This window comes from Cyprinus carpio, chromosome B7 (genome assembly GCF_018340385.1).
Source record: "Cyprinus carpio isolate SPL01 chromosome B7, ASM1834038v1, whole genome shotgun sequence".
NCBI lineage: Eukaryota > Metazoa > Chordata > Actinopteri > Cypriniformes > Cyprinidae > Cyprinus > Cyprinus carpio.
Window position 1 is genome coordinate 41,977,045 of NC_056603.1, and position 144,179 is coordinate 42,121,223.

At 36.0% G+C, this 144,179-nt stretch overlaps 9 protein-coding genes across 17 annotated transcripts; 3 read left to right on the forward strand and 6 right to left on the reverse strand.

The window, feature by feature from the left end:
- Window positions 1-26,812: 26,812 nt before the first annotated feature.
- Window positions 26,813-39,847, reverse strand: LOC109065715. The gene is made up of 7 exons (XM_042726854.1): window positions 39,739-39,847; window positions 28,523-30,524; window positions 28,284-28,447; window positions 27,979-28,199; window positions 27,374-27,503; window positions 27,100-27,200; window positions 26,813-26,873 (listed from the first exon to the last, which is right to left on the reverse strand). The coding sequence occupies exons 2-7, from the start codon at window positions 30,498-30,500 to the stop codon at window positions 26,813-26,815; spliced, it is 2,655 nt and encodes an 884-aa protein (XP_042582788.1). The 5' UTR covers window positions 30,501-30,524; window positions 39,739-39,847.
- A 1,638-nt stretch (window positions 39,848-41,485) lies between these two features.
- Window positions 41,486-47,587, reverse strand: LOC109049017. Of its 3 annotated transcripts, none has more exons than XM_042728713.1 (7): window positions 47,471-47,587; window positions 44,584-46,576; window positions 44,328-44,491; window positions 43,933-44,153; window positions 42,392-42,521; window positions 42,072-42,172; window positions 41,486-41,977 (listed from the first exon to the last, which is right to left on the reverse strand). In XM_042728713.1, the coding sequence occupies exons 2-7, from the start codon at window positions 46,553-46,555 to the stop codon at window positions 41,839-41,841; spliced, it is 2,727 nt and encodes a 908-aa protein (XP_042584647.1). In that variant the 5' UTR covers window positions 46,556-46,576; window positions 47,471-47,587; the 3' UTR covers window positions 41,486-41,838. The 3 variants fall into 3 exon arrangements, with proteins under 3 accessions (XP_042584647.1, XP_042584646.1, XP_042584648.1); XM_042728712.1 differs by having other exon boundaries at window positions 47,421-47,566; XM_042728714.1 differs by having other exon boundaries at window positions 47,433-47,543.
- Window positions 47,588-56,833: 9,246 nt separating this feature from the next.
- LOC109087212 (leucine-rich repeat LGI family member 2-like) lies at window positions 56,834-62,118 on the reverse strand. Its single transcript, XM_042728715.1, has 8 exons — window positions 61,647-62,118; window positions 61,379-61,450; window positions 60,231-60,302; window positions 59,104-59,175; window positions 58,947-59,018; window positions 58,620-58,789; window positions 57,790-57,946; window positions 56,834-57,712 (listed from the first exon to the last, which is right to left on the reverse strand). Exons 1-8 carry the CDS (start codon window positions 61,856-61,858, stop codon window positions 56,887-56,889), a joined length of 1,653 nt encoding a protein of 550 aa, XP_042584649.1. The 5' UTR covers window positions 61,859-62,118; the 3' UTR covers window positions 56,834-56,886.
- A 2,385-nt stretch (window positions 62,119-64,503) lies between these two features.
- Window positions 64,504-76,407, reverse strand: LOC109093894 (O-phosphoseryl-tRNA(Sec) selenium transferase). 5 transcript variants are annotated; one of them, XM_042728720.1, is made up of 12 exons: window positions 76,048-76,407; window positions 75,031-75,185; window positions 74,817-74,935; window positions 74,566-74,724; window positions 73,143-73,296; window positions 72,669-72,771; window positions 72,454-72,583; window positions 69,759-69,850; window positions 67,896-67,989; window positions 66,633-66,723; window positions 66,453-66,505; window positions 64,818-64,954 (listed from the first exon to the last, which is right to left on the reverse strand). In XM_042728720.1, exons 1-11 carry the CDS (start codon window positions 76,162-76,164, stop codon window positions 66,463-66,465), a joined length of 1,257 nt encoding a protein of 418 aa, XP_042584654.1. In that variant the 5' UTR covers window positions 76,165-76,407; the 3' UTR covers window positions 64,818-64,954; window positions 66,453-66,462. The 5 variants fall into 5 exon arrangements, with proteins under 5 accessions (XP_042584650.1, XP_042584654.1, XP_042584652.1 ...); XM_042728718.1 differs by having other exon boundaries at window positions 66,453-66,508; XM_042728716.1 differs by lacking the exon at window positions 66,453-66,505 and having other exon boundaries at window positions 64,504-64,954.
- Window positions 76,408-83,485: 7,078 nt separating this feature from the next.
- LOC109094352 (leucine-rich repeat-containing protein 72-like) lies at window positions 83,486-87,849 on the reverse strand. The gene is made up of 5 exons (XM_019108084.2): window positions 87,696-87,849; window positions 86,428-86,664; window positions 85,250-85,432; window positions 85,092-85,169; window positions 83,486-84,257 (listed from the first exon to the last, which is right to left on the reverse strand). The coding sequence occupies exons 2-5, from the start codon at window positions 86,628-86,630 to the stop codon at window positions 84,113-84,115; spliced, it is 609 nt and encodes a 202-aa protein (XP_018963629.2). The 5' UTR covers window positions 86,631-86,664; window positions 87,696-87,849; the 3' UTR covers window positions 83,486-84,112.
- Window positions 87,850-88,827: 978 nt separating this feature from the next.
- Window positions 88,828-92,943, forward strand: LOC122138048 (protein phosphatase 1 regulatory subunit 15A-like). The gene is made up of 3 exons (XM_042728722.1): window positions 88,828-89,039; window positions 89,451-90,216; window positions 92,452-92,943. The coding sequence occupies exons 2-3, from the start codon at window positions 89,464-89,466 to the stop codon at window positions 92,665-92,667; spliced, it is 969 nt and encodes a 322-aa protein (XP_042584656.1). The 5' UTR covers window positions 88,828-89,039; window positions 89,451-89,463; the 3' UTR covers window positions 92,668-92,943.
- Window positions 92,944-93,745: 802 nt separating this feature from the next.
- LOC109094354 (alkaline ceramidase 2) lies at window positions 93,746-109,060 on the reverse strand. The gene is made up of 6 exons (XM_019108086.2): window positions 108,726-109,060; window positions 108,434-108,548; window positions 102,824-102,965; window positions 101,366-101,503; window positions 97,277-97,414; window positions 93,746-96,215 (listed from the first exon to the last, which is right to left on the reverse strand). Exons 1-6 carry the CDS (start codon window positions 108,828-108,830, stop codon window positions 96,029-96,031), a joined length of 825 nt encoding a protein of 274 aa, XP_018963631.1. The 5' UTR covers window positions 108,831-109,060; the 3' UTR covers window positions 93,746-96,028.
- Window positions 109,061-110,741: 1,681 nt separating this feature from the next.
- On the forward strand, window positions 110,742-118,380 carry LOC109093895 (thymidylate synthase). Its single transcript, XM_042728723.1, has 7 exons — window positions 110,742-111,075; window positions 112,851-112,924; window positions 115,305-115,479; window positions 115,711-115,812; window positions 117,260-117,435; window positions 117,722-117,793; window positions 118,206-118,380. The coding sequence occupies exons 1-7, from the start codon at window positions 110,853-110,855 to the stop codon at window positions 118,341-118,343; spliced, it is 960 nt and encodes a 319-aa protein (XP_042584657.1). The 5' UTR covers window positions 110,742-110,852; the 3' UTR covers window positions 118,344-118,380.
- A 6,393-nt stretch (window positions 118,381-124,773) lies between these two features.
- On the forward strand, window positions 124,774-129,343 carry LOC109094355 (glucagon family neuropeptides-like). Of its 3 annotated transcripts, none has more exons than XM_019108090.2 (7): window positions 124,774-125,067; window positions 125,268-125,363; window positions 125,873-126,007; window positions 126,224-126,328; window positions 127,134-127,268; window positions 127,711-127,802; window positions 128,926-129,343. In XM_019108090.2, the coding sequence occupies exons 2-6, from the start codon at window positions 125,272-125,274 to the stop codon at window positions 127,793-127,795; spliced, it is 552 nt and encodes a 183-aa protein (XP_018963635.1). In that variant the 5' UTR covers window positions 124,774-125,067; window positions 125,268-125,271; the 3' UTR covers window positions 127,796-127,802; window positions 128,926-129,343. The 3 variants fall into 3 exon arrangements, with proteins under 3 accessions (XP_018963635.1, XP_018963634.1, XP_018963633.1); XM_019108089.2 differs by having other exon boundaries at window positions 124,776-125,030; XM_019108088.2 differs by having other exon boundaries at window positions 124,777-125,058.
- The last annotated feature ends 14,836 nt before the right edge of the window (window positions 129,344-144,179 follow it).

Consider the following 144,179-nt stretch of genomic DNA (forward strand, 5'->3'; position numbering starts at 1 on the left):
TGGTACAAAATCTGTTACTGGCGTGGTACCCTTTACAAAGCCTTAAGGGATTCATATTAGTACCTTAAAGAAAGATATTAGGCCTATTACCTAAAGTTTACATAATATGAGTATCTTCTGAAAGGGCACAGCCCCAGTTTTTGTACCTTTTTCTTTCCTGAAAGTGTAGATACACTAGAAAGATATTAGGCCTATTACCTAAAGTTTACATAATATGAAAATATATATGTATCATTTACAAAACCTATATACTTTATATGGATATATATATATATAATATATATATATAATCTATATATCTATTTTTTTTTTATTTTTTTTTTTTGGATTATTGGAGTATGTTTTATGAGAAAATACTATTTTAGTATTTCTGCTTCAAAATTCCAAGCTTAATTTAATGTGTTGCTTACCATTTTTTGTAATTGTTTGTGAAATTTACTAGCAATTCCTGACTGAAAACTGGGTGAATACGGAGTAAAAATTGTTTACTCCGTATAGTAATGCAAATAATATATCAGTCTGTCTGTCTATCTATCTATCTATCTACATATATATATGTGCCCATAATACTTACATTTCTGTGCTGTCGGGCACAAAACACAAAATTGTCATGTTTCCATGTGTAGCCTACATCAGCGCTGAACCACATTCATTCACATGGAGGATGTGAGCAGAGCCGAAGCACAACCAAAACTGTCTTCTTCCGCAAGAGGCATGCAGTTCTATTTTTAACCGCTAGAGGGCAAACCCTCACACAGTGTAGCTGTATTTTTTAAATGCAAAATGTTATTTTTTTCTCCTGCTTAACCATTCTTGAGCTGGCCTAACCTCATCCTGCAGAGAGCCTCATGAGTCCATTAGCTCTGACTACATCTGTTTCCCAAAAGCCATAACGCTGCCCGCAGTGGGCCTGTGTTTGTGTAATACTGAGGGAGATTACAAGAGAAAACGCCTGGCTGCTGCAGAACAAGCAGTCTTTGTCTTCAGACGTGTTTACAGTCAGGAGCAGCTGCTGCTGAGTCCATCCTGAATCACATGAAAGAGAGAGAAGGCAATAATGTTAGGTCACAATTATTCAAAAGAAGAGTGATTTTATTGAATGTGCACTAGTCTTGTACTTCATCTTAAAATATATATTAAAAAAAAAACTACTTGCAGATAATATAATATGAAAGGTGTACTTAAAGACTCTTTCATGACTGTTTCTTAACACACTTAAGTACACATATAAAAAGGACACTTTGCATTAAATACCAAATTAAATGTTTTGCTTCAAAGTACATTTTAAATCATGATATTTTAAAAAAATATATTTTTAAGTACATTTATTTTGATGTGTTGAACATACTGATGACATGTTGAGTACTTGATTATAATTTTAAAACTAGTGTGTTATTTGATATTGCATTTAAAGTTATTTTATATATTAAATGCACTAAATTGCAACTTCATAAATACAAGTGTTTATTTTTCTTTATTTTTCTTACCCCATTTTTTGTTTTTTTTTTTTTTTTTTGTATTTCAGGATAATATTTTATATTTTTTTTTCTTTTTGATTATATGTTTTGTTTTTTGATTTATTTGATATTTGACTATATAACTACTAAATATAATTTTTGAATGACAGGCAAAACATTGAAAATCAAGGGGTTTATTGGCTTCAGTATTGCATACTATGTTTAATCTCAATTCGTTTATATTTTTTTATTCAGCTGCTTTGTATCTAAACAATAAATTGCAACATTTAGGCAGTTTTAAGACCTTCATTTCCGCTCCTATAACAGAACAGAGTCGCTTTGCTCAATAGGCTCCATCTTAATGCAGGAACCTTCAGGAATATCTTTAAAGCAGCTCTCTTCAGTCCCACAGAGGCGTGAAAGTCTGCGCTTTCCCTGACGGTTTGCTCAAGAGTAACTGAAGCTATCTGTGCAGGATCCTCCACCAAAACCTGGCCCTCTTCCACAGCTGGGCTTCCCTCCGTTTCCTGACCGGAACGTGTTTTTTTTCCACAGGACCCTCCTTCACCTCGGCCCTGACCTGTCCATCAGTCATCCTCCCAGTGTCTGTCCCGCACAAGACGCTCTCCTCCCCGATGTCAGGGGTGACAGGTGTGTCCTCCTCCTCCGGAGCGGGCCACATGTCATCGCCAGCTGTGTCCTGCTCCCACGGCGATGGTCCTCCTCTTCCTGTCCTGTCATCTGAGCCAATCAGGGGACAGAGAAGATGAATGGTCACTGTGTCGGTGCTAATAACACACAGTCCTGCCTGAGCGGCTAATGTGTGATTTACCACCGCCGTGAAGCTCACTGAACAGTTCATACTGAGGTGCGGCAGGAAACTGTGAAGATCTCAGCGGTTCAATTCACTGATTTATACTCTTTTTAGTGGTGCCTGTTAATGCAGTGGTTCTCAACTTTTATTTTATATTCTCAGACAATATATAAAGATATTCTGGCACTTTTGCTGTAAAAATAGCTTTCAAAGTTTTTTTTTATTTACAAGGTGTGGTTATACCTTAAACAAAAAAAAGAGATAATTAATATAATAATAATAAAAATAATTATATTTTATAATTCCATAAGTTTGAACTATACGAGTTCACACTTTTCCTTGACAAACATCAATTTCTTATATATTTCAATCTGATGAAAAATGTCAAAGTTTGTCCTACTAAGAACATGTATGGAAGCTTGTTTACACCACAGGATGAAAAAAAGACAAGAAAGAAAGAAAAGGTAACAGCGATTTTTTTTTCTCCTAATTCTGATTTTTTTTTTTTTTCAGAATCTCAAGATATAAACAGGGAATTCTAAGAAGAAATGTCATAATTGTGAGATAAAAAGCTTTTTTCTTTTTTATTCCATGGTAGAAACAAATAAACAAAATTACAAGAGTTCATATCTTAGAATTGCAAGGAAAGTCACAATTACCTTTTTTATTTTTTATTTTGTGGTGGAAGTGGGCTGACATAAAACAATATATATATTTATTATATTATTATTATATATACCTCTAATCCTTACTCTAACTTTAAACTTAATATCAATATAAATAAATAAATAAATAAAGAAATAAATAAATAGGTTATAAAACAGGTGGGAGAAAAAAGAAAAAAAAAACATAGACTACCGGTCAAAAGTAAAAAAAAATAATAATAATTATGATTTTTTTTTTATGTGTTTTTACGGTTTGTATATGTTGTTATGCTGTATTTATCAGACTAAAAATACAGCAAAAATAAAAAAATGTGAAATATTATTATAATTTAAAATAACTATTTTCAGTTTTAATATCGTTTAAAGTGCAATTTATTACTGTGATCAAAGTTGAATTCTCAGCATCATTACTCCAGTCTTCAATGATAAAATAAATCAATGTTTTAGTTTTTTCCAGGATTGTTTGATGATTATAACGTTCTGAAACACTATAAATGTCTTTACTGTCCCCCTTTTGATCAATTTAATGCAAAATGTCTTTACTGTCCCCCTTTTGATCAATTTCAATTTAAATAAAAAATGGTAGTGTATCACAGTTCCCACTAAAAAATTCAGCAGCACACGTTCTGAAACACTATAAATGTCTTTACTGTCCCCCTTTTGATCAATTTAATGCAATTTAATGCAATTTAACTGTTTTCAACACTGATAAAAATCAGAAATGTTTCTTGATGAGTATTTAGGTTTGTTAGCAGGAATAAATTACATTTTAAAACATAATTAAATAGAAAACAGTTATTTTAAATGATAATAATATTTCACAATATTACTGTTTTTACTGCATTTTTGATCAAAATCTTAACTATTCCAAACTTTTGTTACGATACTCAATGCTAAATCCAATGATAATTTTCCAAAATGATTAATTACACCTCTTATACATTTACACAGAAGGCGCACACAGTGACAAAGCATGCATCTGGAAGATTAAAAGTTTCAAATACCACACGAGCGAATAAAACACACACGACAAAGGCATCCAGCTGAGAGAAGAGTGTGACGGCCCGTCAGTTTTTCTGCTTCACTGCTGTCTATTCTGCTGGATTACTGACCCATATTGCAGAGCATTCAGCTAAAAGGTTAAACACTGCATGCGGCTTATTTGTGGGACGACGGGAAGCCCAAATACTTCCTTATGAATCACCATCCATATTTATGGGGCAGTGCCGACTGCAAAACATGCCCCAAAAGTTGGTGAATGTCAGAATTCACTAGCATTTGCCAAATGCCACGGCATTTAAGAGGGATTGGACGGTCAGCTGGTCTGACCAATGAGAGCGAGCGTGAAGGGACAGGAGGGGTGGGCCACTCAGAGAAGGAGCTGATTACAGCTCAAAAATTAAATCAATTTTACATTTCATTTAAAATGAATTAAATGTAAATACTAAACAAATTACAAGATTTGTAACACACACAGTTTGTAATACTTTCCATAAAGTCAAATAAAATGACATTTATAAAAATGACATTTAAAATGAATTAACTGTAAATAATTGTGCTATTTTAAAAAATAATGTAATAATATAAAATATGTAATATATGTAAAATGATGTGTAAATCAATTTAATTACATATAAATATATATTGTATTTCCATGCGAGAATATATGGATTGAAAGCCTTATAGAAATATGTAATTTTGTAAAATTCAATCAATTTTACATTTAATTTAAAATGATTTAAATTTAATATAGTTTTTCAGTTATTTTACATAAATTCAATTCTAATCAATTCTTATCTTCTTTCCTCTTTAGACACTGTGTATCATGGTGCCTTAAGGTTTATCACTGATTGTAAACATTTAACACATCATTGAACATTATACAGTAGAGTTGCTTGGTCCTCTCTTGCTGTTCAAAGGAAAATGCATTGGTACCTAACTATATATAAGACCATTTTGTTTTTTACCACATTATCTCTGTTGTTTGATTCAAAAAAATTATTCACTGAGTTCACAAAAAGTGCCTTTTAGATATTTTACTTGGTGACCTGCAAATGTTTGTAATATCGTATCTTGGCCAGAACACTCCTGCAAAAGAGATTTTAATCTCAGTGAGATTTCTTTCTTTCCTGTTTAAATTTATGCAAATATGTGTTTATTAATATTTATGCAAAACAGTAATTATATGTTGTAAATGTAACAAAATATATAAAAATGTTGCAATTTATTTAAAGTTGTTTTAATTCTATTACAGTGTAGCTGGCTTGGGACTTCAGGATGTGTGCAGTTTATATGGTATAAATGCGCACTGTTGCATTAAAGCAGCACAGAAATATGCAGTTCATATATTCATACTTACTCTTTCTGTGTAAATGCATTATTTGCAGCATGTAAAAACACCTTCCTCAGATGCAGTTTCTCTACTGTCTTTGCAGAATGAAGACGACACAACATGTGATGAAAGAAATTAATAACTCCGGAGGATTTCAGCGATCAGTGATGAATCCAAAATCTCACTCAAACACAAACACACACAGCTCTCCCACACAAAAGATGACAGATTTAGAGTGAAACGGATCCGATGGGCCACACTCATCTGTCTTCATTAGTACTGACTGCATGCATCAGGGGTTAATGCCATATGTTTGCCACAGTGGACTGAGCACTATCTGCTGGAGAACGGCCACCGCCGTCTGATCCGGTTACACACCGCTTTCTAGAGCCACTGTGCTATGAAATATAATACACAGGAGAAGAACAAGAACTATGGCAGCAATATAAGCTGCATGGATTATATAGTGGCCACAGAACATTTTTGAATTTCTATGCTATGCACATTTCTAAAGCCTCTAAATGATCAAACTTTGATAAATCCTGCTGCACACAATCTACTACATGCTTTCTGTCGTCTGATTGATGGAATTTTTAGCAAGTAAAAGACATTTTAATATAATTGTACAATCATCCACATTCAGCTTGTGCTTCACGTATCTTTTTGCTGTGAAATCTAATTTATATGAAGCAAACATAAGAATAACTTTTATATTGTTAGTAATATTTCACAATGAACACTTACCAGACTGAAGCAGCTTAGGTTTACTTGATTACCCATGCATAATTTTTTAGAAAAATCATGTAACAAATGTGAAAATCAAATATGATCATCAGGCTTTTCACTGCAAAAAATGCTTTTCTTACTTAAATTTTTTTTTGTCTTGTTTCCAGCCAAAATATCTAGAAATTCTTAAATCAAGAAGGATTTTCGAGACAAGTAAAAATGATTGTCTTGTTTTCAGGAAAAACAAAATTAAGTTAGTTTTTGCTTAGAACAAGCAAAATAATCTGCCAATGTGGTAAGCAAAATAATCTTATTTCAAACAGAAAACAATATTATTTTGCTTACCTTATTGGCAGATTATTTTGCTTGTTCTAAGCAAAAACTAACTTGATTTAGACTTGTTTTGTCTTAAAACAAGACAATAATTTTTACTTGTCTAGAAAATATTTCTTGATTTAAGCATTTTTAGATATTTTGGCTGGTAATAAGACAAAAAGTTATGTAGATTTATAGTTGTATGTTTGAGTAAAACATAATTTTTATTTTATTTTGTAAACTACCGATGACATTTCTTCCAAATTTTAAACAAATGCTGTCATTTAGAGCATGAAATGACAATTGGTCAAAATAAAAAATAAAAAAATGGCATGTTTATATTCATTTTAGACAAAGTTTTAGTTACCAAAGTTTTAGTTATCCATTTAGTTACCAAAGTTTTAACTTTAAAAGCGTTAATAACCCGTTTAATTACAACAAAAGAAAACGTTATTTTGACCAACTGTCATTTTCTGCAAAAAAAAAAAAAAAAAAACTCTAAATGACAATATTTTTATTTGAAATTTGGAAGAAATGTTATCAGACCTTTATATTATAAATCAAATATTAACCTTTTACTGAAACCCATACCTTTTAAATGCAGATAAAGTTTCAAGTGGTCTCTTTAATTAATAAAAAAAATGGCCTAATATTTAATATGTCAGGCTTTACAGGGTTAAAAAAAATCATTGCATTTAGATAATAAAATATCAAATCAAACTGTATCAAAATAATAAGTTGAATTTATTTCAACAGTTTCTAAAACAGTCCATGAGGTCCAAAACAAAATTTTTACTTGACAATTTTTTATATAGCTTCTCTTGTGCTCCACAGAAAGTCATACAAGCAACATGAGGGTAAGTGAAGACAAAATGTTCATTTTTGGGAGAACTATTCCTGACACCCTTTTTGGGGACACTTCATGTAAAACTACAGAAATGCTCCTCAGTGGTCTCCATATGGTCCTCTGGACTTCTTGAAGATCTCAAGAGAGGCTTTATTTTTAAAAGGCACTGAAATGATGCTGTACCCTCAACTTTCTTTGTTTGAAAAGGTCATTGGTGTGTTATGGAAAGCGGCATCTGAGCTTATTAAAAAGTCGGGTTAATTCTGTATGCCGAGCAGCATGGAGCTTCACTGCGGCTGCTTCACAGACCGCTGTGTAAAGCAGGATGGATGGATGAGAGGCGAACCCCACCTGGCAGCTGCCCATCCATCCATTCATTCACTGCTTGTCCCGCCGCTCACTGGGGAACAAAACCATCTAATTTTATGGACAAACCGAGCTTTTGCTCTCTCGTGGTGACTTCTGGCAAACTTCAAACAAGAAATGATCTCTCTCGCTCGTTGTTTTGTCATTGTGATGGCAGGTAAAAAGAGTTGTGAGGGGAAAACAAGTTTAAGTCTGACGGGAAACAAGTAAAGCCTGTCACCTAAACAGACAACAAGAAAAGAAGGACGAGGACGTCAAAAACACTTCTGTTTTCTCTCTGGAGTTAAAGGTGCACTCACTGTGTGTCCATGTTCCCTTGTGAAAAAGAAGTACACTTAAGCATGCTTTTAAAATGAGTCCTTATTACGGGGATGATAGAGTGAAAAATATTACACTGAAGTTTATAAAGTTTATACTAAATGCAATTACCTGAACTTTAGAGTGATTTTTGACACTTAAGTAGAACTTAAGTGCAATTTTATATGTAATTTCATAATTATTCTATTGCTTGTGAAATATCAATCATTCATAAACTAAAATAGACTTTAGTGTAAGTTATGTTTTTTTATATATATTTGATAACATTTGTTATGATGAAGTTGTAATTTAGGAGGTTTAAAATATATTAACTTTAAATTAACACAATACAGTTAAAATTATATTTAAGTACTTTACATTTGATTTAGTATGTTAGCCAACACTTAAAAATAAAAGTACTTACATAAAGCACAACAAACGCTTATTAAAACATATTTTATAAAACTTTTAATTAGATATTATTACAAAGTGCACTTTTTAAAAGTGTACTTAAGTGTGTAAAGAAACATACCTCCCGGTTTCACAGACTAAAATGTAAGTCTGAGCTGTTTCCACTGAAAGAATCTTGCACTGACTGATCTTAAAATATATCAGTGCCTTTGTTTTGTCTCAAGATGCACACCAGTAATGTTTTTTCCAAGGCATGTTTATATATAATTACTTAAATCTGTAAGTCACTTATAGCCTTTTGTTTAATTAATATTGCATTATAATTTGTAAAAATAAACTTAAAGAATAAGTGCACATTCCATACAATTGAGCACATTTTTTGTCATTTTGGCCAATATGCCTTATACTGACACCTACTGGCATGGAGGAAATTTCACACAAAATCAATAATTATTAATGCACTATTAAACAATGATTTATTTATTTTGAGACCAGATGTCCAAGTGGATATCAACATTAAGCAAGAATAATTCAGATGGTCATGTGATCTCAACATGTCTGCCCCATGATGCCACTCACTCCATGTGAAATAAATATATATGTATTTTTTATGTTTTAAGTCTTCATCTCATTTGAGTGCACATCACTATAAACATATTTACCCAAAGTACTATTCATTCAAACTTCAAACTTTTTAATGAGGAAAAATTAGCGAGCACACCTTTAACTGATTTCTCCTGTTGATTTCTGCAAGGCCATTCGATCACGTTCATAGACTGAGCTGTGATCCTCTCTCTCATCCACAAAGTTCCCTAATAATACCACATTCCCCAAATGTGTTTGTAATGTGGGCAATCAGTTTCAGTAATGGATGCTTGTCAGTTTTATGGCGGCTGAATGACAGTCTTGTGACATGAGCGTCTGATCTGTGCTTCGGTCGAAGTGCTTTACTGTCCTCGTGTGGATGGAGACTGTAAGCTCTTCTCTTGAAGCTGAAACTTGTGTGACTATTTTAGAAAAGTAGGCCTATGTGGGTACTTGTTAAATGGCCCATATTAGCAATTAAGTATGGACTTTGAAACTGAAATAAAATCTGTACATTAGTGGTGCTTTGCCAAGTCAAGCATAGCTATTACTAATGCTCATACTTAGGTTAGTGATATGAAACAACCCCTAACTGGAAGATTAAAGTGTCCTATTACTTTTCTAAGTGATCAGACTTACAGATTTTTCAGGCAGTACAATGGAAGAAATAGGGGCAGAAACCTAAATCAAAAAATATACATTTTTAAATAAAATTTAAATAAAAGATTTAAATAAAAGTCTTTGGCAATAACCCTGAATTAAAAGGAATGGTTCAATGGTACAAAAATTTATATTTTGTTTAAAATGTACTCATCCTCAGGTCATCTAAGATGGAGATGAGTTTGTTTCTTCATCGGATTTGGAGAAATGTAGCACTGCATCAGTGTCTCATCAATGGATGCTCTGCAGTGAATGGGTGCCGTCAGAATGAGAGTCCAAACAGCTGATATAAACATCACAATAATCCACAAGTAATACAAACCACTCCAGTCCATCAGTTAACATATTTTAAAATGAAAAGCTGAATGTTTGTATGAAAAATAAAAATAATAATAATATATCAAGGCTTTTAAATTTAAACTGTTGCTTCTGGCCAAAAGTGTCCATAATCCATAATAACTGTTGTCTCTTAAAATCCACCAACATATTTGATTAGAATTGTTTTGGCTTGTAAAAAGTGCTTAATCTGTGCATATTTTTCTTCTGATTCAGACAAGACCACTTCTGCACTGGAGGAAGCATTATTATGGATTACGGACTTATATTTTAGCCACAAGCAACAGTTTGAAGTTTAAAACGTCTTAATGATTAATGTGTTTCTTACAAACAAACATCTTTTCACTTTACAAGATGTTAACTGATGGACTGGAGTGGTTTGTATTACTTGTGGATTACTGTGACGTTTTTATCAGCTGTTTGGACTCTCATTCTGACGGCACCCATTCACTGTAGAGCATCCACTGCTGAGAAAGTGATGCAATGCTATATTTCTCCAAATCTGATGAAGAAACAAACTCATCTACATCTTCGATGGCCTGAGGATGGGTAAATATTCAGCACATTTACATTTTTGGGTGAACTATTCCTTTATTAATGTACCCATCAATATAATGGGTTTAAATACAATAACAGGAGTCGTGACAGTTCGAAGCGTGGTTCAGAAAGCTAGCATCACTGTCACATGACTGACTGTTTCTGACGCTGAGGAATAGTTGACGAGTGATTTCAAAAATCGCTGTCAGTCGTCCCATATATTTTTGGAAGGGAGCTGGCGTTTACCACAGACACTGACAAATGCGGCATGAATGCATTTATTCTTAACACATTAATATACCATCTGAATATCTGCTAATGAGTTAAAAGCAGCATCTCTCTAAAACTACGAGTACTGCTTGTTAATAATGAAATATTTGAACATTCTGTGCTGATTCTTAATGAGTGCTTGACATAAACTGCTTAGCTGATAGTTTTATACGATTCTGAACACTCTCAATCAGTTCATAAAGCATCGTCATCTGTGCTGATATTTGTAAACCATGTGCAATGACAAATTTCTTCAATAAAACACTACAGATAAAGGCCATCCCTTGTAAACAATAAGTACTTTTTACTAGTAATCAAGCTGCTTGGTTTGAGGTGTCATTCTTGACTGTAGCGCAGAGGTTTTATTCAATATGACATGTAAAGTTAATATATTTGAAAAGTACTAAATTGTAATGTCATGATTACAGATGTGCAATTTCAAATATATGTAAACATCTGAGATACAAGACTGAATAGAAATGACATTAAAGTATATTGTAGTTTATCATAAATGCTTGTCAGTACATTCAGCGGTACTTTTACCATATTTCTAAAACAACAGAAGTAATTATAAAATGACATATAAAGAAGTCCTACAAAAGCACTTTAAAGTTCAAATAATCGAATTTAATATAAATTTAAACTGTAATGCATTTCATTCAGTTGCAATTATTTTCATAACTTGTACTCTTTTTATGTGGAAGTCTACTTTTTAACAAGGTAAAGTTAAAAAGAAAGACAAAATATTAATGTTTTTGTTTAACACTCTATGATATTTTATTTATATAGCTAAATCCCGACAGCTTTTCTAGCACATTCTGTCTGGTATTATTAGCTATGCAACCATAAAAGAAGATAAAAACAAAAAACAAAGGGAAAGTCCATAACACAAAAAGCTACATTGCTGATTGGACTTGAACATCAACAATAGAAGTAATTATGAAATTACATATAAATATGTACTTAAGTTTTATTAACATGCCGTTAAGTGTCTGAAAACATTACATTCAATTCACACTTTTTCATAACAAGAGGTATTAGAATATCAATACTTAGATTCAATGCTACAATTTTATCCTACAAATAAAATGATATTGATGGGTATATGGGTAAAAAATAATAACTAAAACTAGCCAAAAATAACAATATGAACAAATGGAAAATAGAAAGCACAAAACAATGTGAACGACATGCAAGAAACACTCACCTGGGAGACTCCAGAGTCCAGAAATTTCCAGAGTCTTTAACTTTCTCTCCAAATCAGCAACTCGGTTTCCCAGAATTCTAATACATTCACTCAATACAGATTTATGTATAACATGACATTTTGCTCTCATAGGTGTGTATAAAACCTGCAGGTATTGAGATATTTGAACATACACTATAAAAAAAGAGAAAGTTTTAAAAAAAAATTTTTAAAGTTGTAAATAAAATAAAAATTATTAAATTTTACAAGAAAATACAATTGTCTTCAAAATTTCACAGTAAATTCAATGTTACTTGCAGTTTCTTTACCATTAATTGTGAAACCTGCTTGCAATTTCTGAGTGAAAATTGTTTCCACACCAAATTTCTTGCAATAAATGATAAAACAGTGCAAAAGCAGTTACACACAAACCTGTTGGTCTGTCTTTGGTGCTGAATGATTATGTTCTTCTCATGAATGGTCTCCAGTAAGGCTGTGGCTAAAGACTTCAGGTCTGAGATAGACTGAGGTGTGGCTGGTAAACTGCAACCATTGTCCAAACCCTGCACTGCAAAAACAAAAGAAATGGTACCAGTAGATGTTCTTACAAAGAGCTGTATTTATATATAAAATATCATTAGGAAGTAATAAGATCATGTTTTTCTTATTCAGCAAAACTGGAGAAGTGCAATAAAACAGAATGGGAATAACATAAAACCTGAACATATGAAGACACACATGCAGTGCTGCTTTCTGCAGCTGCCTGACCAGATCCTCGCGCTCATGAGCAGGGAAATGTCTGACCCCGACTTCATCGTCCCCAAGCCTCTGTCTGGTGATGGTCATTCTTAACAGCTATGAAGGGACAATGACAGCAGGGATGTGAAAAGCTTATTATATTTATATATCATTAGCTATGTTTCCATCTCCATCCATGTATTTTAATACAAATTTCGGAGGGGAAAAAACTGGATGGAAATTCCAAGCTGTTCATAAAATCATAAAATACGCCTAAAATATACGTAAGGTGGATCATTTTTAATTATGTAAAAAAAAATAAAAAATATGTGCATGAAACACGAAAACACATATAGATTTCCTCAAACCAATGAAAACTTGTGTTCCATGACTTCTGTTAGCAATAAGAAATTCAGGATCAATAATGAGAGTAAGACCTGGCAGTCTATATATCTGCTAGCATCAATGTTAGCTAGCTTCTCAAGCTTAGACCTCCAACGACAGCTAGTCTGAAGCCACCTTCTTGAGATATTTGGGCTCTCAGCAGGTTGTGTGATTCCTCAATGGATGTCACTACATTTTCTGCTTTATCTTGCTGCTCACTTTATTGTGATCCCACCTCTTTTTTTTTTCTTCTTCCTTTTCTTTTTCTTATTCTTCCTGCTTGTTGATAGAGTTGCAGTCTCCTCATATAAACTATCCACTGCACTCGAACCTGCTGGATCTCTCAGGGATTCATCCAACTTTTCTAGCTTTTTCATAACTTAATCCATCTCTGTCTCTGCTTTTATAAGTATCATCTCTGGGATGGGATACAATCCACACAATGCAACAAGTTCAGGAGTGAAGTCATTTATATTGGCATTCATTCCAATCAGACTTGAATAATCACGACGTGTGAGAGGAAACAGACTTTTGCATAACTTCTCATATACAGAATGATTCAGTCTCAGTTTCTGCTCAGACGTCTTCTGCATCATAACATTGAGGTTCTTTAGTATCAGATGATTGATTTTTTCTCCTTGTGCATTTCCAAATTGCTGAAGACTGTTTGTTAGAATTGGCACAAGATCACTGAATACCTGAGGAGAGATTCTTTTGCTGATATATAAAACAGCATATAAACAGTTCAGTGCAATCAGTCAGGGATTCTTGGGAAGTATCTCTCAATGTATCTGTCTGCACTCTTTGTGTCTTTTAACCACTTGATGGCGCTCTGATGATACTGCTTTGCACGTTGACCAATGACACCAAAGTACACCTCAAACAAAATATGATTAAAATGATCCTCTGTGTGTGTGTGTGTGTGTGTGTGTGTGTGTGTGTGTGTGTGTGTGTTTAGTTCTTCTGTCTAAAAAGCTGCATTTAGATCGGTTTTCTCTTCCTGCTTCCTTGGCTTTGTGCTGGGCATAGGTTTTTATAATATAAAGAAAAGGTCAGAATATTTTATTTACAACATTATATTAATAAAGGCATTAATCACACATGCATTTCTTTGCATAGGCTTACATATAGAATCTGTAAGATAATTAATGATAATAATAGTTAATGATAATGATAATTTGTTGTTGTTTTATTTAGTTCTGCCATGAGGAAGCTCTGTAAAAGATATTTACATATATTCTACAAGATAATGCCATATCTGAAAATAGACAAATTACCTAGTTTGAAAATGTACTACACACTACTGGTTTTTAATATATTCATTTGTCAATTGTCAGTGTTTTTCAAATGTCAGGGCCTTGTTTCCAGAAAACGTCTTGGTTACGTATGTAACCCTCGTTCCCTGAAGGAGGGAACGGAGACGTTACGAATGGGATCTCGCCCGAGAGCCCAATCACCTTCGAGTGGTACAAAACGCGCCAATGGTACACAAAGTACCTTGGTCTGCGGGATCTGCATCGCGAGCTCCGCCCCGCAAAGCGGGTATATAAGGAGCAACGCGAGCAACTCGCATTCAAGTCTTCGCTGAGGAGCCGAGCCAGTGACCCGGCCATTCAGCGGAACAGCGATGTGGCAAGGGGACGTAACGTCTCCGTTCCCTCCTTCAGGGAACGAGGGTTACATACGTAACCAAGACGTTCCCTTTCAGTCGGTCACGTTCGACGTTACGAATGGGGTCCCTTACAAAACGCCACATGGCTGTCTTCCAGCGACCCTTGTGAGTGATAGCACCCTGTCGTGAGCGCCAGCACGAGTGAGGGCCTATAGCTCACACAGAATACACTGGGTAGCATATTCCAGCTGGATGTATGCTAGCAGGCCGTCTGCCCGTGGGAGGACTTACCGAAGGCAGGTATCTACCAAGGCGGTGATACATAAGAACTCTGAGGTACCCAGCCCGCAGGGTGGAAGTTTCAACGACAGAGCTGGCAAGGGGCATTTGCCAAGGGAAAGACACATGCTGCAGAGAGACTTACTGTGGAGATACACACGTGGGATTACCCAGAAGAGGGGAATCACAACACATGGAGGCACCTAGTCCCACACAGGGCTGACCAAAGGGCATGTACGCAAGTGTTGGACATCAACAGTGCTGGAGGAACCCAGGGTTCCGACTGAGGAACTCACCTGAGGGGAATAGCACACGCATCCAGTCCGTGGAGTGGAATGGCGCAGCAAGCGGATTGACACCGAGCAGGTCCCTACTGGCCCGAAGGGGTGAGTACCCGGGAGGACACGGGCTCTACACGGAGATTATAAAATCTCGCGAATGTGTTAGGTGTCGCCCAGCCCGCAGCTCTACAGATGTCTGCTAGCGAGGCGCCATGCGCCAGCGCCCAGGAGGAAGCTACGCTCCTAGTTGAGTGAGCTCTCACCCCTAGGGGGCATGGCAGGTCTTGAGCCTGATAAGCCAGGACAATGGCATCCACTATCCAGTGGGATAACCTCTGCTTGGAGACAGCCTTTCCCTTCTGCTGGCCTCCGTAACAGACAAAGAGCTGGTCTGAGGTACTAAGGCACCGAGTTCTGTCCACATAGGTGCGAAGCGCACGTACTGGACAGAGCAGTGCCAAGGCTGGGTCTGCCTCCTCCAGGGGCAGCGCTTGCAAGTTCACCACCTGATCCCTAAAAGGAGTGGTGGGAACTTTGGGCACGTACCCAGGCCGGGGTCTCAGGATAACGTGAGAGTTAGCCGGCCCGAATTCCAGGCACGCTTCGTCAACTGAAAATGCCTGCAGGTCCCCCGACCCTCTTCACCGAAGCCAAAGCCGTCAGGAGCGCAGTTTTCAAAGATAAAAAAACTTTAGCTCTACTGAGAGCAAGGGTTCGAAGGGAGCTCTCTGCAGTGCTGATAGAACCACTGCGAGGTCCCAAGAGGGGACTTGCTGAGGGCGAGGCGGGTTAAGCTTCCTTGCTCCTCTCAGGAACCTGATGATCAGATCGTGCCTCCCAAGAGACTTACCTTCAACAGGGTCATGGTGAGCCGAAATGGCGGCCACATAGACTTTGAGGGTGGAAGGAGACAGCCTTCGTTCCAACCCCTCCTGAAGATAGGAAAGCACTGACCCAATCGGACATTTCCAGGGGTCCTCACGCCGTGAAGAACACCAAGTGACGAAGAGGTTCCACTTCAAAGCATAGGCGTGTCTGGTGGACATGACTCTAGCTGAAGTGATGGTAGCTACCACCTGTGGTGGCAAGGTACCTAAACCTTCCGTGACCCGTCCAGAACCCACACATGTAGGTTCCACAGATCGGGATGTGGGTGCCAGAGGGTGCCCCGTCTCTGAGAAAGAAGGTCCTTCCTCAGAGGAATTGGCCAGGGAGGGGCTGTCGCGAGGAGTACAAGTTCGGGGAACCTGGTCTGGCCGGGCCAAAAAGGCGCAACCATGAGGACCTGCTCCTCGTCCTCCCTGATCTTGCACAACGTCTGTGCAAGAAGGCTCACTGGGGGAAACGCATACTTGCGCAGGCCCAGCTGGCCAGCTGTGTGCCAGGGCGTCCGTGCCGAGGGTGCCCTCGGTCAGGGAGTAGAACAACTGGCAGTGGGAATTTTCTGGAGAGGCAAACAGGTCTACCTGAGCGTCTCCGAAGTGTTCCCAAATCAGCTGAACCGACTGGGGGTGGAGTCTCCATTCCCCGGGGCGAGACTGCTGCCGTGAGAGCTCGTCGGCTGCACGATTGAGCCTGCCCAGGATGTGAATGGTACGAAGCGACCTCAGATGCTTGTGACTCCACAAGAGGAGATGGCGAGCGAGTTGCGACATGCGGCGGGAGCGTAGACCGCCCTGATGGTTGATGTACGCTATGGTCGCAGTGTTGTCCGTACGGACCAGAACGTGCTTGACCTTCAGCAGGGCCCTGAAGCGGTGCAGAGCAAGACGTACTGCTAGCAACTCGAGGCAATTGACATGCCACTGAAGTCGGGGTCCTGTCCAGGAGCCCGATGCAGCATGCCCATTGCACATGGCACCCCAGCCCGTGGCAGAGGCATCTGTTGACACAACAACATGTCTGGACACCGGTTGTAGGGGGCACGCCGGCCCGTAGAAACAAGGGGTCCAACCACGGGGTGAAGTTTCGGCGGCAGGCCGGAGTGATGGTCACTCGGAGCGTGCCCCGTTGCCATGCCCATCTCGGGACTCGGTCGTGAAGCCAGTGCTGAAGCGGTCTCATATGGAGTAACCCGAGCGGTATGACTGCCGCCGCGGACGCCATATGCCCCAGGAGCCTCTGAAACAGTTTCAGTGGAACCGCTCTCTTGCCCTCGAATTGTCTCAGGCAATTCAGCAGTGACTGCGTGCGCTCGTCTGTAAGCTGCGCGAACATGGCGACCGAGTCTATTTCCATACCGAGAAAAGAGATCCTCTGCACAGGGGAGAGCTTGCTCTTTTCCCAGTTTGACCTGATAGACCCAGTCGGGCAAGGTGTCTGAGCACCAGATCCCTGTGCTCGCACAACCGTTCTCGAGAGTGAGCTAGGATCAGCCAGTCGTCGAGGTAGTTGAGGATACGGACACCTTGTTCCCTGAGAGGAGCCAGGGCTCCCTCCGCGACCTTCGTAAAGACGCGGGGAGACAGGGCCAACCCAAATGGGGAGAACCCTTGTACTGATACGCCTGCCCCTCGAAAGCAAACCGAAGAAACGTGTCTGTGTCGAGGAAGAATGGAGACATGAAGTACGCGTCCTTCAGGTCGATCGCTGCAAACCAATCCATCGGACGAATGCATTCGAAAATGCGCTTGGGCGTTAGCATCTTGAACGGGAGTCTGTGCAGAGCTCGGTTCAAAACACGCAAGTCCAGGATTGGCCGTAACCCACCTGTCTTCTTGGGTACTATGAAGTAAGGGCTGTAAAAGCCGGACTTCATGTCGGCTGGAGGGACCGGCTCTATCGCGCCCTTTGCCAGCAGGGTCGCGACCTCCGCGCGCATGACAGGGGCATCCTTGCCCACCATCGTCGCGCGGACACCCCGAAACCTGGGGGGACGCCGGGCGCGAACTGAATCGCGTAGCCGAGCCTGAGCGTCCGGATGAGCCAGCGGGAAGGCCTGGGAGCTCTAGCCAGGCTCCCAGAAACCGAACCAGCGGGGTCAAGGGGACTACAGGCGTACCCACGGTGGGGGCAGCGTGGTGGAGCAGACAGCCCCAGCATGGGAGGCATAGCGTCCCTTAGCGGGGGCGGAGTGCGGGCACTCGTCTGACTCCAAGCAGCAAAGAGGGCATGAGAAGGCGAAGCGTTCTCGAGCCGGCTTTGCATGGAAACTGGCAAGGGGAGAGGAGAACGAGAGCGGCGAGGAAGCACGTTGCCAACTGTCGTTCGTGGCGTCTTGGGACCCAGAGGTAGAGGAAACAAACAGCTCTTTTAGTGAAGGTTTGGGTACCACCAGCCGCAGGGCCAGTGGCGGAACAAAATGAAAATATGAGAACAAAGGATTCTCCCCCGGCCCTCCTCCGGGGGAAGGAGTGGTCCTGCTACCATCTCCTGACGAGCTGACGTCTCCAACTCCGGGTCGCCCGTCTCAGGAACGCCGCTTGGCAGGCTTAGGGGCAGAGACGGGTTGCGCCGCCCTTCTGCGGCCATCTCCTCGCTGCGGCCGGGGTGAAGGCTGCTGCTGTGGCCGAGCGGGAGTGGAGGAGGCCACAGGGGGGCGCCCTCGGCGACGAGCAGGCTGCGGCGGCTGCGCCGGCGGCGGGGGGTGAAAGCAGCAGTGGGCCGCCGGGGCAGGATGTGTCTGATGGCCTCAGACTGCTTCTGGGCGGCAGAGAACTGCTGGGCAAAGCTCTCTACCGAGTCGCCGAAGAGGCCATCCTGGGAGACCGGGGAGTTGAGGAGCTGAGCCCGATCAGACTCCCTCATATCTGCCAGGTTCAGCCATAGGTGGCGCTCCTGGACCACCAAAGTGGACATCACCTGACCCAAGGAGCGGGTAGTGACCTTCGTCGCCCGGAGAGCGAGGTCGGTAGCAGTGTGCGCCTCCTGCAAAACCCCTGGGTCAGCACTGGCCTCGTGCAGCTGCCGGAGCAGCTTGGCCTGATAGACCTGAAGTGAGGCCATGGCATGCAAGGCAGAGGCGGCCTGGCCCGCAGCTCTGTAAGCCTTGGCCACAAGAGTGGATGAGAACTTACAGGCCTTGGAGGGCAGCTTGGGACCACCACGCCAAGCGGAGGCGCTCTGTGGACACAGTTGCATCGCAACAGAACGCTCCACCGGGGGAATCCCAGCATACCCCTTGGCCGCCCCGCCATCGAGGGCAGTGAAGGCGGAGGAAGTACCAGAACGGTTTCGGGCAGTTAAAGGTGCCTTCCATGAACTGGTTACTTCCTGGTGCACTTCCGGGAAGAAAGGAACCAGAGGGGGGTGCTGGCGATCCGCATGAGCAGCCCCCAGGAACCAATCATCCAGCCTCGAGCGCTCTTGACAGGGCGGAGGATTCCACTCAAGCCCAATGCTCTCCGCTGCCCGGGAAAGCACGGCCGTCAGCTCAGGATCGGACTCGGACAACGCTGGCACTCCCGAGGGAGGCAACGCAGCCGAACCCTCATCTCCCGAGGACTCAAGCCCGCCTTGTGATGCGGCGATCGACATACGGTCCTCTTCACGAGCCCCGAATGAGATGTCAGGAGCCTGAGAGGGTCCAGCAAACTCATCCGGAAACTCAACCGGCTGCGGCATATGTGAGGGGGGTGTGGTCCGAGGAGGTTGGCTCGTCGGGGAAGCCCACACAGTAACCCTCAGATCACCCTGGCCACCAGCCGAAGTAGCCCTCTTACGAGAAGAAGAGCTAGAACGGGGTGTGGCAGAGGGGACTCTATACCTTTTAAGGTAATCGAGTCTCGATCTCAACGCCGAGATGGTCATGTCCCCACAATGAGAACATGAGCCATCCCCGAACGCAGTCTCAGCGTGCTGAAAGCCCAGACACGTGACACAGCGATCGTGACCGTCACGAGGAGCGATGTATCGACCGCACCCAGAAATGCACGGGCGAAATGACATCTTTAAAAAGACGCAAATCGGCCCGTATCTCTTTTTGTGAAAGAAATCTTGATCTTTCAGGGGTGTTGAAGCACTCAGGGGAACGCGGGAGCTGTTGCAGGAAACCCAGACGAACCACTGAATCGCGCCGTCACACCAACACCAGCTCTTGCTTGTAACACTCTGATAGCAGCAAGCGATGTGCTCGGCTCCCAAGCGAAAGCTTGAATGCGAGTTGCTCGCTTTGCTCCTTATATACCCGCTTTGCGGGGCGGAGCTTGCGATGCAAATCCCGCAGACCAAGGTACTTTGTGTACCATTGGCTCGTTTTGTACCACTCGAAGGTGATTGGGCTCTCGGGCGAGATCCCATTCGTAACGTCGAACGTGACCGACTGAAAGGGTGAAAATTTACTACATACTTTTGGTTTTTAATATTTTGCTCATTTCTATTTGTGAGTTTTATTCAATTTTTATGTACTATTTTTCCCAAGAGTATTCATATTCCTTCATTTTTTTCTCGTTTTGCTATGTTGCTGCCTTATATTAAGTGCTTTAAATTACTTTTTTTACACATCAATCTATGCATACACAATAATAGCAAAGCAAAAACTGAACTGTCACAGCATTGTAATATGCATAAAATAAAATAAAAAATAAAATAAAATAAAAAACTGAAATAAGTGTTCATACCCTTAACTCAGTACTTACCTAAAGCACCTTTATTTCAAGACTTTTTGGGTATGATGCAACAAGCTTTACACATCAGCATTTGGCAATTATCTGCCATTCTTCTCGTCACCTCTTCACCTCTCAATCTCTGTCAGGTTGGATGGGGGCAGACACACATTTTCAGGTTTCTCCAGAAATATTTGACTGGGTTCAAGCTCAGGCTGTGGCTGGGCCACTCAGAGACATTCACAGAGTTGTGTAAGCCACTCTTGCTGTGTGTTTAGGTTCATTGTCCTGTTGAAAGGTAAACCTTCTGCCCAGTCTGGGGTTCTAAATGCTCTGGACTGCGTTTTCATTAAGACTATCTCTACATTTTGGTGCATTAGCTTTTCATCTACTCTGATGAGTCCCTCAGTCCTTGCCTCTGAAAAACAGCCCACAGCATGAGGCTGCTACCAGCACGCTTTACTTTTGGGATGGTACTCTGCAGGTGATGAGCAGAGCTGGTTTAATTCAAACATGATGCTTAGAATTGAGGTTCATCAGACCAGATAATATTGTTTCTCACAGTCTGAGGGTCCTTTAGGTGCTTTTTTTGCAAATGCCAAGTGAGTTTTCATGCGTTTTATCTGAGGAGAGGATTGAGTTTGGCTACACCGCCATAAAGCCCAGATCGGTTGAGTGTTGAAGTGATGTTTGTCCTTCTTTAGATTCCTCCTATCTCCACATATGATCATGGAGCTCAACTAGAGTGACCATCAGGTTCTTGGTCACCACACTAACCAAAGCCCTTCTCCATCAGTTGCTCAGTATGGCCAAGAGGCCAGCTCTATGAAGATTCCTGATTGTGCCAAACTTCTTCCATTAAGATTACAGAGACCACATGGTTCTGTGAATCTCAATGCACTAGAATTTTTCTGTACTCTTCCCCAGATGTGTGGCTTGATGAATCCTGTTTTTGAGCTCTACAGGCAGTTCTTTTGACCTTAGGGCTTGGTTTTTGCTCTGATATGAATTTTCAGCTGTTAGACATTTACATTTACATTTAGCAGATGCTTTTATCCAAAGTGATTTACAAATGAGGACAATGGGAGCAATCAAAATCAACAAAAGAGCAATGATACGCAATTGCTACAATTGCTATAACAAGTCTCAGCTTAACGTAGTACACGTAGCAAGTTTTTTATTTAATTATATAATAAAAAGAAAACAGATAAAATAGAAAAAGAATAGAGAAAGCTAGTGTTAGAGGCCTTTTTGCTTTTGTTAAGTGTATAATAAATGAAAAGAAAAGGAATAGATAAAATAGGAAAAAGAATAGAAAAGCTAGTGTTGTTGTTTTTTTTTAAAAGAAAATAAGCAGTTAGTAAATGAATAGGGTGGAAGTCTAAAAGGGGCAAGGTTTTTTTATTTTTTTTATTTTTTTAAGAACATAATTAAAATAGAGATTGCTAGAGTTAGAGGGTCAAATAAAGATGGAAGATGTTTTTTTAGCCAGTTCTTGGAGTTGGATAAGGACTCAGCTGCTCTGATTGCATTGGGCAGGTATTCCACCAGGAGAGAACATTTAATTTAAAAGTCAGTGAAAGTGATTTTGTGCCTCTTTGAGATGGCACAATAAAGTGACGTTCACTTGCAGAACGCAAGCTTCTAGAGCATATAAATCTGAAGTAATGAATTTAGGTAAAGGGGTGCAGAGCCAGTGGTGGTTTTGTAGGCAAACATCAATGCCTTGAATTTTATGCGAGCAGCTATTCGTAGCCAGTGCAAATTGATAAACAGAGGTGTGACGTGCATTTTTTTCGCCTCATTAAAAATTAATCTTGCTGCCGTGTTTTGGATTAATTGTAAAGGTTTGACAGAACTGGCTGGAAAGAAAGGGCCTGATCTTCTTGATGTTGAGTAAAACAAATCTGCTGGACTGGGCAGTTTTAGCAATGTGGTCCGAAAAAGTCAGCTGATCATCATTCATAACTCCAAGGTTTCTGGCTGTTTTTGAAGGAGTTATGGTTGATGTGCATAACTGGATGGTGAAATTGTGATGAAATGATGGGTTTGCTGGAACCACAAGCAGTTCTGTCTTGGCAAGGTTGAGTTGAAGGTGATGGTCTTTCATCCAGCAAGAAATGTCTGTTAGACAAGCTGAGATGCGAGCAGCTACCGTCGGATCATCAGGATGGAATGAGAGTAGAGTTGAGTGTCATCAGCATAGCAGTGATATGAAAAGTTATGTTTCTGAATGACAGAACCTAATGATGCCATGTAGACAGAGAAGAGAAGTGGTCCAAGAACTGAGCCCTGAGGCACCCCAGTAGTTAGATGTTGCGACTTGGACACCTCACCTCTGCAAGATACCTTGAAGGACCTATCTGATAGGTAAGACTTAAACCACTGGAGTGTGGTTCCTGAGATGTCCTTTGCCAATAGGGTTGACAGGAGGATCTAGTAGTTAACCATGCCAAAAGCAGCGGACAGATCCAGCAAGATAAGTATTGAAGTTTTGGAATCTGCTTTTACCAGTCTTAGGGCTTCAACAACTGAGAGCAAGGGAGTCTTAGTTGAATGTCCACTTCTGAAGCCAGATTGGTTGCTGTTGAGGAGGTTGTTCTGTGTGAAAAAGTCAGAGACTTGGTTGAATACAGCTCGTTCAAGTGTTTTTTCAATGAAAGGAAGACCGGTCTGTAGTTCTCTCAAAGAGATGGGTTAAGGGTGGGTTTCTTAAGGAGTGGGTTTATACAAGCCTGTCTAAATGCTTAGGCAAAAACACCAGTGTGAAGGGATGTGTTGATGTGGGTGAGTGCAGGTACAACTGCAGGAGAAATGGCCTGAAGTAGATGAGATGAATTAGGATTAAGCGGACAAGTAGATACGATGATTAGAAAGGAGTTTGGAGACTTCTGCCTCAGAGAGAGGATGTGAATGAGTGTATGTTTGCTGATAAGATTTGCTTGACAGATTGTGGTATGGAAAATTGCGCACTGATGGTTTTAATTTTATTAATGAAGAACATGGCAAAAGTCGTCAGCCGTTAGAGTTGATGAAGGAGGGGGAAGAGGAGGACAAAAGAGTGAGGAAAATGTTTTAAAGAGCATGCGAGAGTTAGAAGAATTGTTAATTTTGTTATGACAGTATGTACTTTTAGTAGTGGAGACATTAGCAGAGAAGGAAGAGAGGAGTGACTGATACACAATAAGGTCAATAGGATTTTTGGATTTGCACCATACCTTTTCAGCAGCCCTGAGTTTAGAATGAGGTTCGCGGAAACCATCAGACAGCCAAGCGGCAGAAGGAGTGGTACGGGCTGGCCTGGAAGACAAGGGGCAGACAGTGTCTAAACAAGATGTAAGAGTGGAGCAGAAAGTATCAGTAGCACTGATCAAAAGCAAACAGCATCAAAATATGTTAGCTGTTTAGGGGAAGGAAGTAAAGATAAAACCATAGCAGATAGCCGGGAGGGTGAGAGTGAGCGTAGGTTACGTTGAAATATGACATGTGGAGGGATATGTGTCCTGTCAAGAACCATGTTGAGGTTAAGAGTGAAGAGGAAGTGATCTGAGGTGTGCAGTGGAGTAACATGCAGTACATGATCAGTGGAGCAGTGTCGTGTGTAAATAAGGTCCAGTTCGTTGCCTGATTTGTGAGTAGTTGTAACACTCTCTTGAGATCAAAAGAGGCAAGCAGAGTGTAGAAGTCTGCAGTCTGAGTTTTATGAGTTTCGTCTGTACTCATGACCACCTCACATATCTCTAAATTGCACAATAATCTTTAGTGGAACATGTTGTTGTTTTTTTTTAGAACACAAATTAAAAATCACAAAAAACAAAGTTCAGTTTTATGTTCATAAATGAACAAGAAGCTATTCTGTGTTAAATGGAGAGGGTGGAGTGAAATTCTTACCCCTAAAAATAAACTTTTTTGTTCAATAGGCTATCTTCATATTTAACATCCGTACATTCTTTAAAATTTTCCCTACCACATTCAACCTTCAAATCTCAGACAGCCTACTAATTCAGCTCAGAACATGACAAGTGAAAAAAGTGAATTATTTTAAATGAATCTGGTTGGCAAAACACATTTTAGACATGATCAGGTTGGGCACATGTTTATATTATTGAGGAACACCATTATGTCGTTCTGTAACACTCCTTCATATCTGGAGCATATCTATATTTGTTGTGTAAGGTTTCATCAGCAATTCTTTTTCTTTCTTTCTTATTCGTAGGCTAATTGTTTTATTATCATCATCATCATCATCATTACTATTATTATTATAATATTGTTTCGATTTTGAGAATAAAAACAATCAAAACAACCGCATTTAAACCAGGGAGAAAGTTTCTGGATCTGCTACGCGCAAGATCAGAGGTCGCGCTGAAAAACCGTTACAAACATTCAAGCGCAACCCCAGCAAACATTGGTCCGACGGCGACGTCGTGTCCCCGGCCAAAAATAGTCTCGGTAGGACGGCATAAATCGGTAGAAATATGTAGAACAGAACATTTCCTAAAAATGCATTCAGATACGTTTGTACATGTCTATAGTTCTATGGTGTTGCATGAATAATTGTTACTTTGACTTTTATCTAAGTGTAGTTCAATATATACCTGTGTTGTGAGTCGGTTGTGAGAGGACGTCACTAGGTGAGGTCTTGCATTACACGTCCATCATGCAATCTTTCCTTTGCAAGCCACATTTCTAGCATTTGTAAAACTGCATTTTTTCCATCTCAAAAATATATCTAAACTTCATCCTATGCTCTCAATGTCAAATGCAGAAATGTTATTTTGTGCGTTTATGACCCTTAAGGTTAGATTATCGTAATGCTTTATTCTGCATGGTTAATAAACAAACTCCAGCAGCTAGAGTCCTTACTAGAACAAGGAATTATGGCCATATTAGCCCTGTTCTGTCAACACTGCACTGGCTCCCTATTAAACATTGTATAGATTTTAAAATCTTGCTAATTACTTATAAAGCCCTGAATGGTTTAGCACCTCAGTAACTGAGCAAGCTCTTATCACAATATAATCCTCCATGTCTGCTGTGTTCTCAAAACTCTGGCCATTTGATAATACCTAGAATATCAAAATCAACTGCGGGCGGCAGATCCTTTTCCTATTTAGCGCCCAAACTCTGGAAAAATTACCCTAGCATTGTTTGGGAGGCAGACACACCCTGTCAGTTTAAATCTAGATTAAAGACCCATCTCTTTAACCTGCCTAACACATTATACACTAATACGTTTCTAATATTCAAACCCGTTAAAGGATTGTTAGGCTGCATTAATTAGGTCAACCGGAACCGGGAACCCCTAACACCCAATGTACTTGCAACCGGAACCGGGAACACTTCCCATAACACGCGATGTACTGTTTCCTTCTTATTCCGAGATCACCACAGCCACCCGATTCAGTCCGTATCCAGTTCAGATGGTGGATTAGCACCTAGAGACGACCTTGACTGCCCTGAATGTCAGTGGAGACCAGAACAACTAGATGAGCCCCAGAGACAGATCCCCAGTGAAGACCTCATCACCTAGGCTGCCATCGGGACAAGACAACGGGAACCAGATGAGTCCTCTACACAATCTGACTGATATTGTCGACTTGATTGGACAGATACTCTATAAACTGAACTGAGCTGGATGATGACATCAGTGAATTCAATGATGAACTGCCTTTAACTGAAAATTGAGTGTTTACTCTTGTCCTTTTAATTATTGACACACTATTTTCCTATTTGATACTGTAAAGCTGCTTTGACACAATCTGTATTGTTAAAAGCGCTATATAAATAAAGGTGACTTGATTTGAAAGGTGATGTGACAAGTTTAAATTAAGGTGTAGGTTCAGGCAATTTTTATTTATTTTCTTCTCCCAAACACTAAACGGCAACACCACCACACTGGACTGAAAAGTTTTAATAATCCATGAGGTCAACTGCATGCAATTACAAAATATTTTAAATTGAATATGTATACTTTTGTTTTGTTGAAACATTAAGTCAACAAATAACATAAAAGCTTTGTGTCAGTGTACAATTTTTGCTCAGCCACTGTTGAAGTTAGTAGTGCCAGAAAAACAACATTTTATCTCAGATTTGCATTCATGATGCTGAGTTGATATCCATAATGACACTTTATATGGTTGTTGTTATTGGTGAGTGCAAAATTACATTTTATGTTAGATTTAGGTTTGTGAATAATTCTTTATTTTTGATTTTTACAGCATCATCTTTACTGTGAGAGAACGGCACACAAATAACAAAATTATTATGCAATAAAGTCTTAGTTAAAACTCAGCTTTTCATAAAACTCTATGCAACTTCTCTCCTTCTGGATGTTGATCAAAATTGATTGTTACTTTACTTATACTCTGCCTTGCATTGTAAATGTTTTACCAGCTTGAATTGTGCATTATTTTCCTATATTTCAACAATCCATTGTCAGTATTCCTGTAACTCACTAATGCTCGTGTAGGTTGCGTATAAATCGCAGCAGGCCCAGTGTGTTCTCAGGATAGGGTTTCTTCTTACCGTCCAGTTTCTGGACAAGCTCGGATGGCAACTGGGAAAACAGTATTTTGACAATGAACAATGAAAATAATTACTTTCCACAATAATAATAAAATATTTAAGCTGCAATATATTAAGTTCAACTATATTATGTACTAAGTACTACATTAAGTATTAAGTACTACTAAGTACTTACTACAGCACTTAAACTAATATAATACTTACTTTATTTTTCCATTCAGAAAAGCTTTTCCCCTCTGTGTATTTTGCAATGGCATTAAGCAGCTCCTCATCTGCATTACGACAGTTTTCAGCCTCTTTCTCGCTTCCCAATATTTTCAGATACCACACTCTCCTGTTTTCAGAAACATTTTACAATCAGTTGACAGGTATATTGTCTCTTCTATTGTCTCTTATGGTGTCCTTGTGACACCATCCTTGTTAAAAGCAACATACAAATAAATTGTGATTGAAAACATAGACTCTTTTGGGGCTTAAAAGGAATATACTGGGGTCAATGGTTAATGGCTCATAGACACTCTGGACATTCATTCAAGTTTTCAATTAATTGGAATACTATCGGAAGAGAACTGAACTGAGTTGGAAGATGATATCACTGAACCAACAATGAACTGACTTTAACTGAAATATTGACTTTACTATTGTTCTCTTTTTAGTGCAGCTTCACAGCAGAATTTAATTTTGCATTATTGACACACTGTTGACACTAAAGCTGCTTTGACACAATCTGTATTGTATAAAGCGCTTTATAAATAAAGGTGACTTGACTTTTATTTCACCTGTCAAATGTCATCAAAATCATATTTTACCTTTCATCAGTCCAGAAGAAGGGGTGTGCGAGGGTTTGCTCCACAGTCGGTCTCTCGTTTGCATTTTCATTAATCATCCATTCAACAAGATCCTTCGCTACATCATCATCCAGATGCTCCAGTGAGTATCTTCCTCGTGAAATGTTGTACTCACAATCCACATCTTCACCAAATGGATGTTGTCCTCCAGAGAGAATGTAGTAGACTAACATCCCAGCAACCTTCAAACAAGTTACAGTGTTACCATGATTTCAGAATGTTCACTAAGGAAACTTTTAGCTAAATTATAAATATTGAAACCCCACCTGAATGTCGGAGCTCCTCTTGTAATTAGTGTTGACCTTATCTTTTATGGTCTCTTTTGCCTTCCAACATCTAGTTCCAGCAATGCTTGTTCGTAAAGTGGTTTCACTCTGTTTGAATCGGCGACTTATTCCAAAATCAGCCAATCTGGCTTTCCCTTTTATGTCTGTAACAAACAGAAATTTCTAATTAAAGAAAAGATGGATTCTAATTATTTTAATTGCATTAGTTTAGCTCATACCAATCAGGACATTCTGGGGTTTGATGTCTCGATGGACCACTCTGCTCTGCTGATTGTGTAAAACCTGTAAGCTGCAGAGAACTTCCTTCACCAGCTTCTTCAGGATCAAAGATCTCTCAGCGCTGTCATCTGGTAAATGATCTTGGATATATTCATCCAGCGTGTACTCACAAAGTTGAAGAACAAGGTATCCGAAATTGTCATCTTCAGCAAAGTCCACATATCGCACGATGGAGGGATCATCAAGTTCTGGAAGCCGTAGAAATTGCTCCTCATTTTTGAGGACTTGGTAATTAAACCTAATCATTCGTTTCACAGCCACCTCAGTGCCGTCATCCCTCAAACCAAGGAAAACTTGTGTTCCATCACTTCCATTAGCAATCAGAAATTCAGGATCAAGAACAAGAGTAAGACCTGGCAGTCTATTTGTTCTGCTAGTATCAATGTTAGCTAGCTTCTCAATCTTGGACCTCCAACGATGGCTTGTTTGATGCCACCTTCTTGAGATATTTGGGTTCTCAAGTGTGAGTGGCTGCACACTTGAATTTGATTCCTCAATGGATGTCTCTACAGGGTCCTCTTTATCTTGCTGCTCACTTTCTTGTGATTCCACCTCTTGCTGGATTTTTTTCTTCTTCCTCTTCTTTTTCTTCTTCCTGCTTGTTGATAGAGCTGCAGTCTCCTCACATAAACTATCCACTGCACTCAAACCTGCTGGATGTCTCAGTGATTCATCCAACTTATGCAGCTTTCTTTTCATGACTTCATCCATCTCTATCTCTGCAGTGTTGAGTATCATCTCTGGGATGGGTGACAATCCACACAGGGCTACAGGTTCCGGAGCAATATCATTTATACAGGCAAACAGTCCATAGGTCCAAACTCCAATCAGACTTGAATAATCAGGACGTGTGAGAGGCAATAGACTTTTGCACAACTTCCCATATACAGAATGATTGAGTCCCAGTTTCTGTTGAGACGTCTTCTGCATCATAACATTGAGTATCTTTAGTATCAGATGATTGACTCTTTCTCCTTGTGGATTTCCTGAGTGCTGAAGACTGTTTGTTAGAATTGAAACAAGATCACTGAATACCTGAGGAAAGATGCTTTTGCTGATACATAAAGCAACATTTAAGCAGTTTAGTGGATTCAGGCAGTAATTCTGAGGGATTTTTGGGAAGCGTTTGATGACTCCCTCAATGTATCTATCTGTGCTTTTTGTATCTTTTAACCACTTGATGGCGCTCTGATGATACTGCTCCACACCTTGACCAATGACACCATAATACACCTCAAACAAAATAATATGATTGAAAGGATCCTCTTGAAAGAAATGTTTGTTATAGATTCTGTAAACTTCTGTTTGATTTTTTGTTCGTACAGCACAAGAAAGAGAAAAAAATAGATGTACTTTCTCAAATACTTCACCCTGTGAAGATAACTGATTAATCATTCGCTCCACCTTTTTATCAAGCTCTGGATTCACCCCATAGTTGCTGTCAGGTGAAGCTCCAGCCTCTATAAGTGCTTTCACAATGTCTTCACGGTCACGATCAACCGCACATTGCAATGGACTTAAAATTTGTAACCCATGTCCATTTGGGTTAGCTTTTGCTGCAAGTAATCTTTTCACAATACTCAGTGGAACCCCAGTTGTAAATGCAGCATAATGTAGAGGAGTTCGTCCATTTGTTGATGGTTTGTTTGGATCAGCTGACTCTTCAAGTAGATAAGAGCAGATTACTTCATTAAAGCATAAAACTGCAGCAGTTAATGGCGTAACATCATCATTCCAGTCTTCAGAAGGGTACAGTCCATTAACATCTTTTCCTCTTAATAATCTCCGAAGTCTCTGCTCCTTGTTGTCTATGATGCATTGTATTAGAGCGTCTGTTTTTCTTTGTACTGCTGGAATTGGAATTGGAATTGGAATTTGAAGTGGATGTGAAAATGGCATTGGGATCTGGAATTCCATGGATCTTCAAATGTTTATTACAATCTGTGGAGGGATGTTGAACAATATTGCCATTATGGACAATCACCGCTGAATAGAACGCAATGAGCAATCCAGTCATTATATAGATCAGTGGAATCCCCAAAGTGTAGACACAATGTAAATAAGCGATTCATTGTGCAATGTAGACTTGGTGAGATCGCGATGAACTGAAGCAAGTGCTTTTTAGAAATTTTTAAGCCTCAAAGTTAACTCTCCTGAAGTAAATAAAGTAAAATAAAAAATTACAGAGCCTCGCTCTTTCTCCCTGGTTTTACCTAGTTTCACCTATTCATACAATACAATATGCAAATGTAGTATTCATCGCCATAACCACTCATAAATACTAGAATATGTATAACAACAACATTTATTGCCATCTCTTCATTGAAGAGCCTTTAAAGGGGTAATATGATGCTGCTAAAAAGAACATTATTTTGTGTATTTGGTGTAATGAAATGTATTTATGCGGTTTAAGGTTAAAAAACACATTATTTTCCACATACTGTACATTATTGTTTCTCCTCTATATATTTATATATATTTAGTCATTTACAGCGACTTACAAATGAGGACAATGGAAGCAATCAAAAACAACAAAAGAGCAATGATATATAAGTGCTATAACAAGTCTCAGTTTTTTTTAAAGAGATACTTGTAGATGGGGCTTTTAAATAATATAATTAAAAAGAAAACAGATAGAATCGAAAAAGAATAGAGCAAGCTAGTGTTAGAGGTCTTATAATTGTATAATAAATTAAAAGAAAATAGATAGAATACAAAAAGATTAGAAAGGTAGTTAGATTTTTTTTTTTTTAAAGAATAGAATTAGAATAGTGAGTGCGATAGTTAGAGGGTTAAATAAAGATGGAAGAGATGTGTTTTAAGCCGATTCTTGAAGACGGCTAAGGACTTCAGGAGGGAACATTTAATATAAAAGTCCGTAAAAGTGACTTTGTGCTTCTTTGGGATGGCACAATCAAGCGACGTTCACTTGCAGAACACAAACTTCTAGAGGGCACATAAGTCTGAAGTAATGAATTTAGGTAAAGGGGTGAAGAGCCGGTGGTGGTTTTGTATGCAAACATCAATGCCTTGAATTTTATGCGAGCAGCTATTGGTAGCCAGTGCAAATTGATAAACAGAGGTGTGACGTGTTTCTTTTCGGCTCATTAAAAATTAATCTTGCTGCCGCGTTCTGGATTAATTGTAAAGGTTTGATAGAACTGGCTGGAAGACCTGCCAAGAGAGCGTTGCAATAGTCCAGCCGGGACAGAACAAAAGCTTGAACAAGGAGTTGTGCAGCCTGTTCGGAAAGAAAGGGCCTGATCTTCTTAATGTTGAATAAAGCAAATCTGCAGTACAGGACAGTTTTAGCAATGTGGTCTGAGAAAGTTAGCTGATCATCAATCATAACTCCAAGGTTTCTGGCTGTTTTTGAAGGAGTTATGGTTGATGTGCCTAAATTGATGGTGAAATTGTGATGAAATGATGGGTTTGCTGGAACCACAAGCAGTTCTGTCTTGGCAAGGTTGAGTTGAAGGTGATGGTCCTTCATCCAGCAAGAAATCTCCGTTAGACAAGCTGAGATGCGAGCAGTTACCGATGGATCATCAGGATGGAATGAGAGGTAGAGTTGTGTCATCAGCATAGCAATGGTATGAAAAGCCATGTTTCTGAATGACAGAACCTAATGATGCCATGTAGACAGAGAAGAGAAGTGGTCCAAGAACTGAGCCCTGAGGCACCCCAGTAGTTAGATGTTGCAACTTGGACACCTCACCTCTCCAAGATACTTTGAAGGACCTATCTGATAGGTAAGACTCAAACCACTGGAGTGCAGTTTCTGAGATGCCCTTTGCCAATAGTCCACTTCGCAGTCCACTTACGGTCGAATGGAACGCTTATTGTGTAATGGTATGAAGTTTGTTTGAGGTTTTAAGTTTGGTTTTAGGTTTGTATTTGGATATTAGAAAGTTAAATAAATTCTTAGTGGATGAGTAACTGCAGGGCCGCTGCTGGCCAAATCGCTGCCCTAAGCAGGATTGTATTGTTGTGCCCCCTTCCTCAAATATTATGAAGAAAAAAAAATAAAAAAAAAAACACTAAAGGGGTCAAAATAGAACTTCAGTAAAATAAAAAAGTCAATAGATAAATAAATAAATAAATTGTATTATTTACAAATTGTAATTGTAGCTCTCAAAGTTTTCGTATGTATGTGTATTTATTTATTAATTTGTTTGTTTTATTTTTTTTTTTGGAGGATTCAGAAATCATGCAAAAGAAAACTAAGCAGTTTATTTTTGTAAGGGTTGTGATGTCCACATGTTTTTCGTTGAAGAAATTATAGGGGCTGTGTCATCTATAGCAAAAAGGTGTCCAAAAATGAAAGATTAAGTGAATATTTGAATTAAATGTTTGGCCAGTAGCAGCAGTGTAGCAGCAGCATTTACCCTTTGCAGGCATTTGTGTTCATTTTTTATTAGCCCACATTATGTATTTTAACAGGGTTATTAAACAATCATTATTGCCTCATTGTTCTTATCTAATGTATTTTAAGTCATTTTAAAGGCTATTGATGGCTTAGGTCTGTTTTTATAACCAAAATAAATTATTATCTTAATACTTCTTTGTAAATTATTAAATTTGTAAATTATTAACTTAGTAAATTATCCCTAATTTTCGTAAGGGAACATGGAATATTAGAGAACAGAGAATATTAGATGCGTTGGTGGTGGTGAAATTATTTCCGATATTAAAACACGTTATTAACGTCAACAGCCAAAAAAGTTTCACAGGAATGTGCCTGGAAGTGATGCACAGGCTTCGTTTTCACCTTTAACAAATTATTTACAATTTATTTTAATAAATATAAAAAAATGTATGAGGTGTGCATTCCTCCTCAAATGCTATTGAGCTTTAACATTCCAAAACATTCAAAAAAGTAGCAGAATTTACATATGATTTACAGTTTATTTTAATAAATATCAAAAAATGTAAAAGGTGTGCATTATAGTTGACACCTAGATGAACAGTTTACAGTTGTTTTTATGACTGTAAGTCATTCTCCTCAAATGCTATTGACGTTAGAAAAAAAGTGTATTCCAATATCGCATGCAACTTTAGAGACGGTCCCTAAATTTGCCAAAATATCGAACGACCAACGTCAAGCCAACTTTACGCCAGTTTTTGACTTTATTTTGTTTTCTTTTCTCTGCGCTGGATTGCTGATTTCTTTTCAACGGGCATAGATGTCCATCCATCAATTATGAGGATTCAACACAAACATTAGGAGCAAGCGGTTGCGAGCGCGGATGGGGGAATGGGGCTGCGCGGTGGGATTTTTTTTTTATTTTTTTTTTTTTTTATTTTTTTTGATTGGTTTGGTTGGTGCTGAATTTGGTTGCCTACGCAAACTAGAACGTAGAACTGAACACACATCGCATTTTTTTTTTAATCCTCCACGATATGTTGCAATCACTGATCTATAATATAGATCAGTGGTTGCAATGCATAAAGGCTCTAGCAGCAGCGAGCTAGCGCTTAGGCCAGTTACGTCTGCAAAGTACATGTGAAAGGATAAAACTATTAATTGTTTCCCATCGGAACATTTTGTACAGTTAACAAAACAAGAGCAATTTGTACACCAAGGTCTTTGAAAGATATAAAGACAAACTCTTATAACGCTCACTTTAATTTAAATAAGAAATATTGTAAACAAGATATGTGTGGTTATTAATAATAAGTGGTTATTATTATTACTATTAATAAATATATTAATAAAAGAAAAACTATTAAAAATTATTATTCCATAATCCAGTGGTTATGCAGTAGGCTGATTTATTGTAATGTTCGTTGTTTTCACAGAAGTATGACACCAAAAAGTCCACGCTATTAAACTTCATGGTGTTTATGTCTTTGTTACTGTTTTCATATGAACATTTTTATATTTGTTTTAGTAACAAAACTATAATATAAAACATGGTATTGAAATTCAACAATTAAGACAAAGCTGGCAAAGAACGAGTTTGAAAAACTGACTTTTAATAAATTAATTTATAACACAAAGTTTTATTACACAACTTTAATGGGTGTGTCTTGTTACAGATTAGACAAACATTTTGACGGAGGTTTAAGCCACATAACTTTAAGCCAGTAGAACACATACTATTGAAAATTAAATCAATACATGATTTAGTTTAAAATAAATAAAATATTCTATCTCAGTTTCAAAGCCTGTGTCTTGTTACAGACTTCTTAAAGAACATTTTGCAGTTTTCATTTTCAAAAGAGCTGCAGAAGTCACGCTATTGAGATTCAAAAATTGCTTGGGAAGCCTCCCATAGACTCTCCAATATTACTGCCCCCTAGAGGAAGATACTGCAGTAGTTTTGACTGAGTTTGACATTCAAACCTTTAATAAATTAATCTAAAATGCATAAAGTCTTGTTAATTGGGCCTAAAGGAGCATTACTATCCAGGTTTTACTCTCATTTATGACACTGGACCACAAAAACAGTCTTAAGTTGCTGGGGTATATTTTTAGCAAAAGCCAAAAAACAACAACAACAACAACAACAACAAAATTTGTATTGTTTTTTAGTACAAATATCTAAAAATTCTTAAATCAAGATGCATTTACATATTAAGTAAAGATCATGTTCCATGAAGATATTTTGTAAATTTCCTATCGTAAATATATCAAAACCTAATTTTTGATTAGTAATATGCATTGCTAAGAACTTCATTTGGACAACAATTTCAAGAAATTGACCCTTATGGTCACATTTGTAAATCAGGATACATACTGAATTAAATTCACATCTGTTAATAAATTACTTTAAAATGAATAGCCTACTACAGTCTTCTATTTCAACTTCAAAAGGTGTGTCTTGTTTCTGATTCTTAAATGAACATTTAAATTCTGGTTTTACTCTCATATGTAATTCAGGACACATGCTATTGAATGAAATTCAAATTTGTTAATAAATTTATTTAAAGGTATGCAGTTTTTTTTTCATAACTTCAAAAGCTGTGTCTTATTACTGGTTTCTAGAAAAATATTTTAATGTTTTAATCACATAAATATGAGAGAAAACATTCAATTGAAACTAATCAGCCAATTAAATTGTTTATTAAGCTGATTAACCAGTACATCAATTAGTTAAAAATGAAATTTTCACGCTAATTTTCAAAGGGTCCATTTTGTTTCTTTAAAAACACTTTGTTTTGTAAGAGGGATCACACAAAATGCATGTTATTTTTGTATCAAATATGTATACATATAGTTCACAAGACAAAACAATAGCTAAATTATATCATAAGCTTCAGAAGAAACCTAGATGTTTCCCAGAAGTCAAGATTATTACATTAGTATAATTTACCCAAAGAGTTTGTGAGACCTGGAGAGTTTTTCTGAAGAATAGTGGACAGTTTAACTGCTCAGGACAAATAAGGCACTCATGAACAGCTATTTAAAAAAAAAAAAAAAAAAAAGAATTAAATGGAATTGTTTAATTTAATTCAGTTGTCACAGTCAACAGGAAGGGACCCAAATGCAGAGCGAGTGAAACAAGATTTATTGAAAACACACAAGTTCACAGCAGGAACAATCTTGGGACAGCTCCAACCTGCAGGGAGAGATCAATGCCCTGAGAGGTAGACAGTCTGGGGTACAGTCTCAGTCATTGGTCATCCGGGTGGAAGGATGGGGAGAAAACCAGAGCAGAGAACATTAGTGTATGCAAGCAGAGTGAAGGAGCTCAAAGCAGGCAGTAACAGAGATTCGGTTCTCAGCACCAGGCCTGGTTGGCAGGCCGCCTTGGGGAACCAACAGGCAGGGAGTCTCAGGCTGGTGGAGCAGGACTGGAGGGAACACACAGCACAAACACACACACGAATACACAACAAGGCACCACACAACAACACTACTCACCACAACTCACAGAGAAACAACATGTAAAAGGGGCGGGAGGGGGGGTTAAATAAAATAAAAAGTAAAGCAAAACTAAACAAAAACAAATGTAATGGAAATATCCAAGTTGACAAAACAAGGCCTAAACAAGAGGGCGTGACCAAGGGAAACAAGGAGGTGGCACCACAGGAACACATGGCAGGCATAAACAAAGACAAAGCAATGTGTGAAGACACAAGACAAACAAAGAAACATTAAACAAAGACAACACAGACAAAGCTGCCAGGGCAGAGCCCTGACATCAATAGCATGTGTCCTGAATTACATGTTAGAGTAAAACCTGAACTGAAATGTTCATTTAGGAATCAGAAACAAGACACGCCCTTTGAAGTTGAAATAGAAGACTGTATTGATTTTAAATTAATTTATTAAAGGTTTGAATGTCAAACTCAGTCAAAGCAACTGTAGTATCTTTTTCTAGGGGACAGTGATACTGGAGACTCTTTGGAAGGTTTTGCAAGCTATTCTTGAATGTCAATAGCGTGACTTCTCCATCTCTTTTGACAATGAAAACTACTGTAAAATGTTCTTTGAGAAATCTGTAACAATACACAGCCTTTGAAGCTGAGGTAGAAAATTTTATTTATTTTACACTAAATTATGTATTGGTTTAATTGTCTATAATATGTGTACTATTATAGTTCTGTGGCTAAAACCACCATCAAAATGTTCTTCTAGGAATCAGTAACAAGACACACCCTTTGGATTTGAGAAAGAAAACTGCATGCATTTTAAATTCATTTATTAGCAGATTTGAATTTAATTCAATAGCATGTATCCTGAATTACAAATGAGAGTAAAACTTGCATGGAAATGCTCTTATAGGCCCAATTAACAAGACACACCTTTTGAAGTTTAGATGGAAAACTGTATGCATTTTAAATTCATTTATAAAGTTTGAATGTCAAACTTAGTCTTGCAAATGCAACATATTCCTCTAGGGGGCGGTGTACTGCATAATCTATGAAAGGCTTTGTGAGCTTTTTGCTCAATCCTTACATTTCAATAGCTTTTGGTGTGTTGCAGTTTGTTTCAGATAATTTGTGTGTAAATGTTGTTTCGTGAACCAGTAACACGGCACAGCCTTTAGAATTGGGACAGAAGAGCGTATTTATTAGAAATGAATAGATGTATTTGTTGCCATTTCAATATCGTGCATTGTGTAAATGTTGTTCTATCAACCAGTAACAAGACTGTGTATTTTTCTTAATATCAAACTCAGTTGAAGCAACTGCAAGGTATTCCTTTATGGGGCGGTCTACTGCACACTCTTTGGGAAGCTTTCAGAGCTCTTTCTGTTTTTACAATTCAATAGCTTTTGTTGTAACACTTTTGTGAATAAAACCAACATATAAATGTCATTATAGGAAACCATTACAAGACACACCCCATAAAGCTAAAATAAAAGTGTATTTGTATTTTTTATTAATTGATGTATGTGTTTACGTTTCAATAGCATGTGGTGTGCTATAGTTCCAAATGATGTCTAACTGTTCTTCTATGAACCAGCAACAATACACAGACTTTGAAGATGAGATAAAATGCTGTATGTTTAAAAAATGATGTCAATAGGTTTGAATTAGATTCAATAGCGTGTATCAGAATTTTCTCATGAAAGTAAAAGATACATAGAAATATGGTTCTATGAACCAGCAACAAGACACACCCTTTGAGGTTTAAATGTCAGACTCTATGTATTTTAAATTAATTTATTCACATTTCTGAATTTTAAACTGGGTCAAAACAACTGCAATGTGTTCCTCTAGGGGGCGGTGTACGGCACATCTTAATAAGCTTTTTTTCAAGACACACCCTAAGAAATTGAGATAGAAGAGTACATTTATAGGAAATTAATTGATGTCTTTGTTCACATTTTAATATCATGTGTTGTCTTATAGTTCTGTGAATAAAACCAACATCTACATGTTTGTTTAGGAACCACTAACAAGACACGCCCTTTGAAGTTAAGATAGAAGAGCATAATTACTTTACATTGATGTATATGTATTATGTATTTGTTGACATTTCAATATCATGTGCTGGGTTATAGTTTTGTGAATAAAACCAACATTTAAATGTTCGTCTATGAACCAGTAACAAGACACAAGCTTTGAAGTTGAGATGGAATACTGTATGTTTTAAAAATGATGGTGTTAATAGAATCAACTTTTAATTCAATAGTGTGCGTCCTGATTTGCATATGATAGTAAAAATGGCTGTAAATATTGTTCTTTGAACAAGTAACAAGACACACCTCTTGAAGTTTAGATATCCAATTGTGTGCATTCTAAATTCATTTATTTAAACTTCTGAATGTCAGACTTGGTCAAGACAAGTGCAATATCTTGACAAGTGCACAATCTTTGTAATGCTTTGCAAGCGTTGTCTCAATCGTTCCATTTCAATAGCTTTTGATGGGCTATAGTTCTGTGAATAAAACCAACATCTAAATGTACTTTTATGAACCAGTAATAAGACACATCCCTTAGATCTGAGATTTACTTTTTAGACATTTCACAAGTGTAGCTTTTAGATGAAATAATTGTGCTTTTTGCTCTTGGTTTTGCACTTTGCAGACGATCCCTGTCCGGTCCCTTTTACATTATAAGGTCAAGATCAAACGTCGAACCAACTTTATATCGGTACCTTAAGTGTGTAATGTTCATGCACTCAACTGTTGCAGCTTTAATTACGTAACTGACTCCGATTATGAATGACAAGTAACCTTATATAATTCATACCCTACATGGTTGAGTACATGAGTGCATAGTGTAACTGTATAGTGCGTCATTTGGGACGCAGCTTAAATCTCTCACTGTACTATTCTGAGTCTCTACACTGTGTTATTCTTGTTATGGTGGTGCTCAGGAAACATTGCTTGCACATTACATCTTCACTTCATTACAGCACCCTCTCTAATTTAACAAGCACCCTCCGTTATTCTGGACGGGCCTGCATCTGACCTCCTCATTTAATCAGATATTAGCTATTTGTCAAATATTATCATCAACTAGCCCCTAACATATTATTCTGGCCATCTCTGTGTTATATTTTCAAGAGTGAGTGGTCAGATATGCGTTATGTGAATGTTCCGTTAAGTCGTGTAGCCTACTATAAATTAAAACACATCTATTCCGTAGAGCTAAACAAACGGGGGAAAAAAAGAATCAAGTATTATTAAAAAAACAAGTAGCCTATAACAACAGCGAAGAAAAATAATAATACTTACGCGCAACTGTTTCTTACCTTTTGCGGGCAATGACTTCACAGCTCCTCAGATATGGGTGAAAATGAAACCACTTCTTCTTGTTGTTGATACAGTATGAGGCTCATCGAAGGCTTATTGCTGCCATCCGCAGTTCATCTGAAGAACTCCGCTTAATGGGATACACACTACAGTATTGCCAAAAGTATGGAACCTTTTCACAAGCAACGGTCATCAGCATTACAAATCCTCGAAAATTTTTCATATTTGTATTTTTTCAAATATATGTAAATTTATAACACTATTCTTTGCATTAGGCTATATCACATCTGCGTCAAATTACAAAAAAAAAAAACCTTGGTTAACTGATGCGAGGGTGTTTCTAATGCTGCGTCAATGGGAGGGATGGTAAATTTGACTTCGCTCTCTCTTCTGACTGCCGTTATCAGTCTCTCTCAATTTTTTCCCTTTTATTCAAAGTCAAATGGGAATGCAAAAAATATATATTTGTGGTACTCTCCCATTCACTGCTCTTCAAGTTAACCCAACTATGACGACTTCCGCTGCTGAGAAACCCTTAAATGTGAAAAGGGTCCAATGGGACACCCCCTTCTAATGAACAGGTTTGACTACTTTAGTAATTCCCATGAGTACAATGCAAATCTTAATGTTTAAGCATATAATGATATTCTAGGGGACTGTGTGCTTCTAATTTTATAGCAAAAGTGTGGACAGGACACTTTCTATTCTAACATGACAGTGCCTCTGCGTATAAGGCAAGGTTCAAAAAGAAATTATTGATTGAGTCAGTATGGAAGAACTTGGCTGGTCTGCAGAAACCCAGCTGAACACCTCTGCTGTGACTTTAAATGCAGACCTTGAGCCAAAAACTCATCACCAAACACCAATGACTTGTACATATAGAGTCATTTTAGACACTTCCAAAACTGTTAAAAGAGAGATGGAAATACATCTCCATCTTTGTTGCCACAGTTTTGGAAGTGTCTTAAAGAAGGGGGTGTCCCCATACTTTTATACTGTATGCACAAGTCATTGGTGTTTGGTGAAGAGTTTTTGGCTCAAGGTCTGCACTGAAAGTCACGTCATGTTAGAATAGAAAAGGGTCCTGTCCAAACTGTTGCTATAAAATTAAAAGCACACAATTTCCTAGAATATCATTATATGCTTCAACATTAAGATTTGTATTCATGGAAATTACTAAAATAGTCAAACCAGTTTATTAGAACAGGTTGTCCAAATAATACTGGCAATATAGTCAGTTCGAAGCATAAAGCTAATAACAGGTTTATTGTTTCATAGCATTTAGTGCTAAGAAAGGATTTTGTTCCATTTTTGCAGCCTTGATGAATATAATAATTTTCTTTAAAAATCAGTGGTACAAACTTTTGCTCTGCCCTCATTGGAGTGTACAGAGGGACTTTGATATTGCTGTCTGTTGCCAGAATTACAGCTCACATGGTTTTATAATGTAATGAGAAGGTCAAAATATTTCATTTATGTCAGTTTTGCTTGGATAGGAACAATAACTCTGTGTGTTTGTAAAATGCACATTTGCTAAAGGGCAGGATTGAAACAGGCATCTTGTGAAGAAGGAACAAAAAGAGGAAGTGTATTGTTGATAAAAATGAATATCATATTAATCCTATTTATCTATCTTATTTCTATCTTATACTTATTCACATAAATATTACATTTTTATTTCTATTATACAGTATTTCTATCATAAAAATATAATGACAGTTCTTTATTTACACATAGAGGTTCATGCAGAATCTAAAATGTTTAATATTTTTGAAAGAAAATAGGTCTGATAGTTACATAGTTTTTTTAGTACTGCCACAAGAAAGCTGTGTACCAGATATTTACATATTTTCCACAAGATGACTCAAGCAGTAACTCAAATTACACAAATTACCCTGATTAAATTTGACAATTTTTTTTTTTTTTTTTTTACATATTTTATCATCAATGTTTTTCAATTGTCAGAACCTTGTTTGTAGAGAAGAATGAAGCTTGGCTCATAAAATACAAAGAGTTGTAAGGATCTTAAATCTATCCCTACATTTAAACTCAATCATGAAATGCATTCATGATGCAGAATCAGTGTGCAAATAAAACAATCAGATCTGTGGAGCTGAGCTGAAGAACTTTTTCAGACTCGGTCTGGAGTTCCATCCTTGCTCCTTCGCAAACCTGAACACACTCCCAAACAGATCAGGGAATGAAGCCATCAGGTTGATGCTCTCTGCATCCTCAGGACTATGTGGAGAGAAAAAAAACACCATGGTCTGACACACAATAATACTAAAATGTTCTGGTATAAATACCTTGAATGATATTACATGTCACTCACTAGTGCTCGTGTAGGTTGCGTATAAAACGCAGCAGGCCCAGTGTGTTCTCAGGATAGCCTTTCTTCTTACCATCTAATTTCTGGACAAGCTCAGATAGCAACTGAAAAGAAATATTTTTACAAATACAAATTATTTTTCAAACCTAGATTAATGCATGCCATGCACTCTAATCAACTGATTTATAAAAAAGAAAAAAAATCTGACGTTAAATCAAATTGTTGAAGTTGTTACAATTTTCATAATTCATTATTTAAACATTTCTTAAATATATTTGTATTTACACAGTATGTTTGAATATCTGCATTGAACTTAGACTCACTTTAGTTTTCCATTCAGAAAAGCTTTTCCCCTCTGTGTATTTTTCAACAGTTTGAAGGAGCTCCTCATCAACATTACGACAGTTCTCAGTCTCATTCTGGTTCCCCATTTTTTTTAAATACTCCACTCTCCTGACAGGATTTCAAACACAGTACAATATCATCATCACCAGCTGGAGTGCCCTTGATGTCCATAAGAGGGCACTTCATTCTGACTTCTGCCACTCTCTCAATGACTTCATCCCCCATAATCCTCTGCCCAGTCTCATCAGCACTCATTGTTTGCACCTGTGTCTCATTAGCCTTGTTAGCTCTCCCTATCCACCTTTTCCCTACATCCCATGATGCTTTGTGCAAATTATGGGAGTAGCTTCCATTTATACTGTAAACAACCAGCAAAAGGTTCACTCTATGAACACAATAATAAGCATTTTTAAAAATGAGGTGACTTTTCTTTATACACCCTTCAATCATCGATCTTTAAAAAGAAAATTTAAAAGTGTAAAAGCATTAACAGATTACCTTCCAACATACCATGAAAAACTCCTAAAGATCCTCCTTCTATAAGCAGCAATATTACGGACGTGTTAAATATCATTATAGTAATATATGTCTATATTTCTTAACAATTACATTTTACAGCATCCATGTGAAAACAAACCTGGAAAGAGAAATGAGGATTTGGGGAGAAAAATAAAAGCTTCTTAGTGCATCCCAGGGAATTATTCATGGCTTATATCATAAATGCACAGTATATGTTGTCTTTTTCATTTACCTACAGCGGAATACAAAGGAAGCGTAAAAATAATCAGGAGGAAAATAATGCAGTGGGCTGAAAAGAGCTATTCTATAGATACTGTTGTTATATTACATCACATTAATATACCAAATGTAACGTTTACAGCCCATTTAGTCAAAATGACAGATAAGGATTATTTGTAGCACAGTCTTATGATTTGAAGTGATTTGTTGCAGTCTTTTTGAGTGGAACTTCCCCAAACCGGAAGTGCCTCCATAATTTAAAATGCAGTAGGCTCATTAGGAAAAATGTGGATATAAGCCCGGTTCTCTCTGTCTTTCATTGTTAAGTGTTGTTATAGTGCCTGTACTGCATTTCTAAGCCTAGTATCCTAGTTTTCCTGTGTCTTGGTTCCTGGTCTTGTTATTCTGCCTGTACTCTGGATTACTCTTTTGCCTCAGCCCTGAACTCAGTTGTTGTTTTGGATTGTCTTATAATGTACAACCTTGCCTATTCTTTGACTACAATTGTGGATTACCCCTTCATTAAAACACTGCATTTGGATCCTCATACTTTATGTCTACGTGCAGTTCATGACACATCAGCTGATAATAAAAAAGACTATCTAGATACAATGCAACTTCCCCTTCATTTAAAATAAAATCATAATTTGCAAGTACCATAAGCAGTGATGAACCTTTCTGGTTTCTACCAAAATTACAGATCATGGGTTTAATAAGGTCATGAGTTGTTTGTTAATTTTAGAGTGATAAATGCCATTGTCAAATCAATAGTGCGTTTTACCGTTCATTAGTCCAGAAGAAGGGGTGTGCAAGAGTTTGCTCCACAGTCGGTCTTTTGTCTGGATCTTCATTAATCATCCACTCGATGAGATCCTTCGCTACATCATCATCCAGATGCTCCAGAGAGTATCTTCCTTGCAGAATGTTGACTTCACAAAATGGACCTTTACCAAATGGATGTTGTCCTCCAGAGAGAATGTAGTACAATAACATCCCGGCAACCAAAAAAGGTCATAGTATTATTAGTATAGACTTTTCCCTAACTACATTTTAAATGACTTGCATTTAGGTCAATAAATGAATTTCTAATAATAATCTATGTTTAAGTATAGTTGTAAAAAAAAAAAAAGTGTTATAATAACAAAACTACTGACTTAAAATGAGAGGAGAGACCACCTGAATGTCGGAGCTCCTCTTGTATCCAGTGTTGGCCTCCTCATCTATGGTCTCTTTTGCCTTCCAGCATCTAGTTCCAGCAATGCTTGTTCGTAAAGTGGTTTCACTCTGTTTCAGTCGGCGACTTATGCCAAAATCAGCCAATCTGGCTTTTCCATTTATGTCTGGGAAACAGGGAAAAACCATTGCCATTGTAAAAAAACAAACTTAGTTTTGATCAATTAAATAAACAAGGAAAGTTTGGTTTAGCTCCTACCAATCAGGACATTCTGGGGTTTGATGTCTCGATGGAGTACTTTGGTTTTCTGGTCGTGTAAAACTTGTAAGCTGCAGAGAACTTCCTTCACCAGCTTCTTCAGAATCAAAGATCTCTCAGCGCTGTCATCTGGTAAATGATCTTGGATATATTCCTCCAGTGTGTACTCACAAAGCTGAAGAGCAAGATATCCAAAATGTGCATCCTCTGCGAAGTCCACATATCTCACAATGGAGGAACTTTCAAGCTGTGGAAGTCGCAGAAATTCCTCCTCATTCCTGAGAGCTTTGTAATTAGACTTAATCATTCGTTTCACAGCCACCTCAGTGCCGTCGTCCCTCAAACCAAGGAAAACTTCTGTTCCATCACTTCCTTTAGCGATCTGAAATTCATCACTGAGTACAAGAGTAAGGTTTCCCAGTCTGTATGTTCTGCTAGGATCAATATTAGCTAGCTTCTCAAGCTTAGAACTCCAACGACAGCTAGTCTGAAGCCACCTTCTTGAGATATTTTGGCTCTCAGCAGGTTGTGTGAATGGCTGCACACTTGAATTTGATTCCTCAATGGAAGTCACTTCAGTGCCTGTATGTGGTTCCTCTTTATCTTGCTGCTCACTTTCTTGTGATCCCACCTCTTGCTGGATTTCCTTCTTCTTCTTCTTCTTCTTCTTCTTTTTCCTGCTCTTTTCCTGAGCTGCAGTCTCCTCACATAAACCCTCTCCTGTTCCTGAAGGATGTTTGAGGGATATGTTTAATTTTTGTAGCTTTTTGTTCATAGCTTCATCCTCTATCTCTGCAGCATTAAGTATCCTCTCTGGGACAGGAGACAATCCACACAGTGCTACAAGTTCAGGAGCGATGCAATTTATGCAGGCGAAAAAACTATATGTCCACATTCCAATCAGACTTGAATAATCAGGACGTGTGAGAGGCAGTAGACTATTGCATAACTTCTCATAGATAGAATGATTCAATCTCAGTTTCTGCTCAGATGTCTTCTGCATCATAACATTGAGTATCTTTAGTATCAGATGATTGACTCTTTCTCCTTGTGGATTTCCAGAGTGCTGAAGTCTGTTTGTTAGAATTGACACAAGATCACTGAATACCTGAGGAGAAACACTTTCACTGACACACAAAGCAGCATTTAAGCAGTTCAGTGCAATCGGCCAGTGTTCCTGAGGGATTCTTGAGAATCGTTTGAGGACTCCCTCGATGTATCGGTCTGCACTCTTTGTATCTTTTAACCACTTGATGGCGCTCTGATGATACTGCTCCGCACCTTGACCAATGACGCTGTAGTAGAGCTCAAAATATATCAAATGAACAAAAGGATCCTCTTGAAAGAAATGTTCCTTATAGATACTATAAACTTCCATCTGACTTTTCTTTCGTACAGCACAAGAAAAAGAGAAAGATATATATACTTTCTCAAACACTTCACCCTGTGAAGATAGTCCACAAATCATTTTCTCCACCTTTTTATCAACCTCTGGACTCACCCCATAGTTCTTTTCAGGTGAAGCTCCAGCCTCTATAAGTGCTTTCACAATGTCTTCACGGTCACGATCAACCGCACATTGCAATGGAGTAAAAATGTTTATTTCATTTCCATCTGGGTCAGCTTTTCGTGTAAGTAATCTTTTCACAATACTCAGTGGAACCCCTGTTGTAAATGTAGCATAATCTAAAGGAGCTCGTCCATTTGTTGATGGTTTGTTTGGATCAGCTGACTCTTCAAGTAGATAATTGCAGATTTCTTCATTTCTGCACAAAACTGCTGCAGCTAATGGAGTAACATCATCATTCCAGAGCTCAGAAGGGTACAGTCCATTAATATCTCTGCTTCTTATTAATTTGCGAAGTTTCTTTAACTTGTTGTCTACGATGCATTGTATTAGAGGATCTGTTTTTCTAGGTACTGCTGGAACAGGCACTGGAACTGGAAATTTTACTTGGATCTGGAATGCCATGGATCTTCAAATACTCAACATCTGTTGAGAGATGTTAAACATCTTTACTTATAGCATTATTACTTATTTCCTTCTTTCTTTACATTGTTAATAGACACAGTGTTAATCTTCATTAAGTTTTTTAGTCAGGACTGAAAATGTAACCCTTTGACCCATGTAACCCATGTAATCATGTCATATGTATTCATTTCAGTACATTTTAATCAGACAAAAATGCCACATAATATTGTCAATAAAAATAAAATGTGTGATGATATTGTTTTGACAAAATCAATTTTGAAACATTTAAAACAAGCTATATAATTTTAATAATCCAAAGATTCATAACCATAAAAACCTTAAAACCTGAGCTCCTGAAATAACAGCATATAAGTAAAATGAAGTATTATTATTATACTTTTAAGTGGGCTTTTTGTTTTCATGGAAATGAAACTTACGGACGGGCTGACCAGTCTTGAATAATATTTTCGGTGACTGGTCCTTATTTAACGAGAGGTTTTCACGTAAAGTATAAATAGTAATTATTTATTTATTTATTTATTTTACCATGAAAATGCGTATCACAATGTTTAGAAGAGAAAGAAAAAAGTTTCTCCTGCACGTCTAAACACGCCTGCTAAGCGCATTCAGACCATATCAACGCGCTCATTCATAAAGGCTCAAAGAAAGTTATGCAGGGTCGTTTTACATTAAATAGCCACAAATGTAAATGTGACTGTGTAATATAACTAGTTTGTGCGACTTTGAAATAAATTCAAAATAAAAGTAATTACTGGTAATGATATGTAGCTAACTGCTATTGTTAAACAAGTCTGATTAAATTCTAAAAATAAAAAGTACGGCTTTTCAAACAGTATTAGCCTACCTATTTTATTACCAGAAATCGCAAAAACTTTCCATTCAGTAGAGGCAGACCTGATTTCTTCGTTGTTATTGAAGGCTGTATCCGATAAAAAGCTTCCTGTTCTTACACATTGTGCACGTCATCCACTCCACGCCCTAGAAAAAATGATTGTGTAAGAATGGTGTTTGGCAACTTGCTGCAAAACACAGTCAATGCTACAGTATGCCTAGTTTAATGTGAATTAAATAACATCTTGAAATGAAGTGACAGTATAAGATTGCTCAGCACTGCAATTGTGCTTAAAATGTACTAATTATATATTGACTTAAAATGAATGTCTATAGCCAATTAAATCCTATTTTCTTTACCCAGTAATGTTTATGATGGCATAAATCATTGTCACTTATAATATCAAAATCATGCTCTTTCTGAAAGCCGTGGTGGGTAACTATGGGTCATTATCACTGTAGGGTGTCCTGTACATAAATAACTCATTTGCCATAACTTAACATAAAAATGATGACTATGAAAGGGTGTGTTTATCACTGATATATATATATATATATATATATATATATATATATATATATATATATATATATATATATATATATATATATATATATATATATCCATTTGAAATACGGCATTTGTTTCTAATATAAGAAGCATGTATGAATTGTGTTATGAAACAAAAAGTTTTTTTTTTATTTTTTTTGTGTGTTTTTGTATCTTGATTTGTGTGTATATTGTAACCGGAAATAGCGAATGCTTGTGTTGGAAAGGTCCTTCTCAGACACCGTAGTGATCAGGTGGCCTATCTTGACTCGAGAACGAGAACCGCTCTAACCGACTCGCTGCAGTTCAGTATCATCAGCTGCTCTACTCGTGTTCATGTTCTATTTACTACAAACTCAGTTTGTGAATGTGTCATCGTTAACTATAAATACAGTACAGATATTTCATAAATCATCCCTTATTCCTATTAAACATAGAGTCTTAATTATTGTCCAACTTCCCTGAAAACCCCTTTGGCCTATAATCTAACATTTTACAATTCAAGAAACAGATTAGATACATTCATATTTAAAAAAAAAAAACATATATATATATATTATATAGTTCTTTTATCACACTTTCCGATGTTTAACAAAATACTTGAAAAATTACACGCATGCGCAGTATCATCAGTTCATCGGTTCTCAAATCGGACGCGTCCGAAAGAAACGGTTCTCGGTTTAGTCAGAGAATAGCTGTGTCCCAAACTTAAGTGCATGGACTCCGAAGTGCGCATTTGAAGTGCGAATGCGTCACAGTGGCGCGAAGAAGGGTGTCCCAAACTGAAGTGTGTTTTTTTTTTATTATTATTATTATTATTATTATTGACAGCATTTGTAGTTACAAACAGCACATACAAATACGCACATAAATAAATAAAGTACATACATAAATTAAACATATCCAGTGGGGTCTGCAAAGTCCAGCAAGGCTAATTAACAAGCAGTCCAATTCATAGCATCACTTACAGTTATGAGTTCCAATTTCATTCAGTCACGTGATGTCACAAGTTTTGAATATATCCGCACAGTCTTCAGCGCTTTACAGTTCTTTGAATATCTTCCAAGTATTCATTGACTTCACTCTCAAACACAGGAAAGAAGGGTTTAGAGCCCCTGAACTTACATTTATGGATGTGATATTTAGCGAGTAGAAATAAAAGATTAATAATGAAATACTTTCCTTCCTTGTCCGTCTTAAGGTTGACCACACCAAAGAAAACATCTTTAAAGTAAAATGAGAAATCCATAATGAAAAAGGTATGGATAAATTCAAGGACATCTGACCAAAATTTTTCTATGAACATTTCCAAAATAAATGGGAAATATCCTCATCTGACCTTTTACAGAAAGAGCATTCAGATTCAATATCTGGTTTATACCGCTTAAGCACACACTTTGCTGGGTAGAATCTGTGAATTAATTTTAAACGTAACTTCTCTCACTTTATTAGTAAGCATATAATTGAAAGGCAAAGACCAAACGTTTTTTTCCAAGGGATATTCTCTATTAACCTGTTCCAATATGGGATTATATAAGGTATAGTGACAATATCTTTTTGGTATAAAGTCCTAATAGTTTTATTTTTATTTTTCGTCTGGTGCACCGCAGAAAAGCATAAACTCCCAAGAGCAGTATCAGATAAATCAATATTGTGAGTCAGTGGCCATGGGAAATTAATGCCTCCCAGCAGCATTCTGATACCAGAAGGAATTGCATCAAAGACAATTGCATACTCCTTAACCAAAACAGGAATTTGAAATTTCTGCAAAAAATCTGAATAACTGTATAGTCTGCCATTTGTGTCATAGAGTTGACCAACAAGTATAATATTATTCCTGTACCAATTTTCAAAAAATAAAGATTTGTTTTTGTAGAGAATGTCCTTATTGTTCCAAATGTAATATCGATGAGATGAGAAGTTATGTTTAAATAAAAGAGACCAAGCCAAAAGCATGTGTTTATGAAAACTGGACAGTTTGATTGGGATTTTGCTAATATTGTAATTGCATAATAACAGAAAATTTAAGCCACCAATTTTAGAGAAAATATAGTTTGGAATAAAGTTCCAAAGTGATGTTGGATTATTAATGAATTGTCTGAGCCAGTTGATTTTGAAGGTATTGCTTAAAGTTGTGAAGTCCAAAAAATGTAAGCCCCCACACTGATTTGTGTTCATTATTACATACATTTTTGACATAATGAGTTTTGTTTTTTTTTACGGAATTAATTAAACAAATAGTCGTTTATTTTTTTTGATACACAATAATCATCATAAGAGGAGGCCGAATAAGCAAGTCTGGAAATTCCCTCCGCTTTTGTCAGTAACACTCTTCCTCTCAAGGATAAATCTCTTTGTAGCCAAGAGTTTAACTTTTTGTTTTTGTTTTTTCAATGATAGGGCTAAAATTTAATGGACTTCTTATATTTTAGTCTTTAGTTATTATTATTCCCAGGTGTGTAACCTGATCCTTCACAGGAATGTCATATATATTTGAAACATCACAATCTTTAACTGCCAATAGTTCACATTTTTTTAAGTTTAATTTGAGACCTGAAGCTTGTGAAAATCCTCTGATCAACTCTATCGCAAGGGGAATCTGGGAGGCATTTCTCAGGAAGATGGTGGTGTCATCAGCCAGCTGACTAAGGATGATACTTCTTTCAGCCAAAGTTATCCCTTCCAAGGCACTGTTAGAGAGATGTAGAGCTAAGAGTTGAGAGGCGATCATGAAGTGTGTGGACTCCGAAGTGCGGATGTGAAGTGCGATTGCATCACAGCGTCACGAAGCTGTCCCAAAGTCAGAATGCGAACTCTAATGAAGAAGGGGGATTAAATGTTATTGACTTAGAAATAATGAATAGTGTTTTAAAAACTCAGTGGTTAAGATCATTTCTTTGTAATACAAATGGCTTATGGTTCACCGTCTCTTCTTCAATATTTGGGAAAGTAGGTTGCTTGGAATTTTTGATTAGATGTGACTTTGATATATCCAAATTACCTCTTAAATTGTCTGCATTCCATCAACAAGTCCTCCTATGTTGGAAATTAGCATTTTCTCACAATTTTAGTCCACACAAAACTTGTATTTGGAACAATCGTTTTATTTTGCACCATAACAAATCTTTATTTTATGAAAACTGGTTTCAATATAATATTCTTTCCCTATTTTTTTATCATGACGGACAGTTATGGAAATGTTCTCAATTACAAAGATTTCTGTTTAAAACATGGATTTGTATGTCATCCTAAAGAGTTTTACAATGTTGTAAATGCCATACCAAAAAACATGGTATTGTTAGTAAAAGGGATTCTTTCACATTACTCTGTGACATTCTCTCTCCCATCTCCTTGTCTGGGTGAATTGTTTATTAGAGATCATAAATGTAACAACAAATATATTAGAAGTGTCTTCATTGATAAACTTCATCCAAATAGAATTAAACGATATTATGTTTTCAAAGAATTTAACTCTAAAGAGGTGAAGGAAATGAGAATGAATTATCTTACCTTTCCAAGTCTCCCTAAAGTGAAAGAACTTCATTTTAAAATTATAAATGATATATACCGATCTAAAGAACTTCTCAAATCAAAATTTGATATTGGAGAAAACTCTTGTCAATTCTGTGAAATTGATATTGAAACCACTGAACATATATTTTTTTATTGTAATTACTCAAAGTTGTTTTGGACTCAATTGTGCAGTAAAATGTCATGCATAATTACATGGGTAAATCCCCTTGAATACAAACAAATTAAGTTTGGTGTGCTTAAGAAAGATTGTTTACAACATTACTTGGTTAACAACCTTTTTGAAGTGCTAAATACTTCATTCATAAATGCAGATTTCTGAAAACCCCTCCATCCTTTCCTCACTTTTTGCTGCTTCTCTTGATGCTCTTTCAAACAAAAAAAGCTACTACAGTTGCCAGGTTCTTTAGTGAGCTAAGTGCCTTATAACTCCTTGCTACCCCTTGTAAGAAATTACTTATCTATAATTGCTTCTATTTTTTTTTCCTTTTATTTTATTGTAATGTTTTTTTTATTATTATTATTATTTATTTTTATTTTATCCTTTATTGCAATTCGTGATTGTACATTTAATGTATATCATCAGTATTACATATTGTAATTGCAACTATGTCTGCCTCGGAGAATTGCTAATATTGTTTGTTCAGTACCTACTTTGTATGTACATTTGTTCATTTGCTATTAATAAAAAAAAAAAAAAAAAAAAGTCAGAATGCGCACTCCGAAGACCGCATTTGAAGTACGAATGCGTCACCTCGGCGCGACGAAGGCTGACGGATTTCGAAAGCGACTTCAAATGCGCCCTTCATTTCCCATGAAATGAAGTGTACATCTTATGGACACTTCGCACCCTACCATATCCCAGAATCACTTGCGTGCATATGACGAAGGTGTTTATATTCAGAGGCATGTTTTTAACATAAAGCCCACAAACAATAAGACAGCCACTATATAAGACAATGGTCTTTCCCTTTGTTGTGTTTTTGAAGTGCTGTCATGCAAGAGATGTCTACAAATGTTTTAACCAAACTTTAGCACTTCAGTATTTTGTATGCATGTCCTGCTGTGTCATATTTTCTAATGTTAAGATTGCAAACCTGTCTTTTTTCATAAGTGTTTCCATTTTCTTTTGTTTTAATACTATTCTGGAGAAAGTGAGCATGTGTTTTTGTTGTTAACAGGCATGGTTTATTTGTGAAGTGTCCTGAGACAGGTGAGGGAGCGAGTGGACAGGGAGGTATGGAAGCAGATTAGTCTCAAATATAATTCACGCAAAAAACACGATTCACACATGTGTAGACATTTTCACATGCATGAAACCTAATTCACGTACACACAAAAAAAATTCACGTGCGTGAAAAAAAATATATATTCACAGAAACCAATTCACATGCGCAAAATAAAATTATATATTCATAAAATACATTTCACAAATGCAAAACACAATTCGTAGATATACAACTGTGCACAAAAACCTTTGAATGTTTAAAATGTACGAGTGTCTGAATGTACAAATCGTCATTTACTACGAATCCACTGGGATTTGTGTGTGTGTGTGTTTTTGAGACTTTCCTGTCAGAGCTCTCTTCCACGTGGGTCTGTCGTACTCTTTAGCCAATCAGATGCGAGCTTACCATTCAACCAATCATATCATAAGCCACTGAGAGTGTATTCAAGGAGCACGATTCTGCGCACCTTTTGCACAATATGGATTAATTAGAACGGAAATTAAGCCTTTACATCAGTAATCCCATAGACAGTAAAAGAAATGGACACAGCGACCCAATTGGAACTCATTTGAGACAAGTGAAGCCCATTTTTAGCGATTTTTAGAACTTCCGTTTCTGACGCGCAGACTCAAACTAAGCTTGATGACGTCAGCAACCTGTCTGAGAGATGTAAATCTTCTAGTAGCTGTGCGTGCAAAACTGCCATCGTTAATCTTGCAGAGACGGCGAGCTTGAGCGGGGAGTTCTTTGGCGTGAGTGAGCAGGAGTAAGTATTCTGATTAATTATTTTGTATAGTATTTTAAAATGTAACGCCATGGCTTCTATGGGCTTCTCTCTTGACGTCTCCCCGATTGCCTGCGAGCTTCTGAATGCACTCTCGGTGGCTTATGATATGATTGGTTGAATGGTAAGCTCGCATCTGATTGGCTAAAGAGTACGACAGACCCACGTGGGAAGAGAGCTCTGACAGGAAAGTCTCAAAAACACACACACACAAATCCGAGTGGATTCGTAGTAAATGACGATTTGTACATTCAGACACTCATACATTTTAAACATTCAAAGGTTTTTGTGCACAGTTGTATATCTACGAATTGTGTTTTGCATTTGTGAAATGTATTTTATGAATATATAATTTTATTTTGCGGATGTGAATTGCTTTTTGTGAAATTGTTTACGCATTTGTGAATCGTGTTTTTTGCGTGAATTATATTTGAGACTAATCTGTCTCCATATTTGATTTGGTACAATTCATTCATATCGAACATTAAGCAAGCTTACCTGTACGCTTGTGCCAAGGGTCCAGAAATGAGCTGTGTCCGGTGCAGTACGTTGGGTATACCACCCGTTGATCTCCCGGTCAACCAAAAATCGATGGATTTTCAATCATATTTCCCGGTCAACTTTATTTCGATGGATTTTCAATCATATTTCCCGGTCAACTATATTTCGATGCATTTTCAATCATATTTCCCGGTCAACTATATTTCGATGACTTTTCAACAACCGTGTCGTTTTCTCTGTCCACTATAAATCAATGACTTTTCAACACATTCAGGGATCACCCTGTAACCAAATATCAATGCTTAATCAATCATAAAGATAACTATAGATCTATGTTGTTCCAATATTGTTGCCATCAACATTAATAACATCAGGTTTTCATCGATATGGTAATGGTGATTCAACATTTATTTTGCATTGAAATTTCAATATCAACCATAATGATGATTCAGATGGAAAAACAATATTTATTCAATGTTGGCTTGCTCTTCCTCGTTCTTCCACGCTCTAGACTCTACACGTCATCCACCCCACGCCTTCAGGAAATAAGTTTAGGTAAAAGAAACCCCCAAATGGTGTAGGCCAGGGATCCTCAAATCTGGCCCACGAGATCCACTTTCCTAAACTCTGCAGCGCATTGGTCCTCCGGGGCAAGATTTGAGGAATCCTGCTGTAGGCTAATAAACACAGCTGATGCTACAGTATGCATAGTTTAAACAGCATCCTAAAAATAGGTGACGATATAAGATTGCTCAGCAGTGAATGTACTAGGTTAATTCTGTACTGACTCAAAATGAATGTTTTCTTATCTTTACCCAGTAATGTTATTCACTGTAACTTTGATAATATCAAAATCACCCCCTAAAGATCTTAATTCTTTCAAAACTGTTAGAAACCAGGTGTGTTATGTAACAATCAAATAATAATCAGTGTTCATAAGAATTTATTTACGTTAGTATTCAAAAACATGTCTAACATTCAACAAATGAGATAAACAATAATTCTATTTTGCATACCAGATTAAGCTAAAACTGGTATGAATAAGAACATCATATGACCAAGAAAGAGATGTTCTTTGATTTTTTAAATATGATGAATGAATTGAATATTAATAGCTGAATATCATGCTTTTGGAGGCTGCAGTCATTATTTGGGTGTGTGTTGTTCTTTTCTCTGTATCCCAGCTTGCAAAACAGTATGGAAATGAGGTTCTTATTTTAATGCATTTGTTATCAAAATAAGTCAGACATTTAACATTCGTCACTAGTACTTAAAATAAAAAAGCTTTTTACTTTCATTGCACAATATATCTCCAAAATCAGTTTAACACATTCTTGAAGTTATGACTAAGATCAAGTCACTTTCTTTATTAACAGACATGTGATGATTTTAAAGGTTTGTGCTTTAGACAATTTCCCTGTATTGAAGCACAGATGGTATTCATTTTTTATTTCATTACCAACCACATAAACACACATTTCTGCCTAAAACCACTCAATTGAAATGTAAGTTTTGATTAGTTAAATAGATATGATAGAGGCGTTTCATTTTAATTGAATAATTACTTGACAATACAACTTAGTCCACTGACCAAAAGAGAGACATGATTTAAATAAATATTGAAAAATGAGGTAAAAATGTCTCTAAAGATAATAGGACTGCATTTGTCACCTGTATCACTATTTGATCTGCATGCCTGCTCTGAAAACGGTATTTTTTATTCTCAGTGTTGTTGCAGCCACATCATGCACAATATCAGCTGTTGCTTACAGAGTTTTGAAAGGCTCTCAGAGTTACAGTATATATCATTATGAAGAGTGATTTAGATAGTTACAGGTGACAAGTGCAACTCTTTTCCGCAGTCCATGCACCATACCTTTGGCAGAAATGTCCTCTGATTCAGCAGGGCTGAGGAAATATACAGTAGTACAACAAAAAATGTCGAAACCCTCCCAGAATCTACTGTATGTAAAACTACACAGATGCATGTAATACTTATTACTGTGAACCTGATTATGCTTCCCAGACCTCCCTAATCTTAAAACCCACTAACTGCCTTCCCAGAAAAATGTCCAACTGCTAAAGAAGGGGTTGCTGACTTGCCTTAAAGGGATAGTTCACCCAAAAATGAAAATTTTATGTTTATCTGCTTACTCCCAGGGTATCCAGGATGTAGGTGACTTTGTTTCTTCAGTAGAACACAAACAGAGATTTTGAACTCAAACCGTTGCAGTCTGTCAGTCTTATAATGGAAGTGGATGGGAATCACGGCTTTGAAAGTAAAAAAAACATACACAAACAAAACCAAATTAAACCCTGCGACTCGTGGCGATACATTGATGTGTAAAGACACAAAACGATCAGTTTGTGTAAGAAACTGAACAGTATTTATATCATGGACCATTGACACTCTATCTACAATCTCAATTAGGTGTCAGTGGTCCATTTGAGAGACAGGTGGCGGTAACGCACTTATAAGTATGCGATCCACTATAAAGCAAGAAGAAGAAGATGCCTCAAGCACCTGCTGCTGAGAGCGCGCTCAGGACATTTCGGATATTGTGGATATTGCGGATATTATAAGTCTGCGATCTGCCGTAAAGCAAGAAGAAGACGCCTCACATGCTGGCTGAAGAAGAAGACGTAAATGCGCTCAGGACAGTTCAGACATTGCGGTGAATCAGAGGTAAAAAAAACAATATAAATACTGTTCAGTTTCTTACACAAACCGATCGTTTTGTGTGTTTACACATCAATGTATCGTCACGAGCAGCAGGGTTTAATTTGGTTCTGTTTGTGTATGTTTTTTGACTCTCAAAGCCATGATTCCCATTCATTTTTGAGTGAACTAACCCTTTAACTGCAACTGTGTCCACAACAGCACTTAAAGACTCAGATCAATGATGATATGCTCAAAGATCTGTGTGCTGCCCTTAAAACTGGAGGCGAATACGAAGTCCCTCCGGTCAGTGGAGACCACAGTGAAGGAACGTGGAGCCTGGATGTAGACTTCCTTGAAACGCTCAAAAACCTTCTCCTCTGCATCCCACTGATAGATCTGCGAGAAGGTGTAGTCGCTTCCCAGAGCCAGGTAGTACCTTTCTTTGAAGGAAAAGGGCTGCAGGATCATGGAGCCTCTCGAAGGAAGGGCCTGGACCTCGGAGAACTCCTTCGCAGTCCAGTGCAAGACTTTGGAGTCGCCGATGTATCGGGTCATGGCCAGATAAAGATCCTCCTTGATCCGGAAGGTCTTGACAGCGACTACATCTTCCATGTTTGGGATCTCTCCTTGCAAGGCAAACTTCTGAGTGCTCCTGCTCCACTGGTAGATGACCGGTACTTGGGAACGGCTTGCTAGGATAAGATGGGCCTTACCGTCCAAATTCACAAACTCTGCATCTGTATCACGAAACCATTCGTGAAGCGACTGGTAGGAGTAGAAGCCCTTGTCGTTCCATTTGTAGAGAGTAGAAAGTCCAGCCTTCGAGCTGTCAGCGATGATGAAGAACCAGTCGTTGCCGATCTGAAAGGCCTCAATGTCATTCGGCTTGGAAATCTTGGAAACCTCAATGTCTTGGAACTTTGTGAACTTGCTCTGGTCTTCATCAAACTTGTAGATGTGGGAACCACCAAAGAGTTGAGCAACGATGACAAACACCTGGTCCTGGATGATCACAGACTTGCAGCCAACTATGGACTGACCTAAAAGAAAACACGGTGCATGATATTTATTTGGCCATACGCGATCCTTCATATGATGGCTTTACCATGACTGTACCTGTGATGTTTGTCGTAACTCCTGAAGTTCATCTCGATGTGGTCCCATTGGAGCACCATGCAGCTCTCTATGTTGGGAGCAGCGATGGCCACGTACACGTCGTTCTTGTGGGAGAACGTGTCCACAGACAAAGACTCGGTAGACACAGAGTGGAGAGGAATGAAATCTGGACAACATATGGAAAAATTACATCTTAGTAACTCTGTTTTGCATCCCACAACTGATATGATGCTGAAAAACCCTAAAGAGATACCCAAGGCAAGTATTCTTTGCATGTCAATGAACTATTCCCAAGCTGTAAATGCTCAGATATATACAGGTTCAGATATATGCACCTGTTGGATGAATACATCCCAATCCATCGTCTCTTAAGGCTGGGACACACCAAGCCGACTTCAAAGCACTAGTGTGTACAAAAACCAAAAGTGTTGTCGCCTTGAATCGGCTCGACCAAAAAGCTGTGCTTGAACACACCACACAGACTACAGCCGACTGCAAACTAGCATACACGTCATATTCATTATGCTGAACTGGATATACTTCTGCAGATGTGAGCTTGACAAGAGCACACACACTGCAAAGCACACTGCAAATACTATGCTGACAGATGCTCGCCAACCATCGGCTTGGTGTGTCCCGGCCTTTAAATGTTCACAATAAGATCTATAACATGCATTTAGAAAACTGATATGTTGAATTCATTTCATGTTGACTTTAAGATGTAATCTCAATGTACTGGTAAATAGCTATAAATAACAAACACAATGCAATGAACTGGATCTATAGTCTGAAAAATCATCCAAACACACTACCAAGCATGCACATGCTCATTCACATACCTGTAGAGATGCATTCGTTATGTAAGCTCGTCATGTCATTAAGCCCCTTGCCCGTCATCTCCTCAGGACCGGCGCAGAGGACGTCTGATACAGTGGCGTTCGTGCTCTTTAACCACATCATCAGCCACTTCGCTCGGCAGTCACACTCAAAGACATTGCCCCTCAAGTCTCTGCAAGGAAATATATATGAAAACATCAATAAGTATTGATCTTATTATATAGTTTACATTTCTGTGGGCTTAAAAAGACATTTATCATATCATATTCAATGCACTATACTATAATACAGTTACTGCTAAGTAAGCATTTACAGAAGCTCAGACTCACAGCTCTATCAATGAGTCCAGATCAATGAACAGATCTCTGGGCAAAGCTTTAATGTTGTTGTTTGCCAAAGACCTGTGAGGAATACAGCAACACTTTAGAGAAAAGTACAAATAATTGGCAGATGTATGTTCATTTAATATGATTAAAAGTAACGTACAGATGAGTCAAATCCCTAAGTCCTCTGAAAGAGTATTTTGATGTTGTTTCAATCTTGTTGTTTTCTATAAATCTAAAGAATGTAGAGAAAATTAAGAGTAGAATGTAAATAAATGATGATGGTCAGTGGACATGAAAAGTATTGAAACTATTAAAACAATTACTAATAAAAATAAATACATTCATTTCTATTAAATATTTGTAGAAAACATTTAAATTCAAAAGAACTTCAAACGTGTGCATATCTTCAGTATGTAAACATTCAAACCTCACAGCTTTACTAGTTTACTTAAAGATGTACCATCCAAGATGTAGATGAGTTTGTTTCTTCATCAGATTTGGAGAAATGTAGCATTGCATCAGTGTCTCAGCAATGGATGCTCTGCAGTGAATGGGTGCCGTCAGAATGAGAGTCGAAACAGCTGATAAAAACATCACAATAATCCACAAGTAATCCACACCACTCCAGTCCATCAGTTAACATCTTGTTAAGCAAAAACTGTTTTTGTAATAAACAAATCCATCAAGTAGTTTTAACTTTAAACCATTGCTTCTGGCAAAAATAAGAGTCCATCTGTAATCCATAATAACAAATGTTTTGCTTGTTTCTTGATCTGTGAATATTTCTCTCCTGATTCAGACAGGAGAAAGTAATATTATGAATAGAGGACTCATATTTTAGCCAGAAGTAAGACATTTGTAGTTAAAAAAGTCTTGATGGTTATGTTACTTACAAACACATAGCTTTTCACTTCAAAATATGTTAACTGGTGGACTGGAGTGGTGTGGATTACTTGTGGATTATTGTGATGTTTTTATCAGATGTCTGGACTCTCATTCTGACGGCACCCATTCACTGCAGAGCATCCACTGATGAGCAAGTGATGCAATGCACATCTCTCTTTTCTCCAAATCTCTTCCTATGAAGAAACAAACTCGTTTGCATCCTGGGTGATTTGAGAGTGAATACATTTTTTGCAAATTTTCATTTTTAGGTGAAATGAAATTTCTCTTTTAATTTTTTACTTACTTAAAAAGACCTTGATTTCTTTAAACAACAGCACTACATTAACCATATATCTATAAAAGTACACCTTTTTAAAAAAGTAACAATTAAAGAAGGCTTACAGGTACTCCAGGTGAGGGAGGCCAGAAAATGCATCATCCCGTATTGTAGTGAGAGCATTGGAGTTCAGCAACCTGTCAGAGTTTACAGCCACAATCATTCCCAACAATCATCGTCATTGTAATTATAATAATCAGGCTGTGTCTTTACATTGCAGTGCAATAAATATAGATAAAAAAGTGCCCTGTCACTGTCAATGAGTGCTAGGACAGGAACATATTTCTCTATATTTCTACATCAGTGTATCAAATCGCTGACATCCTGCAATACGCCAATGACAGCATGGAAAAGTCAACAGAGTCACTGTGTTCTCAGTGTCAAAAAGAGAACGGGAGGAAAACCATCACTATCTGGAAGCAAATGTGCCCTGACTTATTAAATAGCTAGGAGTGAGTGAAAGAGGACTTTCTATTCGTCATCGGTCACCTTCAAAGGTGTGCACTGGATTCCAGTGCTAAATCACTGAGGACAAAACATGCTTAATTAATTGTTCAATATGCCAAGTAAGATTCCTACTCAAGTGGATGCATTATTGTACAGGCCAAAATATTCTCCAATCTAACATTAGACAGCTAATTTAATCCAGAAAGCAGTCTGTTTTTGAGGTTATCCAACACAACTGTGCAAAATGTGGCAGTTTTTGGTACATTTGGTAGATATTTTGGTAGAACTGGCATAATTTGGTAAGCGTTTTCTTTTTGCTATACCATGCAAATGCAAATTTATCAAAACATTCTTTGATGCAAATTAAATGTTTCTAATTTAGTCTGTTTTTGAGGTTATCCAACACTAGTAGGTTCAACTGTGCAAAACTGGACCGTTTTTGGTAGAATTGGTAGATTTTTGGTAGACTTTGCATAATTTGGTAGTTTTTCTTTTTCTTTTTTTTTTTCTTTTTTTGCAATAGCGCATAAATTTATGATAACAACCTTTAATAAAAATATACATTTACACAGTTTTTCAGTTAAAGCGGGACAGATCTTCAGCAAAAGATTTGTTTACAGCAAATATGACTGAAAACCCCAGAGCAGTGTTCTTCTTAAAAAACTGACAAATTCCCAACAAATGCCAAGTTTAGCACAATCACAGTTTCCAACGTGAATCAGTATCATGTCATACACATGTGCTTAGTCAGATGGGCTTGACTTACAGTAACTGTAAGGATGGCATGTGTGAGAACATCGCCTCCTTGATCTCAGAGAAGGTCCCATTCACAATACTCCTGCAAAACACCAGCCATATGAGACATTCATGACGAGCCTGACACAAAACGAGACCCTGTTACATACATTATAATAGAAAGATAACAGCAATATGACTGATTATGAGCAGCAGTCGTCCTGTAATGCTGTATTTCCACCTTCAAACACAAGTGTAGCCTACCATCTGATCTAATGCAGAAGCTTATGAGGACTCACAGTGAACTGACATCGTTGGGAATGAATCGCGGGACATACGAAGACCCGACGCAGATAATAGACTCCTTGGAGCAGCTACACGAGGAAGGACATGTAAAAACCTTTCTCCCCGCGTTCCCTGAAGGAGCCAGGCACAAAGCCAGCGCCGATATGATCACGACGGACTGCATGTTGCATGTGTGACTCCGGAGCAGCTCGAGCTCTTCATTCATCCACCCTGCAGCAGTAAATGCAGCACTGAAGCTTCTGACATCAGCAGTCTGGCTCTCCTCTCACGACTTATTTATTTATTAGGGCGCCCAACACCGGTGGATGCTAGAAAACGATTACTGTTATAGCTACATTTAATTGCAAATGTTCAGTCAGGAATCCTGAAATATGTGTAATCTTTATGATCAAAATAAGAAAATGTATCTTTTTATTTTAGAGAATGGAGAGACTTTTCCTCTTGTTATTTTGTGGCGCATCAGCAAAGTCCACATGAAATCACTTACAGTGCGGTTTTTCTTTGTTGATGTATTTCCTGCTGAAACAGGATGTTGAGGCTATGATTCTTTAAAATAAATAAAATCCAATAGCCTTACAGCCACATACAATTTGCTGTATTTGTATTTTGTTATAGTCTGAAAAATATAGTCAGAAATGTAGCTACAAGTACAAATGTAACAGTGAACATTACATTTACAGGGAGTGCAAGATCCTTCAAAATTATTGAAAATATATTATGAATTTATATATATATATATATAAATTCATAATATATATAGAGTAACCACTACAGTGCTAAAGTATTGTTAAATGTATTGCCAAAAATCGGAAATATGACACATTACATACATTATATATTTATTTTTATTTATAAAAGATACATTTTGCATTCAGAGAACTTCTGTGGCATCAAGAAAACATTTTCACAAATTGCTAGTAAATTTCACAAATAATTGCAAAGAAATGGAAAGTAACACTTTGAATTGAACATGACATCTTTAAGTAGAGAGAGTGAAATTTCTTGTAAAACACACACTCCAGTAATCTGTTTTATTTACGTTTTTGAAAAATCATTTTTACAGTATACAAAAAAATCTCTAAATTAATCACTGTTAATTATTTGAATTAAATGATTAATTTAATGTTTATTTAATTATTATTATTAAATAGACATTTTAACTATTAATTCTTTTATTTTTATTCATTAACTTCTATCACTAAAAATGTGAGGCTTTAGAATATAAGTAAGAATAAGTATATTTTGGCGGTCTCGCTGCTGTCAAGTCAGCATGCTAACATCTATTTAAAACAATGCATTATCTAACCGTAACTGTGTAGAAAACACAAACATGAAAGGAAGTGCTATTGTCAGCAGATTGCTCTATTATTGCTTTCAAAACACTTGAAGTTAAAGTAATTGATTATTAGTCAATGAGACACTACTCTCAGATACTGATGACTGAGTAAAAACATAAAGAGTTAAGCAGCTGGAGCTGTCTTTTATATTTATCTTTTAGATTGGAGATAAACAGATTTGCAATTGGTTCCAGAGTTTTAAAGCCAATTGCAGTTGTTGTTGCTTATTTATTTTTTTATTAGATGTCTGTGTTTTTCATTTGATTACTCAAAGAGGGCTAGAACCAAACCAACCTGATGAACATAATACCATTTATTCTGAATCAGTGCATGTAAAATAAAAATACAAATGTAAATTCACCATGCAAATGTGTCAATAATGGCAACAACAATGTGATTTGTGAGGGGGGGGGGTATTGGTTGATTTTTTTGTTTATTTGTATGTTAGTATATGTAGCTCATGTAGGCTAATCTGTGGTGATGCTTTAAGAGCAAAGTCATAAACACCGTGATTGATGATGAGAGGAAATGAATAAGTGTAGCCTAAATGGTTGGAAAAAGCTGTATCAGCAAAAGTGAGATAAACAGTAAGAGGAGAGTTTATTACTAAGAGCTGAAGCTTGTTGAACAGATGGATATGGAGTGCAGGAGAGATCGGTGGAGGAGGAGGACTGAGACAGAAGGTTTGCAGAGAACAGCAGAGGCTGATCCCTCATAAATCATGAGCAGAAATGCTGCTGGACTGCATATTAAATGTATTACAGTGAGGTGTGAGCAAAGCTGATTCAACACCTCTCACGCGAAAACAGAGACTGTGCAGCTTCCTCTGCTACGTCACACAACAGATGTTATTACAAACGCTGCACTATTGTGTTACTGAGCCAGCACTTTACACGCTCCTCTGAAAGTGATCACCTTGTGAACACTGTACAGCTTAAATGTACAATCTGAAGAAAAAAAAACATTAAAGGAATATATGCTCACCTGAAAATAGGACAGGAATATAGGAAATATTTGATGTTTAAAGTTAAATATGTCATGAAAAATAACTACGTTTTTAAAGTTATTTTTGAAAAAAAAAAATGCTTGAAAAAAAAACTATGTTTTTCATATATATATATATATATATATATATATATATATATATATATATATATATATATATATATATGCAATTTGGTTTACAGTGGTGTTTAAATCAACATACTGCATTAATATGCTGCTTAATATTTTTATATTAATCTTAAGGGCAGTCATTACTAGAATTAGCTTGTCTCCAAGTGCCTGAGATGAGAATCCGTCTATTAAAATTAGTATAAATTGAATCGCAGGTACTCGTTGCAGGATTTGGTACATAAAGAGACATTTGTGCGAATTTGAATATTTTTTTTTGGATTCAAAAATAATTTAAAAAATCTTTCATATTCTTTTGATATAGTTTAAAACAGTTAATTCCCTCTGCATTTTCTATTCAACAACAATCACTGTGTAAAAAGCAGCAGCCCCAGATGACTTGAAATGACAAAATGATATATTTATTGTCAGTTAGGGTATACTCTCAAACACAGGTCAAAACGCATTTATTGAGCATGGAGAAAACAAATGAATGCATTTGTGGCTATATGTTGATGTATCAACATTCACACACAAGGTCATTGCCACAAGATCAAATTATGAAACAATTATTCCTATGTATCCAGCACTTTCCGCAGGATCATCAGGGCACGGTTTGGTCGTCCACATCTTCAGCTGGTGATCCTGACTCACTCTTCTCTGCAGGAGCTTCTTTGCTGAGGCTCTTGAGGCATTTATCGAGTCTCTTGATGCACAGTGTTATATCATCTCTGGTTATTCCAATAGCAGAAGCTGCGTTAAGGTACGGACACGGATAGGCATCTGTGTGCGACATGAAGCCACGAAACGTGTGTCCGCTCACGGTCTGCTCCAAACCCAGCGGGATGACCCTGCAGTGAAATATTACACCAATGAACAAGTCTTGTGAAAAAGAAGTGCGCTTAATTGTACTGAATGTGCACTTACAACGTACTTCAAATCTTAAAATTAGATAAAAAAAAACTACTTGCAGAAAATATAATATTAACTTAAGTGACCAAGTTTAACACACTTAAGCACACTTTTAAAAAGTGCACTTTGTAATAATGTATTTTTTTTACTTTAAAATAATACAGCAGACTTTTGATGAATGCACAGCAAATCCAGTATACAAACCAAATTTAGATGTACTTTATCTAAGGGTATGTCAGTTGGACAATAAAAACAATGTTCTCCATTAATTATGCCATACTAATATTACCACTATAGTGATTCATTTCTAGCCAATTATGATAAATTAAACTGGTCCTCTAAAAGATAATTAAAGGACAAATAGAGTCTCTCTATTATGCAGATACAGACAGTGGTTTTTTCCAGCAGAGTTCAGAGTTTTACACTGCTCTTTCTAAATTCACTGCAGACACTTAGCTCAGTCGTAAATTCTCCTGTCATATTTATTCACTGCAGATAGAGTCCATAGTCTGTGACAGACTAAAAGGAGGTGGAGAGGATAATGCTACAGTATAAACCCTTGAGAATGAGAATGACTCCCATTTAAATAATGAAAGTGGACAGCAGAAAGAAGGTTTCATTAATATTACAGCAGGTCAACTAGTGTCCAGCAGAAGATATTAAAGGAATAATTCAGTCAAAAATGAAAATTTGCTGATTTTTGCTGAGTTTCTTCATGGGAAGAGATTTGGATAAATGTAGCATTACATCACTTGCTCAGCAGTGGATGCTCTGCAGTGAATGGGTGCCGTCAGAATGAGAGTCTAAACAGCTGATAAAAACATCACAACAATCCACAAACAATCCACACCAAAATCCAAAAGCTGGGTATTTGCATTAAACAAATCCATCATTAAGATGTTTAAATTTCAATCTGTATAACTCCTCTATCTGTAATATTGCTTCCTCCACTGAAAAAACTCCACTGATTTTACTTCTGCCTTCATGAGATGTTAATTGATGGACTGGAGTCCATCCAGGCTTTTTATTGATAATATTATTGTGAATATTGTGATGTTTTTAGCTGTTTGGATTCTCATTCTGACGGCACCCATTCATTGCAGAGGAACCAACTGATGTAATGCTACATTTCTCCAAATCTATTTTGATAAAGAAGCAAACTCATCTACATCTTTGATGACCTGGGGGTACATTGTCAGCAAATATTCATTTTTGGCTGAACTATTACTGTAAGAGAAGAGAAAATGTTGCTTTGGGATGTAACATATTCAATCAGTCATCGAGTATAAAGTATACAGGAAGTACATTGTAAGCTGTCGTTTATTAAAGGATAACAAGCACTTTTCTGTATAAACTGTATAACAAAATGTAAACAAAAAGTTAGGTTAGTTAGGCTATGTATTATATCACAAGAGACAAAATTAAGTATGTAGTTACCTTCTGGTTGTCAAAGAGTGGAGCATGTTTCTTCTCTAAACACAATGTCTCTTCTTCTTGAACACATTGAAGATACTGTGTTTACATCCTCTAATCTTTTTCTCATTTTTGCTTTCAAGTTAAATTAGAGGTCAACAAATACTGAAATGGAAACAGGCTGTGGAGTGGTCAGCAGCTCACCTGGCTCCAGACACCTGTCTGGTGAAGAGCATGGAGCTCAGCTGCGTGACTGCTGCGGTGCTGTGTGTCTGGAGACACGTCAGAGACATCGCTGCAGAACACAGGAAAACTCATCACACTGCTTCTCATACATCTGTATGAATTTAATATAACATCTTCGATTATCATGACAACACTTCCCTTATGAAATGCACTTTTGCATAGTTTTAAAAAGAGTATTTATCACAGAAATAATACTTAAGTGTGAACTTAATGTAATGTTTACACACTTAATTGCATGTTAATTGCAATTAAATTAAAATGTGTTTGTTTAAATTTATATTATATGCAATTAGCTGAAATTTAAAGTGTTTTTTGACTCACTTAAGTAAGATCTTTATATGCAATTTCATACTTTTTGGAAATATGTTTAAACTGTACAGCAAAGTGTACAAGCATTTATGATAAACTAAAAAATAGTTTAATGGCATTTTGTAATTATACATTTGCAATAATGAAGTTGAATTTAATTACATTTAAATTATGTTAACTTTAAATGTAATAAAACTTATTATAATCAAGTACTTTACATGTGATTTAGTGTTTGTCAACACATCAAATAAGTGTACTTCTTTAAAACACAACAATAGATTAAAACAATTTAAAATGTACTTCTAAGTGCACTTTTTAAAAGTGTACTTAAGTGTGTTAAGTAACAGTCATGAAAGTGTCTCTCTTTAAGTCACTTATGTGGCATTTTATTTCATTAATGTATTTTCTGAAAGTAGTTTCTAATATATATTTAAGTTTTAAAGTACACTACAAGTGCACATTGAATAAAATTAAGTGCACTTCTTTTTTTACAAGTATGATCTGGCTGATGGCACCACAAGAACGCTCATAGTCCCAAGTGGGACACTTTTTCACACTGAAAATGCTCAAAATAATAATAAGAAAAACCTTTAATATAAAAAATGCATTGCAAATCTTGCTTGCACATGAAAACAAAAACATTCAGTCAAAATACATGACCACGTTTGAATGGTCGTCAGTAGAGAAAGATGCTCTGCTTGGCCAGATGGTGTAGTTACAGGATCTGCCAGCAGGGACTAACAGACTCATTCTCACCAGCCAAACCCTGACCTCTCGGGTGACATGCAAAAGCTATTTTTAGAAACATTATTATTTACAGAGAAAATTTATTCATGAAATCCTTGTTTTTTGAACTGTTATTGAACTCCTGCTCGCATGACACCGCACTACACATGATGCATGACTCCTCACCCAGTGATATTGGATTGTGTGGCGTATGCAGCAGTCTCTCTCCGTGTCTCTCGGCTAGAGCGCTCAGCTCCTGCGCCAGGTGGCCATACATCTCCTGTGGGCCGTACACAACTCCAGTTATAAATAGCTCTCCACTTTACACAGCTTTTTTTTTTTCTGTTGCACATACTGTTTTCTGCTAATGTTGCATTTCTGTGTCTGCTGGTCTACAGTAAACCCAGCACCTGCTTTCCTCTCCAGCCAGCCAAGCTTTCTCCTGATGCGATCTGGAGCCTGCTTTCCCATCTGAAGCTTTAGTATAATTGCATCACAGATTGAGCTGTGTTGGCAGAGCTGCGTCCACCACTGGGATCAATTACAAATGAACTGTAGGAGGCCCTCAGGTTATGTGCCCCTTTTATGATGCTGTTAGTAAGACTTCTGAGATCTACAATATGAAAACACCGAGTACTTGAGGGTTCGTATTATGCTGCAGCTCACATTATGCAAATTAAATTCATCCTAGCAACCAGTTGGAAAACCCTAGCAACCACACAGCAACAACCCACCCACAATACTTTAGAATTCTGGCATTAAATTTTGCAGAAGTAAAAAACAAAGTATAAATATTGTTTACTTAGTGTATAATCACCCTTGTGAAAATGAAGTGCGCTTGACTGTATTGAATGTGTACATACATCAAATCTTTTTTAAATAAAATGTGCAGGTGTAATATTATACTATTATAATACTATTATAATATTATAATGAAATAAAAGGCCACTGAAATGTAGTTAATGAGAGACACTTTCATCACTTAAGTACACACTTAGGTACACTTTTAAACGTTTTACTTTAAACACAATTTAAATACTAATAAATGTTGACTAAAATACTAAGTATTGTAATACTAAGTACTACTTGATTATAATTTTAACTGTAGTGTTTTAATCGACATTACAGTTAATATACTATAAATGTATTAAATTGCAACTGCATTACAAACTTGTAATTACAAATATATTTAAATGCATGAGATACAATTCTCAATAAAAAATTACATTAACATATATTTTAGTTTACCATATTACCATATTTTAAAAACAATAGAAATCATTTTAAAATCACATATAATGATGTATTTACATGAACAACTTAAGCGAGTCGGAAAAGCAGCTGCATTTAATATAAATGTAAACTATAATGAATTTTCATTTAATTACAATTAACATGCAATTAAGTGTCTCAAAACATTATATTCAGTTCACACTTAAGTTTATTCTTTTAAAATACATTATTTTTCTAGTACTCTTTTTAAAAGTATGCTAAAGTGCTTCTTCACAATGTTAAAGTCCAGAAATTCATTCTCCTTTGGTTACAACACGTTAGAAACTGACTCACAGAAAACATATTATGTAGTCAGAAAAGAATGTAAATTATTAATAATCCGGATGCATTAGTAGTGAATCAATTAGCTCTGTAAGTGTCTTATCACATGAAGGCTAATGGTGTTTTTCTGTACTGGAGTCTCATTTTTGTAACATTGAGTAACTTAATAGAAATGCTAAAACACACAATGCAAAACTGTACACTGAAATCATATTTACTTAATTTTTTTTTCTATGGTTTTTCTAACTATTGTTTTTATTATGGAAACTTCTGGAATTACAAAATGAAATGAATTGTCGTTAATTTAAGATTTCAACAGTCCCATTTTTGTTAATATAAAGGCAGCTTTGCCATAATTACATCAGAAATACCAGATGAATTGAAACTTAAAAGCAAAAATATAAATAAAAACTATAAAAACTATAAATAATACTAAATTAACACTGATACCATACAGCCATAATCAGAAGTGTTGAGTTTCTAAAATGTTTTCACCTTTCTCTCAGCCAAGAGTTTCTTGTAGCCGTTGGCTCCCAGTGTGAGCAGCGTAATGAGGACGTCTAGAGACGGGGACGCAGAAGCGCGACCTGCACAAGACCACATCATCTCAATCCTGTAATACATTAAAGATACGCTTATCATAGTAAGACTTTATTGCAGTTCATAAAGAGAGTGGAGTACAAACATAACAGCAGTGGCGCAGCCAGAATTTTATTTTTGGGCGGGCCTGGGCAAAAGTGAGCGGGCACTAGGGCAACTAATGGACAGGGTCCAGTGGCATAGCGCAAATCCACGGCCCTAACCGCAACTCAAGGGTGGGTGGGGTTCTGGTTATGTCACAATATTGTAAATATTTGTTTTAAACCAAGAAGGCGAGCCAATGGATATCAAACTTTGTGCAAAAGTTATGCGAACCTCTTAATCTCAGTCAATTCACTAGAAAGTGAAGGTAAAAACTGACGCTGCTTTGCGGCGCATATTCTCTCAGAGACGAGAGACAAATCTACTTCATATGCTGATAATAGTATATACAGTAGCTAAATGTTTTAATTTACTCCCTTAATATTTCTCTTGTGGCCCGAGCATAGGCTAGTGGAAAAAAAAGAAAAGAAAAAATAATTAAATAAAAAATAAAAAAATAACTAAATACATAAAGAGAGACGTATTTCGCGTTAAACAGTTTTTTTTTTTTTTAAGTCGTTGCTTGAAATAAAGCTTTTTTTATGACTGCAGTGATGATAATTTTAATTATAGGCCTATAGTTCATTGTATAATAAACCTGTTTTGAAATACCTTTTTAAAAACATTTTCAATGAGGAGTAAGATATGCTAGATAGATATATCTAAGATATATCTTTATTATCCTCGCAGCGCGTGAATTATGCGGTGGTGCACTATGAAATTATTGCAGGGCAAATTAATTGTAATATTAATTTAATAATAAAAGTAACTTAATGATATTAATAGGTCTAATAATCAGAAGAATGTAACAGGCCTACACTAATTGAAAATGCCTAATGTAGGGCTTTCTCCCTCGTCAGTTTTTTACAGAATTATGCTGCTGTTTTTCTAACATTTTCTAACACACAGCTGCAAACTACAGTCCAACCGAATGAGGGAACATGCACAAATTTAAATGTGCAACATACCCGTAACAGCCTGGATAACAATTATCTAACACTGCTGTCAGTCAAACTCATCAAGAATTATGCAAAAACCCATTTTATTTATTTTAGTTATTTGTCATGATGTTATAATAGTTCTCTAATTGTGTTAAAATAGATGAAACAATAATTATTTCATAAATATTATATTTATATAATAAACTTGGGGGGGGGGGAGTTTATGCATGCTTATTTTTTTGCATTTAGATAGATTTTAATTGCTTAATCTTTAAAAGCAAAAATAATTTAATAACAAAAACCTCAAAACTAATATAATTTTTTCTATTTTTATTTTTATTTTATAAGAGTTATCAGTTTTTTAAAGATTGTAGTGGTAATGAGTGATGTTGCATGTTTATGCATGCTCATATTTGCATTTAGATATGTATCTTACACATAATCTTTAAAGGCAAAAATAATTTAATAACAAAACATCAAAACAAATATAATTTTTTTCATTCAGTACAATATAAGAGTTATCAGTTTTTTTAAAGATTGTAGCGGTAATGACTGATGTTCCAAGTTTTTTCTTATTGCTGTCAGCCTGAATTTTAATACTGTTGCATCCCTGATCGTGATGCATATACTTGGATTTGATAACCTCTGCAGTAAATTCATTTTATTTTACAGTATTCACTTTCTGTTTACAAGTAAAAGAGCAGAAAATGAGAATGTATTTTAGTAAACTATCATCAGGCATTCTAAACCACTGCAGCAGAGCTGAAGTAACAACGGACCAAATTATCAGTGTGTCCCCCGCACTCAAGAGAATCAATATTAGCAGGAGTGTTTGGGGTTTCCTCTGCAGTGCAGAGAAAGGTGGGAGGGATACAGTATGCAGGAGCCAGCAGAGAGTGGCACAAACTAAAACACTCCAAAACTCTTCCCAGATCTCTAGAGACAGCAGATGCAAGAGGAAATACATGATGGCATATTACTGTATGGACTGACAAATGCACATTCAGAACAGAAAATATTCAGCATGTTTTACCTTCAGAGATCAAAGCATTCAAGTATTTTGTATAATTTATTGAATAGGCTTTGTGTAAGAACAATAGGAAAACTTTGACTCATAATGCCCAGCATTGCATTTTTGCTAAATGTAAGCATGTACACTTTTTCCCGTCACTAGACAAGCAGAAATAAAAAATGTAATTTTTTAAGATAATTTTATGTCAGATACTAACTTTGTAACTAAATGCATTTACTCCAAAAGTGATAAGAAGTCCTATGGCTGATGCATTTTTGTGACTTTAGAGAGATGTGGCATGCAATTTTTTCCCAGCAAAGATGTTGTGTAAATTCCATAATGTCGGCTACTGCTACGTGTAGTTTTTATCCACATTTATTGTAAATTAAGTATTTTTTAATTACTTTATACAAACGTTGCAGCTGATAGTTAAGAGGACTGCAGTATTTTTGTATTGTTTTTCAGACTCTTCAATTCTATTTGCAACTAAATGCATTCAGATTTCAGAAATAAGTTTTGTATAGATCACTCATCTAAAACATGAGAATAAGCATACCTGGATACATCCTACTGATATCCTTAATGAAGTTCTCATCAAAGCCTGCGATGATGGCACCGCCGACCGGGACCATGAAGTTTTTATCAAGACTTTGGACAAAGGCATCGATTCTCCCAACGCGAGCCCCCTAAAAACACTTCATAAGCCAATAGGGTTTCTCTGAGATAAAGTGAATTTTGTAGTAAATTTACACAAAACAGATGAAATGTTACCTGCTGAATAAGGTGCATACATTTGGATGACTGCATTCCATAAGCATTATTGACTATATGAGGAATATCATGCTTTGCACACAGAACAGCAAGCTCCTCGAGCCTGTAAACAGACAATGAAATAAACAGACTTTAAAATAAATTTAATTGAATTACGAAATAAATAAATAAATAAATAAATAAAAATATTTTTAAAAGCCTCCATTAGTGTTTCTCAAAAAAAAATTAAATAAACAAATAATTAAATACAATATATATATATATATATATATATATATATATATATATATATATATATATATATATATATATAAAATATGTGAGTAAATATTGACTGAATTAAATATATATATTGGGAGGGGGGTAGGGGGACTATTCTTTTATACTTTACCTCTACATGCTTACAGAAACGTCATCATGGCCAAATATTTATAGTAAAGAAACTCTGTATTTTTCTCAGTGGTTTTGACCTGCCTGTCAGGGACACGTGGAGCGAAACAGGAAGTGGTGGAATGGACACACAGGATGTTCTCGGCTCCCAGCTCCTCGATCTTCCTCTCCACTTCCTCCAGGTTTGTCCTCAGCTCATCTCCTTCCAGCACATTCTCGATCACCACAGGCTCAAAGCCTTTCAAAGAGGAAAACATGTAAGATTCTCTATTAAACTTATTTTCTACACTAATAAAAATGAAGCAAGTGAAAGTCAACAACAACATACTGTATGTTTTTATGACTTTTCTTACTAGTAGTGAAAAAGAAAATGGTGCAGAAACAATTTCTACTGAGAAATCACTACTAAATTTCACAATTAATTACAAAGAAACATCAAGTAACACACTGAATTAAATGTGAAATTTTGAACAGAAAGACCAAAATGGTATTTTCTTGTAAAACATGCCCCAATAATCATTATTTACTACCTCAAAAAATCATTTTTCACAGTTTACGAGCAAGTATGATTATTATTTGGCTTGAAGAAACATGAACATATAGTCAAGGCATTATATAATGGCTAAGATCCAGAAGAGACTTCTGCTTGAGAATTTAAATCAGTATTGTTACTATTAACGATAACTAAAACTATTAAACATTGTTTTTGTCAATTTAAATAAAGCTGTATTTAAGTAAAATATAAATGTTAGATTAAAAACCTGAAAGAAAATTAGAAATGCAACATGAACGAAAATTACTAAAACTGAAATAAAAATAAATTAAATATATATATACAAGTTCACATAAATCAAATAAGAAAGAAAAAAACACACATTAAGAAAAAAAAAAACTAATTTAATATATACTACAGGGTTCCCACTTTAATCCAAATGTCAAATTCCCTGACTTTCACTGACAGAAAAACAGGCCGCTGTTGTGCTCTCCCATATTTGATAGCTTGATAGTACTTTACAAACTTTACATTTAGCTTTTCTGTTGTCTGCTTTGAAGTGGTCATATTGTAGCCAAAGCTCTTAAAATGTACATTTTCTGGCATGTTTGCATCAGTTAACAGGTTCAGTCAGTCACTGCATTTCTCTTAAGTGACTGCCAGTTGATGAGCGGGAAGGGAATAAAATGGCGCTGCAAAATAGCCTAACCATAACAACAGGCAAAACACATGAAACAATGCAATAAAAATCTAAAATTTAAAAACTAAAAAATACAGTATAGAAAAATTACATTTTGATAAATGGAAACTAAAATATAAAGCGACAAACAAAAATCCCTGATATTCCATGACTTGGAAAAAAAGATAAAATTCCATGACTTTCAATGTCTGGAATAGACCTTAAAAAATTCCTTGATATTCCAGAAATTCCATGGGAACCCTGACAGTATAATAGTACGTGATCCAGCAGTGGTTGAAACGGACTCTCTGAAGCTGTCCCTCAGTGGATCTTACCAGCCGTCAGCATGGATTTGAAGCAGGACTTCTGGTCGATGCGAGGCCAGAGAATATATCGCGCTCCTGGCCTCCTGTGTCTCAGTGTGAGGAAACACAGCGTCAGACTCATTCCTGTGGCCATAGGGAGCACGAAACACGAGGACACGCTCCTAACACCTGAGAAGACACACACAGACGGGCACAGATCTGGGCTATTACTACAGTTACTCGATTATTGTATCCTGATTACGTAACGCTGTTACATGTACCTGTAAATCTGAGCACGTCCAGCACGACTGAGTTAGTGATTTTATTCAGGAGGCTTGACCCGGCAGCTTTGGGCTGAACAGCAGCAATGTCCCCCGAGCGGCCGATGCCATGAATCAGTCTGAGAGGAACAAGGCAGGTTACAGTAGAAAATTCTGTTAATGTTCTCCACCAAATATGAGTTTCTTCTTGAATGCTGAGATGTAGAAAACCCACCTGTAATGTCTCCTGGCCACCAGGCCTGAGGCGACCTGGCCCTCTCGCTCGCCCACACCACAGTTCCCCAAGAAGTTATTACTGTCCATGACTGCCAGCTCGTTCAGAAAGAGCTCGACGGTGCTCTCGCTCCACCCCTCCTCTGGACATTTGCCCTGCAAGACACACAAGTAACCCTTTACGTGGCCACCGCCATAAAGAAAAAATATTTTCAAATTGCAGTTTAAAACACGTGTGAAAGTCAGAAGTTTTACACCATAACATATTTCACATGTAACCTAAATATTATTTTTTAAAAAGGTAAAGAGTATTTTTTCACAGATATTTTGTTTGTTTTAGGGAGTCATGTTAGATGACAGTTTACAAAATGAATTAAAAAGTCAAACTGTCTAATATTTGAAAAGATTTATGAACTGTCTTTCGGTAAAGTGTGCTTCGTTTGTACTGAATGTACTGTACTTCAAATCTCAAAAGTATCATTTCAAAACACTGGGCTTTCAAATGACATAACATTAATGAAATAAAAGGCCACTTAAGCGACCTAAAAAGAGATGTTTTCATGACTGTTTCTTAACACACTTAAGTACACTTTTAAAAAGTACACTTGTAGAAATGTCACATCAAGCTTTACTTTAAAGTACATTTTATATCATCGTTTTAATAACCTTTTGTCTGAAAGTGCACTTATTTTGATGTGCTGACTAACAAACTAAAGCACGTGTATAATTTTAACTGTAGTTAACTGTTCATTAATAAGCTGTAGTTACGAATATATTTAAATTCATGACAAACAAGTTTCAATAGAAATGACATTAAAGCATATTTTAGTGTACCATGAATGCTTGTCAGCACATCCAGCAGTACTTTAACCATATTTCAAAGACAACAGAAGTGATTATGAAATATAAACATGCATGTATTTTGATTAACCTAACAAGTCGAGACACAAAATGAGCTTCATGGCATCACTCAGACGAGAGCACGTGGACACACGTCATTAACACAGTGATTAATGACCTGCTGCAGAAGCAGTCTGATGAGCTGCTCGTGCCCGCGCCGAGCTTGCAGGCCCTGCCGCACATACGAGGAGGAGGACACGAGCCTCTCGCTCAGACGGAAGAGCTCGCTGTTCATCTCGGTTCTCCGAGTTTATGTATGTGTGTCTAAAAACAGTGGCTCCACTGATGTGTCCACGGAGAAGCAGAGGTGAAGTTAAACATTTTCTAACATCTCCGAGTCGGCACGATTTTCAGATCGATCCGCTTCTGACTGTACTGTTTACTTCCGGGTTTAGACTCCTCCTTTTGTTCACGTCGTAATTTCAAAGTAAAAGCAAAGATACCCAAGACATGTCACTCGACGTTCAATAAATCATTGTTTTTAGCCGATCGCTAATCGGTAAAGTGAGCGCGTCACTGCAACTGCCGTTAAAAGCGTCCCGGTTGCTATAGAAACAGTCAGCGTTCTGAGACGCGCGCTCAGGACTGCGCATGCGCACTGTCTGGCTGCTCTAGCCTGAACAATAAGCTTTTTATAACGTTATTTGAGCAAAAGAAACAATATTTATGACACAGTTGTCATCAGATTTCTTTGGTGATTTCAAATATGAAATTTAATCGCAAGCCTAGTGAACAGTTTTGTAGAATTTGATGTTTCCCCATTCAGAGAGATAGGAGTTGCACTTGGATGCCCGAGTTTCAAAGATGGCCGCCGAGTGACATGGCTTTCCTTAAAGGGACTTTGGTAAAAGTCCCCGATATACGTGCACTATGGCAAGCGCTTTTAACATTTAAAATTTTGTTTTGACTATCCATAACTATAATTTCGGATAGTCACATTTGTAATAGGGCTTGGGCGCCGCGTTGCATTCTGGGACGTGGCGGCCATGTTGATGGCCTCGCGAATGTAAACGTACAGCAAGTAGAACGAGAAGAAGCAGTGTTGGGAGAAAGAAAATAGATGTTAAAATCGTGAAAAGGTTGTGGGATTTATAGGGATACGCTAAATAGGGATGCCATGGACCGGTATGTGGACAAAATCGGCACTAACAGTTTGGATCCATATGAAATTCCCAACAAAGAGTGGAGCACCGACGACGACTTGCTGCCGCACTTTTGCATTACAGATATCTTCGGCTACCTTGTTTGTTTTGTTAGCGCCTACACTTCTGATCAGTTCAGAAGCTACAAGTCACTGGAGTCGCATGTGCAGTTCACAAATGGATGGGTTCAGGAGCTGCAGATCATAAAGCCGGCAAACAGTGGGAATACAGTAATCCGGACAAATGTAAGCTGTGCTCCACCTAGCTGCTAGTTTAGTAACCGTTAGTGCTAACAACCATTCACACATGTACTTTTAACTGTGTTTCAAAAGTGTAGTTAGTAGCTGTCAACCCTCCCTCTTTTCCCGCTATCTTCCCGTTATAGTATTTTCCTGTAAAATATCCCGTTATCCCTTCCATCGGACCTGTCAGTCTCTGTACTGTTGTCCTGTTGCTACCCCCTTGCCCTTCCAGCGAAACAGATGTTTTCAAAGCATTGTTTTGCTTACTTGAAAGCAACCTTAGCGTGATATTGGCCTTTTTAAGATAACAGCGTGGTTGTTGTGAGAGCACGAAAAGCTTCACAACTCGCTTAGTTAATGCAGCAGTTTGATAGTACGAATTTTTGCTGTCAGCAGAGGGATAGCAACAGAAAGATGAATGTTGAAATTTTCCCATATTTTGGAAAATTTCGGGAAATTTCCCTTATTACCATGGTTGAAATAGATTTTTAATTAATCAAATTAAGAGACACGGCTGAGAGGGAGTATGTCTAAACACTGCGCAGTAGTCCGAGTAGCAGTAAAGGAGGCCATCAACACAGCGGCCACCCCAAGTAATGACGTCACAACGCTCAAGCCCTATTCCAGATATCTATGTTGTTAGCAGAGTAGGCGGGGAGGAGCTGAGTAAATTTATTCTGACGCCACACAACAGCAATTCGACTAGAAGCAATTGCAATTCAGATATCTTAAACTATAATTGTGATTAGTCGAAACTGAATTAGAGATATCTCTAATTACATTTGTGGATGTATGACACGTCTATTGAAGATATCTATAAAGTAATTACAGATATCTTAAATGGAGTTTTGACTAGTCATAAAATATTTAGAGATATCTCTAATCCGATTTCTTACTAGTGCAATTATAATTGCAGATATCTCTTATTGTCATTGTGACTAGTCGAATTATAATTATGACTATCCAAATTACAATTGTGACTATCCGAAATTATATTTATGGATAGTCAAACCAAGTTTTAAATGCTAAAACGGCTTGCGATACGTGCACACCCAGCTGCAGAACCGCAGAACCCTTACATCACAGCAGTCTCAGGACGGCAGCGCCAAGCCGGAAGTGGGCGGAGCAAAAGTTATCTTTCTAAGCATAGCGCCATGTAGTGTTTTGGATCATTTGGATAGATGAGGTAGCTGATCAAAAACAAGGTGAGATTTATAAGGCTTTCATAAAACAAAGCTACTAATATAAATAATGTGTTGTCATATTCTTATTCCGGGAGTAACTGAATGATATTCTGTAATTATAGAATGGATGGCTCCGTTGACTGTTGGATCTTCATGTTGATGGTGAGGAAAATGAAGAGAAATTAATGTGTGTGTGTGTGTGTGTGTGTGTGTGTGTGTGTGTATAATGATCAAATATGTTCAAAGACTATAGAAAGGGACTTTGATATGATGCAGGGCAACAACTCCATAAATGCAGTTATGCCCTAAAACTCTAAATATTGGGGTAAAAATGCTCCTGTATGAATTTTTTTTGTCTCATATTTATATAAGCGATATCACACGAGCAGCGAGAGCAATCACACGAGTGCTGTTTGTCCCAAATGTGATTTTACACAACAGTTCAGTAAATAAGAAGTTAATACTGTCTTATATTTTACAATATAACACAATTATATTATGGGGTATTATATATTATATACTATATCATTGTATAATTATGTTGTGTTATATACAATATAACACAGTATTGTCTGTTTTTGATCTGTTTTGCCAACAAAAATATTATCTATAAAGCCACAGCAGAATTGTTGTGCATCTCAGAGCAACACAGCAGTGTTTAGTTTTTTGAATGGATCGAGTGAACCAATAGCTGCGTTTCCACTGTCGGGCTTAAAGCGGGCGTGCTAGTGCGTGCCAGGGCCAGTCGCGTTTCCACTGTCACTTCCGGGGCTTGATTGTGCCTCGTCGGTGCTTCCTTGGGGCCAACGGCCAGGGTTTTTTTGGCCCGACGAAAACCTTGGGCCAAAGCGGGCCAGCTGGGGTTAGAGGAGTGGTTATGAACGAAGGCGGAGTTTCTCCGCGTCTGGAGAGCGTCAGCGCCGTTCATTTCAGAAAGATAACAGCTATAACATCAACATTAAAAACTTTTAAAAATAAGCTGAGCCAGGGGCGGTTCTAGGGTGAGTGGAGATCCGGGGCTTAGCCCAGAAAAATCCATGTATGTGACTTTTTATTTTCATTTTAGAAAAGATTTACCTTGTTTAAAATATACAAAAACAATTAAAAAAAATTAAAACATTTTATTTAAAGTTTATCCCTTGTATCCTGACACATATGCTGATGTTGTGTCTCTATCTCACTTTTTTTGTCTCTGTCTCTCAGTTTTCTTTTCTTTTCCAATCAAGCCTGACTGGCTACACTCGTCCTGGTAGAACAGGGATAAGAAGCAAACATTAAGCAGTGCACTGACATACTCTTATTCTACAAAGATATACCGGTCAAAGGACTTTATCTCTGTGTTTATGCATTACAGTAAACAGATTCAAGTTATTCAGTCTAGCAGATAAACCTTACCTTCTACTGAAGTCATGTGCATCATTCCTCTGCTGTGGCTGCCTCATAAAGTTTTGTCCTATAACTTTGCTGTTGCCTGCTTTCCTCTTTTCTCAATTGTTTTTCTTCTTCTCATCATAACAGCTCTCCTTTTGGGCTCTCCTTGCCTCTCTCCACTCCTTTCTCTTCTTCTATCCACACCTTTCATCTTCTCATTTAATCTAATGTCTTCATTCCTCTATTTTGTTCCATTTGTTTTTAATGTCCTCCCTTTCTTTTCTCCATAAATCTTGTCCACTCATTTCTCATTTTCCTCCCTCCACTCTCTCCCCACTATTTTTTTTATAGTTATACCCTTTTAAACTATTCTCCTCTTACAGGGTGCCCACTTCTTTACTTTGCGTATTTGCCTTTTTCATTTGCTTTGAATTTTCTTTTTGTTATAATGCTTTACAGTAAAATTGTGTTTGTTAACATTAGTTAGTGTAATAGTTAACATTTTACATTAATTTAATATGTCCATATGGTCTGAAAATTATAAATTCTTTGTAATGAACAATTGTATTTTGATAAAAAAAAAAAAGATTTACAAATATGAATGAATGCAATAAAAAAAACAATTCTTAGTTTATTGGTAATGAAGTAACTAATGATAACAAATAAAACTTTACTGTAAAGTGCCTCCCTCCATCCCGTTTCGGTCTGAACATGGTTCTTTATTGCGTTGATGGTGGTAGTTTAAGAGTGTATCGTCTTGATTTCATTAAGCCACTGCCTTAATGAGTGAGTCGGTCAGTCATTTAATCAATGGATTCGTTCGAAACAGATGATTCATTCCGAAAAAAAAAGTAAGCAACTGTTTTTATGAATGGGTCAGTGAATCATTTACTCACGCAAATTTTTTCTGTAAACACCGCTGTGTGTTGCTGCCGAGCACAACAACATGCTTTGTTTGGAATCATTTCCTTTGCGAAATATGTCTTTTTTTATTATCTTGTTTATTGAATTGTTGCCCTGACACGAAAAGTCTGCCACAGACCGTGCTAAACAAACATTATAACCGCTCTGTGTGTGTGTCCTAAAGACTGTGCTGCGCAACCGTTAACTGTTAGATGTTCAACATGTAACGTTAAATCAGACACAATTTAAAAACAAAAAAGAAATATAATACTATGATTAAAAGTTACAGATACCTGAAGCTGTTGTATCTTGGCGTTCAAGTGTTGGCTGGGGGTGTTTTACTGCCTTTTTTTTTTGTGAAGAATTTTGAATTATCCATTTTAATTTTCAAATAAATTGATCTAGTAAAATACTACACGCCAACAAACCTCCTGGCTCCAAAGATCTCATTTCATTGGCTGGATCGTACAGACGCTCATCGATGGTTGGCCAGTTTACATGTCAGTCAGAAGCACTAGACTCAGTGAGTGGATTTTGTCGGGTGTGAATGACAACGCGTAAATTGACAGACACTGTAGACGTGAGAGTCGAGAGATATTTATTTATTTATTTATTTAATTAAATTCTAATATAAATTACTTTATTGGGCATGAAAACTCATCGATGGCATGGTGGTAATAAAAACATTCGGGGCTTTACTGAAAACATTCGGGGCTCCAGCCCCCTTAGCCCACCCCTAACGCCGCCCCTGAGCTGAGCTCAAAACTCACTTTCAGTCAGCAGCGAGTGTTTGAAATAACGCGATCCGATGTGGATTATAATCATCATAAAAGGCAGAAATATTTATAAGCGATGTAAAAGACTATGCACGCTAAACATTAACGTTACCATAATAAACATGGTAAATGCTACCACTCGGAGAAATCAGACGTCAGCTTCTTATTCTCTATCACAATTGTGTCTTTATTTAGTAACATATTTTATCTGTCATGAGTCTCGTCTCGAGAGTTTAGCTCCGCGTAGCATGTCATCAAAATATAACAATGATTTTTGTTCGGGAGCTTTTATAAAAATAGAGTTATTGTCATTCATTCTAAATGTGACGTATATAGGCTACTGTGACTACAAATAAACAGAAACAGACTCGACTGAATAAGCAGGCTATTTTCATAAGTGTTAAAAAGAAATAAAATAAAAATACATTATTTCTGTGTGATTAATTTTGAGTCCTGATAAATTGATTCATTATGCTCAATGTATCACTTATAGTAAAACATTGATGCTTTTAAATTTGAATATTTAACAAAGCATGCAAACAAAAGGCTGCTGTTATCATGTTCGTTTTGTGATCGCGCTAGTTTCAGTGACTTATTTCTTAGTTTTCTGATAACTTCTCTTTGTTGGTGAAATGATGGAGTTGCATGACGTTGTTCCTGAGAGGCGTGTAAAGGGCGGGTTTTATTGAAGCAGCGGAGCTTCTGGCCCGACGGTGGAAACGCTGCGCTATTCTAGCCTCGTGCTACTGGCCCGAGGCTATTAGCCCCGCCCGGCCCGTTTTAAACCCTGGCTCGCACTGGCCCGACAGTGGAAATGCGGCTAATGATTCAAAAGCCATTCATAAAGTGAGCCGTTTACTGAATTCCTGAATGTATCAGCCGTTTGAACAAATCGAATGAAAGAATGACTCATAAGGACATTTACCGCCACCTTCTGGCAGTTTTAGTTTCTTATTTAGAGTATTATTTAATTTAAAAAAAGGGGAAAAACACAGGGATTGTTCACCCCCAAAAATGTAATTATGTCATCATTTACTCAAACCTGAATGACTTTCTTTTGTGGAACTTAAAAGAAGGTACAGTATTTTGAAGACTGTTGGAAACAAAGCTGTTCTGGTGTTTAACGACTTCCATTGCATGAATGAAAAAACTGAGATGTTTCTCAAATTATCTTCTTTTATGTTGAATAGTTTATGTTAGGCCGTTGTAGCCTAAACGTGTAATAAATTTTATGTTGAATCTAATACATTTTTTTCTTTCTTTTGGGGGTATTTTCACAGCCAAATGTATTTTGTGATCAATTAGATTAATTAATCGACACATAATGTAATTAAAATTAAAATTTTAATCGACTGACAGCCCTAATATATATATACAGCCAAATGTATTTTGTGATCAATTAGATTAATTAATGGTGGATAATCAAAAGTGCTTGATGGATAAACAATTAAATAGTTTTTTCAGTATGCTCTGTACATGGTTCTTGAGATGCCCTTTGATTTCACAGCTGTAAGTTGTTGTTTAAAAAGATAATTGGGACTTTTTCTCGCTTACGTTTTTCTCTGTCCAGACTACAAATTACCATAATTTTTTTTCCACAGGAAACATGTCCTCACTGTGTGTAAGTGCCTGAAGAGCAGGAGACTGAAATCTGCAGCAGGGTATGTTTTTATATCTCAAATAGGGACACTTGAGAAAAACAACAACAACAACAACAAAAAAGCAATCAGAACTTGATAATGCTTGCTACATCCTGACTACAGCTCATGACTTTTTAGTATTATATGTTATTAAATGCACAGGCGATTTTTATTTGCTATCAATAATGTGTTTTAGCAGCAGTTAAATCTGAGCAATAAAATAGACTGCAGTGCCACTGGCTTATTGCTTTTTTTTTTTTTAATGGTGGCAGAGGTTGTTTTTGAAGTTTAATTTTATAATTTTTTCATTAAAATATTGAGTTATCACCAAAAATGTAATTGTGTTAGTTGCTTTTTATAGAAACTAACTTTTGCATTACTTTTTAGATATTTTCTTTTAAATTAAAAAGCAACGTGTTACTTAAGTTACCTGAAAAGAGTAATCTGATTATGTAACTCGCATTAACTGATGGCAACAGCAATATGAAGATACTTGTAATTTTGACTTTATTCTAAAAATATTATGACTGACCTCATAATGCTATGACTTGATTCTTAGAATTTGGACTTTATTCTCAAAATCGTATGATTTTATTCTCGTATTGCTATTCTGTTTGTTCTATTTCTGACTTTTATAAAATGGTGGTAACAGCAATATGAAGATACATACTTTCATTGTATTCTTCCATTTGATAGTCCTATAGTTCATTAACCCTGGCAACAAATAACCCCGACAGTTACTGGTTGCATGCCAAAATATTAAAATATTTCTGGGGTCATTTCACATTTATTTGTTGTAACTTCAAATCCAAGTTTGAATATGATCTGATGCATGAGTAAAGGCTTTGAAGCTCATGAAGTCTGGAAGGAGTGCTGTGGTTGTTGTGGATTGCAGGTGGCTTGGCTTGTGGTGAAGTGAATAGTGTTAGCGATGAAGCTCCTTCCTCCTCCGGCTGCCTTCTCTGATTCTCTGCATCCGGTAGGTCTTTCGGGCCACTTCACGCTCTTTCTCCTGCACTTCTGTGTCATCCAGCACCTCCAGACCCGGGATCTGACTGATCACATACTGCCTGTCATAAACAAATAGAGCAGTTAGTATGGACTATAATAGCATAGATGTGACCCTGGAGCACAAAAGCAGTCATAAGTAGCACAGGTATATTTGTACATTGTATGGGTCAAAATTATCAATTTTTCTTTTATGCCAAAAATCATTAAGATATTAAGTAAAGATAATGTTCCATGAAGATATTTTGTAAACTTCCTACCGTAAATATATTAAAACTTAATTTTTGATTAATAATATGCATTGCTAAGAACTTCATTTGGACAACTTTAAAGGAGATTTTCTCTCTCCCTCTCTCTCTCTCTATTTATTTATTTTATTTTTTTTTACTAAATTGCAGCATTATCATTACAAATGTGTAATTACAAATGTATTTAAATACATGACATACAAGTTTCAACAGAAATGAAAATAAAGTATATTTTAGGGTTCAGCACTACTTTAAGTATTATTCAAAGACAATAAAAGTAATTATGAAATTACATATAAAGATACACTCAAGTCACTTATACGTGGGTCAAAAAGCACCATAAAGTATAGCTAATTGCAGGTGATATAAATTTAAATTATAATACATTTTCTTTAATTGTATTTAACATGCAATTAAGTATCTGAAAACATTACATTCAGTTCAAACTTAAGTATATACTTTTAAAGTATATTTTTTCCATAACAAATGTTCCTTTGAAGGTATGCTAAAGCATACTTCGTTTTCAAAAGGGTATGTACCATGTGAAGTTTTCAAAACAGATCCAGGATTAATGTTAACATATATATTGGCAATAAAATACTTATTACAGAACTGCAGATTTCATACATCTCCTCTTCTCATGCTCACCTGTAATCCATATACTGCGTGAGACTGCCTCCATTAAAGTAACTGGGTGCCGCTTCATTGTTCATCATACTGAGAATTCTACAATGGAACCAAACAGATAAATCACAGGAAGTGTTAAAACACTGTTAATTCATGAGTGAATGGGATTCTGAACTCACTTGATGTTTGGGAACTTGCAGCAGATCTCCTCCACAATAATGGGCAGGTTGCTGATTTTGTTCTTGTTGATCCACAGGGTGGTGAGGCTGGGCATGTAGGGGAACTTAACATGCGCGCTGTAGTTATTGCAGTCCAGGATGAGTGTGCTGAGCTTCTCCAAACTGCCCAAAAGAGCCGGGTTCCGTTAGCAACTCAGTTAAAGGCAATCACATGAAAAGTTAAACTAACAAGCACAGTCAAACCAAAAAAAGTGACCCACAAATTATTCAGACACCAGATCTAATTAATCCAAAGCGATTTAAAAATGAGGACAATAGAAGCAATCAAAATCAACAAAAGAGCAATAATACGCAAGTGCTATAACAAGTCTCAGTTAGCTTAACGCAGTACACGTAGCAAGGTTTTTTTTTTTATTTCAATAAAAAGAAAACAGATAGAACAGACAAAGAACAGAGCAAGCTAGTATCAGAGGCCTTTTTTGTTTCTTTTTTTTTGCCTTTTGTTAATTGCGTAATAAATAAAAAGAAACCAAATAGAATGCAAAAAGAATAGAGAAGCTGTTGTGTTTTTTTTTATATAAAGAAAACCAGCAGTTAGTAAATTAGTAGAGTGCAAGTCTAAATATATTGTATTTAAATATACAATATATAAATATATTGTCTAAAGATTAACAAAGATACATTTGTGACCCTGGAGCACAAAACCAGTCTCTGGGGTATATTTGTAGCAATAGCCAAAAATACATTGTATGTGTCAAAATTATAGATTTTTCTTTTATGCCAAAAATCATTAGGATATTAAGTAAAGATCATGTTCCATGAAGATTTTTTGTAAATTTCCTACCGTAAATATATCAAAACTTAATTTTTGATTAGTAATATGCATTGCTAAGAACTTCATTTGAACAAATTTAAAGGGGATTTTATCAATATTTAGATTTTTTTTGCACCCTTAGATTCCAGATTTTCAAATAGTTGTATCTCAGCCAAATATTGTCCAATCATAACAAACCATACATCACTGGAAATCTTATTTATTCAGCTTTCAGATGATGAATAAATACCTATTTTGAAAAATTGACACTTAAGATTGGTTCTGTGGTCCAGGGTCACAAATAAGAAAACGTTATAATGTTAGTTACACACATGACAAAGACATCTGATTCCCAAAAGGATACTCATCCAGCGAGTTGTAACTGAGGTCCAGAACCTCCAGAGTGTCCTGCTGCTGAAGGATGGTGTCGTAGGGGATCTCTAAGAGGCTCTGGTAGGCAAAAGAGAGTCTCTGGAGGCCCAGGACCACAGCAGGACCGCCGGGGGCCGAGGGCCCGGTCTCCATATCACTGCTCTCACACTCTTCACTGCTCCTCCACCACGGCATCAGGACACATCATGAGCGGATCCACCTCCTGACACTGAAAAAAAGTTACTCTGGTACATGGTCAATTTATACCAAGAATTCTGGGTACATTTGTGGAAGTACACTGTTAAAAAAATATATATATACTATTTATATGCATTATCATTTGGAACTGCCTACAGATAAGTGAATGGAATTCATTGTCGTAAATATACCACTGTCGTGATTACAGTGGAAAGCTATGCCAAAGCTGTTGCCACAGGTTGTTTTACTACGCTTCATAAACTGAAACACCTTACACAGTCTATGATCAACAGGCTATCAGTTAGTCTTCAACACGTTTGCCATTAAACATAAGTTTTGGATTTATTTATTTTTAGTGTTCACACTGAAACAAAAAATTGTTTTATAAGAGTATAATTACAGATAGTTTTTTGACAAATAGAATTCAGTTTACGGCACTTCTCATTCCGGTCACGGCTGTAATGTGTATAAGTTGGCCACTGAATTGTATTAATACATCATTAATAGGCTACATTATTCAAATAAATAATATCAGGTAGTGCTTTTAAAATCTGGATCACACTTTAATATTTCTCAAGTATTTTTCTTCAGAGGTTAACTGTATGGTAGCTTATTCATCAGAATTTCCCCAAAACACAGATGAAAAAAAGGAATTCACCACAGTCATCACGATCACAAAGAGCTGAAAGTGAAAACATGATTTCAGTGCATGTGAAAGATCACACGGGACACTTCAGAAAGAGAAAGATATGAAACTACATTTCAGTTCAAGCTAACTGACATATTTACATTACATATTTTCACATCAATGCCATAACCTTTAAGTGAACAGTTCTTGAAAGTTTTTTTTGTTTAAGTTTTTTTTTTTTTTTTAAATATTTGAATAACTTAAAGAACCCTTTTCCACTATGAAGAACAATTTGTGGAATTGAATTCTTCACGGAACCACTGAGTTTTAAAATTCTTAATCTTTTTACTAGTTTTAAAAGTGTAAGTAACATTTTTATACAGTCACAAGAAATCCGCATTTGGCATCGTACAGGTCAGAATCATAACACTTACCAGGGTCTGCAGCTCCAGCAGAGTCTGTACTGAAGCAGTCTGCATATATGAGCCTTTCTGCACAGATAAAAACCTTCTTTCATGGCTGGAAATGGGATCACAAGATGGGATAATCACATTGCTAGTTAACCCTTTCCTTGGGGTTTACATGAACGTCACTGAAATGTCTAAAATAGGTCAACAGCTTTTCTGAATCAGCTGATGCTAAGTGTGCCTGTTTTTAAGCTGACCCTTTTTTAATATAGATAGATAGATAGATAGATAGATAGAGAGACAGACAGATAGATAGATAGATGACAGATAGATAGATAGATAGATAGATAGATAGATAGATAGATAGATAGATAGATAGATAGAGACAGACAGACAGATAGATATATAGATAGATGACAGATAGATAGATAGATAGAGACAGACAGATAGATAGATAGATAGAGAGACAGACAGACAGATAGATAGATAGATAGATAGAGAGACAGATAGATAGATAGAGAGACAGACAGACAGATAGATAGATAGAGAGACAGACAGATAGATAGATCTATTCAATAATTTATAATTTTATTCCATATTTCTTGTGTTCCACCAGCTCTGAAGTATTTTGATCAATAGGGTTCTTTGACATTCTGATATTTAATAAGGAGTTAAATGATGTCATCAGTTGTATAGTCTATGTTTGATGGGTAAGTATTATATCCACAAAGCTAGATAGCATACATTTAAACCCAGCTGCAGTTTCGGCTCTACATTTATTATTGTCATCACTTCAAAAAGTCTCTTCTATGATCATACAGGTTATCAATATATCTGATGTTGATAAGTGTTGTTTTATAGTCGCATGCGCCATTTCTCTGGTGATTTCGCTTTAAAATGAAAATGTCGTCGTCTAGAAACTCCCCTTGTTTTTTTTTTTTGTTTTTTTTTTCTGAAGACTTTTTTGATAAGTTTTCTTTTTTTATTTTTTTGTTGTGATGTAATCTGTTAACGTCCAAGCCCCGCCCACCGCTGGACTTTCTGGAAACGTAACGAAACGCGGCTACGTGATTTCCCAGTATAGCGCTCACGTAAACACGAAAGTCCCGCCCCCGCACGGTAACGTCATCGCATCACATATAAACGATCGCTGTCACTCGCAACGGCATTTCTATTTACGGCACAGAAGAATGAACTACGAGAAACACGAGCCGAGCGCGACATGTTTATGAGCGAAGTGACTATGGAGTATATGTTTGAACTGAAGTCGTCTTATCGCTCAAACAGCGTTTTTGAGTACGTTAGCTTCACTGGAAAACCAAACCTTGACTGGAGCGACTGCCAAGCGACAGGCTGAGCGAACTCACAAAGGTAAGGATATCTTCAGGAGTGTAAAACCAACAAACACTCGAGATATATCTGAAAACTGAAATATGTGTATACGACGTAGAAGTAATTCGTTATGTAGTTTAGTTAATTTGTCCGAAAATCATCATATAAATACAGCAAACATGGTATTACCATGGCAACCGTAGGTGTTTGTGTTGTAATGGTGAAGGCAGGACTCGTCACATTGTTATGCGTCACAGTCAGTGTTACTGGGAAGGTTACTGTGGAAAATGTAGCTAACACTTTACTTTTTGACTTTGTTACACACGTTACATGTCCTTACCATTATACTAACAATACAATTATGCATAATTACATGCAAGTAACCCTAAAGGGATCACATATCATGTAAAATATAGGTATTTTAACAGCATCTGTTTGATTTTTTTACAGATTGAGTGTGATTATGGCACCATTCATCATTTCTCCACATCATCCAGTGCCGTGTAATTGCGGTTTACCTCAGAAAGGTCTGTTGATGCAGTCCAAGATGAGTCCTGAGCTTTCATCCGGTTCACCTGGAGATCATCATCATCATCGCAGGACGTCCGTCATGAAGATCCGTCTGTGGCAGCTCGTCCAGAGAGTCGTGAACTTCTGCACGAGTGTGACCGAGCTCCTCCGCTCCAAGATGTTTTTCTTCATTTGTGTGGGAAGAAACCTGATCATGACCGGCGAGTCGAAGAAGAGCGGCGTGGAGGTCCCGGAGAGGCCTGGAGGCGAAGTCGGCGATGGAGCTTCAGAAATGAAGGATCCGGGGATGAAAGTCGTTATGGAGTCTGCTGGTGAAGAGCGGGAAGCGTCAGCCATTGACTCGGATGAAGAGGAAGATGATGAAGCCAGCCTCTCTGAATGGGAGTCTGATGAAGAAACCGATGAGGAGGAGGAAGAGGGTGAGGACTGTGAGACGGAGGACTCGGACTCTGACTGGTCAGATGAGGATGAGGATGAAGGTGACTCTGAGTCATCAGCAGAGAGTCTTAAGCTTTGGGAGTCGTTTCTCAACAGCGGTGACCCCTACAACCCTCTGAGCTTCTGCTCGTCCATCAGCTCCAGAACAAACACGAAGCAAAAGCAGCAAGCTGTCCCTCCACCAGCGACGAGACCAGAAGAGAGTGAGACAACTCCACAACCAAACTCAAAGGAGGGCGGGAAGAAGGTACATATGTTTGTTTGTTTTCATACTATATGTTTATTATTTATATTTCCATTAGTGCTGTCAAACGATTAATCACATCCAAAATAAAAGTTTTTGTTTACATAATATATGTGTGTGTACTCTGTATATTTATTATGTATATATAAATACACACACATGCATATATATATATATACAGTACAGACCAAAAGTTTGGAAACATTACTATTTTTAATGTTTTTGAAAGAAGTTTCTTCTGCTCATCAAGCCTGCATTTATTTGATCAAAAATACAGAAAAAAACAGTAATATTGTTGAAATATTATTACAACTTAAAATAATAGTTTTCTATTTGAATATACTTTAAAAAAAATAATTTATTCCTGTGATGCAAAGCTGAATTTTCAGCATCATTACTCCCAGCCTTCAGTGTCACATGTAACATCCAGTCTATCACATGATCATTTAGAAATCATTCTAATATTCTGATTTATTAGGAGTGTTGGAAACAGTTCTGCTGTCTAATATATTTGATGAATAAAAGGTTAAAAAGAACTGCATTTATTCAAAAAAAAAATAATAATCTAATAATATATATTCTAATAATATATTTTCTTTACTATCACTTTTTATCAATTTAACACATCCTTGCTGAATAAAAGTATTGATTTTATTTTTAAAAAAAAGAAAGAAAAAAAAATTACTGACCCCAAATTACTGACCAGTAGTGTATATTGTTATTACAAAATATTTATATTTTAAAAAACATAGCTTCTTTTTTTTTTTTTTTTTTTATTCATCAAAGTATCCTAAAAAAGTATCACATGTTCTGAAAAAATATTAAGCAGCAGAACTGTTTCCAACTTTGATAATGAATCATCATATTAGAATGTTTTTCTAAAGGATCATGTGATAATGATCCTAAAAATTCAGCTTTGCATCACAGAAATAAATGATAATTTAAAGTATAATACATTTTTAAAAAAATTGTTTTAAATTGTAATAATATTATCACAATATTACATTTTTTTTCTGTATTTTTGATCAAATAAATGCAGGCTTGATGAGCAGAAGAAACTTCTTTCAAAAACATTAAAAATAGTAATGTTTCCAAACTTTTGGTCTGTACTGTATATATATATATATATAAGAAAAATGTTACTTTTATGTATTAAGTATATATATTTATATATGATATAATTTATAGAACTATAAATGTATACATGTAAATATTTTCTAAATATATGCTGTATGTGTGTGTTTATATATGTTTTAAGAGCACACACATATATTATGTAAACAGAAACTTTAATATTGGATGCGATTAATCGTTTGACAGCACTAATTTTCATTATATTATTATGTTATAATATTATATATTATCATTTTTATTTTAGTTTAAGTTTTAGTTATTTTATTAGTCTGTTTTCTTTAGCTTATTTTATTTCAGTTTTTCAAGGCAACATTTCTAATTTGCGTTTTTTTTTTTTTATCCAATATTTATATTTTATTTCAGCTCTATTTCAATTAAAGGTAAAACAACGTTTAATCGTTTTAGGGAACAATAACACTGATGAAACTAAATTTTAGATGTATAAAACGAATCAAAAAATTACAAAAGTACTATTATATACAACAGTATTTAATATATATTAAACAATATAAAAATAGTGAAATGTAAATAAACAGTTATAAAATAAATAATAATCATAGAACCCTATTTATAATATTCTAAATTATATATAATTCTAGGTATTACATGCTAGGCAGCATTTATAATTTATTTAAGATTTTTATTAGTTATATTTTCTTTTATTTCAGCTTTATTTCAATTAACAAATGGTTTTTAATAATTTCTGTTTTGGCTAACAATAACAGCACTGATGGAAACAAGCTTTTATATGTACAGACAAATCAATAAATAATAAATTAATAATAATATTTATTTACAACAGTTTTCTTTTAATTAATTACTTAAATTAGATAAAACTATAAGTTAATAGTAACAAGTCAATAAACAGTAATAAAATAATAAACAATTTTTGGTATTGTGAATTATATAAGGAAAAAAAGAAGGAAAGCTTTTGGCAAAAGTGATGCAAGATTGTGCAACAGGCCAGAAATAAGAGGTTCATAAGACAAAGTCAGTGAATGTGAATTTGTCAGCAGATATAATCCTCCTGGATGTCATGTGACGCACGGTTAGGGTTTGACCAGAGACTCCTCTGATAACAGGCCTGTGTTTGTGTTTTTGCAGGTGTGTTTCAGTGATCAGGTGACTGTGCGCCCGCTGGTGGTGTGGGGTTTCGCGAGCCGGGCCGCACGGGACGGCTCTTGTTGGATGCAGATGGCCAGAGACCGAGAGCGCTTCAGAAGAAGAGCGGAGAGCTTTGAGACGCTCCTAAAGCCCTGCTTGACGGCTGAACACAGAGCTGGCGTGTGGGAGAGACTCCAGAGAACAACATCCTCATAATGCATCATCCTCCAGCTTAGTGTGTTATTATCATAACATTGTAGCATTTGATCTAGATAGATGTTGTAGTTTTTGGTGCTTTTAGTTTTGAAAACAATGTTTTTGTGTTTTTTTACCGTGTGATTTCTTTTGTTACAATAGCATGGTGCACTTTATTTTTACGTCTTTGTTTTGTACATGTATAATTTTATTGTTCTACAAAATACTGTAATTCACTGTAAAGACTTTGCATATTTTATATGGCAGCTGAAAAATATTAAACCTTTCTGACATGTATGCTTTGTTGTTGAGTTTTAATATTTCAACGTGTGAACATTTTTTCCTATGCACTTACAGGAATAGTTCACCCAAAATAGTTTTAAAAATTGCTGAAACTTTACCCCTCCTGAGGTCATCCAAGATTTTTTTCTTTTCTTTTTTTTAATGAGACAATAAATAACTAGTTCATGGGAATTTTAAATCCGCAATTTAATTTCTTGAAAAGTGCCTTTTTTTAGTGACAATTAAAAATTATTCAAATTTTTATGCCATTTATTTTTTTAATTACTTAAAATCTTAATTATTTAAAAAATGAATTGTCTTTGTAATCACCAAAAAATGTTATTAGATCAAATAGTGTGGATTATTGTGATGTTTTTATTTGGACTCTCGTTCTGACGGCACCCATTCACTGCTGAGCAAGTGATTTAATGCTACATTTCTCCAAATCTGATGAAGAAACAAACTCCTCTCCATCTTTGATGACCTGCGGGGGAGCACATTTTCAGCAAATTTGAATTTTTAGATGAACTATTCCTTTAAATATTTTTGCATGTTGACAAATAAAATGTATATGAACTTGGCGTATTACAAATATTGCTTAAATAGATCTTTGGTTAGATATAGCATGTTATACAGCAAGACAGGCTAGAAAATGTCTACTGCAAATATAAACACATTCCATGCAGCCGTTCACAACAACGTCACCTTTCCACCACAGGATCGTCACGTTTAGAAATGTTAGAAAGTGTTTTAGAAGGTTAGGTGCGTGTTTAAGCATGAACATACTAAGAAAGACATCATGCGCTGTTCAAACGTGTTAATTTGCAGCAGGTTTTTATTAAATAAGGTGTAAAAATACAATAAAACTCATTTGGTTACAAAATCATTATTTAGTGGTAGTTACAAAATTATTAATCGGTTACAAGTCACAAAAATAAATAGTCTTTGTATACTTGGTCCCTGTGTTGCATCTGGGTCCGGGGGACAGATAAACATCATTCACTGTTTTTAATCTTTTTTTTTTCCCTCATGGAGACCGGCAATGTCCAAAATTTCAGGTTTTACTATCCTTAATGTAGCATAAACAAATACAAACACACACACACTCTCTTCTCTGTCACACACACTTGTTATAGCCATTGCATTGGCTTACAGTACATTTTGTGCATTGCATGAGCAGAAAGTTACACAAAAATACAAAAATCACACTGCTTTAGAAAACTACAGTTCTGGACGAGTGGCGAAGCATTTAGAAACTGAAGTGATGTTCAGTTTCTCTTTAAAATACTGATGCAATTTTGTGGCATCGGAAGAAAGCAGCATGAATGTGTCATTTATGTACAAACCACAGCTGAATCTGTTTTTATTGCATACTGTACATAAGGTTTTTGGTATTTGGATAAATCATTGTTCCGTCTTGCAATGATCAAAGGCAATTTGTTCTGAAATGAAGATACAAACTGCGAAAAGCCTTTAAATTCAGACTAAGTGTAGACATAAAGGGAAAAAAACTGAGAAAGCGTTAGGCTACATATAGATATAAACATTACTGTGTGAAGACATTCAGAAAAGCAATGACAAACTTTCTCGCTCAAAGGAGATTTCCTATAAATTCAGTTCAGCAAACTATTGTCATGCAGTGTTTTAAAATCAGTCAAATACACTGCATTGATTTCACAGTAGTGCAACATAGTCCAGTTTATGCTGCGTTAAATATAGACATCATAACTCAGTATGGAGGTATCAGGCCTGCGGATGAGACGCACTGGGGTAAAAATAACCTCAGTGTTTTTCCCTGACGCTGGAGATGATTGTGTGTCCTAACACTATTCACCAGAAATATGCACCAAGTCATTTTTCCCACTTAAAATAAATCAATAGTACTTAAAACGATGTACCTTCACATGAGATCCTCCATATCAAAATTAATAAATGCATGTGAATAGTCAAACTTTTCCTTTTGTGTAAAGCTGCGTTCACACCAGCAGGTGTCAGTGTAAAGTCCAACACCTTTCTCAGGTTAGCCAGTCAAACGATGAAAAATCACCTGGTGCAGCTTTTCATTTTAAATGCATACATTGTTGTCAAAAAAAGGCAACTTAGTAGTACTACTGTGAAATACGATGCTTTGTGTTAACACAGTCATGTAACACTCATCTGTGGCTGAGCTGCCTCATTACAGGTGCAGATTAAATGAGGTTTTCCACTATTTTAATGTACAAATAAACATTATCCTCATATTTGATTTCAAGCTGAATTGCTGGTGTGAACGTGTATTTTAAAAGTGCCCTTCCTTTTTTGTTTTTTAATATGTGAACCACCGATTAAAGGTTTGGAATGCTTACATTTTTTTTTAAGTAAGTCTCTTATGCTCACCGAGTCTCTTATTCTGGAGCAGATTTACAGTAAATATTATTAAAATTTAATATAACTGTTCTCTAATATATTTTAAAATGTAATTTATTTCTGTGATGCAGCGCTGAATTTTCAGCATCATTACTGCAGTCTTCAGAGTCACATGATCTTCAGAAATCATATTAATATGCATATTTGCTGCTCAGATAATTATCAGTTATTACTCGGGATTCTGTGATGAATAATGTTCACAAGAACTGCATTTATTTGGAAAAAAAAAACAAAAAAGTGTAACATAATAAAAGTCCTTAATGTCATTTAATGCATCCTTGCTCAATAAAAGTGTTTATTTATTTATTTATTTAATTACCCTACATTTTTGAATGGTAGTGCATCATTAGTGCAAAAAAACAATAGGCAATATTATTTCCCAATATTGCTGTTTTTACTGCATTTTTGATCAAATTAATGCAGCTTTGGTGAGCAGAAGAGACTTCTTTCAAAAACATACAAATCTCTATTATTCCAAACTTCTGACCGTTAGTGAAACACTGTGTAACGTTAAACCATGAAATCACACATCTCCCCTCAAAAATGATTTTGTGCTAAATACTCAGCAGAATAACACTGATTGACCGTCGTCCTTCCCCAAAAACAAATCCACACACAAACCAGGATTCTCCTTCGTGTGGAAGTCTATAACAAAGTGCACCGAAGTGTAGTCGGATACCTCAGGAAGCACAGCTTAAGTCACCTTAATAGAGGGCTTCCTGTGCACACACAGAAGAGTGACGTATGGCACCCCGATAAAAGCCCATTTCTCGCTGGGCCAGAATTTGACGACGGGCCCCTGCTCCGGAGCCTCCGACGCCGCGTCGAAATACGCGAAACACACACATCCCAGATAAGACGCCAGGCAGATGAGGACATGCCTGAACACACAGACAGAGAGAGAACGTGTATAGCAAATAACATCACAATCACCACAAAACAAGCAATTAGTGACAGTTCTGCAATGGATGTTAGACCACAAATATGAATATAGAGAAACTTTGTACAGTAATACTGATGTTTACCCTTTCAGAATTTGTATTTTTTGGCAAATTACCAAATTCAATGTAAAAAAAAAAAGGTAAAATAATTGAAAAAAAATAGTACTAAAATTATACTGTAAGATAAAAAAAAAAAAAAAAAAAAAAAACCTTGGGACAATATGAAAGTTTTATTAAAAGTGCATTCAGGTTCAACTGGATTAGTAAATGTAATAATTCAATTGCAAGAATTTACAAACTTTTTTTGAGCCGGATCCCATAAAATATATACTTTACTAAAAATATAGCGCAAATACTTCAATGTACTTCTGCAGTTTGAAGCTAATTTGATTGGTTTCAATCTTTAATGTCACATTCAGTTAATGGCAGTGTTATTTTAGTATCACTGATATATTAGTTTTTGTTAATATTCTGAATTAGATTTTTTTTTTTTGTATACTGTCTGTTCTTTCTTTAATTTTAGTTAAAGATTTAGGAATTTCGTTGTGAGTTTGTGGCATTTTTATTATTATTGTTATTCATTTTTATTTATTAGTTTTAGTTTAATTAGTTGAAGTTATTATAGTACTTCAAGTTAATCTAAACAAAAATGAGAAATGCTGCAATAATTTTGATTAATATATTTTATTGTATTTTAGTTCACATGTTATTTCAAGCAACAGAATTTTTTTTTAATGGTTTTAGTTGTAGTGTTCACATGAAATGCAGGTAAACAAATAAAATATATATTTTACACTATTTTACATTATTGTCTTAATGCTTTTGTGTTGAAAATTCTCATTATTTTTCAATTTAGTGATTTAGTTAATTATTAGCTTGTTTTCGTCGACTCACGAACCTCAGTTTGGGAATCCCTGCCCAGTAGTAGAAGTTCACTGAATGGGTATTGTATTAAAAGCAATGTGTTCACTAGATGCTGTATGATGAGTGCACTTGATTACCAGACACAGTGTAGATACGGGAAGTTGACAGATGACCACATCTCACAGAAAATGCGATCACTGATCCAGCACATGAGCGCCAGAGTCCACCACAGACCCGACAGCAGACCCAGCTTAAACACACGCAGGTTATCACACCTACACACACACACACACACACAACTCGTGAGGTGCAGTGTAAAATAAAATAAAATAAAATATATTTGACTTGAAATACAATAAAAAGTGACCTGAAATAAAAGTGTTTCTTTATATTTTATTTAAATTTCAGCTTACTGCCAAACCAACATTGCTCATTTTTATTTAGTTTAACCACTAAATGCATTTCTAATAACTAAATAATAAATAACTAAACACATGATAACTACAACTGAAAATAAAAATGATTTATAAAAAACAATGACATTAATAAAATAATGAAACTGACCAACAGACAACAAAATGACTAAAAATGACTAAAATATGAAAAAAAAAAAGATTCATAGACCGTCATATATATATATATATATATATATATATATATATATATATATATATATATATATATATATATATATATATATATATATATATATATATATATATAACTCTCTGTTTGTCTGTTACTTTATCATTGAAATACTATGAAAATCTGTATTCATATTTTGAATCTTTTTTATTTTTATATTTGCCATTTTCATTTCAGCTGAAGTTTTAGTCAGTTTTATATACAGGTCTACACATTTTTTTTTTATGAATTTTTACTTCAGTTCTAGTTAATTTAGTACATCGCCTTACAAATGTTTCGGTTAACATGTATTTTATTTCAAGTAACAAAAATGTTTTATGCTTTTAATTTTATTTTCATTTTTAGTTAGCTATAATAATCCTGATATCAATGCTATAATGCTACAATACCATGCATGGCTTGTTGAGGAGAGTTTGTGTACTGCTGCTGCTACTTTAATAAGTGATTTATCTCTAGTTCATCTGATTTAGCACTGGACAGACGTCCAACAGACTGTTAGCATAACATTACATAACTATAAACGATGTTGTTCCATTCGAGAGTGATGTTAGTCACGATTCTCCACAGATGGGATCCCGCTAGTATCAATTAAATAAAGCTGAAATTAAAATGTAAATATTAATACAAATAAAATAAATGTAAAATAATATTATACACACACACATATATATATATATATATATAATATATATATATATATATATATATATATATATATATATATATATATATATATATATATATATATATATATATATATATATCTGTATAACTTTTTTATTTTTATTTTATTTAGTGGGCAACATTTCTAATTTCAGTTTTTTGTTGTTTTATTTAAGTTTTTTCCAAGTTATATTTTAAATTTTATATTTTATATAAAATTTCAATAAATATAAAAATTTATATATAACTAAATAAAGATGATTAAACATAATAAAAATAATAAAATAACTAAAACGAAAATATAAAATAAAAGCTCATTCAAAATACTGTAATTGTATGCAGTATAATTAATATATATATATATATATATATATATATATATATATATATATATATATATATATTATATATATATATATATATATATATATATAATATATAATAAAAAATATCTATATAAATAAATAAAATATAAATACTACTTGGAAAAACTTAAAAGAAAAAAACAACAACAACTTAAATTAGAAATGTTGCCCACTAAATAAAATAAAAATAAATAAATGTTATACAGAAATATATAAACTAATAAAGATGATTAAAACACATAATAAAATTACGAAAAATTTAAATGTAGATAAAAAAAAGAAAGAAAACTTTTAAAATATACTCTATAATACAAAATGTCAAGTCATTTGAGTGATGAAAACGATGCAGGGCTGGCAGAGGAGGAAGAAAAAGAGTGAGAGAGAGAGAGAGAGCGAGAGACAGGAAGTGAAACACTACAGGAAGTTCAAACTGTTACTAATAAAGAAAAAGCCTTGTTTTGCTTTAAAGGTGTTTGTAATTTGTCAGTTCCCTTTTAAACAGAATACTTATTATGGAAATAATGTACATTAAACATGTGATTGCACTTAATTGCAATTAAATCTAAATGTTTTATAGTTTAAATGTACATTAAATGTAATTCGCTGAGCTTTAGAGTGTTTCTGACACACTTAAGTAGGACTTAAGTACATCTCTATATGTTATTTCATAATTTCATAAATGTTGCCCACTAAATAAAATAAAAATAAATAAATGTTATACAGAACTCGGCCAAATACTGTCCTATTTTAACAAACCATAAATCAATGGAAAGGTTATTTATTTTTAAAAATCAACCCTTATGACTGTGTTTGTGGTCCAGGGTCACGTATACACACACACACACACACACACACACACACACACACAAAACGTCTCACTTCCTGTAAACAGAGTTAAGTTGAACTTTGTGCTCAGAGTTGTTGGTCATGTGTTAGTCCGAGTTAGTTCCTACTAAGCACACAGTGATCCACTGCAAATAATCAAACTACAAACACACATGGTTTGCTGTAAGATAACTCGACTGAACACAGAGAGACGTACTATCAGGAAAACCACAGCAGGAAGCTGCTGATAAGCCTACTTCTTCATCTACGGAGCAAACAAATGAACTCTATGCACATCTGGAGAGCTCAAGCATGTGTGCTAGAGAACTAACGTCACACTGACTCTCACCGAGCACAGACAGTATGGGAGTTATGTTTCAGGACGAACACACTGTCTGCTGAGTTTACTTTACTCGACTTAAAACCACTTATGAGAGTTTCTTGAGAGATACTGTGGGGGTATAATTGTGGCGTAATTCCAAATAAATAGATCATGATCCACAAATAAATGTAAAGAGATTAACAAAAAATGAAACCTATTGACAAAAATGGAATGAGATCCACAAACACAACTTTGCCTGGCTTTCATTTGTGAATTGCGGCAAGCATTTGTGCATTTTGAAACATTTATTTGTGGATCATAATCCATTTATTTGGAATTAAGCAACAATTCTATCTTCATACTTATCCATCAGTAAGTTTAATTGACAGTTTGAAACTATGTGTACTTCCTGTACACAAGCTGTACTTGTAGATAATACAATATTAATGAAATAAAAGGCCACTTAAGTGACACTTTCATGACTGTTTCTTAACACACTTAAGTACACTTTTAAAAAGTGCACTTTGTAATAATGCGAAATTTAATTTTAGGCTACACTTTTTTTTTTGTTTAGGGTTACTTGTAATTTATTGTTATTATAATAGTAAGTAGATGAAGAACACCTTAAAATAAAGTGTTACCAAATTTTACTTTACATTTAAGTAGATTTCAATCATTATATTTTAATAATCTTTTGTAATACTTTTAAAGAAGTACATTTATTTTGATGTGTAGACTAACGTACTAAAGCGCATAAAGTACTTGATTATAATTTTAACTGTTGTGTTTTTTTACAGTGTTTAAAAGTCATTTTAAATGTACAAAACCGCAACTTGATCTTTACAAATGTGTAGTTACAAATATATATAAATACATGACATACAATTAAAGTATGTTTTAGTTCACCACAAATGCTTGTCAGTGCATTCAGCAGCACTTTAACCATATTCAGACAGTGACATTTAAAATCCTACTTAAGTGGGTAAAAGCACTCTAATGTTCTGCTAATTGCATGTAACGTAAACTTAAGCTATACTACATTTCACTGAACTGTATTTACGTGTCTGAAACATTACATTTAGTTTGCACTTAAGTATATTCTTTCAAAGCATATTATTTCCATAATAAGCATGGACTCTTTTTAAAAGTACACCTCTCCTCATCAAGCCACTTGACTTAAAGTTATTTTTAGACTCAGCTAGTTTTACTTAACTCTACTTTATAGGATTTCCTATTCATTACATAAAATTTTAATGACAGGAACATTGCCATATAGAGAGAGACATCTATATAGAGTGAGCTGTCACTGTGATTTAAATCAAACACACACAGGAATAAATACGTAATGTGATAACATGGAAAGCACTTGAGGACTGAAGTACGTGTGTTTATACAGGAGCTCTGACCTCTTCAGCTCGGTGATGAGAAGAGCGGTGCACGGGATGCCCAGCGTCATGAGAGAGATGGAGTTGATCGCTGGCTTGATGAAGGCCAGACAGGTGGTGATCCCTGAGAGGACGCCGATGACCATTTTGAACCTCGATCTGGCGAAATACAAATGCAGGAAATTTAGAACAATAAATGCGTAGCGTGTAAAAAAGTAGCATGACAGATCGCTGTATACACGCCTCAGTTTTTACGGTCGAAGCATGCCTTCCTCTATACTACTAGTTTTAACGTGAAATAAACATGAATGAACATCTCCTGCATCATGTAATCACACAATCTGTGTTTCAACTGCGGAAAGACGTCAATAAAACAGCTTGAAAACAAAATGTCACGTGCCAAGTCATCAGTGTCTATACAGCTCGTAATTTGCTAGAGAAATGAAGAGCATTTCTCAAAATATCAGACTAAAATACTCATTATATTTCACTTTATCTGTTAGTGATGTCTTCGCCTAATTATTTAATGTGTTTAAATAAATCTGTTATGAAAGCCACTGTGTAATTTTTTATTTTTTATGTTATGTTAGTAGTTATGAGACCTTTATTTAATGTTTAAATAAATTTGTTTTGTAAATTGTATTATGTGAAATTTATATGTTTTTTTTAAAGTTGAGTGTTGATTATTACATAAAAATAAACAGTAATTGAATTTAAGTTGAGTTTGGGCTCTGTTGTTAATTGTAACCTAATAGTGATGTAAAAGGGCTTGTAATTACATTTATTTAAAGAAAGAGCAATTTGTTCAGTAAACCACTATTTAATATTATATTCTTTTTCTGTACCGAAACCATACCGAACTGTGATGTGCCTTGTGTAAAAAAAAAATCCAACTCTGGAAAAGTTCTACTAACAAATGTAACAAAGTAGTCTGAACAAATAATTTTTAGTAGGAGAGGTCAGTTTATTATTTTGTGTGAAAACACCATTACCTTCCTTAGATACTCAAGTATTTGGTCACAACGTGTCCAAATGTTCTCCCATCTTTCCAAATTGAGTCATCTGAACAAACAATTTTACACTGAACAATACTGCACAGGTTCCCAGCATGCACTGCAGCTTGAAAACATTTTATGTAAATGTTTGTTCTATTAAAATATTATCAGTTTTACATTTTCCTGGCTTAATTTATGCTGTTGCTGCTGTTGTTGTCTGTCAGTAAGCTGTCATATGGTTCAGAGTTCATATTTTTACTGATTTAGCATTTGTTGATCCTCACCATGTTTGAGAATCGTGTGCTGAGGTATATGTGCATTTCATTGCAACTTCTGGATTTAAAACTTTGTCTACAAGCATAAATGTTTTCCTTTAGTTTTAAGAGGCAGATACTACGCATATAATGCTTTGAAAATAAACAAAGCTAAAAGAAAGAGGATTAGCATTGATAAATGTGAAATAATCGTTGATCTGTGAGCGCACCTGTCTCTGCGGAACATCTTGGGCAGGTATCTCTTGGGAAACCACATGCCGATGGCACACATGAGCACCCACAGTATGGCCAGCTCATCCAGCATCTGCCCCAGAAAGCTCAGCGTCGCATGGAAGTAAGTGGAGCCGATACCTGAAGGAGAACAGCAGGATCACATGCAAACTGAATTACTACAGCAATCTACAGCAAACATTATTACAGCAATCTGCATGGTTTGAAGCCATGATTAATTTGGGTCACATTAATGTGCATTTGGAAATGCAACATGCACTAACCATCGTCCCATACTTGGAATGAGAAGCATTTATCAACAAAAGAGAAAGTTTGTGGTTTTCCATCAAAATAAAAGTCTGTTTTAACATTTGAAAATGAAGAAATTAAGACAGCCATAAATATTAGTATTGTAATTTTACAGTTAAAATGCATTATTTTTATTATATAATTGTTCATAAATAGTATATATTTAATTTTATCTTAATTTGTTATGTATACATACATACACACACATATATATATATAAAACCCACTGGTTTCCATGCAATTCGCAAACAATTACCACTATGAAAAACACTAAAGGGGCATGTAATATATATATATATATATATATCAATTATGAACCCCTTATGAGTCTTCACTTTGTGTTAGGGGTCAATTTGACCCACAAAATTTTTATTTTTTTCAAAATTATTTAGTGACTATTTACACACTAAGCAGCCTTTGCCTTTTTGTTATGGGTTTCTCACACTTCTTTTTATTGCTGCTAAAGTTTACTACATGAACTTGTTTTGGAGCTCAATTTTTAGTCTGTTAAAAAGTTTAATTTAAATTCATTTTTGAAAGTCAAAATAAATGAAGTGCTCAAATATTTTATAATTTAGCTACAATAAATGTTTTTTTTTTACCTGACCCTTTTTAAAGAGTTGTTTTTTTTTTTTTTTTTGCCAAAAGGAAACCATTTGGGGTCAATTTGAAAGCATTTCCAAAATACATATACACACACACACACACACATACACACACACACATATTATATATACATACAGTGCCCTACATAAGTATTGGAACAGTAAAGACAAAACTGCTTTCTCTGCAGTGTAAAGACATTTGCAAATATGATTAAAAGATGAATATGCGACAAAACTACAGAATGTCATATTTTATTATTAGGTCTTTTGACACATACATGTTTTACCAAATAAAAAGCACAGCACTTTTAGAGTTCACTATTTGATGTGAGCATAAGTATTGGAACAGACGAATTTAAGGCAGATTTAAAAGATTAAAAGCTAATATTTAGTTGCAGATCCGTTGCATGCAATCAGAGCAGTGAGTCTGCAATCCATAGACATCACCAGACTCTTGGTCTTATGCTTTGAAATGCTTTTCCCCAGCCTTTAATGCAGCCAATTCCAACTGTTGCTTGTTTTGGGGAGTTTCTGTCTTTAGTCTCCTCTTCAGCTGGTGAAATTAATGTTCAATCGGATTTAAATCTGGAGATTGATTTGGGCGATCTAAGACTTTACATTTCTTTGCCCTGATAAAGCCCTTGACTGAACTGGCAGGGTGTTTTGGGTCATTGTCCCGATCCAATATGAAGTGCTTTCTAATGAGTTTGGTGGCATTTTCTTGAATATTGGTATCCAAGATTATTTTGTACCCTTCCAAATTCATTCTGCTACTGCCATCATACATTAAGTCATCATTAAAATGAAGAGGTGCTGTTCTAGAGACAGCCATGCATGCCCATGCCATGACACTACCTCCACCAAGCTTTACAGATGAGGTTGTATGCTTAGGATCATTTGCAGTTCCCTTTTTTTCTCCACACTTTTGCTTTCCAATCACTTAGATAAAGGTTAATCTCTGTCTCATCAGTCCATCAACTCAGTTCCAAAACTCTACTGGCTCAAATTTGTGAAGAATCTTGCCTTTCTATTTTTGGTGCTGATCAGAGGTTTGCATCTTGCGGTGTAGTTTCTGTAATTCTGTGTCAAATTCTCCTGCGGACTGTAGATTGAGCATCACCCCAGCTTTCTGGAGGTTGTTGGTGATTTTACAGGCATGTATTTTAGGGTTCATTTTCACAAGCTTTTATGATTTGTCTGTCATCAACTACTGTTGTTTTTCTCAGCCGATCAGGTCGTCGTTGGTTGCTGATGTCGCCGGTAGTTTCCAAACTCTTGATTTCTCCATGCCCTTTGTTTTTCCTTTAGTTCTAATTGACTTCCTCTTTTCTTTTAGCATCCAAATTGCTTGCTTTTCTTTCAGAGTCAGCTTCCTCGTCTTCATCCTGGTTTGTGTGCGTCATCTCTGAATGCAAGACTTAGAATGCAGAAGCAATGGATATAACTGATAAGGCACATTCCCTGCTTTTAATATCTGAAGAATTAATGCAACAGGACACAGCTGAACACTTAGAAAGACCTGAGAGCAACTGTTCCAATACTTATGCTCACATCAGATAGGGTGATGAAACTCTAAAAGTGCTGATCTTCTTAGCTGGTGAAACATCGTTGTGTTGAATCACCCGATAATAAAATGTGACATTCTGTAGTTTTGTCTTATATTCATCTTTTAATCATATTTACAGATTTCTTGACTCCACAGTAAACAGAACAATTTTGTCTTTAATGTTCCAATACTTATGGAGGGCACTATATATATATATATATATATATATATATATGTGTGTGTGTGTGTGTGTGTGTGTGTGTGTGTGTGTGTGTGTGAACTTTGCGTTCACATCAGTGACTCTAAAAGAGAAAACGTCACAAAATGTTAATATATAAATTGTTAAACCAGTGTTTCAAGCTATTTAAAAATCAAAAGATGGTAAAATATTATGAATAAAAAGTACAAATAAAAATAAAATAACTGCTTTGGTTAAATGAAATTTGGTTTACACTGATTGTACATTAAAAAATATATATATATATATATATAAATAAATGTTTTTTGGTACACAGAGCCCAACCACTATCTAAGAGGCCTGAAATGATCAGCAGTGTTTTCTAAAGCAACAAACCACTAAGTATTATGCATCAGCACGTTTGCGGCATGAGTCACGAACATGAATAATAACTTTACTATCTAATAATAGCTTTACTATCACGACTGGATGACAGGAGCATGATAAACCAGGAGAAAAACACCTATTTCAGTTCAGTTCGGCACAGACAAGAAGCACTCACAATTTATTAAATCTAGTTGGTTAAACTCTTGCAATACACTGAAATATATTCTTAGACGATTTTATTTCTTGTGCCAATATCTGAGACACTATTTATTCAATAGCAAACACTATTTTGCTAATTATATCCCAGTTTAAGTCTTCAAAGTGTTGTTAAACATGCATCCATCACCAGAAACAGCGCTGCATCACCTCAAGGTCCGTGGTGAATGAATTCAGCTCTGTCTGTGTCTAGTGCTTCGAATAACTCACTGTGTTATATGATGGCACAGAGGATTTGGACTCTGAAAATCCCACCCGGATTAATTAAGTCAGCAGCTTCCTTTATAGCAGAAAAACTCAGAAGACATTTGTGCTGAGCTGGCTGCTTCCCCATGCTGCTCCACAGTGAGCTTTAAATACACCAGCGGTTTTTTGGGTAGAAGTCACAGTTTTGCACAGACCAGTTTTCCCAAGCGATTGTCTTAACCTTCACTGTTAAAGGAGGAGAAGGAATCAACATGCCCCACATTGTACGTAGAAAGGAAGAAGCTTAATAAAAGCTGTTTGTCAAAGCAGTGAAGGCGACACCAGTGTGAGAACAGCAGCTCTGCTAAACCTTAAACTGAGAGGGACATAGAGCTGCATTCGTTTCAACTATGTTCAGCTTCGTTCGTGAATGCACTTGGGTCATGTGAATATTAATACACATAGGTCTGTGTGGCCTTCTGTAAATTGAACCAAAGGATCCAGTAAATGAGAGAAGCTGTTCATGCTGTCCTTGAGCCATGATTAATGTCTTTTTTAACCCCGAGTTAAGGTCATTTTAACCCGGGGTCATGAAACGTTTCACATTTGTAATGTTGTGGTTATTCAGAGCAGAGCCAACACAACGCCAGCTGCACTGAATGTAATGATTGACAGGCAGAGAGTGTTTCTGATTGGCTGCTCCCTTGTTTGTGTTCCCAGAAACAGGTGTGCTTTCTCAGGACACTGATACCTGTGAAACCTGTCAGGCAGTGGGGATATTTTATCCATGATTTTCCAAAATAAATAAACAAATTGTGCAAAGACAAAAAAAAAAAAAAAATTAAGTGGAGAAAAATCTAAAAGGTAGAAATAAATTATAAATAAATAAGTAATCTATCTAAAACTGACTGCTTTGATAAAATAAAGGTGTAAATAAATATATATATATATATATATATATATATATATATATATATATATATATATATATATATATATATATATATATATACAATTTCTTTTTAAAACATTTAAAATAATTTACATTTAAAAAAATAATATTTAAAAGAATGAATATATATATATATATATATATAATATATATATATATATATATATATATATATATATATATATATATATATATATATATATATTAATCGCATTCAGAATAAAAGTTTATGTTTACATACTATATGTGTACTGTGAATATGTATTATGTCTATATTAGGTTAACACAAGTTTAACATCTTGGAAGGGAGAGCTGGTTATGAAGTCTTAATGGGTTGCGTTTCAGTCACTGATTCATATTCATTCCGTTGTCTGACAACAGAAAGAGTAAAATATTTAAATGAAAAGTTTTATTGAGAATGTAGGAGCGTCAGAAAATACATTATGTGGGCACAGAGAGGAAAAAACATTAATAATAAATGTACTTTTTTCATGTGTCTAATAATCATGAACAAGTTCTTTGAAAAACATCTATGACCTCTGAAACATGTCTAGTCTTCACGCTCTGTTTCACTAATAATAAACAGACATTTGCATAAAGCATCCATAGCTGTCCATGCCCCTGTTGATTAGAGTATGAAAAACTTGAAAAGTATTCATTTAAGGTACATTTAGAAGAGATACAAATGCGTGATTAAGTTGCGATAATAACTGATGACAATCATGCGATTAATCGTGATTAAATATTTTAATCGATTGACAGCCCTAGTGTATATATAAATACACACATGTATTTTTTTATATATTTTTAAAAAGCATTTGTATGCATATATATTTATACTTATCTATCTATCTATCTATATATACATATACATATATATATATATATATATATATATATATATATATATATATATATATATGTTGCAATTGTTCTGTAATACTGAATAGCAGAATGGCTCTGATTGCAGGCTTCACTTATTAAAGAGTTTTGTCCAGCTAACATCAATGTATTTTCTCTGAGATCACGTACTTCCTTCAGTAGCCCTTCCTGCTCAGCTCAGCTATTTCCTGAAGACCAGAAATATTCCCAAAAAGGAGACAGAGTGGATTTCACAAATCTGCCACCTCCTAACGTGCTGAAAAACAGGACCTCCGGGATACTTGTGCAAGAAGTTCCTGTGAGTCAGACAAAGAACAGCTGAAGAGAAGAACAAGAGCAGAGCCTCACCAACAACCACCAGCAGAGTCCATATCAGATAGATGCCGCTGTTGAAGTGCGTGGCGTACTGGCGAAACAGACACATGAGGATCGGGGGCAAGACGAAGAACAGCACGTTACTTATCTGAAAACAGACAGGGATCGTATTAGACACTGATAAACGCATGCATGTGAGAAAAAAAGCACACGACCGATAGCTTAGTTAGCAAAGTAAATGCACAAATCACACCGCATACAGCCTAAAGTTTACAGAGGCTCACGCGCGCGCGACACAGCAGCTAAACAAAGACGAGTGACGCACCGTGTTATAAAACTCCGCTATTCCCGGATAGATGAGATAGTTCCCCTCACACCAGTCCACCTCCGAGCTGCCCGCCTGGAGCTGATCCCACAGATGCGCGTCCATCTCCGAGCGCACTAAACGCGACTGAACGTCTTCACGCAACGCGACGTCGACAGCTTTAACGCACGCATGCGGCGACGGCTGGTTTTAATCAGTGATGCATGTGCCGTCGTGTTATCTGGGCATGTCATTCTGTCATTGTGCCACGCAGCCCGAGTCTAGCGTTAATCCTGCCGCTTTCTGCCCTTCACGAACTGTACTGTGCTGGCAACAACAACACTGCAACATGTGATTCGCGCATGCGCAGACAAAATAGCTACGCGTGCGGATCAGCGAGGAGTCAATATATGTTTTTTAATATTTACAGTATTTCACATTACACCAGTTGCCTATGTAAACTTGTGGTCTACAAGAGGAGTCATAATATGCAATATAAATCCAGTTGCAGTTGTTAGTGAAAATTGGACTAAAATGTTGCACTGAATTAAAAGTTCAAATAAGTTGCAATATTGATGTTGTAATACTGGTAGCATTAATATAAAAAAATTATGATATATGTTACAAAAAAGTAACAGTTTTGAACTACGTTGATGGGTGTATTTTTTGTCTTTTATCTCAGTTTTTCTGTCAGTGTTGTATAAGGGTTTATTTATTTAAGTGTAACAGTAACCCCAGAATGTGATCAAACAGTTTAAAATAGCTGGACTAAGATATATAACTTTATTTTTGCCTGCAGAAATACGTTAATTTATACACATTAACACAGTTGTGACCGACCATAAAACCATTTTTCACACACTTTTTTCCCCCAAAACAATTCTGAAAAGAATTATTGATTATTTAAAAGGGTTACCAATGACACATTATTTGGATATTTTCATGTCTGGGAAAAAAATTGGGATTAAATAGCCTAAACTTTTACTAAATAATAATTAAGACTACAGTATGATGCACATATGCACATTGCCTCTTGTACATCCCTGTGTATCTTAATATTTAACACTACAGTTAACTTTCATGAACATTATTTTCCATTCTGTATTTAATTAATTCTACAGTATATATCTTTTTTTATATATATATTGTTCTTATATTTTTATTGTTTACTTTTATTTCATTCTTTCATAGCTATATTTATGTATATTTTCATCTGTGTTGTATTCTTTAATAATTGCACTGTCCATGGAGCGGACCTGACTCACATTTCACTGCTGGTCATATATGCTCTATAATTGTGTATGTGACGAATACAAATCTTGAATCTTGAACATTTTTTTTTTTTAATAAGCCTTTTAAACGTCACTGGACCAGCATTTGGCTCATTGGTAGATGTGTTTGTGACGATTAATTGCATAATTCACTGTAAGTTAGTTTGTCCAATATTTAGCTATATGCTCAAATATCATTTGACTTATTTTATGGGAAAATCTCATGTGTCAAAACACTGATATTTTAGAAATACAAATATTTATATGAAATATGCTGATATTTTACATCAAGGACCAATCGGGGTCCACAGGCCGCTGGTTAATAAACAAAACGCCAGGTTTTCTGGGTTGATGAACAAAATCTTTTCTGTGAAAAAAAATAATTAATAAAGAAAATAAAAAATAAAAGCATGTCAAGATGATGCCGGTTTGCAGTCTGGAGCCATATGCATTATATTACAAAAAAAAAAGTTAGCAATGAACAAAATACAGTCTGAAATGGACTAGAGCACCATTTAAAAAGTTAAATATTAGTATTTTTCTCTCTCACGCACACACAACTATCATTTGTGCTTGAAACCTCCGGGGCCCGAGGGTGTCTGGGGGCCTCGTTATTATCAAAACTGGATGGAAAAGAAAAATTAAAGTTCTACTTTCTACTCAGTTTAATAATTTTATATGAAACCGGTCAAATATAAGTTGAGATCAATGCAGAACTGATTTTACGCACTCCAGTGTCGTAGGTGGCGGTATGCAGCTGTAACCCGCCAGAGAAAAACTCAAAGAAGAAGACGACGAACATTTTCGCGGGAATAATAAACCGCGCGTCTGCTTTCAGCCCGAGTTTAGGATTAAATCTAGTCTCCAGCAGAAGAAGATGTCCAGCACCGCGGTGGAGCTCACAAACGGGCATCACTCTGACGCAGAAGACAGGACGGGAGATGCGCGAGGAGGGCAGGAGCAGTTCTCTCTGCTGTGTGACGAGCGCGGTTACCTGAGTCTGGTCGAGCGGGTTCTGCGGAGCGGCGCGAGGAAAGGCGACCGGACCGGGACCGGAGTGATCTCGGTGTTCGGCACGCAGGCGAGATACAGCCTCAGAGGTGTTTGTTAGATAACTGCTGAGCTATTCTCTAGCATCTTCTCACCCTACCCTAGCAACCCTTTCTTCCAGCAGCACCTAGCAACACATTTAACGTTAGCCTTCGTTAGTCATTTAGCCGTGTTTAGTGACTAACGTTATATAAATCGTTCCACTTAATAATAATAACATTTGATGAACATATGATAGATAGCCTACACTCTGTTAGGAGCTTGAACCTGCGATTGTTGATCAGTTAGTAACGTTACAGTGTTAGGAAAATACAGAAAAATGGAAAAGGCGCTAACGCTAGTAATTTTTCAGGATAAATCCGTTAACTCTCTATTATTCGGTGTAACCCTGCAACTTGAAAACACAAAATACAATGCGTGAAAAATCAGTACAGAAAATCCTTTCACATTAGCACAGTAGATCGTGCCCTATTGTTGCAGCTGTTTCTTCGAGTGTAGCACACTGACTACTAATGCACTGCTTAACTCTATAATCGCACACAATGTACACTTACTAGTTCACTAGCTAATAAAAAACCCTCGAATTGTTCAAAAATGTACGTGTTCGGTAATTCAATGTTCTATTTAAAATTAAAATTATTTGTTTTAATATCTTATTATGTAGTTATTACTTTTCAAACAAATCTAAATGATACATTTTAGTTTTATTTTTTTGGTGAGATTTGACGCAGTGACAATGTGCGTCTTGATTACGCAATGACGTCATCACGCAATGGCATCACAACGTCTTTTAGCAACAAGTCAACGAAGTTTGTTTGTTATTTAGACATCAGACAAGAATTAACCTCCAGCAGTGGTCTCTGTCTGGTGTAATAAGTTCTGATGTACAGTCAGGCACCATGTGTTTTTCTCTTAAATCACACAACAGTCCTGTAAGAGCTTTATTTCAGTGAGACAGTGTGTCTTTGCCTGGAATCAGCTGACAGACAGTATAGTGTTTTGGTTAATACCTAATCAATATTTAATTACAAACAGGGTTAAGTTAGTATCATTCAAAATTATACACAGGTTTAACCCAGACAAATATTATCTTGGTACAATTTTAATTTAGTTGCTCCTTTTGTCTCCGTTGCCCTGAAACTGTGGTACATTTGTTTTGGCATTGCACTTTTGTAAAACTATTTTGGCAAAATGTATGTGATTTTTATTGCACAAAATATTAATAATCATGTATTATTTGGTATATTGGAGAACAGCAAAGAAAAGCACAGTCAGGTTTACATCATAAATCTTTTTTTTATTTTTACATGCAAAATTTCATATTCACAAATATAAGTTCTCATGCAAAAAAAAACTTTTTTTTTTTTTCTTTTAGGTAGGAAATGGAGCATTATATTGATACTATACGCTTTTCTATAAAACAAAAAGCAATTTACACGGTGAAAGTTTGTAAACGCTTTAATATTTGTATATAAATATGTATTTGTATACAGCCCCTCCAGTGTGAAATTATTTGTTTCATGTATAATGTTTGTTTATGTCATGTATAGTGTTTTAATCATATATATATATATATATATATATATAAATATATAATAATAATAAACCTTCCTTTAAACCTTCCTGGAAACCAGATCGGATGAAGTTAACGTCTCGAAAGAAGCACTCGCATGTGAATGCTGTTTCGCTTGAATCACATTAGCAGACCAGTAGTTCAACAAAAAATAAAAAAACCCAGGTCATCCAAAATCTAGCTGAGTGTGTTTCTTCTGTAGACTCTAATGCTGAAGTGGTACTAAACTATCATTACTAATCGCTTTCACAGATCAGTTTCCTCTGTTGACGACCAAAAGGGTTTTCTGGAAAGGCATACTGGAGGAGCTGCTGTGGTTTATCAAGGTAGGGAAATATCCCACGCTATTAGTGATATTTCTATATTTAGCTTTTTCTTCATGTTCCTGAGGGCTTTCGGGAAACAGTGAGCTGATGCAGCCATTCATCAGGAGATCAGAACTGTTATCAAGCGTTATATGTTAAATAAGTGGCAAGAAGAGTGGGATGCATGTACAAATACAGTTATAAATCACTTGAAATCCATCCGGAAATTTTTAAACCGATTTTTAATTTCTTTTAAAACTAGATTTGATCGAGTGGTATTCACCAGATGAGTCGTACAAACATTTTGTGCTTAAAGGTGAAGACCCTACTCAATGCATGCCCTGCAAGAGTCCTCTTTCTGTCATATTCAACATATTTATATAGAATTTTTAAGATGATAATGATATTGTGATCTCTGATTTTAGTGCTTGAAAACCAAAAATGTAGTGCTTGAAAAGTCCTTGAATTTCATTTAGCAGTTTCTGTACAAACCCATGTGTAATATAACATGTGATGGTTTGCTGGTTTTTATTGCATTTGTTATACTTGTATTGTTTTTAATTGTTTTTGCTATGAAAATCGCTTAAGATGCTGACGTGGCATTAAATAAAAATATACTACTACTGCTACTTCGTTTGTTTGTTATGTTTAGTCTGTCCCCAACCTACCTCATTACATGCATATTTGTCTGTTTACATTGCACTGCTCACTTTATACACTAATATAACACTTTACATGCATATATATGCTTCATGTTTATATGGTTATATATAGGGATGCACCGATCATGATTTTTCATGGCCGATTCCGATACCGATTTCCGATTTTTTTTTCTCTTTTCTTTTTTCTTTAAGCAACAATCAAGAAAGAAGGAAAATATACATAAACAAGATGTTTATTTGGTATTTAATAGGCCAAACTGGCTTTTGGCTATTGAAAACAATAACCGTAACCATCTGAAATTAACGGCAGTGACTGCACAGTAAGTAGACTAAATTCAATACAAACATAGATGGTACAGACATCAGCATTTAGCTTTTGTTTTTGAATTGGGTTGAAACTACATTGAACTGGCCTTAAATGAAAAGATTAACTGTAACCATGTGAAATTAAAGGCAACAACTGCATAGCTCTTCAATCCAAACAACACAATCAACACACATTCAAGATGTTTCTTAATCAGCATTCAGTATTTGTTTTAGTTTTTAAATTTGGTTTTAAATAAAAAAGGTCTTTACCAGTGAGACTAAATAAAGTATGCTATATAAATAAATTATTCCAAAATGTTAAAATCATGTTGGTGCGAATAAAACAAAGATGCAAAGTGTTTCATTCGTCCAATTTAAAAAAAAAAAAAAAAAATAGGGTAATGATTCACATCTGTATTTTTTTAGCTTGAGCCAATGAAACATAAATAACTATTGGCTCACGTTAAAAAAATATAAATCTGAATCATTACCCTAAAAAAATTTAATTGGATGAATGAAACACTTTTTTTCAGTGTGCTACAGCAGGTGATTTTTAAATCAAATTAAGTAAATGTAATTTTAAGTTAAAATAAAAATAATCATCTTATACAGAACTGACGTTTACTTCTGGCTTTTCAAACGTGTATGCAAGTTCTACTTTGCAAAAAAAAAAAACACATTTCAGTTTTGTCACAGTTTTAGTCCGTTTCGTTTCTCATCCAACACGTGAGAAGTTGAGCTGAACATCCCTTCACTGTCTGCGCTTGTGTAGGGCTCACGCAGCTTCAGTGAGCGCAGGAAAGGGGCTCTTATTTGTGCGCCAGTACACCAGCGGCTGTTCACTTCCTGCTATCTGTGCCTCAGACATGTAGCTCTGCACTTCCAGCGCTGAACGGCTGCCCGTGTCCTGCGCACAGATTTCGAAATACTTCCACACAAATGACACGATAGTGAATGATTACAATGCAGTTTGTGCACGTGGGCGCACTTCCGGAAAAATCGTCCGAAAAAAGACCAAAAACAGGCCGATTGCCGATCGTGTATTTTAAGCAAAAACCAGCCAGTTCCGATTTATGGCCGGTCAACCGGTGCATCCCTAGTTATATACATATGCTCTTTAAATACCTTATCATTATTGGTCATGTATACATTTCATATACCTTATATATATATATATATATATATATATGTAGATAGATGCAGGATTTATTGCACTCACTCTTACGTACATGCATTAGCACTCGTAACTTTATAATGTGTCTTTGTGGTTTTTGTACTTATTTGTATGACTCTGGCTGCTAGAGAATTTCATTGTAGAGTGTGAGTGTGTTTCCTGTGCATATGACAATAAACTCGTGACTGATCGATGTTCCAGACGTTTTTATGCATTTTGCGTTTTTACCGAATTGGTTGCATCTTTCTATTGTGTTTAGGGTTCAACCAATGCCAGAGAGCTGTCCGAGAAGGGTGTGAGGATCTGGGATGCTAACGGCTCCAGGGAGTTTCTGGATAAGAGCGGCTTTAGCGATCGTGAGGAAGGAGATCTGGGTCCCGTGTATGGCTTTCAGTGGAGGCACTTTGGAGCTGAATACAAAGACATGCACACTGGTAAGTGCCCTTCTTTATATACAGCCAGCTGACATGACATGTGATAGCAGTGATGTGCTTTACCGTAACTGAGCATATGGTGTAGGACCCACACATTATTACATGATATTATACAAGATCTCGTTAATTGAAAGACCACAAAATTTGAAAGCTGTTTCGAACTCTTCTCTTTTAATGCATGTATGGTAGGACTTTGTGTCTGAGCTTGTCTATGGTTTCTTCTCTCCATGGATTACTCTGGGCAAGGTGTGGACCAGTTACAGAAAGTGATCGACACCATCAGGTCGAACCCAGAAGACCGGAGGATCATCATGTGTGCTTGGAATCCCAAAGGTCTCGATCAAGTTCATAACCCTCCAGCAGTCTTACTTTAGTATTATTTATATATTATGATCACATTTATTAATGTTTTGGAGTGCCTTTTATTTATTTATTTATTTATTTAGTTAGTTAGTGTTCATTTTAATTTAAGTTTAAGTATTTTTGTTACGTGCTTTTGTCGTTTTGGTAAGAGTTCAAATGCAAAAGCCTTGAAAAGAACCTGTTCATTGCCATTTAAGTGAAATAACTGAACATAAACAGAAAAATGCTAATTTCCGAAGAAAATTTCAAATGGCACTTAGAGGCTTTTTCTTAAAATATTTCTATTTAGATTTAGTTTTATTTAAATTTAAGCTTCGGTATTTTCGTATTTAAAATTATTTCGTTTAGTTGCCAAGGCAACGTTTTCAAATTTGTAATTTTTAAAATATATATTTTTCAGTTTTTTTTATTAGTTACAAAAACATTTTTAATAGTTTTTCAGCTAACAATAAAAAAAAACAATAACAATTAAGTTAGTTCTTACAGTTTTAGTACTTAAACTTATTTCAGTTAGTTGCCCAGTTTTTTTTTTTTTAAACATTTATTTTTCTTTCAAGCTTAAACTTTTCATCTAATATTTAATATTTTATTTCATCTTTATTTCAATTTCCAAATGCAATTAAGTTTGTTTTAATTTTAAGAACAATAGCAATTCAGGTTTAGCAATTTTAGCACTTTAAAAAGTTTAAATATAAAGGGTTGAAGTTTTTAATGTAATATTTTACTTTAGCTGTTACTGAAAACAATTTCTAACAGTATATTTAAAGATATATTTTTACACTTTTTAATTTAAAGTAGTTAGTGTATTTTTAAGGCAGCGGCTAAGTGAAAATAGCATATTTTCTTAGCGATAGATGCTATTTACATTGGGTGAAAATAGCAGTATTTTTAACAATATGCAGATAGCGATAGATTGTTTACACTGTTAAAATAGCAGGATTTTCTGCTATTTATACTACTAATTGCAAATAGTGGCAATCATCTGCACCTCAGTATTATAGTACATTATAAAACCGTATGCAGTAATAACGTATTGAGTGTAAATTATAATTTTAATTCAAATTATTAAATGGATGCCACCTTATTGGGACAACAAAGCCCTCCCTACACCTACCCTATACTTTATTTTCAACTTTTTGATTATTTCCTTCATTTTTTTTTTAAATGAATCCCTTTCCAATGTGATACGAGAACTGAAAAGGGAGGAAAAAAAAGTTTGGTAAAAGGTGGCTTCAAACCCGGTTCACTGGAGCTGACGGTATAGTGTTGACATCCCTTATAGTGTTGACATCCCTTACTTGTTTATGGATGGAGCTAGTGTAAATATCCTCTGCCAACAAGACGGGCTAAAACACTTGCACTCCAGTATCACAACTTAAAGCATTTCTGCATGATGACAGATTTATTTTATCGACAGACCTCCCTCTGATGGCGTTGCCCCCGTGCCATGCGTTGTGTCAGTTTTACGTGTCAGACGGTGAGCTGTCGTGCCAGCTGTACCAGCGCTCTGGTGATATCGGTCTGGGTGTGCCTTTCAACATCGCCAGCTACGCCCTGCTGACCTACATGATCGCCCACATCACCGGACTCCAGGTGAACACATTTCACCACATGATGATTTAATCATTCAGTGTGCTGTAATGACAGTAAAACAAGTCATCCAGACTAGACTTTACTAGACTTTAATCAGGAAATTTAAGGTTTGTGTAGCTAATGGTTTTAGTTAAGTGTAACAAACGTTATTTGTGCTTTATGGTTTCAGATCATAGCTTGTGAAATCTTCAATCATGCTATTTTATTTTATTTTTTCATGGACTGAAATAGAACTCGTTGAATATATTTTGTACTCATCTTTTATTTTGTTTTGTTTTTATTGCAGCCTGGGGATTTTGTGCACACATTAGGTGATGCCCACATCTACACCAATCACATTGAGCCGTTGAAAGAGCAGGTATGTTGCACAAATTCAATAAAGTTAAACTACATGCATAATTCTACAGGGATTTCTGTAGGTGATAAGGCCCTTGCACACTTGCGTTTTTACCGATTTTTTTTTTTTCATATTCGTCATCCTTTCCTATCAAAATGCTTGCTATAAATGTGAAAACGTAGAAAATCGAACCTGCTCCGAAGTTTTTTATGACGGACGAAACTTTCGGAGGCAGTGTGTAAACATGATTGACGCAACATAAGGTCGTATTTATTTTTTAACGTGCGAAAACTTCAGACGAGAATTTCAGACATAGTGTGCAAATACCTTTAGATTTAGACTTTTATCACCTTCACCCATAAATGCTGTCCATGTAAAATTCCAGTGTAAATATGCAGAAAGTATGTTTCTGACACTCGTCTTGTATCCACAGATTCAGCGAGAGCCGCGTCCATTCCCCAAACTCAGGATCAAACGCAAAGTTGAACGAATTGATGATTTCCAGGCAGAGGATTTTGAGATCTATGACTATGATCCCCATCCTGCAATCAAAATGCAAATGGCTGTTTAGGCCTTATAAAAGATAAAAATAAATGTACATTTATTAATGGGAGTAGTAGTCTCAAAGTTTATAAACATGACATCTATTCTTAGTTATAATAACCAACCTAATGTTTAATTTGAAGTGAAATCTGATGTGGCTTAAATATAAAACCACCATTTGTCTCGGTCAACATTTGAGAAACCAGAATGTTGTTTGGTCCAAACATCATCTGGTCCAGATGAGGCTTCATCTATGAACAGGGCTCGACATTAATGCTTGTCCGGGACAAGTGGATTTTGTGGAGTTGCAAGTAAAAGCGACCGGACAAGTAAAACATCAGTAAGAAAACTATAACTAGGAAAGCACTGAAATTTTGATGAGAATGATTCTGATTTTAAGTCACTTGAGTTTTTTAATACCTCTACTTTGCTGCCCCCTTTTGGCTTTTACCAAAAATCTAAAAGAGAAATGAAAGCATGTATTATTTGAATGCAGCAGCTAAATATTTGACAATGCCAATACAATCCTTGACTTAATCATCGATATATCAGAAATCAGTACAGCTGATCAACTTTGCAGGATTCTAGGCAGATGATTTCATAAATATATATGCAAGTCTTAACATTGGCCACATTAAAAACTCACTTGAGTACATATACTTAAGTACTTTCAAGATGTCTTGTACATGCAAATGAACAGATGAAATTACTGACAGAAGAAAAAGGAGTCATTCGGTACCAAATTACTGACTGACAAGATGACTTCAGACTCTTGCCACTGCTACATCACAAAAGTAAAAGTGAAAACTATGACCTGACCAAGTACGTTGCCTAATTTGAATTGCGTTTTTACAACAGAAGTTTCAGTAATAAATGATGTACTCACTTGTTGCAAATCATATTTCCAATGTTTGCACCATAACATCCTTTTTCCAACTCCGAAATCTGGCTAAACTAAGACACATTCTGTCCGTCTCTGATGCTGAAAAATTAATGCGTTCATGACTTTAAAGGGTTACTCCACCCCAAAGTGAAAATGTTGTCATTAATCACTTACCCCCATGTCGTTCCAAGCTTTGTTCGTCTTCAGAATACAATTTAAGATATTTTGGATAAAAACCGGGAGGCCTGTGACTGTCCCATAGACCAGTGGTTCTCAACTCCAGGCCTCGGGACCCACTGCTCTGCACATTTTGAATGTTTCTGAATCTGACACACTCAGTTCAGTTCATGGATCTCTCTCCTAATGAGCTGATGATCTGAACCAGGTGCGATAAATAAGGGAGACAAACAAAATGTGCAGAGCAGTGGGTCCCGAGGACTGGAGTTGAGAACCACTGCCATAGACTGCCAAGTAAGTTACACTAAGTTACACTTCTATGTATATTTACACTTTGATTTGAAAGCAAACAGTGCATCGGCGCAGCGCGGCTGATACAGAAGAGCATACGCCGCCTGAGTCAGCTCATAATTGCCGAAATGGCGCTACGCTGATTTGGAGAGAGACAGAGGAGAGGAATTGTTGAATAAAGTCATTATTTTTGCTTTCTTCGTGTACAAAAAGTATTCTCGTCGCTTCATAGTGTTATGGTTGAACCACTGATGGCAGATGGAGTATTCTGAAGAAGACTTTCATACCTTTCCTGGACCTTGACTGTTATTTTTTTGGCAGTCTATGGGACAGTCACAAGCCTCCCGGTTTTCATCCAAAATATCTTAAATTATGTTCTGAAGACGAACAAAGCTTTTACGTGTTTGGAACGACATGGGAGTAAGTGAATAATGACAAAATTTTCACTTTGGGGTGGAGTATCCCTTTAAGACTAGATTATTGTAATGAATTACAGAGTAGATGCCATGCAGGTTTGATAAATAAGCTTCAGGTGGTTCAAAATGCAGCAGCTGGAGTGCCAAGAAACACGATCATCCCAATTTGATCATGTCTTCATTGGCTATCTGTCAGCTTTTAAAGCTTTGAATGGTGCTATAATCCATAATTTTTAATAGACAGACACAAAATTCCAGCCATCAAAATCCACAGATATTTTGTATTACATACTTTGGAGTAAATATTATGGCATGCCTTAATTTTCATTTAAAGTGGGCAACCAAAATACCAGAATCTTGAATCCTGTCATTTATATGCACCATTTAACAGTGGCAGCGATACACATAACCAAGGTTCAACAGTAAATCAAAGAGTTACATATAACCTTACAAATTCATAATGCCAACTCAAAATTGCAATGCAATTTTATACACAATAGCGCTAAATAAATTGACTGTTCCTACTGTCAGGTCTGTAAATTTGTTACAGTAAATGTAAATTGTAAGTTTTTAATTTTAGATAATTAGTACTCTTAATTTTGAAATTTAAGCACAGAAATGTGTGAAAGAATGAAGAGGTTAATGGTCTCAGAGCATGTAGAATCCAAATATCCTTTTAATTTGAAGAAAATTACCCCATTATTTGCTTAAACAAGCTGCACGCATGTTGACACTGTAGTATGTTGTGCACACTTCCTTATACACAAAATAAATGTCATATTTGCCTCATAAAAAAACACAGACACAAGCATATTTTACTAATTAAGGCAAACAGAGGCATATGTTCAAATGAGCCATAAAAGCAAACACGGGTTATTGCGCGGGACAAAACTGGATGGGTTATGACTGGGACATTGTCTGATGCAGTATAATTAACAATAAGCAACATATCTCTCTGTGTGTATGTTTATTTGCATCTAACCTTAGAGGTTTATGCAGCAAAAGCTGAATTCTTTTAGGAGGTTTTTCTGCAGTTTCCAGTATCTACATATTTTGTGTGTGTGTGCATGATTCAAAATGTACAGCTTCTACCCAGCTAATGGAGAACATGCTCAAAACGTTGGCTAATGTTCTGACAAGGTTCACTCTAAATGAATGGGTTACACTTTATTTTGATAGTCTACTTTTAGACATTTTACTAACTTTGCAACATGTCAACTTACTCTTATTAAAGTATTAATAGACTGTATGTACTTACAGTCAGTAGAATGTGTGTTGGGGCACCAATATAGAAGACATCCACTACTCTAATGACTGCTAGTTGAAATGTAGTTGCCTAATGTCTGAGGTGGACTATCAAAATATAAAAGTGTTACCAACAGTTATTTATCTGGTCTTTATAACATCCTCAAAACTTTAGCTATTTAATGCTACATCTTTCTTAGAGTGTTTTTTTTTTTTCCTGAATTGTTTTAGTTTGATGCTCATCTAACATAGTCTATTTAAACATTACAACTTACTAATTGTTTCAAAAAGTTCCGAAACCATCAAATGTAACGTTCCCAATACGTTTGCGAAAAGATAATGGAATGTTCCCCCTGTGTTTGACAACAACCGTTTAAAAAAATAGAACTTTTTAAACATTTAAACAACATCTAGAAATAACGTTTTTATCCCTTAATGGGATCTTATAATAAATGCATATTTTTATGGGTTTATAAAAATGTCCCTGCCATTTCCAAATATGCTATTCTGTGTCAACAGTTTCTGATTTGCTCTGTATTAAGCAATACAGAAAATATGGACTTAAAAATGTTTCTGCTGCTACATGTAAATGTCTGAAGCGTGTGTAGCCCATATTTGAGAAATGTCGCATCTAATCCACATCTTCTGTGATAAATAATGCAAACACCGTAAGAGCGTCACCGCGGCACGAACTGTCCGACTTGACGGCTCCGTTTTCAATTACTCCCCCGACTGCAAGAGGCAATTAAAATAGCTTTTTCCGGTGTTAACTCCAAAGGTAGATAAATCCAAAATGAATTTTTTATTTGCAAATCTGATTAGTCTTGGTGCTGATTTACTTAAGTGATAAGCCATCCGGCGCGTGTTGAAGTCTCTCCACCGACGTCCATTAAAAACCGACCTCTTGTCTCCTCGTTAAACTCATCTCGTCTCCTCTCCTCATCTCATCTGAACACAAGCAAATGTTGCAAGACAGAAACAATCAATCAGTCAGTCACAGAGAGCGTGCACTCACTTCAAATAGGGCTGCGTTTCCCAAAATATCACAGGGAAGCATTCATGTTTTTGGGAACAGAAAAAAACAGTTTAAGTTGCTTCACAATAAACAAATTGAAATTGTAGCCTAAATAGTTTGTGCAGTTACATTTATTTAAATTGAATGTTAAAAGTTCATATCGATCATGTTCTACTTTGTAATGTTAATATAAATCATACACTGTCAGAATAAAAAGGTTGCATTTTACGCATGCAACAGCTTGTTACTAGCAGTCCCTTATGAAAAGGAGCCATGCTTTTACAAAAGTGATTGTAGTTCAGCAATATTTGTATAGCTTTACATATGGTTACCACTACAGTAAACATATTTTAACCATGTGTAAACAAATATAACCTTATAAGCTGCAATATTACCCATTTTACTGTTAGTAATTTATTAAATTTCATATTTTAAAATTCAGTTTAGAAGTATCGTATCGATATCGACGATACTGGCCTTTAAAAGTATCGGTATCGTATTGAAAATAAAATAATTTGTATTGCCCATCCCTAGTAACAATGAAACAGGTTAATAATGATGTATATTAAATCACACCTGAGAGGCCTGTCTCTCCTCTTTACGTGTGGTTCATGGAAATGGCAGGGAAATGGTAGTGACTTCACTTGCACATTTTGACACAGATCTCCCCAGTTTCTCAAACCAGCCCTGGTCTAGGATCTGAAGAGATTGTGTTGCCAAATCTTGTTAGGACAAACAAAAACAAGCTCAAAATAAACCTGAATGTTTTATAAAATATGGCAATTCAAACAGGTTTCCCAAAATATTGTAGAAAAAATCGTATGATAATATTGGAATACATTAATTCATGTTAATTTATTAGAAGGAATGAAAAAGGAGATTCAATTATATTTAAGTGGGAAATGTTCCAACAGGCTGAAAAAATAGGGGGAAAACATGTAAGTGACTCACAACTAGCCATTTTTACAATGCACAGGTGGCTCAGAGGCGCTTCTGAAGTGGCATTTGGTTGTCTTTACACAGATATTTTAATGCTGCTTGGGGTGGCATGAATACATTTATACAGCAACTGAACCTCGGTCAGAGCAGGCATAAATTAGTCTGGCTTTTCACTGACCAGGCACAGAGCAACCTTAACTTCCCTGTGTAAAGACACCTTAGGTTTTGGTGGTAACAATTTATTTTAAGGCACAATTCTCACTTTTAACTACCTGCTTATCATGATGCACATTACTGGCTGTTTATTAGTACTTATAAAGCTCATATTAATGCCTTATTCTGCATGACCATATTGTTGATCCCTTAATCCTACCCCATTCCTAAATGTAACAACTATCTTACTAACTATTAATAAGCAGCATATTAGAAGTTTATTGAGGCAAATGTCATAGTTAATATTAAGAATTGGACCTTAAAATATGACCGTTTTGGTTACCTGGGCTTTCAACAGAGGGTCTTACGAGTTTTACAGTTTTAGGAAACATGTTAAAAAAATACATAGGCCTACTAATATGTTCAAAAAAAAAAAAACTGTTATGCAAGCTAAAATCCATCGTCCACTTTAATAAGTCTAAAGAGTAATATAAAGTGCATTATCCTTAAAGGGTTAGTTCACCCAAAAATGAAAATTCTGTCATTACTCACCCTCGTGTCGTTCCAAACCCGTAAGACCTTCATTCACCTTCAGAACACAAATTAAGATATTTTTGATGAATTCCGAGAGCTTTCTGATCCTCCTTAGACAGCAAGGGTCCTGCCACGATCAAGGTCCAGAAAGGTACCAAAAACATCGGTTAAAGTAGTCAATGTGACATCAATGGTTCAAGTGGACCGTTGCTGTCTACGGAGGGTCAGAAAGCTCTCGGAATTCATCAAAAATATCTTAATTTGTGTTCCGAAGATGAACAAAGGTCTTACGGGTTTGGAACGACACGAGGGTGAGCAATTAATGACAGAAGTTTCATTTTTGGATGAACCACCCTTTAAATGTGTATTTTTTAAACTTTTGAATCCTACGTTAATATAAACTAATATTAAATATATTAAACAGTTTAAATTATTTATATGTAAAATGTATATATGAAATGAAAATGCTAAGAATGCCCCACAAGGATCAGTAATGCCCCAAATTTTATTTTATTTTATCTTGTGGGGGCATTTTTATTTTTTATTTATTTTTTGGTCCCCATAAGAAAAACAACGTATATTCTACTACTTTTTAATGTAAAAATGCAGAACATTTTCTATAAGGGGGGTTGGGGTTAGGTGACGGAATATACAGTTGGTACAGTATAAAAATCATTATGTCTATGGAAAGTCCCCCATAAAAGACGGAAACCCCACGTGTGTTTGTGTCTGGAGGAAGGAAAAGTACAGTGATCTCTCCATAATAAGGGAGGATGACGTCGACACAGTCTCCAAAGTGGGGAGTGAAAAGGGTCCAGAAGTAAGGGCTCCAAGAATAAAACTCGCAATGCTATAATGAGAGATGAAGACAAATGATAACTCGTTTCATATCCGTTCGACTGTCATTACGAAGATCTAGAAAAAATCCGTTCTGTGCTCACACGGATAAGAAAGTGACGCACAGAAAAGTTTAAAGAGCAGACTGGAAGAGAGAGAGAGAGAGAGAGGATTTCATCTCATTGTCGTCGCAGTCTCTACCGGAACGCATTCGTTCGCTGCCGTGTATGTGAACCACTGCTGGAAGAGACCGGTATTCTGTGTACAGTAACTCGGTTTTGAGATAAAAGCAGGCTGTTTTGAGAGCAGCTACATATTTGTTTGGGTAGTTGTATTTGAAGAGACACCTGCTACTGCCATTAAACTAATAGAGGGACAAAAGAACGATACAATTTGGAACGTCGAAGAATTAAAGTTCTAAATATCTCTCTGTGTTCTAATTTATATCTTTATCTTCTACAGAACGATGACGAGCAGCAAAACGACTCTTGCTTTCCTCATCTACGGGCTCCTCGTACAATGCAACGTGTGTTCACCGTTGAGTTACCCGAACATCAGGTACGGACACTTACCGTCCGTCTCACCTAACGCTCGGGAACGGTTTGAATTAAGCGATTTTAAGCGTTTTATTGACAAGTGTCCGATCGCAAACATTTGAACAGATGTCTTTTTTGCTGGCCGTATATCTAATATAACAAACCATACGTGTTCTGTGAGCGTTCTTTCTTTCGCGCAGAATAGAACGTTTTGAAAGAAGTGTGAACACGCTTTGATTAGAAAGTACAACTGATTTAATTTTATAACGTGCTTTTATTATGATCGTCAATAATTTTAAGACATTTCAAGGTGTAATATAAACAAAACTATTTATCACTTCCCAAGGCAATAACACAATTCCCACAAAACGCTATTTGTAGGACAAAACCTTAAAGCAGTTTTACAGAAGTCTTTACTGTTTTGTTTTAGACTACAGTAGTATGTGTTTTAAATATTTAGAGCACGCTGACCTCACAGTCATATCGTGTGTTAATTACTTGCGAATGGAATGACTTGATGTCTTGTTACAGAATGGAGTCTGCAGGATTTGACGAGGAGGGACACTCATTGACGGATCTAACCTTTGACAGTGACCAGATCACCATTCGAAGCTCTCCTTCGGTTACTGAAGACGCATACACGTTTTATAGTCCCTCATCGAAAAGGTGATGCTTCTTTCTTCCCGAGCTCCTGTTCTATTTCTAGGCATTCCCAGAATGGGACCCATTTGTTTAATAATGTGATTCCTTTGGTTGCATTGTTCTGCTTGCTAAGACAAATCGAGTTTGGCTTGTTTAAGACGTTTGCACAAAAAAAAAAAAAAAAAAAAAAAAAAAAAAAAAAAAAATATGGCACAATCTTTTTGTCATTTTGTCACTCAGATTGGAAAGGCACGCTGACGGGATGTTTAATAAAGCCTACAGGAAAGCGCTCGGTCAGCTATCCGCGCGGAAATACCTGCATACACTGATGGCAAAACGCGTGGGGTAAGAACAGTAACATTTTTTATTTCTCTCCATCTCTGTTCTTCGCTCTCTCATCAGTTACTTCACTTCCAACTTTTGACCGTGCTATAAAAAACGCTATATTAATTTTATATGTCCGGGTTACAACATTGGAAAGACCTCTGGAAGAAAATCGGGGGAAATAAGGGGGCGTTCACACAGGAACGCGTTGCCTTTAAAAACCGTTCAATGGAGCAAACCAAAGTCTAATCTCAGTGGCTAAAAGAATAGCGGGGCGACTCGAACCGCCAAAATGTTCTGAAACATTGACCAAAATAAAGCTTTCTGTGTGAATAGCCCTGTAACTTTCCACACAACTTATTTATATAGGTCTAGAACGTATTTTATATCCGAAATATCCTTTAAGCGACAAATAGAATATTTATTAACATATGCACACTTAAATCCAAAAACATGACTTTTATTCTAACCCGATCTTATGAATGTGTGTTTCGATGACACGATTTTCTGTTTCTATGTGGCGTTTCAAAAATGTTCTTTGGCGTGCATAGGTTTAGGGGTGTGGGGTAGGTGTGTATTATATGTAGGCCTATGCCAAAATGCGAATTATAAGCACGCCTACAAATTATGTATCACATGCATGCAAAAACTGCATATTATATGCACACCAAAGTCGGTTTCTGCATATAAATATTATGTAAAATACAAAAATATTGTGCTATTGACACGCATTTTCATAAGACCAGGCTCTATTTTCGAAGTCACTGTCAACTGTTTCTGAAATATACTGGGTTTTAGAACGCTTTCTCCTTTTTCTCCAACACAGGGGAGGAAGCATGATAGAGGACGACAATGAGCCGCTCTCAAAGCGTCACTCGGACGGGGTTTTCACCGACAGCTACAGTCACTACCGGAAGCAAATGGCCGTAAAGAAGTATCTGGCCGCAGTCCTTGGCAAAAGGTATAGACAGAGATATAGAAGCAAAGGACGGCGGCTCGCCTATTTGTAGCCTTTTTCAAACGCGGCTATCATGTACATGTACAGCTTTTGGAGCAAGTTAGTCACTACTAAGACTACTATGAAGATGTGTCCTTTATAAACATGTATTTATGTATTAAGTAAAGACATTAAGTATTTTGATAATAATATTGTTTTTCTTTTGTACTGAAGCACCTGACAATGCAACGATCTTCCTTGTGGACCAGTCGTTTAGTTTTACCAATACTAACAATGCTATTTATTTGTTTATTTATTCATTCATGTTTGTTTCAATACCTTGTCTTTAAATACATCAGTCTGAATATGAGTAAATAAATAGTCTCGAAGACAATCACTACATTGAATGATACCTTCCTTTATCCCCTGACATTAAGAAAGAAGTATTTTTTTTTATTTACAACAGCCCTGAAGACTTAGATTTGCACCAATGTCTACAAGACGATGAGATTGTGGCATTTTTGTTCGATTTGCTGACAGTTGCCTCCTGAATTCCTGGTGAGTTTTTAAGGCTCGATGCCATAGTGCTTTTCTGAGGGGTCTCTCTCATCTCTTCCATACTTTTACTCACCTCAAGTTCTTCCCACTGTCATCTATGGCTTAAATCTCACAAGCCATTAAACACGTTTTCTTTTCTTGCACAAACCTTTCCGAAAACAAAAAGAGATCCTTGAGACCCATTCACACCATGGACAATAACTATGACAATAGCTGCACCTATAAAGGTGCATTAATTTCCAGTTCTATGTGAATATGGAAGTCCAAATATTGTTTGAATCACTTTAAGAATGTTTTCAGCTGATGAACAATAAAAGCATTGACAGCCTCTGGCGAGCTTGAGCATTTAAAGCACCAGACAACAAACCTTACAGCTGTTGTGGACATTAATATAGTTATCATCAAATTAGTTTTTATAGTTATAGTTTTTAGTGTGAACTGAACAGGCCTTTATTGTGTATATAAATGCTAATTAAATCTGCATCTTCAAACTCTGATTCACACAGATGACTCTTTTTTTAAACACTATCCAGTGCTTCTTGCTTTTCACTTATAGCATGCAATTGCTCCCCTTTCTAATCTCACAAACAAGAAAAACTGAAATCCATCTATGAATGTGTGTAATGTGTATTCGACTTGATTACAATGATTCAGACATATAAATGTTTTTCCTTTGTTCTTTTCCTCACAATTTTCTATCTTTCTCACATTGCCCACCTTTTACATCAGTGTCAAATGTTTGTTCTTTGTCTATGACCGTAAAGCAGTTAATCAGTGGAGACGCGTGTCTCTGCATCTTAAAGTTTTCTGTGTGGTTATAAGTATCAGCAGGTCATTGTTAGTCGAGTTGGGTGTGACGCATAACAGATGTATTCTGTAACAATCCCTTTATGCATGCAAAACAAATAATATTCCGAAAGATGAAATAAAAGGCAATATGTTTTGAGGTTAAACCAACTGTTAAAAGCATTCCTTCAAATTACATCACAGTTTTTGGCAGTTTTATATATGCTTAAGCTTGTTAGTGATATGTACATGTTTGCATATGCATTTTACTAGTGTGTGCGTGTAAAAGGGTGAACATGTGAAATCAATCTGTGTTTAATTCTGCATTCTCCTGCAGGTTTTGTGGCGGCTTGGGTGCCTTTGCTTCATCTTTAAAATGGCCACCAAATTCAGATGGCACTTAAGTGGCCCTCCAAATGCTGCAATCACCTGCTATTTCTCACATAACATACTTTGTTCAAATGCCACCTGGCTTTCTGGTTATTCGATTTAACTTCTCTATGCGTAGTGTGTTGTAGCATTTATTAAACATTCTCAGCCTTGAAATTAATTTTGTGTGCGGAGACTGATAGTGCCCAAAGCCTTACTTAAACATTAAGATAAATCTCTGTCTTGTGTTGATCGTTAGTACAATAACACATGGGAGCCACACAAGGGCACCATTATATATGTAAGAAACTAAACAAATCAAAACAAACAAACAAAAAAAAACATGTGTTGTAAGATTTGTATGAATAAATTTTTGTAAACAACAATTTCGTCTAATCTTTGATGATTATGAAGGAAACAAAGACCCCAGTAACACAAATAAACACTCTTGGATCCTAAATACATGTACAATGAATATAACACACCTGCAAGTAATCAAGACATTTAGAAAGATCACGTCTTCACAAACAAAATGTCATGTCAGATTATTTAAATAAATAGAAATATAACCCACGCTCTCAGAAAAAAGGTACAAAAGCTGTCACTGGGGAACTACCCTTTCAAAAGGTACACTTTTGTGTCTTTAAGGTACTAATACTAATATACCTTTAAGGTACTAATATGTGACCCTGGATCACAAAACCAGTCATATGGGTCAATTTTTCAAAATTGAGATTTATACATCATCTGAAAGCTGAATTAATAATCTTTCCATTGATGTATGGTTTGTTAGGATTGGTCAATATTTGGCCAATATTTGAAAATCTGTAATCTAAGGGTGCAAAAAATAAAAATATTGAGAAAATCGCCTTTAAAGTTGTCCAAATGAAGTTCTTAGCAATGCATATCACTAATAAAAAAATCAGTTTTAATATATTTACAGTAGGAAATTTTCAAATATCTTCATGGAACATGATCTTTACTTAATATCCTAATGATTTTTGGCATAAAAGAAAAATCAATAATTTTTTACCCATAAAAATATACCTCAGTGACTTAAGACTTTGGTTTTGTGCTCCAGGGTCACATACAAGACGCTTAAGGTACAAAGGTGTATCTTTTGAAAAGGTATCGCTCCAGTGACTGCTTTTGTACCTTTTTTTCTGAGAGTGCATTATCAAAGAAATATTCCAACACGCACAGATAATTTGAAAAGTGACACAATATAAGAACAAAAGTTCATAGAAATGAGAGTTTCAAGCTACTGAAATAATTGCTTACCACTAAAGCGGAGCTGAATGTATACAGTAGCTGGCAACAGAGAAAGTACACATGTCTGTGTGTGTTTGTGTGTATTCTCCCACCAGGCTGTGACTGGTGTTATACAGAGCAGAGACACCAGGATAAGGAGAACCTTTTAGTTCCCGTCAGAGCAGATCAGAGCTAATAATCTCACACTGGACCCCTACATCGCTGTAGCACAGCAGGCCAAAACACTGACCTTTCCCATCTCCATTACATGTCCGTTTAGCTACAAGCAAACACGCATTGAACCCACTATCAGGTAACAAGGGTTTAATAGGATGATTACAGTATTAAAAAGTTTAATCTGTAAGTCTCAATTCTTTAAAGTGGTCATAATTACAGTTTTCATGTACTTTTCATTTATTTTTTTATTTTTTCTGAGGTCTACTTAAAATAAAATGTTAATGTATTTGGCTGAGCAGTCATCGGTCGACTTAGATTTCTTCTAATACATAAAATAAGTAAGCTTAACCAAAATTTTTGGTAAATAAAATTTATTGATTGTAGCACAGTTCTTCACCCAAAGTTCCCTCTGTGGGACAGAACTTTAGACAAATGGGCTACAAACAATAGACTTTTTATCAATGAGTCAGAGAGAAGAGTGTGACATCATAAACTGGGTGTGGCTCTGATGAATATAAGTTGATTGATTCACATGCATTCTTGTCAAATGAGACATGCATATTTACCTCAGTCTCAGTAATTCAGCTGTCGTTAAACTACATTACAACCCTGTGAAGACATTTCTGCAAAATGATATTACGTTGCTGAAGCAAGTGTCATTTTAGCTTTTTAATTGTGACTTGTGTATCACAATACTCTGTACCAGGTGGGCTATCGAGCAAGTTTACTACATCTGAAAAGCCAAGCATGGTTGACAGTGAGCCTGTGAGTGTGTATGACAGAATTATCTAACGTCCCTAAAAAAAAAAGTGGTTGCTGGTTACAACAACAAAAAGCAACACCATTTCCAAATCCTAAATAATAAATAAAGATGGCACCACAAAATGAGGCTCTTTCTGAAAACATAAGTGTGTGTGATTGACTTAAAGTGTCTTAAGGGAAAACAAGCTAATTTTTACCTCTTTCTACTTCCTTTCTCCTCTCTCTACCTTCCCCCTCTGTGACACTGACTGTTATGAACCAGACTACCAAAACATAATGCGACCCTTTTTATATGACAATTCACAAAGGCTGAATCCAAAAATGCATGCTTCCCTACTATAAAGATGGCAAAAAGCAGTATATGAAATAGTATGTCTGAATTCACAGTATTTAAAAAAAAAAAAAAAAAAAAAACGTAGGTAAAAGTACCGGAGGACTTGTTACTTCCAGTGAGTTTTGGACATGTGCATCTGATAGACACATGGACACAGAGTTTGTGTGAAGCAACACAACTGATGCTGGTAGATCACAACAATTACATCATGACTGATATAGTACATCCAGATTTCATTCACCTTCAAACTATATAGAACATGCTGTTTTAAGGATTGTGAGGTAATTGTTTATCTAAAACAAGTACCTACTCAAAGGTTTCTGATTCTGGATGCAGCCAAAGACAGTTTAAAGTCTAAATATGATCCTAATCCATGATGTACTAGCCATTCGGTTTTAATTTAGGAGGATTTTTTTTTTTTTTTTTTTTATATATGGCACAAGAGCTCAGCCAGCAACAGCAATCTAGTTGCTACTGTAGACATTGCAAGCATTAGAAACTGAAGGGCATTTATTTAGTTTATTTCTAATTTTGTTTAAATGCCTGTAACTTACTCTAGAATTGAGTATATTGTCTTTATTATTATCTTAATTGAGAGCATGATGGTGTCTATCAGGCCTATCTGAGAGGTTACCTTATAAAAAAAATTAATTTCCCTGCAGGTACTTTACAAATATTTGATTGAGAAACCTGAGAGTTTTATAAGGACCTTCAGATTAACTTCTATAGGTTTTCTTTTCATATAAAGTCATATAGCATTTATCTTCTTTTCTGTCTCTTCCTTTGTCTCTTTCTTATCCCCCACTTCTTCTTTTCCTGTTCTCCCATTCCATTATCTACTCTTCAATCACCAGCTTAATGACCATTTTAATTATTGATATTCACAGCCACTGTGCGTGTTTGTGGGATGTGCGAATGCAGCTAAGTGGATGGATGGTGATGGGTCTTTTTTTAGAGCTCTATTGAGAAATGCACGAGGTATCACTGCCAAACACTTCACTTTTTATTTACGAGAGACGTCAACATCCTTATTAAACATTCATATGAGGGCATCCTCTCTGCACTCATCTCATTCACTATCTGTTTTGCGTTAGAGCTGTAGTAATTAACCTGTGGTTCTTTATCGCCAGTGTGGTCTCACTTTTCACTGTGCTTGTCCAGCAGGACAAATTAGCTATTCATTATTATAGGCTAATGCACTGTATTTAATCATATTACAGAGATAGTCAGATGAATGGCCATCTGTATCAGTCCTTTTTATTAAACTATTGCTGGTCTTGTAGACACAGGTCCAGGGTCACCATGTTGTAATCAGAATAGATGTGTGCACTGATTTATTTAAATCATCCCAGGTGGTTTCAGACTAGTTGTGGTATTGTCCTTTTTGTATTATCGTGAATGCATGTGCACCTGCCACTAAAAGGCTCTAGTCCTTTAAGTGTTTGGCTCAATGGAAAAACGTGCCTTTCGAACCCCCAAAAACGTAGCTTACCTGACTGCAGTTACAAAGTGGGGCAGATTATCGATTAATAAAGACTTATTTTTGCATGGTTCCTTGCACAATATGGTATGACATCAAACACTTTTACCAAAGTGCATGATTTATAAACTAACACATTCTGATGTTTGCATAACCAGCTTCATATGTGTGTCTTATTTGATGTAGTAAACTTGCTCGGTAGTGCACCTGGTACAGCACTGCACTTGTAGATGCAAGCTAAAACGGCACAGTTGCTTTCGTAAAATGCATCAAATGCCTTGCGTTTGCTTTTGGTCATACTGATTGTTAGATCTAGGGTTGGGTTTAGTGTAGGTGGGATGTTATTTTCAAATACGATAGAGTAGTAAAGTTTTCATTTCATTTCCAAACTGCCACAAAGAAATGATTAATAGTCCCCAGGGCCAGTATGTCTTGCTTTCCAGATTTTTGAAAGTGGCTCATATACTTTGTCTTTTAAAATGTTTGTTTTATTTGTTGCTCATTACAAAAGCCCAAAGGGTATGTTCTGTGCTGTAACTATGACTTGATTTTGACTCAAAGCATTAAGTTTTAATAAACACTTTATAGCATCCGTGACTGGCTATACATATGTATTCAGCAAAGTTACATGAAATCTAGTGTACACACACAACTACAAACCATTTTTGAATATATCTAAATGTAATATCCTGTTAACGTAGAGACAATACTTTTATGGCCACTGAAAATCCAGTTCCATAAAATCCTTGCATCGATGCAATAAAATAAGCAAACAAAAATATACCAGTGCATCTTTCTCTAAGAATACCCCTTCAGTACTTTAAGTTTACATGGTGATATGAGAAGTGATATGCTTCTCAACTAATATTACCATATCTGATTACACAGTAATTTACATATCATATCTTAAAAATATCCAAAGGTTTGCAGAGAGCTGTCAACAAAGCTTTGCTATAAAAAGATAGTTGATTCAGGACAGTAAAGGGGAGGATTTGAGATTTAACAGGATAATTAACCTTTAGGAGGTCATTACAGAGGAATAAAAGACTCATTTTGCTGGAAATGTCAATGGTATAACATTTGCAGCAAAGAAGCAAGCTCTAATGACCGAGACCTTATCCAAAAAGAAGTATTCTTCCTCTTGTAACACTTTCACTCGCTCTAATTGTCAGCCCCTTAACTTCTTCCTTTCCTTCAGATTTTTCACCATTATTTACTTTTTCTCACTTAGGCTTTGTTCTGACATACCGTCACTTCTCAGGTTCTTCTTCTGATTCTTTGTCTCTCCTTACGTCAGTGTCTTTGACATGAAATTAAATTGCAGTTACTCATTTTAAACTTTCTTAATGGTGATGTATTTGTACCACAGTGTTTAATACCACAATGCGCCAGTAACTTGATACTGAATGTAAAATCTGGACCCTGAAGCAAAGCCAGTTGAGAACCACCGTTTCCTATAGAAAATATAATAGAAACGAAAATATGAGGTTTCTCAGAACCACATCAAAGTTTATTCTAGACTTTCCAATTATCTGTCGCTGCCTTGTGTTCATGCATAACTCAAGTTTGTTGTGCTTCAGCCTTCTGGTTTCATTTTTTTATTTTGCTGATTTTTATAGAGAATTTTTGTGCGTTTTAATATTTTTTTTTTATGTATTATCTTAATTATGAACACACTGGTTTGTAACACAAGCAGATTTATCCGTTATTCTTCTCCTTAGCGGCTAATGAAACGGAAGTCTCGCCCATAGGCTTGCTTCAGCGTTTAGGAATAAGGTGGATAGAAAATAATCACTTTTTAATTATGAGCCATTTATTTCTATATAAAATAGAAATACTAGAAAAAGCGCTTTAATTTATTTTCAAAAAGCAAGGTGTTTACAATGAAAAGTGTAAAAGCATAAGTAATACGGTGTTTTCCCCAGTTACAATTCCTTAAGGTTTTCATTTTTATGTATTTAGAGATTATCAAAGATTTTTGTCAGACTGTTAGAAATTGCATTTTGCATACAACCCTGTTTTTGTAGCCTGCAGTGTTTTTGTTATTTCGGACTTGACTGGGAAATGCCGTTTATAGCATAAACATTTAAGTTAAGATATGATTCATATGATATGTCAGAATTACTGAATTACTGTAATGTTATTTATTTATTGTTGGTTTTTTTGTTTGGAATTAGTTTATTTTAATTGTTGAAATTTTGGTATACATTTTGTGTGAACGTAGAATACAAACTGTTTAAACAGAAACGAGATTAAAAAGAGTGTATGTATGAAAATAAACGTACTTTGGCATTAACACACACTTATTTATGTCTGAACACACTTGAGCTCTTCGCAGTGTACAGCAATAAGCAGGCGTTTTTCAACGGCTCCGAGGATAACGTACTCTTGGGGCGGGGCTAAGCTACAGCTGTCAGTAATTCCCCAACAGCCAATCAGAGTCAAGTTACTAATCCTTTTCAAAACATTACGGCCATACCTGTCCTGAACATTGTGTAGAAAAGAGAAGAGAGAAAGCATTTTATTACACATAAGTTTACACCTTCATTGCTATTTGTTTGTTTGTATATTTTTATTTATCCATAAATTCTCAAAAATTTGCTGTCACACCAGGTCTTTTGTACGCTCATGCTGGGTATGTGTGACAGTTCAGCCTATAGGAGGCTAATTGGCTAATGGCATTTAACACACTGTTGAGAATGAGCTAATGAATTCACTGTGGGATACCGAAACACAAAAATAGCAGTTGCATGCTGGGAGTAACACCTTTTGGTCTGACATACACTCTACCACCAATCAACAAAGAGGTTAACCTGTTCCCTTGTATCTTTCTCTTTTGGACATGTTCTTTTATAAATATTTACAAAATAGCCCAGAATCTAAAACTGATTCTGATTCTGAAACATTCTCATATCTTTAGTGTCCTCCAGTCATCTGTGCTGATGTCTTTCCTGCTGGTCTTGTAGGAAGAACTGGAACGTGTTCATAATTTACTCATGGTTTGGCACAAAAACGAAGACACTTCCGCTTTTACAGGATCCTCGAGGTGTTACTGTGGCGATGGCCTGCTGAGGTGCTGTATGAGGAAGAGCAATAAACATAGAAGTGTGACATGTAGTTCAACTTTAAAGATCAATGTCCTTTTTATTCATACACTGAGCAGCACTTGAATGCAAGAACAAGTCCTATTTGATTTGATAAAGCTGCAGTCAGAGGAAGCTTCTTTGCAGTCGACTGAGTTGTAAAAACATGTGCACTTAATTGTATTGATTGTGCACTTGTAGTGTACTTCAAATCTTAAAAAATGTACTTTTAATAAAATGAACTTGCCGATAATATAATGAGAAACAGGTAAGTGCACTTAAAGAAACACTTTTATGACAGTTTTGTAACGCTTTTGATGAAACAACATTTTGTTTTACTTCTCTAGCTTACGAGGTTTAGAGAATGAATGGATGGATAGACTTTAAAGTACATTTTAAATTATTATTTTGATAATACAGTAATACATTAATTTGATTAAATTTTAAAGTATTTAAAGTTAATATATTTTAAAAGTACTGTTGCATCATCATTAGAACTTACATTATGTATATGTATGTATGTTTATCATAAATGCTTAAATGTTTGTCAGTACATTAAGCAGTTTATTAACCATATACCAAATAAAGATATTCTTAAGTCCTTACGTGCTTCAGCTAATTGCATTTTATATTGTTTTAAACCAAAATACATCTTCATTTAAATGCACCTAACTTAGGTGCAATGAATTATTAAATATTATATTCAATTTACACTTTTGTATATTCTTTAAAAGCAATATTATTCCAGTAATAAATATGTTTTTTTTAAAAAGCATACATTAAAAAGGTCAACACAAATCCAGTTTTCATGCTTCGAAAAGTGCAAAGCACATTGTAAAAGAAATCCGTATGAATCGAGTGATTCAATCCATGTCCTCTGAAAAGATACAGTCACTTTGTATGATGAACTGATCTCGGTTTAGTTTACTAGTTTTACTCTTTACAGTTTGGCTTTGAAATGATGAGTATTGTTTGATTTGTGTGTGTGTGTGTGTGTGTGTGTGTGTGTGTGCTGTGTACTTGAGCATGTGCTTCCTCTTTCCCTTCACCACAATATGTGAATTAAAACAAGTAAGAAATATTAAACATTAAAACTGAGTGATAAGAACACATCCTGACATATATTTCTGTGTGTACACATCCAGACGCAGATGAAATATTTACAGCTTTCCTCACTCTGAGGAACTCCAGCAGGAACAGCACACATAACCACACTACAGTTTTTTGTTTTGTTACTGAATTATTGAATTGGAGTTTGAATATAACATCAAAGCAGATTTCTCTTCTCTGTGCATGCCTGACATTTTATTTGAAATTAAGTATTTTTATTAGGTCTATATGGTTTTGCAACACTTTCAGACCTTTCACATTTTAATCTGGACTTAAACATAGCAGTCCGGAAAAGATAGATATTGGTTGTGGACTAAAACATGCCAGCACAGAAAACATTGGTTGAGTATTCTTTGCTATATGAACTCACAATTTTGAAAAGAACAGTCTGAACTGTGAGAAAAAAAAAACAGAATTGTGACATAAAAAGTCATTAGCTTTAGTTTATTTATTTTTTAAAATTTTGTTGCAGAAATACCTACGATGTATACCTACAATTCAGACTTCTTTTTTTAGTTTATATTTTCTTTAGTTTGTTTCTTTATTCTAAGAAAAAAAGAAAAGTCCAAATTGTGAGATTTTAACAAATAATTGTGAGGCAAAAGTCTGAATTGTAAGACACAAGTTCAGAATTGCAAGAAAAATGTCAGAATTGTGAGATTTCATCTGGTGGTGAAAATAATCTTCCATATGTATTCTCTTCAAGTGCTTTTTTAAAGTGCTTTGCTTCACAGTGACTGAGGCTTTCTGAGAGGAAATGTATTCCTGACCTCCATAGGGGCCCGTCAGACAGCGTTTGGAAACGAGAGGCGTCTGACGCGTCGGATCCTGTCAGCAGAAAGAGCTCCACGGGGCTGGAGGTCAACAGGAGTGACAAGCATGTCTCGCTGAGAGGCATTCTGGGACATTTGCCCTTCTGCAGAGTGAGAAAGAACCCCTGTCGCCACTGTGGGAAGATAAACACATCTCAGTCACAACACCAATAAAGGTCTCCTTGTCATCTTTATTCCTCCCAGAACTGCACACATATAGAAAAAGATGTACATATTTAGATACAAATCTGTGACACTCCACCCATATCTTCAAGTGTCTTGAAGACGTTTCCACAGTTCTTCTGGATCAAGTCTCAGTTTGTTCTGATTCTTCATGTCATTCCAGACACACTGATGTTGATCAGTGATCATGATGATCTGTGTGTGGAGCACTGGCTGTTGTCAGACAAAAATCTCACTGGATTATTATAATTGCTGGCAAAATTAATGTTTGGAAATGTAAAATGATATTTCCTACTGACACACCGCAGCAAAAGATAGAAATAACTGACTTAAAACCATTTTTTGTTGGTGAAAATACTTAGCCTTAGACTTTTGCACAGTATATATATAATTTAATAATGCCCTGAATAAACTATTTACAACAGTTATTTACATATAGTCCACAATAAATAATAATAATAATTAAAAAAAAAACTGAATTTGCAAAAATATTAATTTCAACAGTGTTAATAATCAACCATTTTTGTAAACTTTTGAACTGGTTCATTTGTGTAAATTAAGTTATTTTTTATTTAGTTATTTGGTGTAAATTGCATGATTTTTACTTTAAAATTACTTAAAATTATAGTAAAAGTATGGACATACTGTGGATGTACTACAGTATACTGAGTGAAAACTGTATTCAAATCGAAAGTATCAAGTCAAAAACACACTTGAGTACAAAAAAGACATTCTTATTTAAGCATTTCCAATCATTCTCTGTTGTGAATGAACATGGTATCAACATTCATGTTTATGAATATATATATATATATATATATATATATATATATATATATATATATATATATATATATATATATATATAATTGCAATTAAATATTCGAATTGGATCGCAAACCTCACCAAAGTTTGGAAAATTGCAACTTTAAGAAATATATAAGTGAATATATAAGGGAAGGATGTCATGCACTTACAAATAAAGTCCATCACATTTAGTCTTGACAGTTCAAAAACAGCTTACATTGTGCTTATTAGAGTAATATGTTTTACTAAAGTGAATAGATATCACTTTACAAATCTTTTTGCTATTTAATATTGTTTTCCAAGATTTAAATTGTATTTTTTTATTCTCATTAAGCTACCTTAGAAGTTTCGTAATTCACCACGTCTGTGTGAAATTACAACCCACAATAAAATAGAAAAATGTCTGATTGTTTTCATGAAAGAGGGCAGGAGAATACACAAAGAGTCTGTTCTCATTAACAAGGGTTATTTCAGGTGGAAATGTCCCGCCGTGGATCTCAGTCATGCATCAGAGATTTTATTTTCTTCTCCTGTCAATCATGCTGACAGCATTTTTGTTGTTTTTATTTTTTCAATAACATTTTACAATTCCATGTATATCTGTCTCAACATCAGTTGACAGAATGTCAAGACCCACAGAAACACAAACATTTATCAGAAATTCAAATGAATAAAGGTACTCTTATTGTGTGACACAAATTTTGTATTGTAACTGAGTATCTCTTTTTTTTTTTGCATTATAGTTGTAGATAGAAACATTTATTTATTAGCTATGACATTTATTTATTTATTCAAGTTCTCTATTAAATAAAATAAGATCTTTTTTAATAGTATGCAGTATGCATAGTATGAATCATACCATTTTCAGTATGTGCAGAGTACATGATAGATCTACTAAAAAACATTCAGAATTGTCAGCATTTAAAAAGTTAGATGCACTCATGGTTTCAGATCATGAATGCAGTTGTTAATTAATGGTGGTGAGGTAGAAGGAAATTTAAGCCATGCTGCTGAATAATCAGACCCATGGAAAGCATATAAATTAAAAAGTGAAGTGTACCGAGAACCGAGCCTTGTGGAACACCTCAAAGGGAAACAGTTTATGATGTCTGCTTTTTAATACAAACAAACATGCTGCCTATCCCTAAGATAGAATTTGCCAAAATATGCAGTACAACAGAATACAATGTGTGGACTACCATATATCCCCGAGCAATACACTTAACCCCAAAATGAAAATTATGTCATTAATTACTCACCCTCATACATCTTCCGCCATTTTGGACAGTACCCAAGAACGTATTGGATGTAATCAGCGTGCCCATTAACGTAATAAGTGTTGTTTACGCTCAGGGGAAAGCGTGCTTATGCATTCAATACTCTCTAAAATAGTGGAAGACGTAACTTGGGGGAGAAGAATGGTTGAGCAAATTATGTTATTTTTGTTTAGTTTGCGTAGAAAAACTGAAGTCGAGCCGCTGATGTCACATGATCTGTTTTACCGATGTATTTACTACGTTTCTGGACCTGGGAACATTTCAGTTGCATTGCTATGGAGGGTCAGATAGCTCTCCAATTTCATCAAAATTATCTTAATTTGTGTTCCAAAGATGAACAAAGGTCTTACAGGTTTGGAGCGACATGAGGGTGAGTAATTAATGACATAGTTTTCATTTTGGGGTGAACTAACCCTTTACCCTTCCAGTGAAATCCACTTTCATTTTCAAGTGTGACAATTTTTTTAAAACTTTTTTTCTTGAATCATTATTTTATCTGATTTTTCTGAGCAATTTTTAATGTATGCAATGCAAAATGACCACTGTTTGCCACACGGAATTAAACATGGAGGGTCGATTTAAGTCATGTGACAATGTAGTCATACTAAAAATTATATATTCAGGTCCTTCTCAAAAAATTAGCATATTGTGAAAAAGTTCATTATTTTCCATAATGTAATGATAAAAATTAAACTTTCATATATTTTAGATTCATTGCACACCAACTGAAATATTTCAGGTCTTTTATTGTGTTTTAATACTGATGATTTTGGCATACAGCTCATGAAACACCCAAATTCCTATCTCAAAAAATTAGCATATCATGAAAAGGTTCTCTAAACGAGCTATTAACCTAATCATCTGAATCAACTAATTAACTTTAAACACCTGCAAAAGATTCCTGAGGCTTTTAAAAACTCCCAGCCTGGTTACTCAAAACCGCAATCATGGGTAAGACTGCCGACCTGACTGCTGTCCAGAAGGCCATCATTGACACCCTCAAGACACAGAAAGAAATTTCTGAACGAATAGGCTGTTTCCCAGAGTGCTGTATCAAGGCACCTCAGTGGGAAGTCTGTGGGAAGGAAAAAGTGTGGGCAAAAAACGCTGCACAACGAGAAGAGGTGACCGGGACCCTGAGGAAGATTGTGGAGAAGGACCGGTTCCAGGCCCTTGGGGGACCTGCGGAAGCAGTGGACTGAGTCTGGAGTAGAAACATCCAGAGACCACCGTGCACAGGTGTGTGCTTTTGAACCAGAAACAGCGGCGGAAGCGCCTGACCTGGGCTACAGAGAAGCCAGCACTGGACTGTTGCTCAGTTGGTCCAAAGTACTTTTTTCGGATGAAAGCAATTTTTGCATGTCAATCGGAAATCACCAGGTGCCAGATCTGGATGAGTCTGGCGGAGGGACTGGGGAGAACGAAATGCCAAAATGCCTGAAGTCCAGTGTCAAGTACCCACAGTCAGTGATGGTCTGGGGTGCCATGTCAGCTGCTGGTGTTGGTCCCACTGTGTTTTATCAAGGCAGGGGTCAATTGCAGCTAGCTATCAGGAGATTTTGGAGCACTTATGCTTCCATCTGCTGAAAAGCTTTATGGAGATGAAGATTTCGTTTTTTCAGCACGACCTGGCACCTGCTCACAGTGCCAAACCACTGGTACAAAATGGTTTACTGACCATGGTATTACTGTGCTCAATTGGCCTGCCAACTCTCCTGACCTGAACCCCATAGAGAATCTTGTGGGATATTGTGAAGAGAAAGTTGAGAGACGCAAGACCCAACACTCTGGATGAGCTTAAGGCCGCTATCAAAGCTGTTTAAAAGCCCTGGCCTCCATAACACCTCAGCAGTGCCACAGGCTGATTGCCTCCAGCCACGCCGCATTGAAGCAGTCATTTCTGCAAAAGGATTCCCGACCAAGTATTGAGTGCATAACTGAACATAATTATTTGAAGGTTGACTTTTAAATATATATATGAATCTATCTGTATATCTAGTCTATCTATCTATATATATATCTATATATATATATACGGTCATTTTTTACAGTGTAAGTGGTCATTTTCTATCTATATATTATAATCAATTATTATATTGTTTTGATGTAAAATTTTATATTTTTTTTTTGGTTTTTTTGATTTAACGGTAAAGAATCATGCAGCAACCTCCAGAGGAGTTTAGTAAATTATCGAGCACAGAATATCATCTAAAATTACAATAATAAATGTGACATAAATACGTGTTTTGTTTTGCTTTTCTTTTTAAGCCCATCATTGTAAGAAACACAGTGCTGCAGACCCTCATCGATGTGAGAGCAGGAGTCCAGCCACAGGAGTCAGCACACACAACAGACTTTTACAGAGAAATCATATAGAGAGCATGCAAATTATTCTGACTGTTTCATCTCATCCAAAGACTATAGATAAACTTATCCTTGAAAGGGACTTTCATCTCATCTCACGTGTGCTGCAGCTGCTTCTAGCAATGTGTGACGTCCGGCTGCAAGCCAGCTTTCAGTGCTTTACTGCCATCGACTGGACTAGTGTGGAGAATTAATGTAAGATATGATTATATATAGTAATATCTTTGTGTATTTATATATACATTATATATATTTATGAATTAATACATACAAATTATTATTATTATTATTATTATTATTATTATTACTATTATCAAATCTTTTGATCATTTATTTTAATTTTTAATTTATTAATACACATTTTCCTGAGACCAGGCTCCACACTCCCTCAAGGTTGAAGCACTTGGTGTCGACTCAGGGAACATTTACAAAACATAGTGATAACATACTTTCTCACAGTCACAGATAAATTTTCACAAGACAATGTTGTAAAACAGAAAGGCGCTGGTCAGATGAAGAATGACCACAGACAATGCAAGATTTCATTTCTAGTGAGACCGGATTGGTGTAGTCAGACTTGGATCTCTCACGCTGTGTGATGGGGAGATATAAGAAAGGCACAAAACTTGTAAGATCAAATATATGGGAAAAGGTAGGAGGGACCAATTCTATAATTAAGAAGCTGCAGAAAGCTGATATTTTGAATAGAAACACTGAATATTCCTCAAAGATATGGTCTCAGCTTGCCATAGATTTCTTTAATAATGACATAACAAAAAACCGTAAGTGGTTATGGCAGATCTGGACCCAAAACCGCGAAGGCCTGAGAGAAAGAGTACATCTGGCCGCATCGCAAAACAGGACAGAAGATCCAGGTAAAAGAATTAAATCACAATACTAAAAGACATACTGTACTAAGTGCACTGTAAAATCTAATAAGTTAGGCTTACTTAAAAAAAGCATGCAAAGCGATTGCCTTGAAAAAACTAAGTAAAGTGAAATAGGAATAGTATGTTGTACTGACAAATGCTTAGTTAGTATAGTTAACTTACACAAGAGTTCCAGTAACTAAAAAAGAACTGTAGGGGGTACTTGATCCTTTCATTTAGGTTTACTCATGACTTAGTATAGCTACTCACTGACTCCCAGAATGCATTGTGCATAATAAATTTTGCAGTTGCTTTGTTTTACAGTTTTGTTTTTATTTGCCAATTTTATTTGCTGTCTTGTGTCAGTAGTAGCACAACAAAAAGAGCAAATAAAATGGCTATTGTTACAATTAATGAAAATAAATTAAATTGTTACCATTGTTGTGATTCACGTGATGAATGTTTAAGTCTGTGTGTGACTTCAGCATATTACCACCCACTATTTAAGGATTATATAAAAAACATATCAAGGTATTTATGAAAAATAAAATCTCAAATAGGTCATTATTAAATGCACACAAAAAAATGCTTTAATTAAAAAATAGGTCATTTTATAAAAGCAACCTATTTATTACTTTTCTTTGAAATCAAATAATTCTGATTTCATGATGCATTGCTCTATCAATAGAGAGAAAATTATAGTAACATAAATA

What these genes read in the sequence shown, in the direction of transcription:
- LOC109065715 (XM_042726854.1), bottom strand. Translation starts at nt 30,500, where the DNA reads ATGGAATTCCAGATCCCAATGCCATTTTCACATCCACTTCAAATTCCA. An exon ending in ACCCCAGAATGTCCTGATTG is followed by an intron (nt 28,448 to 28,522) that starts GTATGAGCTAAA and finishes TGTTTGTTACAG; the next exon opens with ACATAAAAGGGAAAGCCAGA. An exon ending in TTCTTCTGGACTGATGAAAG is followed by an intron (nt 27,504 to 27,978) that starts GTAAAATATGAT and finishes TTCTGAAAACAG; the next exon opens with GAGAGTGTGGTATCTGAAAA.
- LOC109049017 (XM_042728713.1), bottom strand. Translation starts at nt 46,555, where the DNA reads ATGGCATTCCAGATCCAAGTAAAATTTCCAGTTCCAGTGCCTGTTCCA. An exon ending in ACCCCAGAATGTCCTGATTG is followed by an intron (nt 44,492 to 44,583) that starts GTAGGAGCTAAA and finishes CCTGTTTCCCAG; the next exon opens with ACATAAATGGAAAAGCCAGA. An exon ending in AGAGGAGCTCCGACATTCAG is followed by an intron (nt 44,154 to 44,327) that starts GTGGTCTCTCCT and finishes TGACCTTTTTTG; the next exon opens with GTTGCCGGGATGTTATTGTA.
- LOC109087212 (XM_042728715.1), bottom strand. Translation starts at nt 61,858, where the DNA reads ATGAATGAAGAGCTCGAGCTGCTCCGGAGTCACACATGCAACATGCAG. An exon ending in ATGCCATCCTTACAGTTACT is followed by an intron (nt 60,303 to 61,378) that starts GTAAGTCAAGCC and finishes AAACTCTGACAG; the next exon opens with GTTGCTGAACTCCAATGCTC. An exon ending in CTGGACTCATTGATAGAGCT is followed by an intron (nt 58,790 to 58,946) that starts GTGAGTCTGAGC and finishes ATTTCCTTGCAG; the next exon opens with AGACTTGAGGGGCAATGTCT.
- LOC109093894 (XM_042728716.1), bottom strand. Translation starts at nt 76,164, where the DNA reads ATGAACAGCGAGCTCTTCCGTCTGAGCGAGAGGCTCGTGTCCTCCTCC. An exon ending in GGACGTGCTCAGATTTACAG is followed by an intron (nt 74,725 to 74,816) that starts GTACATGTAACA and finishes GTGTCTTCTCAG; the next exon opens with GTGTTAGGAGCGTGTCCTCG. An exon ending in AACTCTTGGCTGAGAGAAAG is followed by an intron (nt 67,990 to 69,758) that starts GTGAAAACATTT and finishes TACGGCCCACAG; the next exon opens with GAGATGTATGGCCACCTGGC.
- LOC109094352 (XM_019108084.2), bottom strand. Translation starts at nt 86,630, where the DNA reads ATGCCGTGGTGGAGGAGCAGTGAAGAGTGTGAGAGCAGTGATATGGAG. An exon ending in AGTTACAACTCGCTGGATGA is followed by an intron (nt 85,433 to 86,427) that starts GTATCCTTTTGG and finishes GAGTTGCTAACG; the next exon opens with GAACCCGGCTCTTTTGGGCA. An exon ending in ACGCAGTATATGGATTACAG is followed by an intron (nt 84,258 to 85,091) that starts GTGAGCATGAGA and finishes TGTTTATGACAG; the next exon opens with GCAGTATGTGATCAGTCAGA.
- LOC122138048 (XM_042728722.1), top strand. Translation starts at nt 89,464, where the DNA reads ATGGCACCATTCATCATTTCTCCACATCATCCAGTGCCGTGTAATTGC. An exon ending in CAAAGGAGGGCGGGAAGAAG is followed by an intron (nt 90,217 to 92,451) that starts GTACATATGTTT and finishes GTGTTTTTGCAG; the next exon opens with GTGTGTTTCAGTGATCAGGT.
- LOC109094354 (XM_019108086.2), bottom strand. Translation starts at nt 108,830, where the DNA reads ATGGACGCGCATCTGTGGGATCAGCTCCAGGCGGGCAGCTCGGAGGTG. An exon ending in TAGCGGAGTTTTATAACACG is followed by an intron (nt 108,549 to 108,725) that starts GTGCGTCACTCG and finishes GTCTGTTTTCAG; the next exon opens with ATAAGTAACGTGCTGTTCTT. An exon ending in GACTCTGCTGGTGGTTGTTG is followed by an intron (nt 102,966 to 108,433) that starts GTGAGGCTCTGC and finishes GTTCTCCTTCAG; the next exon opens with GTATCGGCTCCACTTACTTC.
- LOC109093895 (XM_042728723.1), top strand. Translation starts at nt 110,853, where the DNA reads ATGTCCAGCACCGCGGTGGAGCTCACAAACGGGCATCACTCTGACGCA. An exon ending in ATACAAAGACATGCACACTG is followed by an intron (nt 115,480 to 115,710) that starts GTAAGTGCCCTT and finishes TTCTCTCCATGG; the next exon opens with ATTACTCTGGGCAAGGTGTG. An exon ending in GTGTGCTTGGAATCCCAAAG is followed by an intron (nt 115,813 to 117,259) that starts GTCTCGATCAAG and finishes TTTTATCGACAG; the next exon opens with ACCTCCCTCTGATGGCGTTG.
- LOC109094355 (XM_019108090.2), top strand. Translation starts at nt 125,272, where the DNA reads ATGACGAGCAGCAAAACGACTCTTGCTTTCCTCATCTACGGGCTCCTC. An exon ending in TTGAGTTACCCGAACATCAG is followed by an intron (nt 125,364 to 125,872) that starts GTACGGACACTT and finishes GTCTTGTTACAG; the next exon opens with AATGGAGTCTGCAGGATTTG. An exon ending in TATAGTCCCTCATCGAAAAG is followed by an intron (nt 126,008 to 126,223) that starts GTGATGCTTCTT and finishes TTTGTCACTCAG; the next exon opens with ATTGGAAAGGCACGCTGACG.